The following is a 121,137-nucleotide window of genomic DNA, read 5'->3' on the forward strand; positions in this document are numbered from 1 at the left end:
ACCCACTTACCCCTCCCCATCCGCCAGACTATGGGCCCAAAGAAGGTCTCTCGGTTCGGTCACCAACACCCTCGTGGGTGCCGGCACCCACCAGCCGGCTTGCTCCGAACTCGACCCGTTCTCAGAGTTTAGCGGGCGCCGCCAAAAGCCTACCGTATCTCTTGAGGTCTTTTTGCCTACGAATTCGAGCCATTGTCCGTCCGTTAATTAGGCCAATTTTTGACAAAAGTCCGAGGAAGGAGCCGGGACCGGGTGCAACCGATTTCCGGCCGTCTGACACGGCGTACATTTTCCACCCGCCCGGTGTTTTTTTTGTCCACCTAAAAAAATCAAAAGTCCAGAGTACTTTTCTGAAAAATTTTCTAGTCCAAATTTTTTTTTCAGTATTTTTTTTTTCTCATGTCCTTGGCCTACATGGGTGCGCCATCACGAACCGCACCATGCCGAGGGCCAGAGCTCGTCTCTTACCGGCGGGACCCTGCGCCCCAAATCGGTGTTTTTTACACAAACTTTGGGAACATGCACCGCCCGGCAGCATCAACCGGAAGGGCCCCCGATCACAGGGACCGCTGCTGGGTACGTCTTCTCTTGTGTGCGAAAGTTCTGACCGAATCGGACCAGGCACTCGGCCGGGAGGGGCGAATCGCGGACCCCCATCGCCAAGAGCCAGATGTAATTGGAAATCCTACAACAACCCGAAGGGATCGGGCCCGGCCCACTCGACGCCGGGGTGGGAGTCGTCTACGACGGCCGCAGAGGCCGCAGACGTCGGAGGACAGGTGATTAAAGAAAAATATCCAAGTCCAATAAGAAATTTTTCGAGCCTGGTCAAAAGGCATCTACACCCTATATTATTGTGAGCAGGTTGAGGACTAGGGGCACCCACTTACCCCTCCCCATCCGCCGGACTATGGGCCCAAAGAAGGTCTCTCGGTTCGGTCACCAACACCCTCGTGGGTGCCGGCACCCACCAGCCGGCTTGCTCTGAACTCGACTCGTTCTCGGAGTTTAGCGGGCGCCGCCAAAAGCCTACCGTATCTCTTGAGGTCTTTTTGCCTACGAATTCGAGCCATTGTCCGTCCGTTAATTAGGCCACCTTTTGACAAAAGTCCGAGGAAGGAGCCGGGACCGGGTGCAACCGATTTCCGGCCGTCTGACACGGCGTACATTTTCCACCCGCCCGGTGTTTTTTTTGTCCACCTAAAAAAATCAAAAGTCCAGAGTACTTTTCTGAAAAATTTTCTAAGTCCAAATTTTTTTTTCAGTATTTTTTTTTTCTCATGTCCTTGGCCTACATGGGTGCGCCATCACGAACCGCACCATGCCGAGGGCCAGAGCTCGTCTCTTACCAGCGGGACCCTGCGCCCCAAATCGGTGTTTTTTACACAAACTTTGGGAACATGCACTGCCCGGCGGCATCAACCGGAAGGGCCCCCGATCACAGGGACCGCTGCTGGGTACGTCTTCTCTTGTGTGCGAAAGTTCTGACCGAATCGGACTTGGCACTCGGCCGGGAGGGGCGAATCGCGGACCCCCATCGCCAAGAGCCAGATGTAAATGGAAATCCTACAACGCCCCAAATCGGTGGTTTTTACGCAAACTTTAGGAGCATGCGCCGCCAGGTGGCATCAATCGGGAGTGCCCCCGATCACAGGGACCGCTGCTGGGTACGTCTTCTCTTCTGTGCGAAAGTTCTGACCGAATCGGACTTGGCACTCGGCCGGGAGGGGCGAATCGCGGACCCCCATCGCCAGAGCCAGATGTAGAGGGGCGAATCGCGGACCCCCATCGCCAAGAGCCAGATGTAATTGGAAATCCTACAACAACCCGAAGGGATCGGGCCCGGCCCTCTCGACGCCGGGGTGGGAGTCGTCTAGGACGGCCGCAGAGGCCGCAGACGTCGGAGGACAGGTGATTAAAGAAAAATATCCAAGTCCAATAAGAAATTTTTCGAGCCTGGTCAAAAGGCATCTACACCCTATATTAGTGAGCAGGTTGAGGACTGGGGGCACCCACTTACCCCTCCCCATCCGCCAGGACTATGGGCCCAAAGAAGGTCTCTCGGTTCGGTCACCAACACCCTCGTGGGTGCCGGCACCCACCAGCCGGCTTGCTCCGAACTCGACCCGTTCTCAGAGTTTAGCGGGCGCCGCCAAAAGCCTACCGTATCTCTTGAGGTCTTTTTGCCTACGAATTCGAGCCATTGTCCGTCCGTTAATTAGGCCAATTTTTGACAAAAGTCCGAGGAAGGAGCCGGGACCGGGTGCAACCGATTTCCGGCCGTCTGACACGGCGTACATTTTCCACCCGCCCGGTGTTTTTTTTGTCCACCTAAAAAAATCAAAAGTCCAGAGTACTTTTCTGAAAAATTTTCTAAGTCCAAATTTTTTTTTCAGTATTTTTTTTTTCTCATGTCCTTGGCCTACATGGGTGCGCCATCACGAACCGCACCATGCCGAGGGCCAGAGCTCGTCTCTTACCGGCGGGACCCTGCGCCCCAAATCGGTGTTTTTTACACAAACTTTGGGAACATGCACCGCCCGGCAGCATCAACCGGAAGGGCCCCCGATCACAGGGACCGCTGCTGGGTACGTCTTCTCTTGTGTGCGAAAGTTCTGACCGAATCGGACCAGGCACTCGGCCGGGAGGGGCGAATCGCGGACCCCCATCGCCAAGAGCCAGATGTAATTGGAAATCCTACAACAACCCGAAGGGATCGGGCCCGGCCCACTCGACGCCGGGGTGGGAGTCGTCTACGACGGCCGCAGAGGCCGCAGACGTCGGAGGACAGGTGATTAAAGAAAAATATCCAAGTCCAATAAGAAATTTTTCGAGCCTGGTCAAAAGGCATCTACACCCTATATTATTGTGAGCAGGTTGAGGACTAGGGGCACCCACTTACCCCTCCCCATCCGCCGGACTATGGGCCCAAAGAAGGTCTCTCGGTTCGGTCACCAACACCCTCGTGGGTGCCGGCACCCACCAGCCGGCTTGCTCTGAACTCGACTCGTTCTCGGAGTTTAGCGGGCGCCGCCAAAAGCCTACCGTATCTCTTGAGGTCTTTTTGCCTACGAATTCGAGCCATTGTCCGTCCGTTAATTAGGCCACCTTTTGACAAAAGTCCGAGGAAGGAGCCGGGACCGGGTGCAACCGATTTCCGGCCGTCTGACACGGCGTACATTTTCCACCCGCCCGGTGTTTTTTTTGTCCACCTAAAAAAATCAAAAGTCCAGAGTACTTTTCTGAAAAATTTTCTAAGTCCAAATTTTTTTTTCAGTATTTTTTTTTTCTCATGTCCTTGGCCTACATGGGTGCGCCATCACGAACCGCACCATGCCGAGGGCCAGAGCTCGTCTCTTACCAGCGGGACCCTGCGCCCCAAATCGGTGTTTTTTACACAAACTTTGGGAACATGCACTGCCCGGCGGCATCAACCGGAAGGGCCCCCGATCACAGGGACCGCTGCTGGGTACGTCTTCTCTTGTGTGCGAAAGTTCTGACCGAATCGGACTTGGCACTCGGCCGGGAGGGGCGAATCGCGGACCCCCATCGCCAAGAGCCAGATGTAAATGGAAATCCTACAACGCCCCAAATCGGTGGTTTTTACGCAAACTTTAGGAGCATGCGCCGCCAGGTGGCATCAATCGGGAGTGCCCCCGATCACAGGGACCGCTGCTGGGTACGTCTTCTCTTGTGTGCGAAAGTTCTGACCGAATCGGACTTGGCACTCGGCCGGGAGGGGCGAATCGCGGACCCCCATCGCCAAGAGCCAGATGTAATTGGAAATCCTACAACAACCCGAAGGGATCGGGCCCGGCCCTCTCGACGCCGGGGTGGGAGTCGTCTAGGACGGCCGCAGAGGCCGCAGACGTCGGAGGACAGGTGATTAAAGAAAAATATCCAAGTCCAATAAGAAATTTTTCGAGCCTGGTCAAAAGGCATCTACACCCTATATTAGTGAGCAGGTTGAGGACTGGGGGCACCCACTTACCCCTCCCCATCCGCCAGACTATGGGCCCAAAGAAGGTCTCTCGGTTCGGTCACCAACACCCTCGTGGGTGCCGGCACCCACCAGCCGGCTTGCTCCGAACTCGACCCGTTCTCAGAGTTTAGCGGGCGCCGCCAAAAGCCTACCGTATCTCTTGAGGTCTTTTTGCCTACGAATTCGAGCCATTGTCCGTCCGTTAATTAGGCCAATTTTTGACAAAAGTCCGAGGAAGGAGCCGGGACCGGGTGCAACCGATTTCCGGCCGTCTGACACGGCGTACATTTTCCACCCGCCCGGTGTTTTTTTTGTCCACCTAAAAAAATCAAAAGTCCAGAGTACTTTTCTGAAAAATTTTCTATCCCAAATTTTTTTTCGGTGTTTTTTTTTTCTCATGTCCTTGGCCTACATGGGTGCGCCATTACGAACCGCACAATGCCGAGGGCCAGAGCTCGTCTCTTACCGGCGGGACCCTGCGCCCCAAATCGGTGTTTTTTACACAAACTTTGGGAACATGCACTGCCCGGCGGCATCAACCGGAAGGGCCCCCGATCACAGGGACCGCTGCTGGGTACGTCTTCTCTTGTGTGCGAAAGTTCTGACCGAATCGGACCAGGCACTCGGCCGGGAGGGGCGAATCGCGGACCCCCATCGCCAAGAGCCAGATGTAATTGGAAATCCTACAACAACCCGAAGGGATCGGGCCCGGCCCACTCGACGCCGGGGTGGGAGTCGTCTACGACGGCCGCAGAGGCCGCAGACGTCGGAGGACAGGTGATTAAAGAAAAATATCCAAGTCCAATAAGAAATTTTTCGAGCCTGGTCAAAAGGCATCTACACCCTATATTATTGTGAGCAGGTTGAGGACTAGGGGCACCCACTTACCCCTCCCCATCCGCCGGACTATGGGCCCAAAGAAGGTCTCTCGGTTCGGTCACCAACACCCTCGTGGGTGCCGGCACCCACCAGCCGGCTTGCTCTGAACTCGACTCGTTCTCGGAGTTTAGCGGGCGCCGCCAAAAGCCTACCGTATCTCTTGAGGTCTTTTTGCCTACGAATTCGAGCCATTGTCCGTCCGTTAATTAGGCCACCTTTTGACAAAAGTCCGAGGAAGGAGCCGGGACCGGGTGCAACCGATTTCCGGCCGTCTGACACGGCGTACATTTTCCACCCGCCCGGTGTTTTTTTTGTCCACCTAAAAAAATCAAAAGTCCAGAGTACTTTTCTGAAAAATTTTCTAAGTCCAAATTTTTTTTTCAGTATTTTTTTTTTCTCATGTCCTTGGCCTACATGGGTGCGCCATCACGAACCGCACCATGCCGAGGGCCAGAGCTCGTCTCTTACCGGCGGGACCCTGCGCCCCAAATCGGTGTTTTTTACACAAACTTTGGGAACATGCACTGCCCGGCGGCATCAACCGGAAGGGCCCCCGATCACAGGGACCGCTGCTGGGTACGTCTTCTCTTGTGTGCGAAAGTTCTGACCGAATCGGACTTGGCACTCGGCCGGGAGGGGCGAATCGCGGACCCCCATCGCCAAGAGCCAGATGTAAATGGAAATCCTACAACGCCCCAAATCGGTGGTTTTTACGCAAACTTTAGGAGCATGCGCCCCCAAATCGGTGGTTTTTACGCAAACTTTAGGAGCATGCGCCGCCAGGTGGCATCAATCGGGAGTGCCCCCGATCACAGGGACCGCTGCTGGGTACGTCTTCTCTTGTGTGCGAAAGTTCTGACCGAATCGGACTTGGCACTCGGCCGGGAGGGGCGAATCGCGGACCCCCATCGCCAAGAGCCAGATGTAATTGGAAATCCTACAACAACCCGAAGGGATCGGGCCCGGCCCTCTCGACGCCGGGGTGGGAGTCGTCTAGGACGGCCGCAGAGGCCGCAGACGTCGGAGGACAGGTGATTAAAGAAAAATATCCAAGTCCAATAAGAAATTTTTCGAGCCTGGTCAAAAGGCATCTACACCCTATATTAGTGAGCAGGTTGAGGACTAGGGGCACCCACTTACCCCTCCCCATCCGCCGGACTATGGGCCCAAAGAAGGTCTCTCGGTTCGGTCACCAACACCCTCGTGGGTGCCGGCACCCACCAGCCGGCTTGCTCCGAACTCGACCCGTTCTCAGAGTTTAGCGGGCGCCGCCAAAAGCCTACCGTATCTCTTGAGGTCTTTTTGCCTACGAATTCGAGCCATTGTCCGTCCGTTAATTAGGCCAACTTTTGACAAAAGTCCGAGGAAGGAGCCGGGACCGGGTGCAACCGATTTCCGGCCGTCTGACACGGCGTACATTTTCCACCCGCCCGGTGTTTTTTTTGTCCACCTAAAAAAATCAAAAGTCCAGAGTACTTTTCTGAAAAATTTTCTAGTCCAATTTTTTTTTCAGGTATTTTTTTTTTCTCATGTCCTTGGCCTACATGGGTGCGCCATCACGAACCGCACCATGCCGAGGGCCAGAGCTCGTCTCTTACCGGCGGGACCCTGCGCCCCAAATCGGTGTTTTTTACACAAACTTTGGGAACATGCACTGCCCGGCGGCATCAACCGGAAGGGCCCCCGATCACAGGGACCGCTGCTGGGTACGTCTTCTCTTGTGTGCGAAAGTTCTGACCGAATCGGACTTGGCACTCGGCCGGGAGGGGCGAATCGCGGACCCCCATCGCCAAGAGCCAGATGTAATTGGAAATCCTACAACAACCCGAAGGGATCGGGCCCGGCCCACTCGACGCCGGGGTGGGAGTCGTCTACGACGGCCGCAGAGGCCGCAGACGTCGGAGGACAGGTGATTAAAGAAAAATATCCAAGTCCAATAAGAAATTTTTCGAGCCTGGTCAAAAGGCATCTACACCCTATATTATTGTGAGCAGGTTGAGGACTAGGGGCACCCACTTACCCCTCCCCATCCGCCGGACTATGGGCCCAAAGAAGGTCTCTCGGTTCGGTCACCAACACCCTCGTGGGTGCCGGCACCCACCAGCCGGCTTGCTCTGAACTCGACTCGTTCTCGGAGTTTAGCGGGCGCCGCCAAAAGCCTACCGTATCTCTTGAGGTCTTTTTGCCTACGAATTCGAGCCATTGTCCGTCCGTTAATTAGGCCACCTTTTGACAAAAGTCCGAGGAAGGAGCCGGGACCGGGTGCAACCGATTTCCGGCCGTCTGACACGGCGTACATTTTCCACCCGCCCGGTGTTTTTTTTGTCCACCTAAAAAAATCAAAAGTCCAGAGTACTTTTCTGAAAAATTTTCTAAGTCCAAATTTTTTTTTCAGTATTTTTTTTTTCTCATGTCCTTGGCCTACATGGGTGCGCCATAATCAAAAGTCCAGAGTACTTTTCTGAAAAATTTTCTAAGTCCAAATTTTTTTTTCAGTATTTTTTTTTTCTCATGTCCTTGGCCTACATGGGTGCGCCATCACGAACCGCACCATGCCGAGGGCCAGAGCTCGTCTCTTACCGGCGGGACCCTGCGCCCCAAATCGGTGTTTTTTACACAAACTTTGGGAACATGCACTGCCCGGCGGCATCAACCGGAAGGGCCCCCGATCACAGGGACCGCTGCTGGGTACGTCTTCTCTTGTGTGCGAAAGTTCTGACCGAATCGGACTTGGCACTCGGCCGGGAGGGGCGAATCGCGGACCCCCATCGCCAAGAGCCAGATGTAAATGGAAATCCTACAACGCCCCAAATCGGTGGTTTTTACGCAAACTTTAGGAGCATGCGCCGCCAGGTGGCATCAATCGGGAGTGCCCCCGATCACAGGGACCGCTGCTGGGTACGTCTTCTCTTGTGTGCGAAAGTTCTGACCGAATCGGACTTGGCACTCGGCCGGGAGGGGCGAATCGCGGACCCCCATCGCCAAGAGCCAGATGTAATTGGAAATCCTACAACAACCCGAAGGGATCGGGCCCGGCCCTCTCGACGCCGGGGTGGGAGTCGTCTAGGACGGCCGCAGAGGCCGCAGACGTCGGAGGACAGGTGATTAAAGAAAAATATCCAAGTCCAATAAGAAATTTTTCGAGCCTGGTCAAAAGGCATCTACACCCTATATTAGTGAGCAGGTTGAGGACTGGGGGCACCCACTTACCCCTCCCCATCCGCCAGACTATGGGCCCAAAGAAGGTCTCTCGGTTCGGTCACCAACACCCTCGTGGGTGCCGGCACCCACCAGCCGGCTTGCTCCGAACTCGACCCGTTCTCAGAGTTTAGCGGGCGCCGCTAAAAGCCTACCGTATCTCTTGAGGTCTTTTTGCCTACGAATTCGAGCCATTGTCCGTCCGTTAATTAGGCCAATTTTTGACTAAAGTCCGAGGAAGGAGCCGGGACCGGGTGCAACCGATTTCCGGCAGTCTGACACGGCGTACATTTTCCACCCGCCCGGTGTTTTTTTTGTCCACCTAAAAAAATCAAAAGTCCAGAGTACTTTTCTGAAAAATTTTCTAGTCCAAATTTTTTTTTCAGTATTTTTTTTTTCTCATGTCCTTGGCCTACATGGGTGCGCCATCACGAACCGCACCATGCCGAGGGCCAGAGCTCGTCTCTTACCGGCGGGACCCTGCGCCCCAAATCGGTGTTTTTTACACAAACTTTGGGAACATGCACTGCCCGGCGGCATCAACCGGAAGGGCCCCCGATCACAGGGACCGCTGCTGGGTACGTCTTCTCTTGTGTGCGAAAGTTCTGACCGAATCGGACTTGGCACTCGGCCGGGAGGGGCGAATCGCGGACCCCCATCGCCAAGAGCCAGATGTAAATGGAAATCCTACAACGCCCCAAATCGGTGGTTTTTACGCAAACTTTAGGAGCATGCGCCGCCAGGTGGCATCAATCGGGAGTGCCCCCGATCACAGGGACCGCTGCTGGGTACGTCTTCTCTTGTGTGCGAAAGTTCTGACCGAATCGGACCAGGCACTCGGCCGGGAGGGGCGAATCGCGGACCCCCATCGCCAAGAGCCAGATGTAATTGGAAATCCTACAACAACCCGAAGGGATCGGGCCCGGCCCTCTCGACGCCGGGGTGGGAGTCGTCTAGGACGGCCGCAGAGGCCGCAGACGTCGGAGGACAGGTGATTAAAGAAAAATATCCAAGTCCAATAAGAAATTTTTCGAGCCTGGTCAAAAGGCATCTACACCCTATATTAGTGAGCAGGTTGAGGACTGGGGGCACCCACTTACCCCTCCCCATCCGCCAGACTATGGGCCCAAAGAAGGTCTCTCGGTTCGGTCACCAACACCCTCGTGGGTGCCGGCACCCACCAGCCGGCTTGCTCCTGAACTCGACTCGTTCTCAGGAGTTTAGCGGGCGCCGCCAAAAGCCTACCGTATCTCTTGAGGTCTTTTTGCCTACGAATTCGAGCCATTGTCCGTCCGTTAATTAGGCCACCTTTTGACTAAAGTCCGAGGAAGGAGCCGGGACCGGGTGCAACCGATTTCCGGCCGTCTGACACGGCGTACATTTTCCACCCGCCCGGTGTTTTTTTTGTCCACCTAAAAAAATCAAAAGTCCAGAGTACTTTTCTGAAAAATTTTCTGTCCAAAATTTTTGTTTCGGTGTTTTTTTTTTCTCATGTCCTTGGCCTACATGGGTGCGCCATCACGAACCGCACCATGCCGAGGGCCAGAGCTCGTCTCTTACCGGCGGGACCCTGCGCCCCAAATCGGTGTTTTTTACACAAACTTTGGGAACATGCACTGCCCGGCGGCATCAACCGGAAGGGCCCCCGATCACAGGGACCGCTGCTGGGTACGTCTTCTCTTGTGTGCGAAAGTTCTGACCGAATCGGACTTGGCACTCGGCCGGGAGGGGCGAATCGCGGACCCCCATCGCCAAGAGCCAGATGTAAATGGAAATCCTACAACGCCCCAAATCGGTGGTTTTTACGCAAACTTTAGGAGCATGCGCCGCCAGGTGGCATCAATCGGGAGTGCCCCCGATCACAGGGACCGCTGCTGGGTACGTCTTCTCTTGTGTGCGAAAGTTCTGACCGAATCGGACCAGGCACTCGGCCGGGAGGGGCGAATCGCGGACCCCCATCGCCAAGAGCCAGATGTAATTGGAAATCCTACAACAACCCGAAGGGATCGGGCCCGGCCCTCTCGACGCGGGGGTGGGAGTCGTCTACGACGGCCGCAGAGGCCGCAGACGTCGGAGGACAGGTGATTAAAGAAAAATATCCAAGTCCAATAAGAAATTTTTCGAGCCTGGTCAAAAGGCATCTACACCCTATATTAGTGAGCAGGTTGAGGACTAGGGGCACCCACTTACCCCTCCCCATCCGCCGGACTATGGGCCCAAAGAAGGTCTCTCGGTTCGGTCACCAACACCCTCGTGGGTGCCGGCACCCACCAGCCGGCTTGCTCTGAACTCGACTCGTTCTCGGAGTTTAGCGGGCGCCGCCAAAAGCCTACCGTATCTCTTGAGGTCTTTTTGCCTACGAATTCGAGCCATTGTCCGTCCGTTAATTAGGCCACCTTTTGACAAAAGTCCGAGGAAGGAGCCGGGACCGGGTGCAACCGATTTCCGGCCGTCTGACACGGCGTACATTTTCCACCCGCCCGGTGTTTTTTTTGTCCACCTAAAAAAATCAAAAGTCCAGAGTACTTTTCTGAAAAATTTTCTAAGTCCAAATTTTTTTTTCAGTATTTTTTTTTCTCATGTCCTTGGCCTACATGGGTGCGCCATAATCAAAAGTCCAGAGTACTTTTCTGAAAAATTTTCTGAGTCCAAATTTTTTTTTCAGTATTTTTTTTTTCTCATGTCCTTGGCCTACATGGGTGCGCCATCACGAACCGCACCATGCCGAGGGCCAGAGCTCGTCTCTTACCGGCGGGACCCTGCGCCCCAAATCGGTGTTTTTTACACAAACTTTGGGAACATGCACTGCCCGGCGGCATCAACCGGAAAGGCCCCCGATCACAGGGACCGCTGCTGGGTACGTCTTCTCTTGTGTGCGAAAGTTCTGACCGAATCGGACTTGGCACTCGGCCGGGAGGGGCGAATCGCGGACCCCCATCGCCAAGAGCCAGATGTAAATGGAAATCCTACAACGCCCCAAATCGGTGGTTTTTACGCAAACTTTAGGAGCATGCGCCGCCAGGTGGCATCAATCGGGAGTGCCCCCGATCACAGGGACCGCTGCTGGGTACGTCTTCTCTTGTGTGCGAAAGTTCTGACCGAATCGGACTTGGCACTCGGCCGGGAGGGGCGAATCGCGGACCCCCATCGCCAAGAGCCAGATGTAATTGGAAATCCTACAACAACCCGAAGGGATCGGGCCCGGCCCTCTCGACGCCGGGGTGGGAGTCGTCTAGGACGGCCGCAGAGGCCGCAGACGTCGGAGGACAGGTGATTAAAGAAAAATATCCAAGTCCAATAAGAAATTTTTCGAGCCTGGTCAAAAGGCATCTACACCCTATATTAGTGAGCAGGTTGAGGACTGGGGGCACCCACTTACCCCTCCCCATCCGCCAGACTATGGGCCCAAAGAAGGTCTCTCGGTTCGGTCACCAACACCCTCGTGGGTGCCGGCACCCACCAGCCGGCTTGCTCCGAACTCGACCCGTTCTCAGAGTTTAGCGGGCGCCGCTAAAAGCCTACCGTATCTCTTGAGGTCTTTTTGCCTACGAATTCGAGCCATTGTCCGTCCGTTAATTAGGCCAATTTTTGACTAAAGTCCGAGGAAGGAGCCGGGACCGGGTGCAACCGATTTCCGGCAGTCTGACACGGCGTACATTTTCCACCCGCCCGGTGTTTTTTTTGTCCACCTAAAAAAATCAAAAGTCCAGAGTACTTTTCTGAAAAATTTTCTGTCCAAATTTTTTTTCGGTGTTTTTTTTTTCTCATGTCCTTGGCCTACATGGGTGCGCCATTACGAACCGCACAATGCCGAGGGCCAGAGCTCGTCTCTTACCGGCGGGACCCTGCGCCCCAAATCGGTGTTTTTTACACAAACTTTGGGAACATGCACTGCCCGGCGGCATCAACCGGAAGGGCCCCCGATCACAGGGACCGCTGCTGGGTACGTCTTCTCTTGTGTGCGAAAGTTCTGACCGAATCGGACTTGGCACTCGGCCGGGAGGGGCGAATCGCGGACCCCCATCGCCAAGAGCCAGATGTAAATGGAAATCCTACAACGCCCCAAATCGGTGGTTTTTACGCAAACTTTAGGAGCATGCGCCGCCAGGTGGCATCAATCGGGAGTGCCCCCGATCACAGGGACCGCTGCTGGGTACGTCTTCTCTTGTGTGCGAAAGTTCTGACCGAATCGGACCAGGCACTCGGCCGGGAGGGGCGAATCGCGGACCCCCATCGCCAAGAGCCAGATGTAATTGGAAATCCTACAACAACCCGAAGGGATCGGGCCCGGCCCTCTCGACGCGGGGGTGGGAGTCGTCTACGACGGCCGCAGAGGCCGCAGACGTCGGAGGACAGGTGATTAAAGAAAAATATCCAAGTCCAATAAGAAATTTTTCGAGCCTGGTCAAAAGGCATCTACACCCTATATTAGTGAGCAGGTTGAGGACTAGGGGCACCCACTTACCCCTCCCCATCCGCCGGACTATGGGCCCAAAGAAGGTCTCTCGGTTCGGTCACCAACACCCTCGTGGGTGCCGGCACCCACCAGCCGGCTTGCTCTGAACTCGACTCGTTCTCGGAGTTTAGCGGGCGCCGCCAAAAGCCTACCGTATCTCTTGAGGTCTTTTTGCCTACGAATTCGAGCCATTGTCCGTCCGTTAATTAGGCCACCTTTTGACAAAAGTCCGAGGAAGGAGCCGGGACCGGGTGCAACCGATTTCCGGCCGTCTGACACGGCGTACATTTTCCACCCGCCCGGTGTTTTTTTTGTCCACCTAAAAAAATCAAAAGTCCAGAGTACTTTTCTGAAAAATTTTCTAAGTCCAAATTTTTTTTTCAGTATTTTTTTTTTCTCATGTCCTTGGCCTACATGGGTGCGCCATCACGAACCGCACCATGCCGAGGGCCAGAGCTCGTCTCTTACCGGCGGGACCCTGCGCCCCAAATCGGTGTTTTTTACACAAACTTTGGGAACATGCACTGCCCGGCGGCATCAACCGGAAGAACCCCCGATCACAGGGACCGCTGCTGGGTACGTCTTCTCTTGTGTGCGAAAGTTCTGACCGAATCGGACCAGGCACTCGGCCGGGAGGGGCGAATCGCGGACCCCTATCGCCAAGAGCCAGATGTAAATGGAAATCCTACAACGCCCCAAATCGGTGGTTTTTACGCAAACTTTAGGAGCATGCGCCGCCAGACGGCATCAATCGGGAGGGCCCCCGATCACAGGGATCGCTGCTGGATATGTCGTCTCTCTTGTGTGCGAAAGTTCTGACCGAATCGGACTTGGCACTCGGCCGGGAGGGGCGAATCGCGGACCCCCATCGCCAAGAGCCAGATGTAAATGGAAATCCTACAACGCCCCAAATCGGTGGTTTTTACGCAAACTTTAGGAGCATGCGCCGCCAGGCGGCATCAATCGGGAGGGCCCCGATCACAGGGATCGCTGCTGGATATGTCGTCTCTCTTGAGCGAAAGTTCTGACCGAATCGGACCAGGCACTCAGCCGGGAGGGGCGAATCGCGGACCCCATCGCCAAGAGCCAGATGTAATTGGAAATCCTACAACAACCCGAAGGGATCGGGCCCGGCCCTCTCGACGCCGGGGTGGGAGTCGTCTACGACGGCCGCAGAGGCCGCAGACGTCGGAGGACAGGTGATTAAAGAAAAATATCCAAGTCCAATAAGAAATTTTTCGAGCCTGGTCAAAAGGCATCTACACCCTATATTATTGTGAGCAGGTTGAGGACTAGGGGCACCCACTTACCCCTCCCCATCCGCCGGACTATGGGCCCAAAGAAGGTCTCTCGGTTCGGTCACCAACACCCTCGTGGGTGCCGGCACCCACCAGCCGGCTTGCTCTGAACTCGACTCGTTCTCGGAGTTTAGCGGGCGCCGCCAAAAGCCTACCGTATCTCTTGAGGTCTTTTTGCCTACGAATTCGAGCCATTGTCCGTCCGTTAATTAGGCCAACTTTTGACAAAAGTCCGAGGAAGGAGCCGGGACCGGGTGCAACCGATTTCCGGCCGTCTGACACGGCGTACATTTTCCACCCGCCCGGTGTTTTTTTTGTCCACCTAAAAAAATCAAAAGTCCAGAGTACTTTTCTGAAAAATTTTCTAAGTCCAAATTTTTTTTTCAGTATTTTTTTTTTCTCATGTCCTTGGCCTACATGGGTGCGCCATCACGAACCGCACCATGCCGAGGGCCAGAGTTCGTCTCTTACCGGCGGGACCCTGCGCCCCAAATCGGTGTTTTTTACACAAACTTTGGGAACATGCACTGCCCGGCGGCATCAACCGGAAGGGCCCCCGATCACAGGGACCGCTGCTGGGTACGTCTTCTCTTGTGTGCGAAAGTTCTGACCGAATCGGACCAGGCACTCGGCCGGGAGGGGCGAATCGCGGACCCCCATCGCCAAGAGCCAGATGTAATTGGAAATCCTACAACAACCCGAAGGGATCGGGCCCGGCCCTCTCGACGCGGGGGTGGGAGTCGTCTACGACGGCCGCAGAGGCCGCAGACGTCGGAGGACAGGTGATTAAAGAAAAATATCCAAGTCCAATAAGAAATTTTTCGAGCCTGGTCAAAAGGCATCTACACCCTATATTAGTGAGCAGGTTGAGGACTAGGGGCACCCACTTACCCCTCCCCATCCGCCGGACTATGGGCCCAAAGAAGGTCTCTCGGTTCGGTCACCAACACCCTCGTGGGTGCCGGCACCCACCAGCCGGCTTGCTCTGAACTCGACTCGTTCTCGGAGTTTAGCGGGCGCCGCCAAAAGCCTACCGTATCTCTTGAGGTCTTTTTGCCTACGAATTCGAGCCATTGTCCGTCCGTTAATTAGGCCACCTTTTGACAAAAGTCCGAGGAAGGAGCCGGGACCGGGTGCAACCGATTTCCGGCCGTCTGACACGGCGTACATTTTCCACCCGCCCGGTGTTTTTTTTGTCCACCTAAAAAAATCAAAAGTCCAGAGTACTTTTCTGAAAAATTTTCTAAGTCCAAATTTTTTTTTCAGTATTTTTTTTTTCTCATGTCCTTGGCCTACATGGGTGCGCCATCACGAACCGCACCATGCCGAGGGCCAGAGCTCGTCTCTTACCGGCGGGACCCTGCGCCCCAAATCGGTGTTTTTTACACAAACTTTGGGAACATGCACTGCCCGGCGGCATCAACCGGAAGAACCCCCGATCACAGGGACCGCTGCTGGGTACGTCTTCTCTTGTGTGCGAAAGTTCTGACCGAATCGGACCAGGCACTCGGCCGGGAGGGGCGAATCGCGGACCCCTATCGCCAAGAGCCAGATGTAAATGGAAATCCTACAACGCCCCAAATCGGTGGTTTTTACGCAAACTTTAGGAGCATGCGCCGCCAGACGGCATCAATCGGGAGGGCCCCCGATCACAGGGATCGCTGCTGGATATGTCGTCTCTCTTGTGTGCGAAAGTTCTGACCGAATCGGACTTGGCACTCGGCCGGGAGGGGCGAATCGCGGACCCCCATCGCCAAGAGCCAGATGTAAATGGAAATCCTACAACGCCCCAAATCGGTGGTTTTTACGCAAACTTTAGGAGCATGCGCCGCCAGGCGGCATCAATCGGGAGGGCCCCGATCACAGGGATCGCTGCTGGATATGTCGTCTCTCTTGAGCGAAAGTTCTGACCGAATCGGACCAGGCACTCAGCCGGGAGGGGCGAATCGCGGACCCCATCGCCAAGAGCCAGATGTAATTGGAAATCCTACAACAACCCGAAGGGATCGGGCCCGGCCCTCTCGACGCCGGGGTGGGAGTCGTCTACGACGGCCGCAGAGGCCGCAGACGTCGGAGGACAGGTGATTAAAGAAAAATATCCAAGTCCAATAAGAAATTTTTCGAGCCTGGTCAAAAGGCATCTACACCCTATATTATTGTGAGCAGGTTGAGGACTAGGGGCACCCACTTACCCCTCCCCATCCGCCGGACTATGGGCCCAAAGAAGGTCTCTCGGTTCGGTCACCAACACCCTCGTGGGTGCCGGCACCCACCAGCCGGCTTGCTCTGAACTCGACTCGTTCTCGGAGTTTAGCGGGCGCCGCCAAAAGCCTACCGTATCTCTTGAGGTCTTTTTGCCTACGAATTCGAGCCATTGTCCGTCCGTTAATTAGGCCAACTTTTGACAAAAGTCCGAGGAAGGAGCCGGGACCGGGTGCAACCGATTTCCGGCCGTCTGACACGGCGTACATTTTCCACCCGCCCGGTGTTTTTTTTGTCCACCTAAAAAAATCAAAAGTCCAGAGTACTTTTCTGAAAAATTTTCTAAGTCCAAATTTTTTTTTCAGTATTTTTTTTTTCTCATGTCCTTGGCCTACATGGGTGCGCCATCACGAACCGCACCATGCCGAGGGCCAGAGTTCGTCTCTTACCGGCGGGACCCTGCGCCCCAAATCGGTGTTTTTTACACAAACTTTGGGAACATGCACTGCCCGGCGGCATCAACCGGAAGAACCCCCGATCACAGGGACCGCTGCTGGGTACGTCTTCTCTTGTGTTCGAAAGTTCTGACCGAATCGGACCAGGCACTCGGCCGGGAGGGGCGAATCGCGGACCCCTATCGCCAAGAGCCAGATGTAAATGGAAATCCTACAACGCCCCAAATCGGTGGTTTTTACGCAAACTTTAGGAGCATGCGCCGCCAGGCGGCATCAATCGGGAGGGCCCCCGATCACAGGGATCGCTGCTGGGTACGTCTTCTCTTGTGTGCGAAAGTTCTGACCGAATCGGACCTGGCACTCGGCCGGGAGGGGCGAATCGCGGACCCCCATCGCCAAGAGCCAGATGTAAATGGAAATCCTACAACGCCCCAAATCGGTGGTTTTTACGCAAACTTTAGGAGCATGCGCCGCCAGGCGGCATCAATCGGGAGGGCCCCTGATCACAGGGACCGCTGCTGGATATGTCGTCTCTCTTGTGTGCGAAAGTTCTGACCGAATCGGACTTGGCACTCGGCCGGGAGGGGCGAATCGCGGACCCCCATCGCCAAGAGCCAGATGTAAATGGAAATCCTACAACGCCCCAAATCGGTGGTTTTTACGCAAACTTTAGGAGCATGCGCCGCCAGGCGGCATCAATCGGGAGGGCCCCGATCACAGGGATCGCTGCTGGATATGTCGTCTCTCTTGAGCGAAAGTTCTGACCGAATCGGACCAGGCACTCAGCCGGGAGGGGCGAATCGCGGACCCCATCGCCAAGAGCCAGATGTAATTGGAAATCCTACAACAACCCGAAGGGATCGGGCCCGGCCCTCTCGACGCCGGGGTGGGAGTCGTCTACGACGGCCGCAGAGGCCGCAGACGTCGGAGGACAGGTGATTAAAGAAAAATATCCAAGTCCAATAAGAAATTTTTCGAGCCTGGTCAAAAGGCATCTACTCCCTATATTATTAAGTGAGCAGGTTGAGGACTGGGGGCACCCACTTACCCCTTCCCATCCGCCGGACGTTGGGCCCAAAGAAGGTCTCTCGGTTCAGTCACCAACACCCTCGTGGGTGCCGGCACCCACGAGCCGGCTTGCTCTGAACTCGGGTCGTTCTCGGAGTTTAGCGGGCGCCGCCAAAAGCCTACCGTATCTCTTCAGGACTTTTTGCCTCCGAATTCGAGCCATTGTCTGTCCGTTATTTGGGCCAACTTTTGACCAAAGTCCGAGGAAGGAGCCGTGACCGGGTGCAGCCGATTTCCTGCCGTCTGACAAGTCCAAAAAAAAATTCAGTATAAATTCGGAGGGGCGAATCGCGGACCCCCATCGCCAAGAGCCAGATGTTCGGTCACCAACACCCTCATGGGTCTGGAGACCCACGAGCCGGCTTGCTCTGAACTCGACCCCGTTCTGGGAGTTTAGCGGGCGCCGCGAAAAGCCTACCTTATCTCTTGAGGACCTTTGGGTGTGAGTCGTCTAGGACGGCCGCAGACGTCGGAGACATGTGATTACAGAAAAATATCCAAGTCCAAATCAGAATGTTTTCGAGCCTGGTCAAAAGGTATCTACTCCATATATTATTATCGTGAGCAGGTTGAGAAAAAGGCGCACCCAATCACCCATTCCTATTCGCCGGAAAATGGGCCCAAAAAAGGTATCTCGGCTCGCACCCACGAGCCGGCTTGCTCTGAAATCGACCCGTTCTAGGAGTTTAGCGGGCGCCGCGAAAAGCCTACCGTATCTCTTGAGGACCTTAGGTCTCCTTGCCCGGTAAAAACAAAAAAGTCCGGAGTACTTTTGTGAAAAAAAAAAATCCACTTTTTTTTCTTCTCATGTCCGGGGCCTAAATGGGTGCGCCGCGCCATGGCGATAGCCAGAGCTCGTCTCTTCCCGGCGGGACCCAACGCCCCAAGTAGGTGGTTTTTACGCAAACTTCGGATACACTAGCGGGATGCCGCGCTTCGCGCGCGGCAACCCCGCTTTAAAGCTCGACGTAAAAATTCTGCAAGTGTAGCGTTGTTTACAGGGGAGGGCTAAAGTGGCTGGGCAGGGTCACAATACAAATCACTGTGGCAAACAACCCATCCTAAGTTAAGACGAATCTAAGTGATTGGTGAAATCGTACACTTGTCCGTCTTTTTTCCGTTTCGGCATTGTCGAACCCATCCATATTTTCCAGTTTCCAGCAGATCCCGATAGTGGTTCTTTCCCAGCGTTTATATCCCGTTTTGTTTATTTTGTTCCAGTTCAGTTTATTATTTTCTGTCATGTATAGTTTTCAAACCCCTTTGCTTTCCCCCCCCCTCCCCTCACGAGCCTCGTTCATTTTTTCCCAAACTCCCTGTCCCACCGGGTGCCCCTTCCCTATCCCGTCCCATATCTAACCCACGCCTCCGTGCCTCTCCCGTCCCAATCCCACGATCCCCTGCATTGCAGTGTTCTTTGCTTGCCAATGTTTGCACATAATGTTCCCTACATTTTTTGCCGTTCCTCCGCCCTCTTCCAACAGACGTACCACTACATAATATGCCCCTTCCATCTCCCTGCCTCCCCCCCCCCCACCCCATGCACTGTTCTGCACTGTATGTACGCGCAAAGTTACTGGACGCTCGCGCCGTGACTGTGACATCACACTTTGATGTTTTTATTTATCTCCACGGAAGAAAGGAAGTGTGGGTTTATTAGAGATCGATCATTGGTGGTGGTTTGCAATCTTTTAAAAACACGACAACTGACAGACCATTCAACAACATAGTGTGTGTGGGGGAAAAGAGAATAACGCGTAGCCCTTGTGCAATCAAACTATAAAGACGAGACTGTATATGTGACCAAAAAACAACATTTTGATGGTTTTGTAAAATAATAAGCATCGTAAAGAGTGTTTGTAGGAGGACACGCACAAACAAAAATAATGTAATACCGGAACGCACTGAAAGTATTTCCCTTGTTAATGGAGAATCATGTAAATTAAAGCTTTAAAGAACGTATGGGGCGATATGTGGGTAGTTCTTACGGAATGGGTTTTTGTGGGGGGTGGATAGGCTAGATAGTCTCTGGTAGTAAAAGTTTCCCGACTGTTAATTGATGTTTTGGGGTGGGAGTGAGATGTCTTTGTGTTAAAACACTGAGTCAACGATTACAGCAGAACTAATTTATGATGTTTTTATGAAACTCTATGAAGACAAGGGAGGTACAAAGGGATGGGGCGGTAAAAGGAAGGGGTTTCTGGGGAAAGGGTAGTTGGAACATATAGGTCGGGGAGACATTGAGGGTGGGGGTGTTTATAGTAGCGGTGTTGAACAATAAAAACAACCCAATGGGCTTGTGCCAAGAAACGGTTGAAGTAAATCTTCCACATACTTCCTATATGACGAATATCTAGCAGTAGGTTTGTGTTTAAGAAAAACATTTATTTGAAAAAAGGCGTTTACATCCACAACGAGAACATTACAAGATTCATTCGGTTTTTGTGAACAAAGCTGTTCCGTGGTCTTTTGCTGGATTATGTGCTAAAATTACCAATGAGTCTTTAACTGCAAAAAAGTTTGAAAATTGTTGTATAGTGTCTTGAGTTTTGGTTCCACTTTAGGTTGACCAGGGAGTAGAAGTCAACTTGAGGTCATGGTTTTTCAAAATTTATCTCCAACACCCAAGGAGTCCAAACTACAAACAGTTTTAAAAATCGGCCGTGTAGTTCTTGAGAAATGATGCTGTGATGCTGCAAATATTTCCTAATTTAATGTGCAAATGAGGATCACGTGGTTAATTATTAACAAAAATAAAATAAAAATACGATAATAATAAGCTTACGTCCTACGTTTCCACTTGATATTGTTATACGTGTTTAAAAACACATCATTTTGTAGGATACTTCTTTCCTACTCTTATGAGACATTTCAATTGCACGATTTCTGCACCATAGTGTCTGTATCTGTCTCTGTATTAGTATGTGTACGTCGCAGAGACTAAACTGGCATAAAATGTCAGGAAATAACTTCCCCTCATATTCTTTTTCAATCAGTAAATTTCACCATGCTGGGCCTGTGGTTCTAGTCAAAGAGAGACCGTTTTTTCGCGGGACTTTCTTGGCTAAATGCCGCAGGCTTTGCCTTGTCGTGGTTTTCATCTTGGTTTTTGTTTGCATTCCCTTTTTTAGATTTTTGTTCCTGTCATTCTCTGAGCGCTTTGTAACCTTATGAAAAGGCGCCATGTAAATGGTATTACTATTATTAGTATTTTATTATAGGCCTAGTTTTAATGCCTATATGCTTCAGCCAAACTCTGCCCACACAACCACCATGTTCCGCTTATTGTGCAAGCACTGAAAAATCTGTGCAAGCTTCGAATCAAATATTACATACGACGAGTTTCCCCGCAAACACGCAAAAATATCGCTGCTAAGCTGTGAAATATGCTTTATGTAAGCGCATAATATCCGCGCTTTTAAAGTGTCAATTATTTACCTACGCATGGAAGCAGAGTCATTTTTTTAAATACTTTTACATGTTTGAAGTGTAGGCTTTACCAAACCTAGTTACAGAGCAACATGTCATGGTTTTGATAACCACCAAACTCTGCGCTTACGATCACCATTTTCCGCTTTAAGTGCAAGCGCAGAATATAATGTGCGAGCTTGGAAGCACACATTTCGCTTGACTTAAGCGCATAATTCACCACTTCTGCTAAGCACTGAATATTTGCTTGACATTGAGCCCTTTCGCACAAGAATTTTCATGAACAAGTTCCCATCATGATAGACCCGGGTGACTAGTAATTTACTACTCGACTAGTCGCACCTCAAACCCATTTACGACACTTGTCGAGATAAATTTTAGATCCTCAAGATTTGTGCCGCAGGCGCAATATTAACTAGACATTAAGTGTTTGTGCACAAACATGAAGCTGTTCCGTGTTGTTTTTCTGGGATTATGTGCTTCATTGCCCAAGGAATCAATAACTGGAAAAATATTTTTCAAAACAGTTGTGTAGCCCTTGATATGGTCACACTTCCGGTTGCCCGTAAGTAGAGGTCAATATGGCCTCACAGCTACCAAAGACTAATATGCAATGCCCAATGAGTCTATAACTGAAATAGCTAAACAAAATTGGTTGTGTATATATTGATATATGTTCCCACTTCCGGTTGACCCTGAAGTAAAGTTCAACCTGGGGTCACCGTTTTTCAAAGTTAATATTTATTGCTTAGAGTATAAAACTGAAAAAAGTTTGATCATTGGCTGTGTACTTTTTGATTAACATTGGGTCAAAGTTATTTCAAACAAGGAGTCTATAACTGAAAACAGTTTGAAGATCGGTTGTGTAGGTCCCACTTCCGGTTTAACCGTAAATAGAGGTAAACCTGGGGTCACGCCTTCTAAAGTTTAATTTTAATGCCCAAAAAGTCTACAAATGAAACAAATTTGAAAATCTGTTGTATACATCTTGAGAACCCGGAAGCAGAGGTCAACGTGAGGTCACGGTTTTTCACATGTTCATGTTTTATGCCTAAGGAGTTTATAATTGAAAAGGGTTTGAAAATCTGTTGTATAGTTCTTGAGATATGGTCCCATCCCCGGTTGACCCGGAACACGAAGTCAACTTGAGGTCACGGTTTTTCACAAGTTAATATGTATGCCTAAGGAGTTTATAATTGAAAAGAGTTTGAAAATCTGTTGTATAGTTCTTAAAATATGGTCCCACTTCCGGTTGACCCGGAAATAGGGGTCAACTTGAGGTCACTATTTTTCCAAACAACCTCCATCCCCCAAGGAGTCTGTAACTACAAACAATCTAAAAATCGGCCTTATACTTCTTGAGATAAGGTGCTGCAAAGATTGTCTAAAGATCGGCTTATTAAATATTCATGTCGTTCCGGGCTACATTTAGGTACATGTTTGGGGCTACATTTAGGTCCGAGCTACATCTTGGTACATGTTTGGGGCTACATTTAGGTCCGGGCTACATTATGGTGCCGCAGAAACGGTTGATTTCTCGACTTCAGAATCGGAGGTCCCCAGTTCAGATCCTGGGCAATGATATCAATGTTGTTTTGTTTACATTTGACATTTTCAAAATGATAGGGGATGCGGATATTTATAACTGAGATTTTTCCGAAGGTTTTCCGTGGATCGGATTGGTCTAGCTGTAGATTCTTGACATCAGAATCGGAGGTCCACAGTTCGAATCCTGGGCATTGATACAAATGTTGACATTTTCCAAATGAAAGGGGATGCAGATATTTATAAATGAAATTTTTCCCGGGTTTTCTGTGGATCGGATTGTTCTCGCGGTAGATTTCTCCACTTTAGAATCGGAGGTCCCAGTTCGAATCCTGGGCATTGATGTCAATGTTGTTTTGTTTACATTTGACACTTTTCAAAATGATAGGGTATGCGGATATTTATAAATGAGATTTTTCCTAAATGTTTCCGTTGATCGGATTGGTCACGCGGTAGATTTCTCGACTTCAGAATCGGAGGTCCCCAGTTCGAATCCTGGGCAATGATACAAATGTTGTTTTGTTTACATTTGACATTTTCAAAATAATAGGGGATGAGGATATTTATAAATGAATTTTTTCAAAGTATTTCTGTGAAGCGGATTGGTCAAGCGGTAGATTTCTCGACATCAGAATCGGAAGTCCCCAGTTCGAATCCTGGGCAAAGATGTCAATGTTGTTTTGTTTACATTTGACATTTTCAAAATGATAGGCGATGCGGATATTTATAACTTAGATTTTCCCAAGGTTTTCTGTGGATCGGAGTGGTCTAGCGGTAGATTTCTCGACTTCAGAATCGGAGGTCCCCAGTTCGTATCCTGGGCAATGATATCAATGTTGTTTTGTATACATTTAACATTTTCAAAATGATAGGGTATGCGGATATTTATAAAATGAGAGTTTTCCTAGGTTTCCTGTGGATCGGATTGGTCAAGCGGTAGAAGTGTCGACTTCAGAATGGGAGGTTCCCAGTTCGAATCGTTCGAATTCGACAAAGATATCAATGTAATTTTACTGATAAAGTAAAAAACATGTGGAGCTCTGTTCATATACACTGAGTATGGGGGCACTTGTGGTTCAGTGATTTTTTAGACTCAAGAACGTCTTTAGTTTATTTAAGCTTGCTAAATGAGCAGGATGCTGTGAACCACTAGACCTTCATCACTTCAGGAAACTATTATTGGTCAAGATTTAGAAACATTTACCTCTCCTTAAAGTTTCCAGCATCCGCAATCTCTTGACTCGTTCTGGGGGTGTCTGTGGCAGTCATGACCTGAAACAAACCCGTCTCTTCTCCCATGGCAACAGCAAGACAAGTTATACTGGAGAAGATCATCTCAGAGAAGCGCTCGGAAAACTTCTCTTCTGTCTCCTCTGCAAATATATTTTCGGCCATTTTGTTTCTTGTGTGATTTTATGTTGTTAAATCTCCAGATCTGCAATTTAAACAAAAATGATTTTAAATTTGGGTACATGACCTAAAAACCAAAAACATCATCCACCAAAGAGGCGCTCAAGATGGTTTGAAAAAGACGGGGTGGGAGCAGTATTTTACTTTATAACTTTGCCTGGTAATGTATCATTAAACTAAAATCATGGGTGATGAATAAGTTCACTCACAGAATAGGCTACACCATAGAAAAGTCTTAGGGACTAAAATTGAATTTATCCCCAAACGAAAACTACGACTTAATAGGCCTACATTTCCAATTACTTTTCTTCCCGCCAACCGAAACACGACTGACTGAATGATTAAAATTAATAATACCACAAATCAACTTTTTGCGTTTTTTTCTCCATATTAGTTCAGAGGTTCATTTACATACATATAGTTCGAACACAAGCGCCCAGTCAGTAGACAAAACCAAAAGTTAGCCTATTCGGTCCCTCGATACTGTGAAGATGAAAGCGGCATGAACCCCAAGGCCTCATTGGCAAACTCCCAACTCCCAATGTCTAGTCGACGACGTCAGACAATCCCTCAGAGAAAAGGTTTGCACAAATCAATAAATGTTTATTTCAGGAACCACCCTTACCATACACTAGACTACTTACACTACTTTTTAACTACTGAATCAAAACTTACCTTCTGCGTGTGCCTCACGGAGTCTGTTCAAATCTAGCTGTTAACAATCAACATTTTCTGGAACCAGTCCCTAATACGATAATATTTCTCAGACTGTCCTTGACCGGGCCGGGTACAACCACCAATTGTATAAAATAAATGCAGTACCAGCAATCAGCAAACGTGAACCTTTAGACAGCTGTTATTTTACGGCCCTGGGAAAAGCGCAGCAGCCCCACAGTGCGGCATACCCACCCAACAAGTGCAACAACACCACAAAGCCAGGCCGCGAGGTCACAGTCACACTATCGCCAGTCTTGCTCTATGGATTCAGACACTATGGAATGCGCGGACAAAAATGCATTCAATCAAGCGATTATTTTGACACATCAGTAAAAGTAATTGTGTTAGCTGAGCCGGACATTTATACTGTATAGGTACATGTACATGACGAGTTAAAACAAAATAAGCAAGGGCGATACATTACCGCAAACCTTTCCATTTCGTATTTCCGCCATGCAAAGTTTCAAAGTCTTAAGCTTTAAAAAGTTCCTTTCGCATACACATAAATTAATAGATAAAGATCAGGTTCTCAACTTTCCTCCTACAAAAGTGATCTACAAACCCTACCACGGCAGAAATGCAAACTTTTGGCACTATAGATCCAGCATTTCAAATCTTTCTATTTCAGTTTGAGAATACATTAATACAAAACTTAATTTATTTCACATCCATTGAGCACGCACAACAAAATCAAAAGAAATTACACCCTTCATAAATCATTTGAACATTTCCTCCTGCATGTTGTGAACAAAATCCACATACTACTGTTGAGCAACCAAGAGTTATAACATGTGACATCAACTCACAATAGTTTTTTTTTATTATTCAATAAACACACCATGCCACTTTTTACAAAACTGTTGTATGATAATATTATAAGTGAGCACACTTTTTACAAATAAGTTCATTTGATCAAAATTGTTAGACCTTGTAAGTTTCTCGCATATTCAACCATTTGTTTTTACAACTTTTCGGCGCCGATGTATTTACGCATGAAGGAAAAAATCTGGCGCACTTAAAACAGGTTTAAAGGTAAAAAACTAGCCTGGTTCTTGAGAGTCCCTGGTTTAAAGCCCTAGCCAACCAATGGCTTTGGCTACAGCGTGGCTTTCCCTTATAGAATTTTATTTTTGTAACCAGTCAAAGCTAGTCATATGAATATTTCCTGAACAACCCCACAGTAATATTTCCCCAAGATCAAAGTAAACAAAAACAATATCCGAATAAAGTCTTTGTTTACACTACATCGACCCATCAACTCTCCAAACCCCGCCTACCAATTTAACTATTTAAATACACATAGAGAAATTGCACCAAATAGTGTACGCTGCAAATTATGGTAGAAATAGAAAGATGAAAAAGGTATGAAACTGTGTAGAATATTAACACACTGGACTTCCATCCAGTATAAATATACAATATCGCTGCGAAAGACACCAAATTTAATTTGTATAGCTTATACTTCCCAAACTTTTTTGATAGCATTTGTACACTTCAAGGACAAATAATATTATACAAATAAAAACTTCATTCCAATCTAAAACATTAACCTCTCTCTACTGAGAGTCAATCAGTTATCTCAAAACTAGTTTGTAAATTATTGTGAAATTTAAAGTCAATAATGAAAAGCATAACTTTCCATGGAACCTGTTGCTAGTTTTTCAAACAGTTTGCTAAAATGCATGCATTTGTGTTCAAGTTGTTAACATTTCTTTACTTGATACGTTTTATGTTTATAAAATTTGAGCACCATTTGTATGGGCAACCAATTCAACATTGATTCCTTGATTGGCGTTACAATGAGAATTTAACAACAGCATTTTCCAACATTTTGACATCATAACGGAACAGGCAAATAGAATGGACTATTTGTCATTTATTGTATTTTCGTTGTCAACCAATCTTTGTTTGTTCATTTGCATTGGTTGTTTTGGTGATCCTAAATGGTCCTTAGATCATTCCAACTTGTTGTTATGGCAACCTTATTGGTTTCTTGGGTCCCTTGACTGGTTGCTATGACAATCTCATAGTTTCTATGGTACCATGACTGGTTACTATGGCAACCTTATTGGTTTTGGGGGTACCCTGTCTTGTTACTATTGCAATCTCACTGATTGCTAAGTCCTGTCTAAGAAACTGTTGTCTGTTGCTATGGCGTTTCCTCAGTAACCACCTGAGCTCGAAGCAGGAGATTGTAGCGTTCCAAGACGTCACCTTTCAGATTCATGATAATGTTGGCCTCTATGACCATGTTGGGCTGAAACATTAATAGAATCAAAAAGGAGTCAAACAGTGTAGAGAATTGGTAAAGAACTTTTACACATTTGCTAGTTCCTCCTGTCAGCATCAAGCATCAAAGTAAATACTTATCCAGACTGACTTACGTTATGTCCTTTTGGTGGTGTCCAAGTGATGACTACTGGTCTGGTCATACCAGCTTCTACCATTCCACGCTGGGTGTCCACAGCGAATCCCTTGGGTGTTATCATGTTCAGATTGTCAAAGAAGAATTCACCATTCTATGCAAGGCGAAGACACGACTGGTTTAGTATGAATATCAAACCATTATATCAACTTTTCTGTTTTAAATATCTTAATTCAATCAATCAATTAATCATCCAAAAGTGAATATGAAAGAGGTAAGGGGCGATCAGAATAAAACAATTACTTGATATTTCTATTAAAACACTTAAGATTGTAGAATTGAGGAGACATGCACAAGGTAAATGAGTTCAAAAGAGATGCAGTCAAGAAACAAAACTAATGGTTCTTTTTTCTTTATCTTCATAAAGAACCATTCTAATAGGATTTTCTTTTTACTAGAGCACCTGTGTTGTCATTTTGCCTTCGAGAAAGACTCTGCCTGGGTTCGAAATGTCAGGCCAATAACTGTTTTTTGCATTTATACCCTCGGTCTTTTTGGTTGGTAAGTTGTTTGCAATAGCTAATTCTATTTTCTCAGGACATTTAAAGCGGCACATGACCCGAAAATGATTGATAAGACTCCATACCTTCTTTTGACTGACTGCCATGGTGCGTATACAACCCACTTGAAGCTGCCGAGTAGCTGCAATAGTTTCATCTTCCTTTCCTAAAGCTCGGAAGGAGAGTAGAAGCGGGATGGCAGGAGGCAGTGCTTTCGGATCTTAAAATAATAGAAGAGTGACGAATTTTCGTTTTTACAAATTGCTCACATTGTTAAATTTTGAAAGGGGTAAGTTTTTGTTTTCAGAAAAGTGACTGAGTTTACAAAGTTGCGGAAAATACAGACAACGTGAGCATGCTGATCACCAATAGGAGGGACTTATAAAGTTATCTTTGCTATAATTTTGTGAATATTTTTCTTGTTGAGTTCACACATTTGTAGTGGGCTTTGTTATAAAATAGCCACTTTAAAAAGGTAAGCCATTAGTCAACCAATTTTAAATTCCTCTTGTTAATTTTTTGAAACTTTGAGAAAAAGTAAAGTTCCGACTGGTCAAGCGCTTTGGCGTTTCAATTTAGGAAAGTGTGGGTTTGATTATCGGTCTCTAATCTAGCGCAGTCAGACTCTGTATGTGGACTCAGTGCCTGTTCATCTGTGCTGTTCTTCGGGCTCGCGCAAACAGACTTGCAATAAAGGCTAAGATCAATTCAAACCAAGGTTGATGGGAAATACCAAGACCCATTTTTTTGATACCTTCTTCCTCCTCTGTAGCTGGAACAATGGATAAACTCTCCACGGCTGGCTTCATCTCATCCCCTCCAATGATGAACATGATCTTAGACTTGGCCACCCCTCTAAGATGAATGGCATGTGCCTGGTGTTTGCCATATAACTCAATGTTGGCTACATCAGAGAATAGATCAGAGGGGTGGTCTGGTCGGAAGGTGACTGTGATTTCTTTCTTGCTACCTGTGGATCACAAAGAGAATAGAAATAGTTTGGAACACCTTTCTCAGTTTATTTTGCTATGTTTGATTAATTTTATTCAATTCAATTCAAGAATACATTAATTTTTATGTTTTTTGCATCTATTTTTATACTGAACAGTTCCTTAATAAATGCAAAAATAAAGTAAAACAATACCGTGGCAGGAATTGTGGACATAAATTGGATTAATATTCCCGTTCAATGTGTAGTGTAAACCATACCTGGCTGAAGCGTCCCCTCACAGGGAACACAGTCAAACACGCTGCTCCCGTTCAAATTAGCCTTCCCAACAACTCTAGTATCCGCTGATGGGTCTCGTTTGACAAATAGTGGAAGGCCTTGTTGGTTGACGTGCTTCTGGAAAGAGAGACTAGCTAGCTTGATGCTGTAGTCTACAGACAGGGGGGACACATTCTCCAGCTATATACAATCAAATAACATTCAGTTGACTTCATCAAAAATCAAATTCAGCCATCCAACCAGGCCACAGTTTTCAAACAAATGGTACAACAAAAACAAGCTAAGCACAACACAACAAATATTATGCTAACAAAATTGCCAGCCAAAATAACATGTTATATGTATCATATATGACTGATATCCTGCTTATTTCTGCTGAGCAGGAAACTGTTCATTAATATTTTCTGCTTAAGCAGCTCTATTAAAAGTCATTTGAGTTAGTTTCCAAAATCATCCAAGAATTATTCACAATGATTAAGATACAATTGCTACTTGACATGTGTGTGCAGTGACGGTAATGGAACTCCATTCCTCGTACAAAAATCATCCAAGAATTATTCACAATGATTAAGATACAATTGCCACTTGACATGCGTGTGCAGTGACAATAATGGAACTCCATTCCTCGTACAAAAATCTATATCAGGGCCCAATGACATAAAGCTGTTAAGCAGAAAATTCTGCTGAGCAAATTTCTTTGCAAAAGGCCTGAAAACATTACCTTAAATGATTCAGCATTTTCTTCTCCAGCCATGACGAAGCCAAGGTCTAGTTTAGGTTCTTTAAGTGAAATGTTAATGATAGGATTAATGCCTTGTCCCTTTAGGCAAACACTCAATATGGCTGAACCACTGTCAATGTCTAGAACCTCTTGATACTGCCAAGAAATAATCAGAACAACAATAATATTAGTTCCTATACAGGGCTTTACCTAGGAGAGTCTCAATGCGCTTATAGGTCACAGGTAGCATAGATTATTAATATTTTGAAGACAGATTGTTTTATTATTAGCACATTATAGAGGGTTTATATTATGTTGATGCAGCACAAACTGCAATCAACTATGAAAGAATGCCGGGGCTAAACATATCACCACATGATGACTCTTTCCATGAAGTCAACCACAGTTTGTGATTTGAGCTAAGTTTATGAAGGGTTTATCTTCACTCTTATTATTTCAGTTCAGGTGAAAATTAGCAGAGTGAGCCGTTTGAAACATTGAGAGATCAACCTTTTCCAATATTGGAATCTTCCACCATGTATATAAAGTTATTAAACATTGGAACCTACCACTTTGGCATTGAGGGGTGCAAAAGCAACCAGGAGGGTGTGTGTTCCATCCACAGGAAGACTCCTTAAGGAATTGAGGAGTTGGAACGGTCCATTCGTGTCTAGAACGGTCGATTTAAGCTGTTGACTTCAAGTCAAGGTTTAATGAGGATTACAAACATCGGAAAGCCGGAGGAATTATTTAGGAACATAGATTAATTATTTATTTCCCCTTCAGTTGCTGAAATGTATTATTTCATCATGAAAAGAGAAGTATAAAATAAATATTAATTTGAACCGATAGTTCTCATACAGCGCATTTTAAAATAACCGTATCAATGCACTTGACATTCAATTTAGTGCCCTAGTCATTGGGCTAATAACATTCCTGTAATATCTTTATCAGCTTCCTGTATACAGCCCTGAGCTGCCTTGGCACTCTAACAGCTTTTTCAAACATAATATCAACCTCTACCCTCGCAGGTATCCATTTATACCCCATGGTGAGGAGAAGCAATTATAGTAAAGCATCCTGCTCAAAGACACAAGTGTCTTGACTGGAATTCGAACCCACACTCCAATGACTTAACCATCAAAACTTGAGTACGATGGGCTACGCCTTGAAGAATCAGCAAAGTTTGCAATAAATAAAAGGATACATCGAGGGCATGGTCCGAGACGTTCTGAATGGAGACGGATTTGATGATTCTTTGACCGACTGATATATCTGCAAAGTCTGTGGTTGTCCGTCCATGGTCTGAGATGACCACTAATGGAGGCTTGACCGCTGGGCAGTGGACTTCTAGATACAGCGTGTTGTGAATACTGTGGAGAATATGAAAAAAAGTCAATCAAAACAGTGTAGACAGTTTTACAATATCAATGGGTTGGCTCAGTGAATTCTTTCTGCCTTTCATTTCGTGGATCCAGGTTATCCCACTGGAGCCTTGTATGGGGGATTAGGTTTTCATCAGTCCCTAACAGATTGCGTGGGTTTCCCCCATCTGGGGTTTTCCCTCCCACATATAAAACTGAACAAGTTATTGGCGCTAATTGTGCCATTTCCTCATTACTGATCTTGACAATGCTTGCTTCTAACAACCAATGGATGCTTTTGTAATTGAAACAAGACGAATATTAAAACATGACTTACTCATAAGGGAGTTTCCCAGGGTCACCAGGTTGACCTGACGCTACATAGCATGGGATAGAGTAGCTGCTAAACCGTCCAGCAAACTGCCGCAGAAGAGACGTCTTACCCGAGGAATACTCATCAGACCTGGGTGAAAAGTTAAAAGATTTTAGTCAAATAATAGTGTCTCGGACCTAGGCCAAATTGTATGACTTTGCATACCACCGAATTCTTGGCTTTCCATCACCACTCTCCAATGACAGTGCAAGGGCTGAATTTCTGCTCTAGCTGTATAAGCGAAGAATGTCTAGTATTGTGAAGTACGCCAGCACACAAGCAATTCCCTGCCTCCTAAGTGCTAATGCATTGCTTACAGTGAGCAGAGCCATATCATTAGGCCCTAGTCTCTCCTGTTCTAAAGAGTTGTGGTTTGATTTTATAAAGTGAATCCTAAACACAAGCTTGCTCTACTACAAAGGTGATTCCTTTCTCCAGAAGACGATCAGAGCATACTGATCAAAACGTCGAGTTGAAACCAACGGTTCTTTTCAAAACCACCCCAACTCATTAGAGATAGTCACTGTCATTACATGGTGTTACCACAAACCTTTCTATATCGTATTTCCACCATGCAAAGTTTCAAATCCTACTGATTCCTTTGTTGCTTAACATTTCACCGAGCAATTAGAGTTGATGAACTTTAATCTAAACTTACCCAACCTCGATGTTCTCAACTTTAGGTGGCACAACTTGCTGAAGGGTAGGGCTTCCTTTCGACTTTCCAGTTGGTGATTTCACATTCCTCTTCACAGACTTCTTCCCTTTCTAAAATTATTCCACAGAGAGAGAGTAAATATGATTGTGGAGGAACCAAGGCAAAGTTTCCCTAAATTGTTATTCTTTGTATGAAGGCAGTTTGATGTTACAAGTTTGTAGCATTTTTAGTTCACTAATGAGAATGCAGGCCTTGAATTAACCAATGGCACCCACAGCAATTAATGTGAGCCCTATGAATTTTGCTGAGGTGCCCTTTGCAACGATCAAATAGAAATTTGCATTTTCCTCATAAAACGCCCTTATTGGAGGAAAGTTCCTGTGCTCCTTCAAGAGTGAATCTCAAGGCCTTAAATGACTTCAAGTTTGATAACGGACAGTAAAAGTTGGCTCGACCGGAACTAATCTTGCCCACCTTTGCATCTTCTTCTTCAGCCAGTCCCTCCAGGGTGCTCTTCTTGGCAGCCAGTTGCGCTTGTTCAAACTCATATTTAGCTTTTGCCTCCATGGTTTTCGTTATCAGTCTTACTGCCTCCTCCTTGATGTCTGAGACACTTAACTCTGGACAGAACTTGACGGAAACTTTCGCTTTCTGTTGATTGAGGGAAAAAATTAATGTTTTAATTTAATGAAACTCAATAGACCCATAGCATATGACGTCACAGTCTCAAAAAGCGCCCTCACTGAGGCTAAAAAGCACCCTCACTGAAGCCAACAAAATGCCCTCATTGAGGCCAACAAAATGCCCTCATTGAGGCCAACAAAATGCCCTCACTGGGGTCAACAAAATGCCCTCACTGAGGTCAAAGGAGGCAAATCATTGGATGGTAGCTGTTCTTTGTGCGTAAAATATGCGCATAACCTCAGCATCCCTGAAGCATTTCGTATTATGCAAAGGGTCTATTTAGAAATGTCTCTTCAAAACTGTTCAGATGAAAACATTGCATGTAGCTGTTAAAAATAATGTCAGAAAAAAGACTGAACTTTTGCTTGAGTAGACACCGTATTGGAAGGTTTTAACAAATTTTGATTGCAGGTTTGAATTCTCACCTTTCCTGGCTTGACAACACCTACTGCAGGTGACACAGCTAGCGGTACACCCTCAGGTACAACAAACTCAAATGCCGTGGGTCCAACGGGAGCAATCTCCCCTTTACCAATGCGAGGTACGGGATGGGTAAACTCATTAGCATTGGTATGGGAGTTAATAACACTCAGGGAAGTAATGGAAGAGTCTTCCATAGCTGTAGCTGCAAAGTGAATAGTAGAGTGGGAGAGCTCTAGAGGAGGGTGGACGGCTACTGCCTTGCAGGACATCTTGAAGTCCCTACAAGATTAGGATGGGGGAGAAAATAGGATAGATTTGTAAATGCACTTTTTAGAGCACTTACACGACGTGGAACGCACTTCTGGACAATGTTGTGCGTCTACCATTTGCATCATTTCGGGAGTAAATTCCTTTGTGTATGTTTGTGCACGACTTCGACTCCCAAAATGTGGGACAGGATAGACGTGTGTGTATGTTATATCTCTTATAAACTGAAATTTGTTTGTCACAATCATACACACATTTTTAAGATCACAATTGATGGAAAATACATTCAGTACGCGAGAATTGTGAAATATGAAGTTATTTGTCAGTTTGTGTAATGGCCCAAATGAGATCAAAGCAGTTAAGTGACCTCTAGGGAAAAGAATTTGGTTAAAGGTCATCAATAGGTGTATGGCTATAGGTCAGAGGTTATAACTACCTGTTTATTCCTGACTTGCAGGTAAGCTCAAAGCTGTAATTCTTGGCTTTCTTAGCGCTGAAGATGATGTCTAGGTCTACAGTCTCCAGAGGTAGGAGTGTCCCAAAGCCATCGTTAGGTTGAACGTCAACATACTATTCAGATCAAATAATGTAAGAGGATGATTATTGTTCATTGTCTAGAATTATAACCGCAGTCAACAGTCACAGCCGTTATGATTTGACCAAAGCGATTGCTGTATTGCAAAAAGTTTAGACAACAAAATGTAAACGGATGGTCATGATTCACTGTCAAGGTTTACAACCACAGCAAACATTCATAGCCAATCAGATTTAACCACAGAGATTGCTAGATGCATTAGTTTGCCTTTTGATAAAAACAAATCTCAAACACTTCAAGACAAAAGAAACTCATCCAAATATTTTTGAAGAATGAATTAGCCTTTCAACTAATGGCGCAAATTTCAAATAGTTATTATTTCATATAAGGGTATATAATGGGTACTAAAAACTCTAATAGAAAAAAAATAGAAAAAACAGACACTAAGCTAAAATACTCACATCAGGTAGATTGACGAATCCAAACTTCTGAGACAGAATAGACTTATTGGTTAACTTGACCGATGCGATGACCGATTCATGGATCGTAGCAAACCCAAAGTCAATGAAGTTAGTGCTGAATTCCATGTCTGAATTGGTCACCACGGCATGGACGGTGTAAAGCACTGGAGCAGTCTGGAAAGAAATCACCAAAAATAAATAAAAATAAATATCATCTGTACCCCGTGTGCCATTCAGAGGGGCAAATCCTGTTAGCGCAGTTTTATGAACTTTAAGAATCCTATAGGCACAATTTTATGAATTTGGTAAGCATGAGATATAATGCTTAGCACGAGTAGATACCACATACTGCACTGCAACTAGTTGCCTCATTATATTTTTCTTTTTTATATATGAGAATATTTTTCTATAAGTTTAGGGCTTATAAAAGTAGAATATACAAATAAATAACTGATCAATAACTTTAATAATCAGCATGGTCCTACCACAACGACACCAGGTGGGGTTCGAGTATTAATGTTTTCTTGACTTACCTGTTCAGCAACTCTGATGGTCATCGGAGCTTCCAAAACCCCTGTCTCTTTATCAAAGCATGGACCAGCTTCATCTAATAGACTGTGCCTTGGATAAGAACAACAGACGAACAGGTTAGTTGGGAATAGGAACAAGACATACAGGAACATAAAAAGTAACAGGAAAATGTCCAATCCACTCTAACCTTCATTTTAATAAAATGCAAGGTAAAAAATGTTAGGTAAAATTTTGTGAAATGGCGGCCAAAACACCTAGAGTTGCAACTGACTAAGATAAGATGCTATCTTTACCTTGGTAGAAACTTAAGCTGAGCAGAGAACTGAGACTGCGCTTGTATATAAGCCGTCTTAGGAAGTAATTCCATGTAGCTACGTAGCTCTTTACACACCTCAAACTTGATACGTAAGGCTGTGGTGGCTCGGTTATTAACAACGATAGCGTCTTGGTACAATCGATCAAACATACAGATCTTTAGATCTACGTTTTGACGTTCGACCCACACAGGAACATCAATGGCTACTGCAGTTGATTTTGCATGGATCTACAAAGAAACAAGATAAACTAGGTGTTACGATCTGAAAGCTGTATTATACAATACGAATACAGGATTGTGGTTCAAAGTTCACGAGCACAAAAGCACAATATAAACTCCAAAGTAGAGAGTGCGTGACAGTTTGCAGCAGCTAATTCTATTTTCTCAACAAATTGAAAACTTACTGTATTTGAGAGTGGATCTGTAAATCTTATCTCAAAGTCCACATCGACTGCACCAGGAATCATCGGATTAAAGATAATCTCAAGCTTAATGGATGAGAAAGGTCCAATATCTCCTCCAGTCACCTGACCAATCCGCATCCCATCCCAAGAACTCAGGTCTTCAAGATCAACTGGGGCAAGAGTAAAGGCTTCAGTTCCAATCGCTGTAGGAAAGATGGATTGATCATAAAAGATATTTAGTAATAAAATAATCACAGCAGGCCTTCAAGTTTGCTCTTGAAGCTGCGCAGCAATGTCACTCTGGTAAGGGGTACTTCTAGGAGGAAAATTCAAGTTTGTATTTCAGGGGTGTGAAAGTTTGTATTTCAGGGGTGTGAAAGTTTGTATTTCAGGGGTGTGAAAGTTTGTATTTCAGGGGTGTAAAAGTTTGTATTTCAGGGGTGTGAAAGTTTGTATTTCAGGGGTGTGAAAGTTTGTATTTCAGGGGTGTGAAAGTTTGTATTTCAGGGGTGTGAAAGTTTGTATTTCAGGGGTGTGAAAGTTTGTATTTCAGGGGTGTGAAAGTTTGTATTTCAGGGGTGTGAAAGTTTGTATTTCAGGGGTGTGAAGGTTTGTATTTCAGGGGTGTGAAAGTTTGTATTTCAGGGGTGTGAAAGTTTGTATTTCAGGGGTGTGAAAGTTTGTATTTCAGGGGTGTGAAAGTTTGTATTTCAGGGGTGTGAAAGTTTGTATTTCAGGGGTGTGGAAGTTTGTATTTCAGGGGTGTGGAAGTTTGTATTTCAGGGGTGTGGAAGTTTGTATTTCAGGGGTGTGAAAGTTTGTATTTCAGGGGTGTGAAAGTTTGTATTTCAGGGGTGTGAAAGTTTGTATTTCAGGGGTGTGAAAGTTTGTATTTCAGGGGTGTGAAAGTTTGTATTTCAGGGGTGTGAAAGTTTGTATTTCAGGGGTGTGAAAGTTTGTATTTCAGGGGTGTGAAAGTTTGTATTTCAGGGGTGTGAAAGTTTGTATTTCAGGGGTGTGATAGTTTGTATTTCAGGGGTGTGAAGTTTGTATTTCAGGGGTGTGAAAGTTTGTATTTCAGGGGTGTGGAAGTTTGTATTTCAGGGGTGTGGAAAGTTTGTATTTCAGGGGTGTGAAAGTTTGTATTTCAGGGGTGTGAAAGTTTGTATTTCAGGGGTGTGAAAGTTTGTATTTCAGGGGTGTGAAAGTTTGTATTTCAGGGGTGTGAAAGTTTGTATTTCAGGGGTGTGAAAGTTTGTATTTCAGGGGTGTGAAAGTTTGTATTTCAGGGGTGTGAAAGTTTGTATTTCAGGGGTGTGAAAGTTTGTATTTCAGGGGTGTGAAACATTGTATTTCAGGGGTGTGAAAGTTTGTATTTCAGGGGTGTGAAAGTTTGTATTTCAGGGGTGTGAAAGTTTGTATTTCAGGGGTGTGAAAGTTTGTATTTCAGGGGTGTGAAAGTTTGTATTTCAGGGGTGTGAAAGTTTGTATTTCAGGGGTGTGAAAGTTTGTATTTCAGGGGTGTGAAAGTTTGTATTTCAGGGATGTGAAAGTTTGCAAGCACAAAGCCAGAGTACCAAGCCTGCTAACACGCACTTTCTTTGGTTTTCAAAAAGTCCTACTCTGCAATTTGGGGAGTTCCATATGGTTTTACATTCACTTTCTTTTTAAATTGAACTTACTTAAAACAAATTTAAAAAATTAACAAATTTAACTAAATATTTTGAGTTTGATTTTTTTTGGGGCGAGAATAAAAGAAAAAAGTATTTCAGGTTAAAAACTGAGATATCACCTCCCTGGTATTTAAACTTAGCAAAGGACATCACAGCAAAAGCACAAAGCACCACGGTAATTGCTGTGGGTGCTTTGGATTATTTAATATAAGACAATGGGTTACAGTGATTAATGATAAATAAATGAATAAATAAATAATTGTAAGGACACCTACCATCTGTGTCATCAACAGTGATGGTCACAACCCCTGACTTCTTACTCCTTGCTGACAATGGTTCCTTGATTCCTTCACCAGTAGTCAGTTCTATTTCTAAGATAAAGTACAGAGTGACGAGAGTTGAGATAGGTGTGAACATTGTTCCAACATTTTGGAAATGATTTTTATTAAATTAAGTAGTGTAAGATTTATGAATGGAATGTATCTTGTTGTAAGTTGATTATGTATGAATCTGTCTGTCCACAGGCTGATTACTACAAGCCGTAGCTTATCAAAGCAGCCTCCATAGTGTTCCTTTTCTTTGACTGGCTGATTTCTACAAGCCGTAGCTTATCAAAGCGGCCTCCATAGTGTTCCTTTTCTTTAACTGGCTGATTACTACAAGCCGTAGCTTATCAAAGCAGCCTCCATAGTGTTCCTTTTCTTTGACTGGCTGATTACTACAAGCCGTAGCTTATCAAAGCAGCCTCCATAGTGTTCCTTTTCTTTAACTGGCTGATTACTACAAGCCGTAGCTTATCAAAGCAGCCTCCATAGTGTTCCTTTTCTTTGACTGGCTGATTACTACAAGCCGTAGCTTATCAAAGCAGCCTCCATAGTGTTCCTTTTCTTTAACTGGCTGATTACTACAAGCCGTAGCTTATCAAAGCAGCCTCCATACTGTTCCTTTTCTTTAACTGGCTGATTACTACAAGCCGTAGCTTATCAAAGCAGCCTCCATAGTGTTCCTTTTCTTTAACTGGCTGATTACTACAAGCCGTAGCTTATCAAAGCAGCCTCCATAGTGTTCCTTTTCTTTAACTGGCTGATTACTACAAGCCGTAGCTTATCAAAGCAGCCTCCATAGTGTTCCTTTTCTTTGACTGGCTGATTACTACAAGCCGTAGCTTATCAAAGCAGCCTCCATAGTGTTCCTTTTCTTTAACTGGCTGATTACTACAAGCTGTAGCTTATCAAAGCAGCCTCCATAGTGTTCCTTTTCTTTAACTGGCTGATTACTACAAGCCGTAGCTTATCAAAGCAGCCTCCATAGTGTTCCTTTTCTTTAACTGGCTGATTACTACAAGCCGTAGCTTATCAAAGCAGCCTCCATACTGTTCCTTTTCTTTAACTGGCTGATTACTACAAGCCGTAGCTTATCAAAGCAGCCTCCATAGTGTTCCTTTTCTTTAACTGGCTGATTACTACAAGCCGTAGCTTATCAAAGCAGCCTCCATTGTGTTCCTTTTCTTTGACTGTATAAACCTTAAACTACTCTGTTCGCTATTACATTGTATGCATTCTGTAATGCTGTGTTTTTGACAGTATGGAATAAATGTGAATTGATTTGAATTGAACAATTCAATTCAACTCATTTCAATTCCATATACCTGGTATATTAAGCCCCTCAGTCTTAGGTTCTACTTTTCCTGCTGGTTCTTTTGTCTCCTCAACGGTAACATCGACTTCCTTCACTGTATCCGGGCGAAGGCTCATATCAGCAGATGTCTGATCAAAAGAATACAAAAACTATTATTAACTAATTTGTACATGAATTGTTGTTTTTCCTATTGCCACCATAGTTACATCAACTTCCAAATGTTAACATTCTGATCATAGTAAACTTTTCTTTTTGAGTTGAATTTGCAAAGACCTAGAACAACAACAACTTACCAATCGTCCCAGGGAGGTACCGGCGGATGTTAGAGTGTTTTGTTTCATTCCTACAATCAATTGATAAATAACAACATAAATACAGCATTGACAATTACAAGATACTACAGCAACTCAGTAGACCCCTTTCATTGGCTGCCATGGCTGAGGTCATACAATGGAAACGTGTGTGCGTGTACACGCCACGCAACAACTTTCAGCCAATAATAGGTCTTCCTTTGACCTCAGTAAACGCAGTGTGGGTTTTTTGACGTCTTATGCAAGGGGTCTATTTATGCCTTCTTGAGGATGTGAGGAGAAAAAACTGCAGAAATATTGTTTAAAAATGCCTTGGCAAAATATCCGATTCTAACATGCTTGATTAACTTGAAGAGAGAGAATGAGGAGTTAGATGTGGATTTATTTACCTGTAATCTTGATGAATTCAAATTGCGTCCCTTTAGCGCCCTCATTGGTGAGTGTAATGGTCTTCTTTAGCGTCTCTCCAATGACTTGAGTTCCAAAATCAACATGACTAGTGTCTACAGACAACTAGAAACAGAAAGACAAAATCAGATTCTGTTACACCTTCAAGGACAGGGGATGTCATGAAGGTTGTAGTATACTTTCAGACCATAGTAGTACCATCTTTGTCATGTTACCCGTCTTTAATAACAATAAGGAATAGTGATTCTACGGTACCTGACTATTTTACCTTTCAGCCTCATTTTGGTTGTCTTATAAGAATGGTGAATGAAGGCTGCTCTATGATATTACAAATCAATTAGAAGAGTCAATTCATATCAATCATCTTTTAAACCTGCTATGGGAAAATTCTTCACTTTCTTTTATTTTTGTTTATTTTGATTTTTTTTTTTTTTAATGTTTTAATTTGTCACTGTCATTATTTGTGAACGGGTTACCCTGATAAATATAAGAAATAAGAACATAAATAAACTGGAAACTTTAGATTAACTTACATCACATTTCTTTGTTGAGCACGTCACTTGAACATTGAAGGGGCCGGTCTGAGTCAAGAACTTAACTTCACCGTCAAGATCCTCATTGATCTAAAGAAACATTTAAATAATGTTCATTTCATTTTAAGATTATAAACAACAAGATGGAGAGATATATCACTTATAAATAAAAGTAACTTACCATCACAAATTATTTCCTTAATTTATTTAGTTATTACATTTTATGATTTTAAAAGAAAGGAGAAAAGGAAAAGCTTTCTAGAACTACTCAGTATAAAAATCTACAAACAAAGGCATTAAAAAATTGATAGTTAAATTTAAGTGAGAATAAGTCAATTTAAAAGCCAACTGATTGGTTGTTTTAATCCTTAATAAATGTAGATGTATACAATAACACGTTTTACACAATGACATTACTTCAAAATGAAATGTTTCTCAAAATGCTTTCTACTATCAAACGCTGTTGTAGGCTTCTAACTCAATCTTGGTTTTATTGCCATTCGTTTCAAGAGTGATTACCAAGCGTATACATTCCATTTAAAATGCTTACCATTGGCTTAAATGTTACCATCATCTCACAGCTCATTCCTGCGGACATCTGACCGGGAGGATCAAATCTAATCAAAATCAAAGTCAAAATTAAAATCAATTGATCTTATACAATTTTTATATAGATTATGACCCATCCATGACCCAAATTTCAGACTTTACATACAATCTTAATCTACATCAGTCTTAGCATCTTTTGTGAATTGAGATACACAGATTATTTGATAAATTATCAATAAATAAACCACAAGGGAAAACTGACTGGGTAAGTTTTTAAATAGTTTTGGAACAAACAAAAATTGAACAAATGACCTCCAGATTAACGAACTGGTGCTCTATTAACTGAGACATCCAGCCAAACCTAAAACCTTTTATAAATTGCAAAACCGTTCTTCTGTCTTTAAGAATTCTGGCACTCATCCACAATGCCACTTGCATACAGGGTCCACAGGACTCATGTATGTTTAAAATGGCACAAGATATGACTGTTTTCCCAACACCTTGGTCAAAATCTTGAGTAATGATTTGATTACATCAACTGTCAAAAGAGAACTCCTTCATCTTTGATACTTACTGTAAATCAATAAAATCCTTGAGGTGTTCAGAGAGATCAACAAGCTTGATGAAGTTAACGCTGTACGAGACGTTGGTCAGGATCACTTTCTTCTTGTAAGACTTTCCAACGTCAAAGTCCTGTCAAGACAAAGACTCTTATTGTTATAAGAGAAGTGACAACCGCCTGGGCCCATATTCATACAGCTGCTTAGGCAAAAAAAATAGCTTAGCACAACCAAATTATGCTTACCAGAATAAGGTACCCAACCAAACTACCAAGTCATTTGTACAATTTGTGACTGGTATGCTTATTTCTGCTTAGTAGACAATTGTTAAGCAGTATTTTCTGCTTAAGCAGCTCCATGAAACTAGACCCTGGCGGAGGTTAACATAGTGGGGCTTGCTCTGAACTCATTTGATGTTATTCTAATTTACTAATCTAATAATAAGAAATAATAATAAACTAGACCCTGGCGGAGGTTAACATAGTGGGGCTTGCTCTGAACTCATTTGATGTTATTCTAATTTACTAATCTAATAATAAGAAATAATAATAGCATTTTGTAGAGCGCCTTTTCCATCGGTTGCAAAGTGCTTAGTTACTGTTTCTCCTTTGTTGTACAGTGCTCTAAAATCTTTGTAAAAAGGCACTTTATAAATAGTAGCACTATTATTATAATCATGTTGGGCTGTTCAATGTTCAAATCCTGGTCTGGGTGGCCAGAGAAAGAAAGGGAAGGGGGTTTGGTTTGACTTGCCTTGAAATGAATGACATCTGGCTTGCTGTAGAACGGACAGCCTTTGAACTCTTTGCCAGCAGCGACCTGCTTCCTAACGATACCTGCTCGATGTTTATCTAAAGCCACTGTCATCATGTCTCTCTCCATCTTACTAGGGTACTTGAGATTGTAGGTGCCTTCATCTTCCTTTGGTACCTAGTGTTAAGGACAGAGTAATAGGACTAGGTTAATAGAAAGGTCAATAAAAGGTCACGGGATTTGAAGCTACGATCAGTGGCATAATTGTGAAAAGGCTGTACTATAAATTCTTTTTTGGAATCACAGATAGCTGAAAACCTTTTACGGTTATTACAGCCTTGGTTTTACTCACTTAAATTACTGAACTAACTAATCGTAAATTTAAAGTTACATTTGTTTTTTTTAGACCTAAACTCATCATGCAGCAAATCAAAATCTAGCGCCGCAAGAATGGATTACCAGCCAAAACTCCATTTACACTGTGCAGTTTCTGACCGATTCCCTGCTAATTTATGCTAAGCGACTTTATGCCATTAAAGAGTGATCTCACCTTGTATGCCTTGTGCTGTTGGTTCCACAACCCTTCAAACTCTGGCTTAGCTAATTCATCTTTCCTATCCTCACTGTCACTCCCTCCTCGTTCATCTCGACTCGTTGCTCCGTACGGACTGAAACCATCATCATCATCTGAGGAGATGTCAGCTCCGATAATCTTGGTAGAGTTAAGTTTCTAAGTAGGAGGGAAATCAATAGGAGTCAAAGTTTATTGTATTTTAGTTTTGTGTTTACACGTTTACAACGACTTCATAAATATCTTTATTGTCTTCTCTACAAAAGGTTGGTGTGATGTTTCCATTATGATGCTCTTTGCCTCAAGGAATTTACTTAATTTCTTCTAGACCTTCAAAAGTTTTACAAAAGTTTTGTGTCTTCCAAATGCTGTATTGATATAATAATTATCATTAAAAATATAACAACTCTTACAAATCTTCAGAACTTTCGAAGTTGGAGAAACTTTTTAGACATCTTGTTCGAATCAAAATATTGATGATCCTTTTATCTGTAGAATATTTGGATTCTTTGTGAGTTTTGCCAAACTTACTGGTACGGCTGCCTCTTCTATATCAGCGCTATACTCCATGGAAGATGAACCGCTATACTCCCGAATGATTCTTGCTTTGCGCTTTGGTCTTGTCACTCGTTTGGCTCGATCACGTTTAGCATCAGGCCAGAGTTGGGGGTACATAGCTTGTCGTTTCTTCATTTGACGCTCTTCACGTAGAAGGTGTGACAGGAGCTCGGCTTGTCGCTCTTTCTGGCTTGCCTCATGTTGTCTGTAGCAAAAAGAAAGGTTTACTTCAACATATCATAATCATTCTTGTGAATAAGTCTTATTCTTTTTTTAATCAAATCAAATCAAACAGAGACTGAAATATAAAAAGTATGGTAATCTTTTCAATTATTTGAAACCAGTCGTTGTGAAAATGGAAACATAGTCAATATAGTGGGAGCACTATAACAAGTCTAATACTTATAATGTGATTTGAGGCACTGTATATTGAGGCAGCAGTGTATTTTGTTTGTGGCAACACCATGTGTATCTACTTGCTAGGTAGATTCTAATCTTTTGAGAACTTGTCTTGCTTTATATTCTACTACCAAGGAGTAAGTCTCATACTTACTGTTTTGTTTGTGAACATGGGTCAGAATAAAGATAGTTGGAGTCCATCCACTACTTACTGTTTCTCCTGCTCAAACTGCTGCAATCTCTGCTGCCTCAACATCACCTCCTCAGCATTCTCTCCTGCTTCAGCTAAAGCAGCTCTGTCTTGATCCAGAGCTTCTTGTTCCTGACGGGCAAGATAGCGACTCCTGGCCTGAAGTGCTCTAAGATTCTCCTGGTGGTCAAATAAGGAAGGAAGAGAAACGTTTACGCCATTGTTTCTTTTTAGAACTGCTAAAACTTGTTATTACACAGTCTTCATAGAAGTAGTTTGTGATGCCCCACAACAAAACTAGACAGTTCTTGCAAATAGTGAAATGGTGTTAAAAGCGAAGACAACTACACATCACCCTAAAAAGTACAAATTACTCGTCCTAACTTAAGACTAGCCTTATGTATTAAATATATCTCCTAGGACGAGTCTAAAGTTAGGACTCGTCCTAAGTTCTATCCCTGGATAGTTTTACCCTGTTTGAATGATGGACATAACTAATGATTAGACATCCATACCCTGTTTGATGAGACATCGGTTCTAAGATTCAGCAACGTCTTCATTCTCTGGTCCATGTGATTCTTATGACGTTCTTCTTCCTCTGCTTCCTTCTGACGAACCCTGAAAGGTCAAAGGTTAAATGTCAGGTCTAAACATCTACGTTTACTGAGAATTAAGATCATGCACTGACGTCAAATTTGTAAATAGTTTGGGGTTGAACAAAGAAAAATTTGACTGGAGCAGGACTTGAGCCTGCGGCCTCCAGATTATTTGGCGACTATTTCTTGAAGTCTGTCACTCATCTTATTGTACTTACTTGGCAACCGTTTCTTTAAGATACTTAGCAGCAGCCTCTCTGGAGCGACGAGCGGCGCTCATCGCTTGACGATGTTTACGATCTCTCTCACGCAATGCTGCCATGTGGTCTCTGTTACAAAAACAGAAAGCAACATTATTGTTAAGTAGGATTTGAAACTTTGAATGGTGGAAGTATAATTAAAGAGAGGTTTGTGGTGAAACCATGTGATCTTTTTTGAGTAGTGTTGATTCTGAAAAGAACTGGTAGTTAACGATTCAACGTTTTGATCAGTATGCTCTGATCATCTTCTCTCATAACCAACACAAAAGAGATATTCACATGGTGCTACCGCAAACATCTCTCAACATTTTTGTTACATTGGAAATTGTTCACCTTTTGAGTTGATGATAAATGTACATCCAAACTAGCCCTGTTCCTCCTTTCCTACCTTTCTCTATTCCTACGTCGTCTGTCAGCCTGAACAACTTTGATGGTTTCCTTCCGAGCTCGTTGCATGACATTCTCCGTTCTCTCTTGCTCCAGGCGTTCTTCCTGTACCTCAAGATCTTCCTCAGCTAAGATGAACTTCCCTTGCTCCAGCTCAGCTTTAGAGAGTTGCAGCCTGAAACAAAATAGACAGAAACATATATTTTTTCCAACCCTAAAGAAGAAAAGGGATCAGACAAAATGAGAAGCTGACAGATGACAGCATTGGTACAAGGAAGCCAACCAATTGGTTCAAGTCAAGCAAAAACATTTGTTAAGCTAGGAAAGTTTGCTTCACAAAAATGGGATCATCATGTTGAGCTAACTCAGGCATTTTGACAACGGCTCTCCACTGGTATCTCACTGGAAATGGGATACCAACCATAATACAATGTTAATTACATTGCTTGTTGACTGTTCCCTGTCAATCTGTTATGTGATATTTTCTGCTTAGCAGTTTTAGACAATCCCACCACTTACTCTGCTTCACTGAGACGTTCTTCAATCTGTTTCTCCAAGTCACCCTCTGCTTGTAGCTCCTTTTCCAGCTTAGTTAGTTTACTTCTGAGGCGATGAACGTTAGCCATGTTACCTTGCTCTTCATTTAGGGCAAGTTGCTCCCGGACATGTTCCTTCTCTAGCTCAAGAGCCTCAAGCTTGGTGCGACATTTCTTCAGCTCTTCCCTTTCATTATAAATATAAATATTATACATAAATAATAAATGAACAAACAACATGAGCATTCACTAAAAGGAGCGATGTTAACCACTTCATGCTGGTAACCCGTAGAAAAAAAACACCCAGAAAAAGGGATATTACAAGCTTGATTTCCAGCACCTTCTGTTCCCCTTTAGATGAAATGAATGGTAGGTGAATGCTGTGCTGTTATACAAAATAATGTCTGGGAGGACATTCATGTCAGCCGTCCAACTGACTGCAGAAAATAGAGGTCGCTCTGAATATGCTTAGGTGTTAAAAAACATCTGCTGGAGGACAGTCCAGAAAAACTTGGCAGATATTAATGACATCAACGAGTAGCTAAGTAACTGATATGAACTGGTATGTAGAGTTATTACCACATCTTCAAATGTAGACACTTTGACTACTAACCTTGTTGTCTGCATAATGTGTTCACTCTCCAGTACCTGACCTGCTAAGTTATCCAGATGGCGCCGGAGAGCCAGCATTCGCAGCTTTTCATGACGGCTAAACTTTTGTTTAGCGGACGATGGCCTGTCGCTACCATGCTCACTTAAACTTTCTTCTGGCCTGTGAGGAAATACAGACATGAGTCAAATGAAAAAAAATGAAAAGCTAAAAAAATATAAGTGAATTGCCTGAACAGAGTATTTTCAGGATCAGACATTTTAATTGATCTAAGCTTGGCATTGTTGAATTAAAAAAGATTTTTTTTTTAATCCAACGTAGCCCGAGTTCTCACCCTGTCAGTGACGTGTCATCGCTCTGTGACCACATCTCAGGATCGCTTTCATATTCCAAAGGTCCCTCGCTTGATTCCATCCACTGACGCGTCTCGTGACTACCGCCCTCTGCTGCTTCGAATCCTCCGGGAGATTGTAGGTCGCCGTCTGGGCTTGGGCTGTCGTCCAGAAGGTAACTATCACCATCCTGATTGGGATATGCCAGTTCCTGCGACATTTTGTTGGTTCTTCGTCCTGTAGTTTCAGATTTTATAATTTCTGCAATGGATACAAAATATCCCTGTTTCAGATTTTAGAACAATTCATTGGTTTGGACTTTGGGCACTGAAAACAACAAAGTCAAAGTATCACTACTGCAGTTGCACTGATGATGTATACAAATAATGGAAAAGTTTCCGTATGGCGCCACCACTTTTTCATTCGCAATAAAATAATATAGTATCTAATTTTCCTGATTGATATATCCCTTTTTGTAAAAATGAGTGAAAAAGTGGTGGCGCCATACGGAAAGTTATCCCGAATAATCACTGTTAAAATAAATTTAAGAATAGATTTTATTTAATATTACAATATTAAATAATTAATATGGATAACTTTCCGTATGGCGCCACCACTTTTTCACTCATATTTACAGAAAGGGATATCTCATTGAGGTAAATTAAATACTATATTATTTCATATCGAATGAAAAAGTGGTGGCGCCATACGGAAACTTTTCCATTAATATTATTAATAATAAAAATAGGCCTGTTGTTTACTAAAAAACACAAGAGAATCGTATCATTCATCGATCAAGGCGAAGGTGCACTTGCATTTACTATTAATTTAGCAAGTTGCACTGCATCTTTTTATGATGAAAAATTATTCAATATTTATTATAAATTTATTGTCCACAAAAAAATAATCTGTCACTGTCACTCATTATGACTCAGTCATTGGTGCCGGCCCTGTTCGCCGAATTTACACACGAATTTCCATGAACTCCCACATGCAAAGTAATTTATCAAACAGTTAATATTCTACAATAGCTACTTTGCGCACCTTTTTTATTCTCAAAGTTGCATTCTAGAAGAAAGAAGTTCCTTCATTTTTCCTCATTCACCTATGCAAGTCGCCATCTTCGTCTTAGCAACAAGTTGTGATTCGATCCAAACAGTCAACAGAGGGCGATCTGCTGTTATTAAATAGCGCCCTCATGTGTCAAGAAGATCTGAACAGGTGACCATCGAAACAACACGTGTGCGGTGCATATTTTTTTTCATCTTCAAGTAAATACATCGTCGTCAAACAAGAGTAAAAATGCCATCGAAAAACAAATCAAGGTAGGTTTAAGTGTGTCTATTTACCCTCATGCACCATTGACCATATTGTAATTCCCGAAATGTCGTTATTAGTGCTGATAATCATGAATAGAAAAAAAATAGTTTGGGGATGTCAAGTTCTTAACCAGGTACAGCTACCTAAAAGACGTGTATTTCCGACAGTTGTAAAGATTTTTGATTGTTTTTTAATAATATATATTTTAAAATATTGTTTACAAACAAGCTGACTGTGCAAGCTTAATTATGGTACAAGTCAACTGGCGTGGATTGGCGTTAAAATTGTACACAAAATAAAATAAAGTTTACTAAAAATAAAAAATAAAATTAAGAACAGCGGACATAAAACGGATTATTTTGTAGCTTTTCTATTATGGGGGTGGGGTACCGGAATTATGATTGACTGCCTTTTTGCTATATTTGACACCAGCATAACCAGGAAGAAGATTGCTGATATGACAGCCGAGGAGCTGATGGCAGCTTCTGATTCCGACAGCGATGATGTCTCGGACCTTGAGATTGCAGAAGATGATGAAGATGCTGAGGAAAGCTTTGGAGATGATGAGGAAGGAAGTGAAGATGAAGAAGAAGAAGACGTGGTAGAAGAAGGAGAAGAAGAGCTTGAAGGAGAAGAGGAAGAAGAAGAGGAGGATGAAGGAAGTGGTGATGATGAAGAGGGAACAGCAGAAGAAGGGTTTACAGTCCCAGGGTAGGTTGCTTTATCTTGAAGAAGAGTAGACTAGGACTAGGAGGAGGATCAGTCAGTTTAACTCTCAGTGGCAACAGTAAGGAAGATGTCTCCGAGTGGAGATGGTTGAGACTTTTATAGAGAGACAATTAAAGATGCTGAATTTACTGAGTGAGTTTTAGATAAAAAACATTCACGATTTCCTCTTGCAGAAAAATGAGTCAACACAAGCAGAGTATCGAGAAGTTGAAGGAAACTGACCCAGAGTTTTACAAGTTCTTGGAGGAGAATGACCAAGAGCTTCTCCAGTTTGAAGACTCGGATTACACGAGCGATGAGGAAGGACCTGTACATGAACTTCCTGAGGAACTCGAGGTCAGTACTCAGATCCCAGTCAGTGATGACGCTCAACACTACCAAAAATGTTCAGAGTGCTATTAAAAATAACAAGTGCTAATCAATTTCAGCTTTCAGGGTGCCTAAACAAATATCAATCAATCGTCAGCCATTTGTTTTGTGGAGCTTCATTGTTTAATAGTTGACTTATCCCAGGCTCTTTGCAAAGTGAAACAAATTTTAAACAAACAGTTCACAGAATTTCATGTTTAAAATGACAAGTGCAAGTTGCTTTGCAAAATTTCAAAATTACTGGATGAAATCAATCCACAAACTCATCCTGTGTGTGTGAATTACAGTGCAGGTCCCAGAGATCTTGAGTTTTGAAAGAAATTAGAACTGAAGTCTCAAGTTGTTGAAAGATTTGTGGAGTCTCATCCAAAGACCAAAACTTGCTTTTCTTAGGAACTTTTGTTAAAGTTTTACAGTCACTCCCCAGTTGATACCAGTAAGAACTCGTTCTCTGATGCCTACAGAAAAATGCTGAAATCCCTCTCCTGTTTCCAGAGCAGATTTCATAAAAGTCTTATTCTGGGTTTTATCCTTACCTCATTTTGCGTGATTCTATTTTGTTTTCAGGATTTTGTAGATAGTGACGATGAAGATTACACCACAGAAGGAGACGGCAGCAAAGCTCCAAGAAAATCCGACAAGGATGTCTCTCTAGCCATGGTGGAAAAATGGCGGAAACAGCTTCAGGTCAGTCACCAAATTGTTTGTTCGTCCTCAGTTTCTGAAGAATTTTTCAATTTTTTTATGAGCCAAACGGAAAGAAGACAAGGACTGAAGTTTCCGTTTTACTCCAGGGAAAAAAACAAGGTGTCAGGTGGGGACTGAAAACCCAATCTATGTACAGCCAGGTGGGATTCAAACCGAGGTCCTAGAGGTGGAAGGCGAGGAAAGATACCACTACACCAACCTGACAACCCAAATCACGTTCACGTTCTGGGAGGGCACATCGCTTTTAGGACAGGTTTTAAAACTTTTGCCTTTCCTTGACGGCCCCTGCCAACAAAGAATTATGTCCGAAGATTTAAAATAAATAAAATAAAACAGTCTATTAAACTTTACCAGCAATGCAAAGAAACAGATATTTTTCCCTTACATAATCACAATAAACCAAGGGAGTTTTTTCATCTTACAGGTGTTCTCACTGAACAGTTTGCATGAGGTTGTGAAGGCATTCCGTGCTGCTGTTCAACAGATATCATCAGATGCTGAAGTCAGTCAGTACAGAGTAGAAGGCAGCGCAGGTGAGACACGATTTAAAGTCTAGATTGAAATGTTTAACGCAAATTAACATATAACATTAACATAAAAAGTATTTGACCACCCAAATCAAATTCAACCAAATTATGAGTCTTTACTAGCAATGCAAAGATAAGAGGAAAAAGAAGCAGATTTTGAATATTTGTGCCCTAAAAATAAAGGACCCCCGAAGAAGGTCAGGTTTGGATCGATGCTAAGGCCATCTACCCTACTCATTATATAAATAAAAAATAATGTAATAGTATTATTATGTTAATAATTGTTATATTATTATTATTATTGTTTAGCTTGCTTGGTTTGAAATACAAAAGTTTATTTGTTTTGACTTTTTATTCAGTATTCAATGCAATGGTGAGTCTATGCTTGAAGCATGTCCATCCCACTCTGCAGAAAGTCTTGGAAATGGAGGACAAACCTGTGAAAAAGTAAGCTAAGTCTTGAGATGTTTCTAATGTACTATGGTAACGTATGAATAGACGTCATTCAATGAATAGATCATCCCTAGCAGTGCCTTGTGCCACAGATGTCTTAAGTCATACAGTTTAAGCTTTAAATTACTACTTTCAAATTGCAAAGAAGACTTCTAGAAAGAATAACTGCACTCAACGTATAGACAAGTTCAAAGCTGACTTCCTGAACTTTGTTTTGGTCATGACTATCACAAAGGTCATTTTTGAAGCTGACTTTGTGAGTTGCAACCAATGCTGTATGTACGTGTCGATGGGGCTGGCTGCCAAAGTCACCGTTACATACCTGCATCTTTCGCAATACCTCTTCTCAGCTACAAATTGGACCCCTCAACCCCTCAAATTATTATTAATTTTGTTTAATTTATGAATTGAATTATTGACATTCTTATAATTACGCCCTCTCGCATCTTAGGAGAAATCTTCCCACAACATCCAAGAAGTGGCATCAGGTACAAGCCACCGTGAAGATCTACATTACGGACATTGTGAAGGTAAGAGGGACAGTGTGAACATTTGCACTTGTAATAACAATTTGTGATATATATTAACATTTTGCTAACAATTTGTTTGTTTTTTATCTATGGAATGATTGTATGAATTACAAGAAGGAATTTGTTTATAAGAAAACCAGAAGAGTATTCAGATGAGAGACTTATTCTAAAATGCTTTTTTTATAAACAGAAACGACTTAACACCATCGATAACTTCTCTCTTCTTTTCATCAGCTCCTGAAGCAGTTATCTGAAACAACGATTGTATGCGTCGTTCTGCGCCATATTCATCGTATGATCCCGTACTTCTGTTGCTTCCCTCGGCTTACCAAAGACCTTGTTAAGGTATGTCTACTTTGGTATAACCAAAAATTAATATTCTTTATCCCTGATGAAAATTTTCATCTATTAGTATGTCTACGTTAGTGATCATAAGGGGGGGGGGGGGTGGGGCTAGGATTGCAGGGGTCGTGGGTTGTTGTAGGGGTCATGAATTGGAGAAGGGGAGGGGTAAAGAAAGGGGTTGGAAAGAAGTGGTTGGGATGGGAGGGGTAAGGGTTTGACAGGTAAGGGTCATCGGATTATGGAGGGGAAGTGGATTTTATGTACTGCGGTTAAAGGAGAAGAAAGAACGGTAGAGTAACATGATTTGAACTTGTGTCCCATCACAATGTCTGTATGCTTAGTGGTCTAGTTGTTAACATCTATTTTATAATGTAGCGGTTATGGGTTCATATCCCATAAGTCTAATCCCTGGATGGTGTTTCTAGGAGACTCCTAAGCACACAGTATACAGTTATTGCAAAAAACACACAAGGAAAATAGTGTCACATGATTTCAATTTTGGTTCTAGAAACTGGTAACCCTGTGGAGTACCGGTGAAGAGGCAGTGAGAGTCTTGTCTTTTCTATCTCTGTTTTCCGTTCATCGATGTATGCAGAAAAACAGCTGGCTGGAGTACATTCTTAAGGTAAGAAGAATTCAAATTCTGGTGGTTACATTATCGGGATGTGGGTTGTTTCTGGTCGTGACACTTGTGTTCTTGAGTCTTGTGTCCTTATGCTTGACTATAATAGCGGGGAGGTAGTGCTTTCTGCTCTATACCAGCCAGGCTAATGATGGATAATTCCCAAGACTACATCCGTATGGACTGTGAAGGGGGTAACCCTGTTTCAGGCCCATGAGTAGGTGGCACTGGCCCCTGGAAAAATAGTTGATTTGTAGCCCACACCTTGAAGTGGCCGTCAGGCCTCGTGTGTCTGGTGACTTGCATTAAAACAAATACATTTATATTTCCCTAGGTAAAAGTTGAGATGCCATAGAAACTAATTAATGGAAAACCTTTAAAAGGCATGCCTAATACCCTTCCTGCTTTAATTTGATTTCCAGATTTTCCCGCTTAGAAATATCAGCAAAATCAACATTCAATATCGTAACCAAAATTATAAGAGCCAAAGCCATCACTAATGTAGGCCAGTCTTTGCACTCAATTAAAATTTTATTTGGGGTTGAACAAAGAAACATTGACTAGAGTGGGATTTGATCCTGCGACATCTGAATTAAGATGCTTTTACTTCAACATCTGATTTGGGGCTTGGGAAGAGGACAATTTGGGCCCAGGCGTAAGCCAAGGAGGAGGGTGTGGTATAAACAAAGTATCAAAGACTGCAATAGAGGTAAGGGTGTAGGGAAAGGAAGGTTCAGTGTGAAAAACACAAAACTAGGTGCCTGGACGATATTCTGTCCAATTAAGTTTTTGTTAATGATTTGTTTGGGGTAGCTTAAATAAGGGAACATCAAAGCTATTTCTGGATGTAGCCAGATTGGAGGGCAGAAAGGAATGTTTGTTATAAAGGCCTTTTGTCTTGGTTGGCCTCCTGTAATTTACTGCCCCAGGACTGTTTTGATATTATTTTTTATGTAAAGACTTTAAATTAAATGGTCTTGAAAAGTATACAGTTGAAGTTTATACAGACTTTTTCTTAGTTTTCTTTCATTGTAATAAAGAAAGTAGAGACTGGGTTTTTTTCTGGTGATGAGAACATTCTGTGTTTTATTAGCTGCACTTAATCAGTCAGAATTAAAGCATTTTACTGTCCTTTCATAGAAAGTGTTCACAAAAAGCAGTTTGATATCAGTTTGTCCAATATCCTTACAAATCAAATAGTACAAGAATCTTTCGTGGTAGAGATTAGGCCTATTAGTCTACAAAATGTATGACTTACTATTAAAAATGACGTATCGAGAAAGCTGTATTACAAATCACCCCTTGGCATGGATTTCTCTACTGTATATTGAGACAGTGTTTTACAACCGCAAACTCAAGCAAAGTGACTTGTAAGCTAGAAGCTTCTAGAAAGCATCTTTGTAACCTCCGTGAAGTATCAGGCCTGCACCCTTTAAAGCCACGACCATTCACCTACTGAACATGAACACACCTGTAGTTTCCACTATTAAAAACACCATCCACTACATTGTATGGAACTCCATTGAATGAATTCTTCTTTGTAATGGGGAATGACAGGTAGTGCGACATATTCTGATTCCTAGTCACAAAGAAAAGAATTTCGCTTTTGTATTTCTTCAGTGACCTTTAGTTATGTCAAAAAACTTCAGTGACGTGTGACGTGTCCCAATTTGGGTAGTTGCTAGGGTAATGCTGCAAAGGGCGGGGTTTATGTTGTTTTGGGGTTAACTATTTCGGGTCATGTTAAATTGTACTGTGAGGTATGACACAATACACAGTTGCAGAAAAACGGTTGTTTTTTAGGTATGATTTTCCTGAAAAACATCTTTTCATGTGTCCTTGAGCGTGAAAACAAAAGTAACTTTGAAGAGATTTATAATGTCAAGAATGGTGGTATTTTTGTTTCTGCTCTGGAGAATCGTTTTGTTTGTTTTGAGGGGTAAGGAAATTACAGCACCATGACTGCAACGCTGTAAGGACTTGACAACTACGACTCTAATATGTTGTAGTGTTACCCTAGGGGAACAAGACTAACTATTGATGGAAGTATCAATTTTGTATAGCGCTGGATCATGGCTGAGGCTTGGCTTGCACCTTCAATTTGGTGGCATTGACAAATCAAGTTTGGGATGAAAATTCCACTTGTGGTTGCCAGTCTTTGTTTTTTGCTCCATGTAAGAGGGATAACTAATATTAACCTTTGGCCATTCAGATTTCGAACAGCATACTTTGCCACAAGATTGCAAATGGACCAACTTTAAAACAAATTAACCCCAACATAAAATACAGAAGCAATTCAACCGTAGGTAGCAATTCAACCGTCTGTTAGAATACTTGAAAAAAAACACATAACATACAGAAGCAATTCAAACGTCTGTTAGACCAAAACAGACCACAAACAATTCCAAAAGCAGAATAAGTATTTAAGAGGATTTACTCCTCTCTCCTCTCTTACAAACTGAAATGGGTCATCAGCTAAGAGCTAAGCACATCTTTAGCGATTTGCATCCAGACGAGTTTATCCAACATATGTCCAACAATTCCATTCTCAAAATTGATGGAAAGAAGACACCTCGTGGAGACTGTGTGTTTGGTTGCCAGTCAGGAGTCATCAGTTTTTTATATTATTTTATAAAAACATAGGATCTAGGAAACTAATATTCTGAATTCAAAAATCTTCCCTGCATTAATAGAATAAATAGCAAGACACTTCTCTAAGAACAAAACCTACACAGCAAAGTGGATTCACATGGTGAAACTTCAAACCAAATGTATAGCTTAGAAACAGAACGTGGAAGACTATTTATACTCGGGGTTGAGCAAGCTTTGAACAACTTGACGCTTAATCTGAAATCTCTGCAGCCAACACTGGCTTATTTTGCAACTAATATATGCCGAAGTCGTAAATATTTGAGGTGCGAGTAGTATAGTAGTAAATTTCACGAGTCGGCAATGCTTACAATTACAGGTCAGGTCCTTTGTCAGTTGGTGGCTGGTAGGGTAGATGGTTGGGTACATACCTGGCTGGCACTGCATGTAAAACATGCTGTTGTATTATCAAGGCTCATTGACATTCATAACTACTTGAACTATGGACATTGAACCTGTTTAAATATTCAATTGAGCATGCGCAGTGAGACAGGGCTGTAGGTGGTATGTTTGTGAATATTTATGCAAATGAGCATGCGCAGCTGTACAGGGTCGTAGGTTGTATGAACAATAGTATGTGTGCTATGGCATATGCACAGTTGCAGCAAAAGGCATATTTTTCAGCCCTAATTTTCCAGAAAAACATACTTGGGTGTGTCTTTGAGCGTAAAAACAAAAGTAACTTTGAAGAGATTCAATATTTGAGGAAATGTGGTATTTTAGTTTCTGCTCTTTGGATCCTTTGGTGTGTTTCAGGGGCTAAATAAATTACACCACCGTGACTGCAAGGTTGTGCAGAATTAATAGGTCTGGCTAAAAATTGCTTACGTGTTACCCTAGGGCCTAGTGACTGACGTTGAATCATTTAACTTTGCAAACTGCTTTGTACTGCAAAATGGTGCTTTCAGTGCTTCTCATCATGAGAATTATCAACAGCAGAATCACATTCAGGCTCGTCATTATAGCCAGTGTGTTCAGATTCCCCACTCGTCTGCAAATAAGGTGGGATGGCATCATTCCTATCCTCTGGCCATGGAGAGCCATTGAGAGCAACATTGCTGTAACACTGGAGTAACCTCTAGTATGAGAGCAACCTTGCTGTAACACTGGAGTAACCTCTAGTGCTCAAACCGAGGAAATGGATTTTTTTTATAAATACAAAAGTAGACCAAAGCCCTTTTCACACTGTATCTCTTGTCCCCATAGAGTACAACCCTAGGGAGGCCTGGTTTTTTTTAACCCATGGTTCCCCCAGTTATGGTTCCCCCAGCACACTTTCACATTGTCCCCCAGACAGGTGTAATCTGTTGGTCCCTATTCCCTTGAGGTTTGGGTCGCATGTTTCAGTACCCCTGGGTTTTATCCCTTACCCAAACTCTGGGATGTGATTTCTCTGTTTTTAACTGGAAGTCTGGTTTTTTTTTTGAAGAAAATGAACACAAAACCAAATGGAGACCCCAGCTTGCAGAGTAGTGCTTTTAAAACCAAAGATAAATGAATGTAAGCAGGCTGCACACTCTCAAGCTTTCCCACCTACAAGATTTCATGCTTTGCGCTCACAGTTTAGGGTTTTTTCAACAGCCTATCACATCCCTGCTTAGTCCAGAGCAGGGGGGGGGGGAATAGATAGGTGGCTATTTGGACTTTAAAATTGTCAAACGGCAAAATGAAAAGAACAAACAATTTTTTTGTAACCTTCTTTTTAATAATTGTACATCACATTCCCATCCGAAAGACATTTTGGTTTTACCTCACAACATTTTGTTCTTCTCTTTTCTTCTTTTGTTTTAGCAAATGTACTTGGCATATGTACGCAACTCAAAGTTCACGTCACCATCTACACTGCCTCTGATTAACTTTATGCAGCGTTCTTTGACTGAGATGTTTGCATTTAACACGCAGTTGGCGTACCAGCATGGGTTTGTGTACATCAGACAGCTTGCAATACATCTCCGCAACGCAATCACAGTGAAAAAGAAGGTAGCGTGTACATATAACTTTAATACACATCTTATTGTACACTAATAGCAATGGAAAAATGAGTATTGAGGGGACTTAAGCTCTCTATTTAAAGTGTACTGACCAGTTCATTAATAGACCTGTTGTGGTCAATACTCAACCTCAATTTTAGGACCCAGTCGAAGGTTTGAGGCCTCAACTTTAAGTCTACTAACCAGTCAATTAATTTAGTTGTTAATGTTTGTTCTCAGGATACTTACCAGTCTGTTTACAACTGGCAGTACATCCATTGTTTGAATCTATGGTGCCGTGTATTGGGAACGCTTCACGCCGACGAGACCCTTCGTCCACTCATCTATCCTCTGGTTCAGACAGCCATCGGAGTTATCAAGCTGATTATAACTGTTGTTGTTGTTGTTGTTGTTTGTTCTCAGGATACTTACCAGTCTGTTTATAACTGGCAGTACATCCATTGTTTGAATCTATGGTGCCGTGTATTGGGAACGCTTCACGCCGACGAGACCCTTCGGCCACTCATCTATCCTCTGGTTCAGACAGCCATCGGAGTTATCAAGTACGGTTTGTTTCTTTGCTTAATAATAACAATAATACTAGGTTCATATGAGGCGCTTTATCACATCCCTAAGGGGCATATCAAAGCACACAGTATTTTTTCCTGCAAGGTACGTAGAGCTACAATTTGAAGTATAAGACCTTTTCCTTTAAAGCACCGTGTTATGGTTTACAAGGTGCTGTGGCGCAATATGCTGCCAGTCTGACTAGATGATCTTCCCAACAAGGGAACTCAGTAACGCTCCCACAACAGGATATAAACGCCGAGCTGGCACCAGCCAATCTCTCTCATACAATTGGTTTGTGATTATGTATTGCACAAAACAGATTATTGTGATTCAAAACTACAAGACAAATTTGTGTTCTAGACGTTGTAAAAACAGTGGTTAGTAGGATTTGAAACTTTACATGGTGGAAGTATAACTCAGAGAGGTTTGCACTAACACCATGTGAATAGCTCTTTTGAGTAGTGTTGGTTTTGAAAATAACCGGTGGTTAACGACTCAACGTTTCGATGAGAATCTGAATTTTCATTGTTGCTATTGACTGCAGGAAACCTGACCAATAGGAGGAAAATTCATAAAAATTCAAATTTGATGTATTTTGCAGCGATTTCTCTGAGATTTTTCATTTATTGGGATGTTTTGTTTCCTTCTGTGACTATAGGTTGATTCCAGCTTCACGCTACTACCCTTTACGCTTCCAAGTCATCCGCTCGCTCAATCTCCTCTCAGAAGCTACAGGAACGTTTATTCCACTCTTGCCGTTCCTTCTCGAGGTGAGATTTAAAAACAATCTGATGAGCGTTCATTCGGATTGCGTTTACACCATGTGTGTATCTACTTGCTTGGTAGATTCTGTTCTTGTTGAGAACTTGTCTTGCTTTATATTCTACTACCGCCGAGTAGATTTTGGGGGGTTCAGGAGACTTTTCTTCAGAAAACAGGGGATCTTGCAACCGAGTAGATTTTGGGGGGTTCAGGAGACTTTTCTTCAGAAAACAGGGGATCTTGCAACCGAGTAGATTTCTTTATCATGCTCACTTAGCTTTTAAAAATGTCTTGGCTTTCGTAAAAGTTGTCATGAATCTCTCTGCTGCAAACTTTTATGAGCAATTATTTTAGTTGCAAAAGTAAATATTTCTAATACAAACACAATCTTAGAATGACACTGAGACATTTAGCAAAGAAAACACTAATCAGATGGCTAGAAGTTTTACAAATCGATAAAATAAATATTTTCAGATTTTTGAGACGACTGACTTCAACAAGAAGCACACAAGCGTGTCGTTCCGACCTATGAACTTTGCTGTGATGCTGAAGGTGTCCAAGTCGCAGCTCAACGAACGTGGGTTCAAGGTAAGAACCAATCAACATCAAACGTTGATGTCTCTCTTTTTACAAGTAATTCTGAAACTATTGATTTCCTTTTGATCCATAGTTCCTCAAATAAGTGTTGATAGAATTGTCCATACAGTTTTAAAAAGTCTGACATTGTCGCTCTGTCAGTGGAGAGGTACGTGGTTGAGTAGGCCAGGGCACTGAACTCAAGTTCTGATGGCAAATTCACTGGAGTGTGGGTTCGAATCCAGGTCGTGAAACTGCTGTCCTAGAGCAAAACACTTCAATGTAGTTGCTTCACAGTGCAATAAAACCTCACTTCTATGATGGCTGCACTGTTTTAAGAAAACGAATGTTGTGTTGCTATGCAACAGTTCATTACAAAACAAACAAAACTCATAGGATAACATTTCCATAGTAACTAATCTTGATGAGCTGGTGTTTCGATGATGTAATTTCAAATCTTGTTATTTATTGTCTCTCTTCATAGGATGGGTTGATTGATCAGCTCTATGATGTAATGTTGGAGCAGCTTAACATCCATAGCTATTCTATTGGATTCCCTGAACTGGCATTTCCAGCGATATTGCAGGTACACAAAGAACATCTTCATCCTTTTTTGACGTTAATCCAAGTGTAGACATTCTGTTTTTTCTCCAAATTAATTTGACGAAAACTGAGACTGGAAAAAACAAACTGTTCCATTTTGGTGCGATGTGAATCAGTATTCTTTATAGATATCTAGTCAGGGTTTATGACAAAGATGGTGGCTTTCTGGTTATGATGTACAGTATAGGCTTGTTGATGCTGAGCTGATAAGAGCACTGGACTTAAGCTCTGGTATTTCTGACCAGCAGAGTGTGGGATTAAGTCCCGGTCATGACACTAAAGCAAGACACTTAACCAGTATTACTGTGTCCTTTGAATGGGACTTAGGCCCCTGTGAATCAGTTTTCTTGTAGGGTTGACACTTCAATCTATTGTAATTTTATTTTGTTTGTTTTCCTCAGTTGAAGTCTTTTCTAAAGAAGTGCAAGGTTGCCAATTACTGCAAGGTGATGAAAGGTCTCCTTGAGAAAGTACAAGAGACGTGCAAAGAGGTGACCAAGCAGAGAGACTCTGTGACCTTCGGTATCACCAATGATGCAGCAGTGGTAAGTCAGGACTTCTTTAATGTCTTTGAATCAAGAAAAGGTACATTACTAGACATGATGTAGACTCTCCGAGCCAAGATAAGGTATTGATGATGATAGCAAGACGTACATTCTTTTCTTTACAGAAAGCTTGGGAGAACAAGTTGAAGACACAAGGCACAACTCTGAGCAAACATTACGAAACTTACAAGAAGCTGAGAGAGAGAGAGTTAAGACATGAGGAGGCTGGCAAGGAAAGGGTAAGACTCCCCAGAATAGTAGCTTTTTGTTTCCTAGTTTTTAGTTGCTGGGAATTGGAAATGCCTGGCGACAGATTCTTCGTTTTAGATTTGGTTTATACTTAACCAAGTTTGATTGTGCAAAGGACACTTACATTGAAAATGAGAGATGCCAAGGCTGAGTCCAATTTCATAGAGCTGCTTAAGCAGAGAATGATGCTAAGCAAATACAAGCAAGATATCAGTCAATTATTGTACATGCGAGATGGTATTTTAACTGGTAACCTTATTCAGCAATGTTCAATTTGCCAAACTGTACTGGATGAAAACAATCAGTTTGATAGAAACAACATCATCATAAAATATTGATCAAGAAAAGTTATTGGTGGAAATGTGACACAACTATCACTTACATTTTAGTTTCTTATTGGAAATAAAGAGGCTTTGAGTACCAAGAATATCAAATGTGCAACACTTGGTAGAAGATACTACTCCAGGCTAATCAAGACTGTTTTCTTTCTTACAACTAGATGCAAGACGACCTCCCAACACTGAAAAAGAAGCATCTTGAGAGAAAGGAAGAAGACAAGAGAGAGTTTGGTGAACTCTTTGATGAAGACAGTGACTCCGAGGATGACATTCTTGTCCGAGCCGAAAGGAAGAAAGAAAGGTACACGGCGAGCAAGAAGGGGAGAAGGAGGCAGAGAAAGGGCAACGATGACGAGGAAGACATCGATAGCCTAGATGATGATGACGATGACGAAGATGATTATGATGAAGATGATGGAGATGACCTGGAGGATGAAGAGGAGGAGGAGGTCAAGCCAGCCAAGGTCAATCCAATGTCAAAGGTTAAAGGTAAAATCAAGGTCATGGAGGAGGGAGAAGACAAAGAGGACATTGTTCAGGATTTTAATTTCTGGTCCGATGGCGAAGACGAGACGACAGAACCTAAGAGGAAAAAGAAGAAGTTAGAAAAGAAGAAGACGAACACTGGGCAACAGAAACGGAAATTTGACGGGATGAAAAGAGTCAAGCCAATGATGAAAGGGAACAAGAACAAAATGGGCAAGGGAGGCAAATCAAGGCATTAAAAATAGCCGACAGGAGGTTGTGTTCTTTTCAAAACCAATTAGAGAATTAAAAATAGCTGACAGGAGGTTGTGTTCTTTTCAAAACCAATTAGAGAATTAAAAATAGCTGACAGGAGGTTGTGTTCTTTTCAAAACCATTTAGAGAATTAAAGGGGTGTAATTATTCACCTTTTGCCCGATATCACTACTCTAGAATGTAATCCGATATAACAAGTAATCTCTCTTAACCATCAAAAGATTTGTTTTCTTTGTTTTTAATTTCTTAATTCAAGTTGAACCTTTAGAGTAGTTTGTAATATACAGCCCCAGTGTAAAACCCTTTCTAAACGTGTATCAAAAAGTTACCAAAAGCAATCTGCAAGTAATATTTCATTTGTTCCATACCGTAAGGCACATTTGGTCTGTATAAATAAACAGGAACAAAACTTCAGTTTATAAAAGATGTTGCATATCAATCTTAAATACATTGAGAGAAAGTAAATGATTTGTAATGACTTATACGAGAGTAAGTCAATGTGTTTAAACAAACACTTCAATAAAAACACTCCGCATCGACTGAACGATATGATCAAGAGGGTTAATCCATAGAACCCCTCCGAGTCCATTGACCCACTGTTAAAATAACTGGCCTCAGGTCCAGTGTAAAGTTACGATATTATTTGTATAATAATTTTTGCATAATACATTGTTGATTGGACAAGGTCAAATCTCTATTGAATGAAAATCAGTTTTGTTGCATGAAATAATGTGAGAAAGAAGATTTATCCTAAATAATTATCACCTTGTTTCATTGACGGAATAATAAGTAGATCGTGATGAGTAAAATAAATCCAACTTTTGTCCTTCATAAATATTACTCTAGTGAACATCTACTGCTTTGACTCGTTTTGTGTATAAATTTAAACCTTAACCTCGACTAATAGCAAAGTGTTTGTGTCATAAATAAAACAGAGTAATACCTGAAAATCTTTAACAAATTTGCAAATTGCACTTAATATCAAAAACAACATCAACATCAAAACTTAACACAAATCCTTGGAATTACAAAATCATTACAAAAAAATAATCTTGAACAATAAAAATAGATCTAAATGTAGCCCCAAAACAAGGTGCCTCATTTCAAGGCATAAATGGGCGTGTCCCTGTACTCCCCCCCTCCCCCATCCTCGAACCCAAACTGTCAACGGTTAGCACCAAATAATTTGTAGCACCATGCTCTGCACGCTCCATTTTACATCAATTTACATAGGTATAAACAGTCGGTCTTAAATATTTAGTCATTAATACAAGCTTTATACAATATCATACATTCATCTTAAAATTTACAATGTTTATATCCAAAACAACTTGTGTCCAAAATGACATTTCAGAGCAACATTCCCTAACGATTCTCTAGAAAGTTGAAAACACGTTTTTTATGGGTTTTATTTGTGGCAACAACAAAAACAGTTACATTTTTGATGAATTTGAAAGTTAATTTTGTTGTCTTCCTTTTATTAAATTATATAAATAAAGTTCTTAAAAAATATACAAATATTGTCAATGTGGAATTATCAGGTAATATACCTTAAATGCTATGGTCAGGTACCCTACACACAACACTGACAACTACAGTTCAAATTCTTGTATCATGCAAGGTGGCAGAGCATTTTCCTTCTAGCCTTGGTTTGGTTAAGCTGTATCCAAATTGGCGGCTAAGCCACGGTTTGAATGTCATTGTCATGTATAGGACGTATTAAGCAACAGCCATAGCAACAGCCATAGATGTAGCTGCAGCCAATATGAATTGTCCTTACAGTGGGTTGAATAGAAGCATTAAGATAAAGGTCAAAAGCTTGACTAATATCACTGTGATCTGATCAGTTTTCGAAGTTCAAAAAATTACATTATAAGAAGTCAATTTCACAGAGCTGGAGGCAACAGATTCATAACTTTTCAAATTTTACTGCCGGGGCAATACAAAATGAGCAGATAATCAGTTTCAATCAATAAGAATGACACTGGTAACATGTACCTGTTACTGCTTAGCAGGATTGCTTTGTGCTAAGCAGGACCACATATCATACATCTTCACATTGACAATAATATTGGTTAACAAGTTAACTTCTAATCAAAATTCAATGATGGTACTAGCCACAAGCAATATACTCTACATTGCACTTCGGCTGGTAATCTGCTATCGCTAAGCATGATTGCTTAGACATAGCACTTTTAAAATTAACCCTAAAGTTCACGTCGCTCGAGGAAATTTACGGCCGACCAGTTCCAGCCAATCTCATACAAGAAGCCATTCACAAGTTGCCCACAGCTGATTTCACGAAGTTAGGAGTATCTCGTCCTAACGTCTATGGAAACAGACCTTAACTCCTAAGTCCTAAGATTAATCCTAGGAAGAGGTTGGTGAAATCAGCGGCAGGTGTGGTACAGGCCTTGGGAGTCATCAATGTGTTTCCTCATAAGGAGGTTTGAGCTGGCAGTATTGACCGTCCAGTGTAAACCCAAGACGTCTTGCTACCCTTAATCGAATCTTAAGAGCCGGGCCGAGCTTTAGGCACATGTTATGTAGAAGATGATCTTCAGTCAGTACAGGGAGTATCTCACCATCGATCGCTTGATCTCGGAACATCTAAGATTCAAACAAAGATAAATCAGACGAAACATATAGTCAACATATTCTTCAAGGGCCTAAACCTTGTGTACCTGTAGGTCCACTTTGGTACCCAATAACATTGTTAGATATTGATAGATATTTCTCCTTCATACTTCAAAATTAGTCGACTATTTTACTTACAATTTTCGGGGAGAATGTTACACACACTCTAAGACTTATTAACAATATCATCAACACCAACCTGGACATATTCCTCACACCCCTTGAGTGATTGAATGAACTGTGCCACATCATCCACTGTCCATAGACTCATGTCACTAGGCAGGAACACTGTATCATTTGTAGGGGTTCTTATGGAGGGGCTGATCTCCCCTGCAGTCTGACTGGAGTTTGGAGCACTGTTATTTCTACCGTTAGGAAAGGCTGCATTACAAAAATGTAGTAAAGAGGTTAGGTTTTTTTCTGTCAAAACGCTTATTTAATAATATAGCCAACTCTATTTCAATAACTAGGCCTAACATAAAGAAATTAACATCAAAATGTCAGTCACTGGAACTGTTAAATATTTCTATAATTCATCAATACAAAGTTCTAAATATTTATCTTAGCAACATTTCACTTCATACAATAATATCATTATGGAGTTTACTTTTATCAACTCATAAAACACAAGGGACTTGATTTTGTTTGGGACAACCAAATCATGAAAAATACAGAGTTTATTTACAAAATGTATTACAATTCAACAACAAACAAATACAACAATGAATCAATCAACATACACACAGCTATCACAGAAGCGCTAAATACACAAAAAGTTAGACAATTGTATTGTACCGCCAGCAATAGTACAAATCTATTAAAAGAGACAAAGCAAGTATAAATACAGCATTAATGTGTTGTGGCATTACAGGGTATTTTCACTTGGGGCTGGAGACAAGCAGGGCAAAGACATATGGGGATATGGTAGCTGTGTAAGCATCAGCCTGAAAAAACGGCTAAACAGTCACACAAACAAATATTACCAGGTTCATGTTAAGCTGGTACAAGGCAAAAGATATACAACTGATAACAACAAGTATAAGATGTAGCAGTACGCTTTGGAAGCAATTATAACTTGTAAGACAGTTTGAAACATTACCTGGTGTTTTGTGTACAGCATCAGGTCTCGTCAGCTCAATCATCTTAACAGCAGAGGGCGTCTTAGATGTTGGCGTGAGTAACGATTGAGTCCGACGAGTGCTGACGTCCCCGCCCTGACCGGGCAACTGCTGGGGTCCATACATCAGGGTATTGCCGTTAATACGAGTGCCAGGCTGATGGGAATGAAATCTGTAAGAGTAAAGTTTTAAGAAATGAAAGAGAAGACTTAAAATGGATTGATGAAACAGTCAAATTGATTGGAATGCCAGGCTGATGAGAAATGAGTAGCAGGAATGAACAGTTTTAAGACATTTCCAGTCGGGAAACTAAAAAAATTGTTACTTTTCTCTAGAGGTTTTGGACGGCACAACATTTAACTGGCCATTAAACACTGTGATGTTAACATTAGTACTTATTAGGAATTGATCAAAGCTAAATAGTTGGTTTTTCATTTAATATTATGACAATGAATGACCAAATTAAAGTACAATGCATAGTATTAAGGAACTTTATACAAAAACACCATCAAAGTCCTTTTACACAGAAGTACAAATTATAAATTTTGAAAGGTTGATCAATGAAATCTGAAAAGAAAGAAAAAACAATCAGAAAAAATAAATGCAGTTTACATTAAAAGTTATAAAGGTCAAGAAACATCAAAGTAAAACAACTTTAAGGAAGTTGATAAAATACACACAAATATTGCAACTAGAATTACAGAGTAGGAAATTACAGGGGTGAATCGTCTCCCCTAAACCCAAAAGGTTTTGAGTGAGACGTGGATGGCAGATTCAAGAAGTTACCTTGGTCTTAAGCTTGATGCTCCTTTTTGGAATGGTGGGTTGTTTACTTGAGATGAAAGTAGAATAATATGAGGACTTCTATTAACCTGGAGAAGAAAAGTATGAAAAGAAAACAGTTATCAACCATTTCATAAAAACATCTTAAGAGGAATACACGGTGAGGAGGCACAAGTTGCTGCCAGACTAATTACCAGGAACCAACACCCTGGCGGCCTTTCGTTACTTTATCCTTACCAATGTAAAGTGCATTGAGATGTACCGTAATGTGCTATACAAGAACTAGATATGATTAAAACTCAACAGGTGTAAGAGAAGAGATATTTGGTAACTAGAATTGAAAGTCTAGAACAATCAATCTTGGAAAGAAACTCACATCTCTGTCTTTATCGCCGTTGCCTTGCATATCAAAATGTTGAGGTGAATTCTGCTTCCTGGATTTATGTCCCAACGCTGCTTCGTCGCGTTTCTCATAAGATGTGAAAGACTGAGGATCATTAAGGACGAAAGATACGGGTGAACTTTGACCACTGGTGCTGTTGGAAGGTGACTCTGGGCTGTTGGTTCCTAGGTTTAGAGATTTCCGTGCATACTCTGCAGATCAAAGAAAAAACTCAATTCATTTTTGTTTCCTTTTTTGTTATGAGAGAAGGTTAATATTTGTTTATAATAAATTATGACAAAAATAATAATAATAAAGTTTGCTTATAAAGCGCCTCACATCCATGAATGGATCTCGAGGCACTGTATAAATCAAAACAGCACCAAACAAAAGGATAAAACAATCAAAGAGCATTAAAAGATAACAAGAAATATTCCAGCAAACAACTGGACCAGCCAACAATTAAAACTAAATCACAATAAAAACGCAAAGAATTTTTAATTGGCAAATCCAAAGTTCTCAAGAAAAAGTTTGAAAATGAGGATTTTTGTTACAATCTAAAATGTACCAATGTTTTGAGGTTCTGGAGAGTTAGCAGCCTGGAAGATACACCTCTGCTGTTCATCATAAATGTCGCCCTCTGTTGGTGATACACTGCGAGAGCGTTTTCCATTCTTGTACTCAGAGGGTAGATTTCTCTTCCTTGGTCCTTCCCTGGTTGCCAAGAGGTGGGAACCATTTGTTTGGTGTAAATGGTTGATGATTTGATTCAGTTGGCTTGGCTCGGTGTCCATTCTATGAAAGAGACAAGAGAAAAACCACACACACATCATTAGTAAAACTATCATTTGCTTGAATACGTTGGGGTGGGCTTAACAGGCGATGGGTTCGGCTTAAAGGCGTTGAGGTGGGCTGTAAGGCATTGGGTGTGTTGGAGGGCAACCTAGAACTCTTCAAATAAAACTAGGCATCAATGTTGAGTTTTACAATAGCAGCATGTTTGGTGATGAAGGCTAGATGGAGGCAAGATCTACCCCGATGGAGACAAGATCTACCCCAATGGAGGCAAGATCTACCCCAATGGAAACAATTGATACTTTTTTTTCTTTGGGGAGGGGAGGGGGTTAGAACCTACCCTAGTTTTCGAGGAGTCTTAATCTTTTCTGCTGAATTGTTATTGAAGTTCTGTAGGCACCCGTTGGAACCATTCCTCTTGTCGGATAATCTTGGCCGTGTCTGCAACAACAAGAACAAAATGAACGATAGAAGCACTACAAGAACTAGGATTTCAAAAGTTAAACATCCTCTTCCACAAGAAGAGTCCCCGCTCCTTAAACTCATCTTATTCCTTTCTCCCTCTCAATAAAATAAAGCAAATTAACCACAAAGGAAACTGCCTGGGTACATTTGTAAATAGTTGTTGGTTTGAACCATGAACCGAGTCCTGATTGTAGAGCACTGGCATGTTAATCTGACAGTAGTAGGTTCACACTTTCATTTTTTTTTTTTTTTTTTTTTTTTTTTGTGGGGGGGGGGTTTAAGTTCTTTGAATGATAAACTGGAGCATCTTATCTCCTATCTGTGCATGAGCTGAGAATGGTAAGATGTACCTGTAGGAGTCCCCTAGACATGAGGATCTTAAGACTCTTGCCTCGATGGCGAATACTCCTCTTCCAATCCTTGGCTGTTTCTCTTCCACTGATGTACTGAAACTCATTAGGGGTGTGCCATCTGTTCTGTAAGTGTTAAAAAAAAACAAAGATGGATTTGAACAAATTAAACTACCTTTTCATCAGTCGACAATGTAATAGACGACTCTATAATAGAACATTGCAAGAAATATGTATTTCAGACGTTTATTGCCACTCAATAATTTGAAACAGTGGTCGAGGGTCTAGCCACAAGTTTGGTTCTCGCATAATTTGGAAAGGGTAGTCCAAGGCCTAAGCCAGAGGTTTAATGATCATACTCATATAATTTGCAAAGGCCTGGTTCGAGGCCCAAGCCAGTGGTTCGAGACTCACACAATTTGCAAAGGGACGATGCCCGAGCTAGTGAATTGTCACTCACATAACGAGCGTTTCCTATAATTAAGTCATACTACATCAAGCTTCCGCTATTTATTTTTGAGAGAGACATCAGTTTTTCGGACTGAGTTCCTGTTTCTTTATGATTTAAACCCCACAATTCCTGGAGGATATAAAACCAAATTAAGAACTAAAGCCTTCTTCAACTTACATCAAAGAATATACTCTGCCCTTTGCTTCCTTGGCACAGTTTGTTGACATAGAGCAATGCCCTATTAGCGCCACAATCAACGTCTAGTATCTGGTTCCCTTCAATGTCACGATAGGGTTTGTAATCCTCACTGTGTATCAGGTCACCAGACTAAGAGGGATAAACAAAGATACAGAGATTCCAGTTACCATGGTAACATGTCAAAAAAATTGAAAGTATGCCAATATTGATCCAAATTAACTTTAGAGGCAGGAAGGTTTATATCACATTATGTCCAGTTAGTAAAGTTGAAGTCCAGACGAAGGCTGCAACCTTTTTTGAGGTCAAAACAGGACAAAAAAATAGTCTAAACAGAAGTCACTTTTGTATGAGCCATTTTACATGTTTGAGAGTTTTTCCTGGATCCCCTCTTGTTTCCCCTTGCCTCTTTTGCACTTCATCCAACTCCAAGAAAACAAAGTCAGTCACTTTAAAATGTGTATTTATTTTCTTTAATTATCCTTTCAATAAGAAGAATAGCTTTGTGTATGTTATCTTTGATGTAATTTTATATTTTGTGAGGGCCCACAATAATGATCATTCTGTGCTGGACGGGTGCACTCTCAATAAATATTGTTATACAAAAAAAAATTATATACAAAATAAATCCCTTAATGAAAAATCTTCTGAACTCACAATGATCCCAAATTCCATATGAGAACTAAGAGGTGAGTAGCGCTCATCTTCACCCCCATTTGCATATTCATGATTTAAATAATCATCTTCATCTTCATCTTCTATATCATCCTTCTCCAGTTGTTCCGATAACCTTTCTTGAAGACATGTGGACATGCTTTCCTTCTCTATCTCTGTTTCTCCAATGGGCAGGACCTCCATTTTGATGTTGACTCCTTCGCTGATGGGCGGGGCTGGGCTCGTGCAACCTCCTGTGGGTTGGACACTCTTCTCTTCAGTTCCTACTGTTGCCATGGTAGCTGGCTGATTAGTAACAATCCTATGGAAGAGAACAAGTATGAAACTATTAAGAGAATGAACAAAAACAACTTCACAGTTATGCGGCATCTCGTTCAAGATACAGACTCGTTAACTTTGAGTATTGTGATAACGTTATGAGCATGGCCAGGCCTATACCCCTTAACAATAGTCATGAGAATTTACTTTGGAGAAAAAGTTGATGCAAATTGTAAAGTTAAGGGCAAGAATACAGAGAGAACGCAGTGATGGGAGGTCAACTGTTTACAAAACACTACACATTTACAACAAACTTGTCGTACTATAAAACAAGCTTTACCTGGAAATTTAAACTCGTAGACAGTTACATTATCCCTCTTCTAATTTTGTTTTTATAGGCACCCTTTGGAAAAGAGTAACCGGTACTCGCCTCTCCCCCAACCAATCCATCTTTAGGTGTGCCGTCCGTCCTCATGAAGGAAACAGACGGAACAAAATGTCTCTTAAAACCAAGTAATTGCTGGCGTTAATAAGAATAAGACGAATCATGTGTTAATTAATCTCACCCAAAACAAATTAGTCTCGTACCGGATGATTAAACGGTGTCCTTGAAGGATTTATTTGCTCATCTGTCTTAACTCTTCACAAGTATCAAATTATGACACTTCCTCCGTCAGATCAAGCCCATTTTTTCACAAACATTACTTCACAACAAAAATTACCATAGACAACACAATAAATTCTTCTGACAAGCAACCCCCGAAGACCATTGTTCAAGAAAACACGGAACAGAAAGCTTCCTCTGACTTGTATTGTTTATTTCAGCCTTACTTGAGGATTTGATTCAGCTAAACAATAGGAAAGCAAACAATTCACGAAAGTAAAATAAACTGTCGTCTTAACACAAATGATTCTCTCATTTGGGAAAACTAGCATATACGTATAAAACCTCAGATAAAATAATCTTGAACTGTCGGGGGATAATAACAAAAAGCCCCCATCCACAAAGGCCCCTCCCAAAGACCTGCCTGTCATCTCGCACCTGCTGGATACGCTGGTGTAGTCACAACATAATGTATGCACTTTTATCATGGGCCCATGCTTAATTGACAAAATACACCCCTCCCCCCAAACTTCCACTCTCGGTGCTGATGAAGTTTGTTTGACACCCCTTCGGAGCTTTTGGCTGACATTGGCTGAACTAAATTAATTTTATTTTGTAAACGCTGAGTGAAAAACACCGCCCAAAAGAAGAAAAAAATATAACACGAGTTGATGTCACGAAGGAAACGCATTTTAAAAACCTGACGCGCCACACTTTCCTTGATAGAATACCACGAAAAGTCTACTAAGCCTGTCTAGATTGCCGAGGAGCGATGTGCTGACTACCGGCAGTTGACACTTCGCTAATATAAGGTGGAAATCACGCCAAGACCTGTTGGCGCATACGTTCATATCAACGTCTTCCTGTTTATGACATTAGCGCTAAAAAAGTACAGGAGGTTGAATGAAATTATGGCCCGGACATTAAATTTGGGGAAATAAATAGCCAAGTCTGAATCCTTACGACCTCTCTTCTTGGGTGTAAAAACAAAAACACTTCACTTTCATCATCAACACATTCACACTTTGTGAGGATCAAATCATCAAATGACATTCCGAGAAAAACAACATGTAACTAACAACGGTTGAATGAAATTGTGACCCGGACAATACATTTTGGGATATAAATAACCGAGTCCGACTTCACAGTCCTAAGGACCCCTCTACTTATGAGTGAAATCAGTTCACTTGCATCATCAACACATTCACACTTTGTGAGGATCAAATCATCAGATGACATTCTGAGAACAACAACAAAATATAATTAACCACTAAAGGTTACCACCCAAAATAACGGGTGCTTTGTTTTAGCCGAACAAAACATTGTTCAAGTTCATCCAACTTTTACTTTGTAACTTTTTGTAAAAAGCTTCATGACTGATAACGAGAGTAAGGCTATTTTATTGATTTATTTAATTCATTCACGTGTTATTATATCATAAATCATATAATAAAATGGTATCTCATCTCCGTGAAATAATACATACTTAAAGGTACCTATGCGTGCGTTATAGTTTTTGTTTTGTTTTTCGTTTTTTTGTTTGCTGTTTTTCGGGGGGTGTTTGATGGGTAAGACTGAAAATAAATATGTATGAATAGATGAGCACATGTAACCGTAACGGGGATAACTTGGTTGGTTAACATGGTGGAAAATTTCCCTATAAATAGTCTTACCTGAATTTCTTTTTAAACAAATTACTTTCAAAATCAATTTGAGAGTCCGACAAAAAATGTTAGAAACCAGTGATGGATTTTTATTTTTATTTTCTTGAACTCTGATGACTGATTGAGCTTCAACTTTCACAGGTGCTTGCGTTTTTTACATTTTAATGGAATAATGCTCACGCAAAATGTGGAAACGGGTCTTTGGTAATTGTTGGCTGGTGTATGTACATGTATTTTTCAATTCTCCACTTTCGACACAAAAAACATACACACTCATAAGGAGGAAATTCTCTGAGACTGCTTGATGTCACAGGTCGTGTTCAAGTTCGCAACTGTGTTTGTTAAATCGAAGCTCGAAGTAATTATACGATGTCCGAAATGGCGCGACTACGGCTAAGGCTGTTGCTATATGACGTCATCATCATAGGCTTCAACGTTTGTTCCTAGTGTGACGATCAAAGGTCTGTAAACGAAATTCGATCGTGTGGGTGTTTTTACCCCCCCCCCCAATCTCCTCAAACACTAATTAATGGTGTGCCTATGGGCCAGTATCCATCTTACGAAAAACGTCATTCTGTCGTCCGGAAACTGGGCCTAAATGCCAAGCCCAAATTTAGCTTTGGTATCTCTCTATTTATTGACGCAACAAAAGTTATTAATTTACAAAATGATTCATAGGACGAAAACAGAAAATGGGAATGAATGGGAAATAGTAATGGCACACAACAGGACAATACATGGAACTTGTTAATTAGAATTTCGTTGTTGGCTCCTGTACTTGGTGTAGCCTACCAAGATAGCCGCCCATTGAAGTCAATGGTGGCCATCTTACCGCTTTCTCTGCAGTGACGTCATTAATAGTAAAATAATGCTCCAATAAAAGGAACATATAGAACCAAAGCCTAAAAACAAGTGAACATTGCACGAATATAACTTTTTGCTGAGTTAGTTTTAAAATTTGACTTGACTTTGTGACGTCATATTTTGCGTCCATCTTCGTATCAAGATGGACGCTCGTAGGGGTTGCCGTGTTTTAACGTGTCTTCAGTCATTACTGTGACATGCCTACTCATGTTTCGCTCATAGACCACAAATATGACTCATAAAGAAAGCCCATCAACAGCAAGACCTACCAAAATATCGAATATTCTGTTTACATAATATTTACGCTAAGGGTATTTTATTGTTATAGGACAACCCAACTTCAGAACAACGAGGTTACAACGTAGGGGGCCTAGCCAAAACGCAGCAAGTAGTGTCAGACACTCGACATATATAGTAAAGAAAGAGATTGGAGGACTGGACAAGTTTACTATGGGTAGTTGGGGGAGATCTTCATTTCCTCCTGGCGGAAACAGAGCGCATCGTGAGAGAGCACTTGACGTCACACATGAGTCTCACGTGACCTATGAACACACGATGCGGAAGCCGATCATTAGAACCGTCTTCCTTACGCTCTTATCAGTCCGTCACCAGGCGGGTCGGCTGGGCCAGTGGCTGGCGCGTGTGGCGTGGCGTACCCCGTCCGGGACCTGGCAAACATTTCCCGTAGCTTTGGCGATGGGACAGATCCCGGAAGACAAAGCAGTGACTTTCTACACGAATTTTCTGATTTCCGTGTTGCGTGGCCCTTGCTGAAGGCACATGGCCCTTACCAACTTGTATTCCGTTCGGGTTTTCGATCGCGTGCACGTACTCAAAGAAGGGGGACTAGCTATAGCAGACGCTGATGACTGGAACAAATTTGGCGATTTGTAGAGAACTCATTAAAGTACAGTCTGAAAAAACATGGGCAGACCCTGTCAACTTCCAGTCATTTTGGGGAAGTCACGTTCGTTTAAAAAAAAAATTGCCTCATGCAAGTAACGAAATTTTCATAGAGGGCATGGCGCGTATTAAAGGCAAGGGGGTTGTACCTTTGTCTGCATCTCAAAAACATATCATAATACATCTTGTATAGGAACGAGTTTATGAGTTTTCTGTTGAAGAACATACTTTCTCTTTTCGTGGCAAAAGGTGTCCATCTTTAGATTCTGAAAAGAAACTCGGTGTTTCTCAACTCCTCATTGGCGATTTGTATCTGTGGGTAAGTGGGTGGTAACCTTTTTCAGGCATGCCAACTCTCTACATTTTTTTCGAATCATCAAAAGACCAGAGTATGGTCTACTCGATATTCTGACGCCTGACCGCATTTTGACAGCTGATGGTTGAAAAGTAACAACATTTTGTTTGTGCTCCATCCAGAATAATTAACAAGAAAACATAAGTCCCGTAATGAAGTGCAATGACCGATCAGTAACACATTGATGTATCCCCCTGGGAAGGTCTAAGAATAATGATTCACAACCCTCGACCCCACACTGGCCTTGAACCCCCCATGACATCTTCAATGTCAAGAGAGATTAGTTCGATACTTTGTTTTCGTTTTTACCAACTTTCAGTCGTAGATCTGAGGCACCGTTTTCATCCTTCCCTTCTTAAAGAATGAGGACCTGAATGTCTAATGACATCTTTAAAACCAATGGCACCCCCGGTCTATAGCTGTGGGTTGGCTCCCTCCAGCCCGGTCTATAGCACGCTGTAGGTTGGCTTCAAGTCCTTTCTCTGTGCTTCAAGCAATTACCGCAAATTCCTTAGATAAGATCTACGGTGTCCCACTATCAGCCCGAGTCCACTCCCCCACCATATCTTTCCAAAATACCTGTAACATCCCCAATCAACTACCACACTCCACAGATGGGATATTCCTTGTCTCACCCCAGCCGAAGCATCTACATCCACTTCCCCATATCATGATATCTTCTCAAACTACCTGTTACATCCACATACCTATACCGTGTTATAAAGTAACTCTAAAGGTCTTTCCAAGAAATATAGAAGAAGTGGATGCACGAGATAAGAAAGTAGTCTTCACGTTGGGCCGTAACGGTTGTCACTAAGTACTTCTTTGATTGTTATATTATTTGGAAACAGATATATTTTGTTTAACCTATCTGGAAAAAATATACCAAAATGGACGCTCAATATTTAAATAATTGTGTATAGTCCTTTTTCAGATATTAGGCTACTTTATGTTACCGCATTAATTCTTACTTCATTGTCTTTCCACCAACGCAAACCTTTTTAAAGGTTTGCGTTGGTGGAAAGTCTATGATTTGGGATTGAACAAAGACAACATTTACTAGAGCAGGATTTGAACCAACCACCTCCGGATTAACGTACAAGCGTTCTATCAACTGGGCTATCTAGAGCAGGATTTGAACCAACCACCTCCGGATTAACGTGCAAGCGTTCTATCAACTGGGCTATCTAGAGCAGGATTTGAACCAACCACCTCCGGATTAACGTGCAAGCGTTCTATCAACTGGGCTATCTAGAGCAGGATTTGAACCAACCACCTCAGGATTAACGTGCAAGCGTTCTATTAACTGGGCTATCTAGAGCAGGATTTGAACCAACCACCTCCGGATTAACGTGCAAGCGTTTTATCAACTGAGCTATCTAGAGCAGGATTTGAACCAACCACCTCCGGATTAACGTGCAAGCGTTCTATCAACTGGGCTATCTAGAGCAGGATTTGAACCAACCACCTCCGGATTAACGTGCAAGCGTTCTATCAACTGGGCTATCTAGAGCAGGATTTGAACCAACCACCTCCGGATTAACGTGCAAGCGTTCTATCAACTGGGCTATCTAGAGCAGGATTTGAACCAACCACCTCAGGATTAACGTGCAAGCGTTCTATCAACTGGGCTATCTAGAGCAGGATTTGAACCAACCACCTCCGGATTAACGTGCAAGCGTTTTATCAACTGAGCTATCTAGAGCAGGATTTGAACCAACCACCTCCGGATTAACGTGCAAGCGTTCTATCAACTGAGCTATCTTGCCCTACTATATGGTGTCAATCAATTTGTTTTAGGTGCCAAGTCTTATTAAATTTTAGGTTCAACATACAATGAAAATTCTCTCATTTCAGCAGTCAGTGTTTTAAAACTCTCCTCACACATCTACCCTAGTTCATAAAATTGAAGACAGAAAGTCGCACTGATGCAACTAATTAGGGTAGGATTATTTCAGTATTTAAACCCTGCAAGGGTGAACAAGCTTTACATCCGCCAAGACTGGTTTAGGTGACTTGCCCCATTTATGTTTTTCCCCCAATCCTAGTGCCATAACCCTAACTCAACAATGAGGGAGGAAGGAAGTTAGTTTTCTGGAGAATAAGTTTCAGAAGGGCAATAAGAGATCAGTCGACTAGATACAAGTTTAAGCCTGCTCAGGGCAACGCAACACACGGCTATTTCATGTACAATGTCCTTGCAACATTTTAAAAGGAAACAATGCAAAAGAAGGGACTTTGTCATTTTGTTGAGCTTTTTTTTCCAAGGAATTTTTAAAACGGATTGCAGTTGATATTAATTATTTATGGGTGAATGTTGAGGACCAGTTAGCCCAACCACCGCTCCTCGAAGGTGGGGGGGGGGGGGGGGGGGGGTGAGGCAGGCCTATCCCATGTACCATTGTTACTTGACGATACCTCACAATGAAACTGCAAGTTACTGTCAAACATGGAATAAACTTTCCCCATGGCATTACGGGTTGAGGAGTATCACTACAGTTCAGTTTGTTTTTATACGGTGCGATTCCTATTTCGTTCGGAGAAACATCACTGTATATTGAGTACAAATAAACGAAAGTGGTTAAATTTCGCACCAAGGGATTTCAGTTTTCGTTTCAATTCATAAATAATTAGGGCAAATTAGTTTGACGGCCAACGAGTGCAGATCTTTTCGTTTCCTGATCGTTATGATATAATGTAATCATGCTTAGATGCCTTTTCGTACACACTGGTTTACTCGTAGCTAGCCCTATACTCGTTCATTGATGTTTTTGTTCATTGATGTTTTTGTTCATTGATGTACCAATTTGACTTCATAGAAATGTAAGTTTATTATGAGATCGTGGATAGCATTGCACAAAAACGGAATTAGCTTAATTCTGATTAATCATATTGCACCATCTCCCATCCAATGGCAGGGAAAACACTCAACATGAGCGGCCCGTTTTTGTGCCTGTTTTTCTTTTCTCATAGTCGCTTCCTTGTTTGGGCAGGAAAGCATTAATAACGGGCTGTAGTTAGATGCGATTTGTGTCCATAGTCGCCTTGTTTGGATTCAATTCATAGTCGGACCCCTTTTGGTATAAACTGGATCCGTATCCATTAGTGCAAAGGGTGACATGGAACCTGACAAAGATGGTGACTTTCTACTAAGACTCTCTTGTGGCCGAAATGGCTTTTGAAACACAACTAATCGGCGTCACCATGTGTTTCAGTAAAGGATAGCAACACCCTTTAGCAACAGCCGTAGCTGTAGCCGAAGCCGCCCATGCGGATACGGCTTCAGGTTTGAAACACAACTGATCGCGTCAGTGTTTCAGTAAAGGATAGCAACACCCTTTAGCAACAGCCGTAGCTGTAGCCGAAGCCGCCCATGCGGATACGGCTTCAGGTTTGAAACACAACTGATCGCGTCAGTGTTTCAGTAAAGGATAGCAACACCCTTAGCAACAGCCGTAGCTGTAACCGAAGCCGCCCATGCGGATACGGCTTCAGGTTTGAAACACAACTAATCGCGTCACCATGCGTTTCAGTAAAGGATAGCAACACCCTTAGCAACAGCCGTAGCTGTAGCTGAAGCCGCCCATGCGGATACGGCTTCAGGTTTGGCTCATCAAGGTCCTACTCACAATGCAATATTCTGGCAACCGTTGCCATGGTAAATTCAGTAAATAAACAAACATTTGCAAATCGATCTACAAAAAGATCTAGGGGTAAGGTGAGGTTCCAAACTATTTTTAAATTGTCCGAATACTACCGAAGTTTTCAAAAGCAATGCAGTTGCTCACTTGGTCGCCTCCAAAAAACCTTCAAAACTTGTTTTAAAAAGGCCTTGAGGCATTTATACAAAGATGTAATTTCATAATTATTGATAATGTATAGAAGACGAACTATTTTGATTAATTATTTAATTCACAGCTTTAAATAATTATCAGAAGTAAAAAAAAATTAAGCTGACGTCGAACCGGATAAGACTGATCGTCAAGGCTTCGGTAATCGATTGGATCTTGACGTGCTCATGTAACGATCTGTACAAATTAAAACACTTCCTTTCTCAAATCATTTCTGAATAACTAAAAATGCTTAAAGGTGAGCGTTTATTACGAACAGTTCTGAGTCCTTCATCATGTCTTAATCCCTTCTCACAGAGGTTTAATTGCGTAACAACAATGCAGGCTGATGATGTGACCATAGAGCAAGGATGTGACCAGACTATTTGGACTGTTGCTTTTTTTTATGTATAAATAACACCATCAGAGCGAGTGACGGAAACTCACTAAGTAAACAAATTATGTTTGAAAACAAACCAAGTAATGATAGATATATGTTTCGAGAAAGTATTGTTACCTTAACATTCTGATATTTTGAGTCATGTGGGGCCATATATAATATATAAAAACTAAATAATTACATATTTTTACATAAATTCAAAGTATAATTGTGTGATGTATAAAGAGTTTGCCGTTTCCCTCTTGTTTATTCTAAGATCGCCGTTTCTGATAACTTTAAGTTTAAACCTTCTACACCACGTGGTCAAACTGATACAACCGTCAACAAACAACTCCAATTATTGACTTCTGGTGATCGCCTCAAACACAACTAAACATGGATGTAGAAATGATCTAAATGGTATCAGCTTACAGAAAGTGTAAAGTAGATGAGCAGTTTGGCGAAGTCTCTGCTTCGCATAATTCAACCATCCCGTGGGGCCCTGAAGTGACATATTGCTCGTAAAAACCATGATTTCTAAATGTTTAATTTTTAAAGCTTTCTTTCTAAAAATGTATTTTTGAGTTTGCAGAAACATACGTCCGTCTGAAATAATTGTCTAAAACTGGACGCACAAACAGAAGCCTCCAGGTAGGCAACAACCAAAAACCACTAAGAAAACACCGTCAAAATACAATCGTTTAAAAACACCGCCATTTATGTTTTGTCTACAAAAAAAACATTGAGACAAAAGGAAAATATCACAGGTCCTAGAATAACTCAACGCATCAGCGAATGGCCCCAGTGCGACGTGACGCATAAAGTTCAAAAACAAAGCTCACAATTACACAGAATAAGTTCCTGTAATATAATTACATATTCATGGTTAGTCACATGACAATGCATTACGAATGCCATGTGGTCACACAGCTTCCACAAACCTCTCTCTGTGTCTGCCTACACACTTCTGACAATGATCAAACATGATCAAACAATTCTACCTCCATGATCAAACTAACAAAAGAATAACCATGCACAATACAAAGCCGGATATCATGCTAAAACAATAGCATCGACTTACCGAAACTCTAGCGTGATTCCCTCGCCAAGCTGAACAGGGTTAAGTTGTTTCAAAACGTTGACGACGTTACGATACAGTACAAATCACACTGTTAAACCTCCTACTACAAACAGAACAGCCCCTTTATCCGGGTAAAGTAGACTAGAGAGAGAAGAGACAATTCAGATTTGTTGCGTTTGACTCAGAGTAAAATAATAATGTCGAGGCGGTTATTGTAAGTCCTTGTCGCCCGCGACTGCGAGCCGCGACTACCCCGGGATTTGCTGCATAGTCACGCACGCCCCGAGCTAGCTAGAGTGCCGCACGCACAACAACCCAAGCTAACCAAAAACTACACACTATACACTACGAGGTCACGGTAAAAACAGACACAGGAAGTTGCTATAAACTAAGCGATGAGCCTCGCGCCGTCCCTCCGTATATCAGCTGCCAGCAGACGGAACTGGCCCGGCAGGAATGAACAAGAAAAAAACAGTGCGGAAATCCATCCCGGAAAGGATGCCTGGCAGGCTAGGTTAGGCTGTGGCTACATAGACCTGTTTGACTGAGCACTATTTCTGAGTGTACAGTCGTATGGTGACACGACGGCCATTTAATGCGACGTCGTGTCCACGGAAAGTGCGATTTTACTGCCCATTCTAACCATCCTAAACCACCTGTTGAAACAGGCTTACGTCACTGGAATGGACACAACGTACGCTAAAGAAAGGACCAACCCACTACCTTATGATTAGAATTAAAATCACTTGTAAAATACAATAAACAGTCAATAAACAAAACTACAAACGCCAAACAAACAAAGTGTCATGTTTTCCCCCAATATGAACAATCCAAGGCCAAACATTAACACCATGGAGCATACCAAGATGGTCAACAACAACAACAACAAATCCAACAAACCCCACCCCCACCGAACCCAACTCCAGCCCCTCCCACATCGATCACACCTCATCGGCGACCATTGTGCTTGAATTCATATCGTCAATTTGGTATTCAGGGTGTCAGACTCTGACTATGTACCATCCATGGTGATTTTAAATTTTCACAATACAAGTACATGTATACGGATAGTTGCGGTGCCAAACTGTAAACCAAACAGCAATGAAATTCAACCTGAGCAGACTCTGGTGGTTGGTTCCGAACAATGTTTTGGTTTCACTTCTCAAAGTAACTGATTTCACAATATTCCAATATGGCGACGTAGCTGACAGAGAAAACATCCACTTTCATCAGGAAATTCACTTAGCAACTTGACAACAACCTGTCTTACTCAAAGAGGGGATAGAACGGAACTTTCAAGTAAAAATCAACTTTTATCTGAGGTAAATACTCATTTCTGTGGTGTAAAGAGCTATAAATCCAAAGATGACGACCATACAAATTTGCTACATTGCAAAAATGCAAGACTTTGACTCGTTGAACCGTATCAAAAGATTCCAAATCAAACCATATCTGGTAAACTTGATATAACTGATAATGATTCGTTTGGTTTGGAATCTTATATAAACGTGGCGATTACAAATTAAAATTCTTCATCTTCGTTGTCAGTTGCAAACTTCCAGACACCACGCCACCAATCAAATTTACGTTCTTAATGTGACTGTTAGAACGCTTCCACCACATTGATCTCAATGCTCCCACCACAATGACGTCATGGACATACGCCCCCATGCATCACATCCACGTTATCCTAACCCCAGATAGACATTCAGCCGTTTCACGATGACGTCACAGTCAATGCATCTTGTACCTTTGGTAAACCCAAACCATGTTAAACACAAAGTAGTCGAATGGTTTATCATTATTAGTCAACTCATTGACAAACTTTACTAAATTTTCTGGGTTCATTTGGAAACAGCCTAAAGTGTTTATTTCACCGCCCATCGTGGCAAACAGCACAAACTGACAATCCATGGAGAATCAAAATGAAATCGAATAATTCGACAACATTTATTAGTTCTAAACTCAGAATTGTTTCAATGAATTCATTTGGGGGATTTTGATGTATGTTTTGACGCGTGGTAATATGTATTACTTGTTACAATGTACGAGGTCTCAGAACAAGACGTAAACATTTGTGTCAATGGAATTTTGTTATCAAATATGAAATTACATACTGCAGTGAATCAGTCGTAAACATGAGGAATCCACAAACTGAGCATTTGCATCACATTATTTTGAACATGCCTGAAGCAAATACGTCATCGCATCATACTAACTGCACATGACTGTTACTGGCAAGATCGCCCAAATTGCGCCCAGGTGAAAACAAAGTCAAATTTTTCACAAACTCCAAATATAGTTTTCCATGTCAAATCAGACCAATCAGAATGACGGGCGGATTGTATACCTATCCACACTTAATTGAAGTTGAGCAGGACATAACGATACAACCGTAACGTGGAGCTATAACTCCATAATAAAACGGATGCTGGTGGTTCCATTGGACGTGCTATAATACGCCCACCGCCAATGAAAGTACTGCATCCATCAACATCAACCAACGGGTCCCGAATTCATGGCTCTGCTCACCGCGGAATTTTGCGCTTAAGGCCCATATACTCTAGCGCTTCAGGAGACCATATACAAGCTCCATAAATGGGGTTCTGTGGTAGTAGAAACATTACTTCCGTAAACATTGTTTTCTCTTTCCCATTGTTTATGCTAAACACAAAAATTAATCACGATGGCGAATGGAGGAGTCGAACCTACTGAAACCAATATGGCATGCTTTGCAGAGACGTCACTAATTCATTTGATCTGGAACGGCAATACGATGGTAAAGCAGAATGTTATACGCAGTTGTGATACTCTGTACAAAAATGTATGTATCTGGTCATAATTGTCGTGCACCATTATTTCGTGTCGTAGTATACGCCCGAGCGAACAGTGAACCCGAGTTAGCCCCCACCCCCTCCCCGTTAGTCCACGTCGCTCTGCGGCCACCATAGAGCCATATAGAGCGGCAACGGAGCCGCTACCTATCCTACTGCCCGCGGCCGTTCATCAACGCGAAGTGACGGCTTGAGTTCATGGGTGTCTGAACGCCGCAGAGCCTGGGGTGATTTAACCTCCGATCGTCATAGCATCACGGACGAACGCTGCGTGTTACCGTCGTCTCCGGGCCTCGGATTCACTCAGTCGCTCGTTAAGTATTTTTCCTCAGTTTAAGAACCGAAATTTCCCACACCAGTTGAGACAGACCTATAGATCAGCGAGAATGTTATTTTTCCCCGACAATAAGCCAACAAATAATGTTGTGGGTGCATGGGGCGGGGTGGAGAACTTTACGAAGTACAGCCATTGACTTTAATATGTCTTATAGCTTTACTTACAGACTTTACTGGAAGCTATATTTTGTTGTGTCAACTATTACCTTTAAACATGAAACAACCGCTATATGGGATAGCTGTGAGTGTAATCAGATGACTGTTTCATGACTGGGTATCAACTGGAGACGACGTGTGACGTACAAGGACTATTCATGATCTAAATAGACATTGCTAATGAAAATAGAGTACGAGGAAGTCAGCTTTGGTCACAAGCGTCAAAAGAGGTCTTGCTTTTTGCACCACTCAGCGTCTCAAATGACAGTCGTCTGCTAAAGACTCTCAGAAAAGACAAGCGTGCCTGACTAGAATCTAGCCAGCTCTTAACTACCTCTTGGGTTTAAGTTAATTAATAGTCTATTAGTTTTAACTCCAACGTAGGACTTGGAATTTAGAATGCCGAGGATATAAATAGATTTACTGTATTCTGGTACAGCGAGATAAAAACTAAAATCAGTTTTAGTTTATTACAACAAGTGAAGCAATTATAAACTGCCGCCATTATGACGTAGTCCTCTTTGCAATAAAAATGCAAGATGCCGAATCGAGACTCGATGTGTCCACACTAACGAGAACGGGAGAAGCAAAATGGCCGCACGAAGACTTCAACATGGACCACCACTGGCTATGGCCTAACGACCCACTTCAAAAGTGACGTCATCATCACGATAACTTTTGATGCGCCATTTTGTGAGTCAATGTCCCCGCGTGTTCCTATTGACTCCCAAAATGGCGCGTGGTGCGTGCAATCATGAGAGACTCCGTAGTAAGTTGCATGTGGTTTCAGTCGGGGTTTTGAATTACTACACACGGAGTATAACCTAAGCTGATGTTATGGTTTCCCAAAGGGTAAATACTGCACTAAATGAGGCCAATAGTGGAGGACAAGACACGTACTCTTTTCAATTCCTTCCTATCCCCTCCCATCCCCTCCCCCAATAGCATCCTTTTTATGGACAAGCTGTCCTGTTTGTGCAATTTTGGTCAGACCGTTAAAGGTGCAACTACCGATTAGAAAATTAAATAATCGAAAGCTGAAAGTTCAACTTTTGTAAACTTGATCGACTAAAGCAGTTCAACTTGTGCTTCAAATTATAATAATGTGTCAGGTGTCAGATAATAACTGTGTCGCAGCACTCGCCCCCCCCCCCAAATAAAAAAAAATAAATAAATAAATAAGTAAATAAATAATTAAGTAAATACCTTTTGAATACTGCAGCTATTCCGTTATCTCATTATCATGAGAGGTTGCTTGCTCTCACCAATTGGTGTTGTGCAACGCTACGTCGGAACATTTGAGTAATACAGCCCATTTTACAAGTTATATCCATCATTGGTCATGACGTTTAGTTCCGATCTTTGTGGCTCCTTTTTATCTGTCCCGTGATGTAGGTCACTTTGGACAGGTCATGTCAAATATTATGAGTAATTTAATTTGCATGATCTTGGTTGTTTATAATTTATAATTGATAATTTATGGCAACTTCCCCACCTCTTTTCTTTACAATAAACCAAATGAGAGACTCTTAATACACTTGGGTGACATCAGATGATTTCCAATTTAGATTGGTATATATTTAAGTCGACTGTATACAAACACCAGGAGCCACTTTTCAAGCTACGAGAAACTATCTTTGACCAAAATGCCTGCTCAGTTTTGTTTCATACAGTGGACTGTCATCCCACTAAGTGACACTCCCGGATGTGCCACTAATTGTCGAAAGTGCCACTAACTAGATATCCAATCAAACCAGCGTTCCCCTTTGCAAGTCCACCAACTCAAGACGAAGGCCCATCTTCTTACAAAATGGCAGCCGGCACCACAAATGTTTTAGCAAAATTGTCTACACAAGCAGCTCTATGAAATAGTGCTAAGGTGACTAGGCTAGGACATTGGGCCGACCCATATGCACGACTGCTTCTTTGGTATCGAATGTCCTAATCATAGAATGACGCAGAATGTTCTAATCACAGAATGACACAGAGTGTCATAATCACAGAATGACACAATGCCCTAATCACAGAATGACGCAGAATGCCCTAATCACAGAATGACACAGAATCTCCGAATCACAGAGTGACACAAAGTATTCTAATCAAAGAATGGCACATAGTGTCATAATCACAGAATGACGTAAATACAGAATGGCACAGAATGACACAGAATATCCTTATAGAATGTCCCAATCACAGAGTGGCGCAGAATGTCCTTCAAGCACAAACTAATTGTCCCAGAATGTCCTATCAAAAGATCATTCTGTAAGACAATGTTCTACACTGGCGGGAATGTTTTTTGTGCAAGATGGAATTCAAATAATAGGCTCATACGTGAAATTGTACATAAGTCAATGTACATGTTCTAATTAATGAGAATTTTAAAACAACCCCACATTTGAAATCGAGTCGACTAGAAAATGATATGAGGTATTTTTTTCATCTTTTTTGCACACAAGGAACATGAGAACGCTGACGTATGTAATACGTCATCATGCCCATAGTAAAACAAAATGATATAGCCCCTCCAAATATCTTACAAATAGAACTGATTCTAAAGAGAGCAGCCTACGTAATACCCCACCGCTATCTAGTCGAAACAATCGACAGGGGTGATTCGCCGCTCCCCATTTCACCCCTCACCCAACAAAGTGCAGACAGATTCGAGGAAGGCCTACATCATTGAACCGTCTCGCAAAGCTCATGTTATCAGGTCCTGCCAGTGCCGGACCCCGTGCATCCGCCGCCCCTCTGCAACCCCGGCCCCGTCTCGACGCTAAGTTAGCCCCAACTTTCCGGCCTCATTTAATACATCAAGTTAACATTAAATAATCAAACCTCAACGTATTGGGGAAGGTTGATGTTATAGGAACGTGATTGGCTGGGATTTGTTAAAACGAACATTCATGACTCTGAAGAAAACCCAAGATCACAAAGCACAAAGTACAATATTTCTGAACCCCTTAATTTTTCACAAATCACTCTTTATTGGCTTATTTTTTTGTCTTGTTCTAATGCTTTGCAACGTGAAGTTAAACAACCGGATTTTGTTTATCTATTAATACATCATTTATTTTATCTTTGATTTTTAGCCGGAAATAACATGAGTCGAATACACTTCGGGTATGATCTTTACCAATCTGAGATATGATATAAGGTGGAATGGGTGTAAATTATCAGGTGTTGGGATATTCGCTGAAATGGGTGTAGATTCAGTTGATGGGCATGGGATCTAGGTACAACGGGTATGAAATATTGTGTCGAGATGGTGACTGAAATGGGTGTAGATTCGGAAGTTGTATGTTTGGTGAAATACATATTATGGGCGTCAAGCTGATTGTGGGTGTTGCTACCAATTTAAATTGGGTGAGTGATTGTCGGTAAGCAACAGGTGAAATAGGTGTAAACTCACTTTTGTAATACAAAAATCAATTAAATTTAATTCCTATCCGCGGTTTATAGCACAGCAAAGTTATCAAAAGTATCGATAGAATACAGTCATCCATGGCTTGGAGCTGAAACAAGCAGCAGTCATAAGGAGTTATGAATTGGACCAAAGAGCAAGGAAGGTAATTGGACTGGTGACATGAGAGGAGAAGTGACATAGAAGTTTACTTGAAAGCAATTGTAGATTCTTGCATGTCCTCACAAATCGCCTTCAAACAAAAGTATGTTGTGAATAATACATTTGCTGTAATTGTAGTAAATTCCTGTGGAGATAATGCAAGCTGAAATGAACCATGCATGAATGAACCAATGGTTGGTTGTTACAGGGGTTGGTGGAATGTGCAGCCGGTTGCAGGCCTATACCCGTTGTAAAGAAAGAAATTAGTGTCCAATGGAATGCACCAATGTACAGCGATCCTATACAAAAAGTAAACCCATGGGCTACCGGCGACTAGCCACGGAAATACACCCAGGGGTTCTGGCTAATTTCCCCGGTCGGTCAATGACGACAGGCCAGGGTGGCCGAGGGTGGCCGAGGGTGGTGGCAACGGCTGGCCATGCATGGTGACAATAACGTAGTAAAATGGCTGTACACGGTTAATTTTGTGTGGTTGTGTTTGACAACAAAATAAAGACTAATTAATACAGGATTGGTTCTAAGTTATTGGCAAAGCCAAGTTATTAGACCAGAAGATGAACTAACTATCAATGTCCATATGAAGTCCACAGAAGAGACATACCTTTTTATCAACTACAAGGTTGGCTTTCAAACAACAGTAGATAGCAGCACAGTTGGGCCGCGTTCTCAAGTGTACCGACCCGTACGGAATACACAGTATTCAGCACAGACTTTCGTAGAATCGTACGACCCGTTCTCTTTGCTCGTAAAATGTCTTGTCGAGGCCTGTACTAGCTCCAAGGTCATGAATATGCGGCGATTGAATTTTCAGAGGTCGCTGAAGCTGCTGCTACCGAGAACAGTCGCTTGTTTCACAACTTCGTCCCGTTGAGTCAACACAGCAATGGCAAATCGTCACGTCGCCATCCAGGCTCCGAGTGCACACGCGGCGTGTTGGTGTGGTAGCATTAGTGTGGAAACAGTGGTAGCATGACCCTATGGCCTATTGCTGCTCGTATCGCCACACGATCGATAAGCTTAGAGCCCGGAGTGTACGATAAGACAGCGAAGTCAACAATTCCGCCATACAGTCCAGATCCAATGAATGCCGCAGCCACAGCTGTACTGCCTGCATAGGTATTTAAAAAAGCACACGGATCAGCATTTAAAGTCGCGGTCCATTTGAATGAATACAATCACCGCAAGAATGCGGCAGGCGATGGACCGTTTCGGCGTAACGCGATCGCCGTCTCGCTTGGCTAAGCGCAGTTCGTTCTGCAGGTTTTTCCGCTAGCGTCTTTATAGGTACGTTCGATAACGCAGCGTGAAAAATACGCATTTTTTTTAGCGCGTACGATAAATGGCTTGAAATCGCCATGCAGTAATTTTCACCATGGGGTTAATAATAGAAATATCTTGAGTGGCCAAAACTTTAAGTTAGTCCCATCATCCCAACCTCCCGTGGCTTTTTAAGTGCCACAAGAAATGCACAAAGGGGGTGGGGTCCTATCAATAAACAAACTCTGCCCCCCTCTCTACCCCTCTTTACCCCCCCCCCCCCCCCCCCACCGGCGAAGAAAATCCTTTTAGAATACCTGAGATTTCCATAAATCCTTGAATGCACCTAAGTGCTCAATGAATCACATGGTGGCGCCATTTCTGCCCACCCTTGTTGGACTCTCCCTCTGTTATGTAGTTTCCAACGTCGTCCAGGGCAATGTGAACAATATGACAATATGACCCTAGGTTCCATTTGACACATTCATTGGAATTTAAATATTTCTATAAATTCTAGAAAGTTCTACAACAAGCAAGCCCATCCAACAAACCGCGCCCCTCTAGCGCCACATCCCAATAAGATCAAAATGCACACAACAATGGTTTGAAACGAAACCCCCGCCCCATCTCATACACCTCCCCCCCCCCCTAATAAAATACAAGATAATTAAAGTGAGGGCGCTGTTTACTTTAACATTATTGATTCAATTCCTTATGGTCCATTGCACCTGAATGAGTTGGGTGGGGCAGGGGATGGTGCATCCAGACAATGGGCACCACATGAATATCTTACGTAACTGCACCCTTAGAAGATGCATATCGTTTGTAAGAATCCATCACATGGTATTATGGAGAGAATAATATTTGTAGGGAGTGTCTACCAACTAGGCTACCGCTGCAGGTAGCTATAGCTTGTTGGTTTACGCAAAGTGCTTAGAGATGCAGAATCTCAACTCAGCCAATCTTGGAGGGCAACTCTGTTACTAAAACGAATCACTTCAAATTATTTGATCAACTTTGCTATAGACGCTGTCGATACTTGGCGAATAATAGTTCATTATTTAACACTGTTGCTTTCCGTAATTTAATACAACCTCTCGTTTGCCTTTTTGAGGCATAGTGGACAGTAACCGTTTGATTTGGGTGTATGCAAACTATTTTACCCAAACTTAATAGTGTCGTAGTATTGTGTCCGCCATATCTTAAGGCTTACATCAAGAGTGATGATACAAATCTCAGTTATTTTTTGTATTTATTCCAAGGCCGAACGCCACATTAGTGTATTTATAATCAATGAAAACACTTTGATTTTCTCAGAACCACAACCAACAGAACAGATGTTACTCTCCAATATTAGCCTATAATATTGTGCGCCGTTTTAATACCAACCAGTTCCACAAATTCAACAATGACCTTCAAATGGGTATGTCTTTTTTTAAATGGCGCTTCTTTCGTAAGCATTTATCTTTGGATAAAAGAGGACTGATTATAAAACCATAAACCGCTAGTGTCAAATTAAGTATATGCCTATACTGGGATGATCGTAAACAAAATTATCGATTACTTATGATAAAAAGTTCCCGATAAAGTTGTCCGTCATCTCTTTAAGACTAAAAACTAATAAAGCATGTGCGTGTTGATCTTATTAAAGAGTTGGATATCAACTGGCTCCACCATGGATTGTATTGAGTTAGTTTTTCTTGGATGATTTAGGTCCAATCGGACTTTTGGCTTTTACAATTGTCTTCAAAAATCAAGGTTATCTCAGAATTAAACGTTTTTAATCATAAGACCGTTTGTGAGTCACTCAACTGACTCGGAATCCATGCACAGGGGTATTTAATGGGGGGGGGGAACCAAAGGTGTGGTGTTAACAAACCCAGCCCAACTACAAATCACATCTCACTCTAAACTTCCCTCCTCTCCCTACCATAAACTACATTGACTTTGTCAGGTATGCTATTGTCGCTTGCTGTCAATTAGAAACCAGCTCGAGCACACACTCTACAGTAACCATATTATTATTATTCTAAACAAAAGTCAGGTTGCCATTGCTAGGTGGCTTCCGATTACGAGTTCAAAGTACAGATTGTTTATTTATTTGTTGAAGTAGCAAAAAGAAATGATAACAAAACAAAATACACGGTTTGGTTCTATAAAAAAAAGAACACAAATTATAAAAGGTTTCCAAAGTCGTTGTTATAGTTATTTCGCTTACGTGCGTCGGGTGAGGTAGGGGTGAGTGCTTATCGTTGAGGATATGGCACTAATGTATTTCTAAAAGGAACGGGTGTGGCTAGAGCCGGTGCCGGTGCCTTATCCCCCAACGTTTCGATTTATACGTTTACGTAATCCAAGATGAAGACAGCATAGAATGCCAGACGAAACGTCAAGAGATTACATTATTTGATATATCACTATATTCCATCGAGATCACAGCGGTTTGTGAATACATTCTGAGCAAGGGCAAATCACAAACCTCGAAAAAAAACCTAATAAACCGGCCGGTTATGCAGTTTTCTACGTAAAGAATACATTATTTGAAATTAAAATTCGAAAGCGTCCAAACCAAAGTTTTCCAGAACTCAGTGTCTTTCTTTGAAACATTCTGAAAGTATAACATTGTTATAAATTCTGAGAAAATACCAACAAATAGTTTATGCTTTTAAGTTTAAGAAATGTGTTTATTTTGATGATTATGGAAAATAAAAATAAGAAATTGAGTCTAGGCTATGGATCAAAGGGATATCAATCGTTTCTGACAAAAATGTTTCCCAGGGAAAATGTTCAAAAGATTTTTAACAAATTTCATTTTCATCATAATCCAGTATCTTCCATTTCCCGACCTTCAACGTTTTTTCAACTCTTGACCAGTCACTTTAAAAATTTAAGGTCTGGGTGAGTAGATAATGCTCCATGTCTACATTTTATGATGGGTCTGGTTATTTTTAGTGTTTAACTACTAAGCGTTTGATATTATTTAAGGACAGTTCTATAATCAACTATGTCAATAAATTAAGAAGATAAGCAAGAACATGCTCCCAAAAGCCAACGCAAGGACTACCCTTCGTGAAAAACTTCATTGATAATCGAAATGTTAAAATGGTTGTGTTTTAAAGTGAAAGATATATGAAGTAGATGGTAGGCTAAATGCAAGGAAAACAACCTCTGATTTTAGGTTGATTCGGGCAGATATTTTGGTCCAACCAGTTTCCGTGAGTGTTTGGAGAGTTTAAGTAAAGCAAACACTGTTTGTGATTTTTTTTTTTAAAGGACCAATGAAATCAACCAATGAAGTTATTGAATCTGAATTACCAACCAATGACAAGCAAGACTCTATATAGACGAACAGCCCGTGTGATAATACAATGAAGGGGGGGGGGGGGGGGGGGGTATACAGGGAGTATGATGGCTTCATATTTTTCTAAGACTAACAAACATGAATCGATAAGTTGTCAATTTCTCCAAAATGAAGATACCAATGATGACTACGAATGACAACACCATTGAAATCAAGTTGACATCGTTATGAAATCAGCGGTGTATCTTTAACAAGTTTCCCCCATCGTGTGAACACATAATCTGGATTAAAGAGGACTCTGTTAATTATTTATATCAAATGATAATTTCAATAACTTATCTATATCTCATTTTTGTTACTGTAGTCGACATAACGGTGAATGGTACCGATCGGTTCATAGTCCAATCAGAGCTTTGTAGCAGTCATCTTGTTGCATTTTTACAAAGAGTTCTACTGATTCTGGCAACGACAGAGGAGCAGAAAGGATCAAATTTCTCTTTAATTGAACATTCTTAAAAATCGAGTCAGCAATGGGTGAGAAGTTAAAGATCACGGAGCCATTGGCAGAAAATAAGGCGGTAAGAGTGGCTTCGTTTATTGAAACATTCAAGTCTTGCGCGTTCTGGTTTTGTTTGTATTTTTGTACCTTTTTGTTAAATTAATAGCTGCGACCCACATATTGTCGAGAATGATCATTGCAACGTTTGTAAAAAAAAAAGGGGGGGGAAACATTTCAGTCTTTGAGAATGTGTGAGTGACACCAGTTTCTGCTTCTACATATCATTTATGTTTCTTTCTCATTTATTAAATCATTAATTTCACGTATGGAAATATAAAAGTATATTGATAAAAACATACAATAAAGCAGTTTTAAAAAGTAGCACCTCAGAAGGATTTCCGAAAAAGTCAACTTAATTACTATCAGGTTGATATCCTGATGCTTCATGAGGAAACAGACCAATATTAAATGACATTATTGTAACATTAACATTGTTTGATTTTGTTTTAAACAAAGTATTCAGCGATACGTTTAAAATCAAGTCGCCAAGTAAGGATCAAATAACCTTGTTTTATCCCCAGCAAATTTTTGCTAAACGGAAAATGTATACCAGCCAAAATATTGTGTGATGTGCATTGATGATACCTGGTTCCCCGTAATTCAGAGTTGTATGCAAAAGCAGTGGCGTTTTCTGTTTGAAAACGCTCATTTTATGTCAGCAACAGTTTAACTTGGCGATTGTTAAACTGGCATCATTCCCTCAGTATGGCTAACGTCACTTCCTTTATTGACATGTTTACAACAAGTAAACGAGATGAGTAAAATATGGACAGGTATAATTTTATCCAAATATGATCCATATTTATCTCAACTGCGATACAATTTGCAATCATTATTGCACGGTATCAAAAAACCATACCATAAGCCTCACAGCAAAAGGTGTAGCTTCAACTTCAAATGTGGACATTTGTTTGAGATGAAAGTATAAGTTTTGTGGTGTTGTTTTACGGAGTATAGAATCACCAGGATACATTGTTGGTACCTCGAAGCCGTTGTGCTAAATCTCAATGTTTATCTCGATCCCACAACAAGCTGGAGCTAATATAGGTCCATAATCCATACAAAACAAAGATATACTTCTATTGCCCCTTGAACTGGGAGAAGGTAAGAGGGTACCGTGGTCGTGGAATTGGAGTAGTAGTCTTGCGTAGAGCCGCAGTCTCGCGAGATAGTTACGAGAAAGCCTTATCTATCACCGCGATAGATAGTTAACGACTTGTCCACAAGTCTATAGCGTTATACTTCGGCTGGGAAGGGGGCCTTGAGAAAATTACGACCGGAATGATAATAGTGACACGCATTGGACTTTGCCCATTCAGAAAGTTGGTCCAGGGACGGGCAGTTCAATCCCCCCCCCCATCATGGCTAAGCGCATGCGCAAAGAGCGGTCATCCCTTACTCCCCCTTCCCTCCCTTCAGCAGAGACAATACTGGTAGTGTGTTATGTAACATCTTTAGCCTACCTCGTGTGATGTGTACAAAAAGACCAGCGCTAGCTAGAACTGACCGTTACTGACCGTTACTGAACATTCGTCGTGTGGTGGCTGGACACGTCTAGGCCAGAACTGAAATATTCAAGTCTCAAGTCTTAAATCGGTTTAGTTTTCCTTTTTTCACAATGGGTCAAGTTAAATATACTTCAACTGGACATTCTAATTTACAGAAGAAGCCAACATTATGGTTAATCCTGTCCACGTTTTCCGTAACCTTCGGGTCTTCGCTGCAGTACGGATATGGCACTGGGGTTATGGCTGCACCATTTACTGTAAGTTCACCCTTTTTGTTCTTGAGTAAATTGTTTCATCCATTTTTGAACCTCTTTTGAATGATTTTCACGCCTATAATAGGTACACCTAAACGTGTATTATTTCAGTTTTATGAGGTGGAAAGATATTAAATGGATATATACGGTTGTGATAACACGTTGTTTACCCTCTATAAACAAGTCTACTCTATGGTTTGGGAGCGCATTGTACCCCCGTAATAAACACTCCCTCATCTGCATTTCCATGCTCGACGTATACTCCAATACACCATGATTACACCATGGTGGAAAGAAACACAACCCTTCTCCGTGCTTAAGTATACCCTTTCTTACACCATGCTTACACCATGTTTACACCATCCTTATAATACCAACATGAATAAAATCGTATGTGTTTAAGATTTAAACTGGGTGTGTATCATGTGGCGTAAGGCGTAACCAGACATTGTCAAGCGGGGGCAGAGACATTATTTGGGACTTATTAATGTATCAAGTCATTCATATTTTTTATTAATACTTGTATGGATCTACTTAGGGGAACTGACTTGGGTCGGGGCATGGGTTCTCCCTCCCTCCATTGTGTAACAAACTTTTTTTGTGAATGAACACAAACAACAGTTTGAAAGGACGCGATGGTTTAGTTTGTTAGGTCGCCATTAATTATTGATGTGGGTTTTTTTTATACCGGGAGCGAAAAATCAATGTTTGGTCATGATGTTCAAACCCCCAAAAGGCACAAAGCTGAGTAATTCTATCGACTGACTGATTCCATCAATGAATGTACGAAAGACTACGGGGAAAATACAACATTAATGACGAGACTACTCTGTAAGTTCATCAACACGAGTGTTTAAAAAACACATCAAAACTCTATTTCCAGAATTAGTTCATCAACCTCAGTGCATGGTATTGCTCCATGCTCGGTGCAATGTTTTGTTTCTAATTAGACAGTGATTACAGTTCGTATCATGCGCCATAAAACAATGGAGGTATCACACCATTAGTACATCATCAATTATACTGAACCTCAGCTACATTTAACTACCATTCTCTTTACGCGGGGAATTGAGCGTAAAGTTCTTGAAGTCATGCAGGAAACTATTTTGAATTTTTTTTTATACTGAAATGAGTGTCAAAACAATGCATTTTGGCATAATACCACAAGTATCATCCTACCGTGAAGATAAAACCATTCACCGAAATCCGGGAACTGAGAACTACTTTTGCCCGATTTTTATTTCAGGGCCTTCCTAATTGTATCCATAGAAAGCAATGAGTTATTACGTTTTATAAACCAAGGAGGCCATTAACAACAAAAAAGCAACAACTAACAAGGAGGTATCAAAAGTAACATGAAGCATACCGTTGAGGTAGAATTCCTACCTCAATGAATAACCCAAGCATGGTAGCTCAATCCTCCATAATGGTTTATTATGGAGCTGTAGTAGGTAGGCCCTATCTGCAATGTTTACAATAATTGTTTATCTGATATAGATTATTTAACGGTTCACCGTTAAGCTTGCATGTGAATACAATCCACCCGTAGGTTTAGTATACACCTCGTCAGTTTTGCATATAGAGGTATTTGCAAAGTTACGTAACAGTGTTATAGAACGAATAATACACGTATATTATTAGCACGAACTCACAGCTTAAGTCTCGACACTGCTTTTGTGTTGATGGGCAGAGCGATTAAAGTCAACACTGTTGTGTTGTTGAATGGGGGCGTTTTTCAATGACATTCTGTTTTTTTGTTTTTTCACGTGGTCGTGCCCATGGGGGAGGGTACAAGAAGAACAAAATGGCGCCTTCAAAACCGAGCTGTGTGCAAACACTTAGTTATTTTTTTGTTCAAATAAAAAAAACTAATCCGTCGCGACTATTTTCACTCATTAGGACTAAATAATAGTATATATTGTCCAAAAGGTTAGGCCTCAACATCCCATAAATGAATGGAAATGTGAAACTTTGGAGCCCTACCACAAATGTTTTGTACTCCATCAACTCAGCTTCCATCTGACATTTCAATAAGCATTACACGAATACATTTCATAAGTTGCTTACCCCATTCTTGATTTCTTGTTGGCAGTACATCAACAACTTCTTCAATCAGTCAAACTATGATAGACGAGGAGAATATTTGAACGATACATCTTTACTATGGCTGTCTTCCTTCACCATCTCGCTCTACTGCGTAGGGGGAGCTTTCGGAGCTTTGTTCGGCGGCCAGCTCAGCAACATCCTTGGAAGGTAAAGGGTTCACCTAGCCCAGGTTGGACTCCTCCGTTGCAGTGGCACTGACTGACGTCCTACCAGGGCTAGGGTTCACCGGTTGTCTGCTGACTCTGGTCAACTTGGAAATCGTTCAGGGATAACTTTCCGTATGGCGCCACCACTTTTTCATTCGATATGAAATAATAATATAGGAACTTATTTACCTGATTGATATATCCCTTTTTGTAAAAATGAGTGAAAAAGTGGTGGCGCCATACGGAAAGTTATCCTAGTTCATCTTTACTTGCAGTTGGTTGCTCTTCCTTGGCAGTGAACAACCCAATAATTCATGTGGTTGCAGTTGTAACAAACAATGGTTCCATGGTTGGTCAAACACAAACATTTTACTTCAAATCCACGCGGGCAGATCCCGTACACAACAAAATATTTGACAGTCCACCCTTTGTCTAAAACCTATCGCGTTCACAGGGGTGTGCTCTCGCCGTCCAATTTTCCACCCCGCCTTGCTCGGCGCAGGTTAGTGGCGTTGACTGACATGTCCGGGTGGGGGCGAGGTTGGTTAAAAACATTCGCCCAGCCATGCAGTGTGTAGTATACAAATATTGACTGCTTCGAGTGCTATGGTTAAAACTATGACTCCCTCGGTGATCCCCGGGAGCGTTCTATTTTAGAATAGAACGCTACGGGGATCACCGAGGGAGTCATAGTTTTTAACCATTGCACGAGTAAAAGCAGTCAATATTTGTTTTATAACACCCCAAACATTTCTAAATACTGTACTATTATTATTAAGTTACAGACCTGAATGCTACAGCTACAGACCTGAATGCTACAATCCACGGACGACGCGAATACAGATTGCAAACACTTTTACTGTGCTGCATGTAGTGTCGTGCAATCCGAAATGGTTACAGACTATTAATTTATCATCCTCGTACACGCAACGGACGTCTGGGTACTGCACGCCGTGTGCTAGTCTTTGGACTAGCGCATGGCAAACCGACGCACTATCACACGGCCGTCGTCTAGCAAAACTAAGACCAATGAGCAGGCAGAATACTTGCAAGGGGTGTTATAAAAGATTTTAGTGGTTTTGAACTTCGCAGAATAGTGTTTGACACGTGGTCGTTCTCACAAAACCTGAACCTTTTTTAATTTGTCTCTCTCTCTCTCTAGTCGACCGCGGTCGGAATCATGTTGAGGCTCACGTTTATTGATACTTATTTTGTTGCAGGAAGGGCGCCCTCCTCCTTAACAACATCTTCTCTGTGAGTGCTTCTCTAATGTTTGGCTTCAGTGGACCCAACTACGCCAATAACTTTGAGATGGTGATGCTAGCTCGTCTTGTCTACGGTTTCATGGTTGGTGAGTATAATGAAGTGAGGGCAAGGCCATTTTCATTTTGCAAATGGCACTTCCATTGGAAAATCTTCAAGTCTACTGGAAACTTTTGGAGTGGAGGGTCTCCAAGGCCAAGACCAGGGCAACGAAGACCACTCTTCGTGTAATTCCAGGCCCGCATCTATTAATCAATATTGCTCAAGGAGTTGATGATCCATCTAATCGATCAATACGTCAAGATAGTTTTTATTGCTTAATCTATCAATTAATTATAGAAACTAACATTTAATTGATTGATTGATATTGACAGGTGTATCAATCACCATCGTGCCATTGTACCTGGCTGAAATCTCTCCAATTAATCTACGTGGTGCTATTGGTACATGCCATCAACTTATGATCACAGTTGGAATCCTCATAGCACAGGTAAGAAATAATGTATACACTCAATTAGAAGATCTGTTTTTGTTTTAGAGAAAATAGTTGGAGAGGGGACACATAGTTGAGAGAATATTATGTGAGTTTACTTTATTCTGCACCCATTTTTTTTGTAGAAGTGATACAAATAGACGGTATCTCATATAGTGTCATACGTTTTGGGGGATTTCAATTGAAGGGCCACTTTATTATTGTTGAATGACATTTTAACAATAAATTCTAATATTTACAACACAACAAAAAGATACCCAAAAACATTTGAGACAATAAAGTGTTAACTCCTTTTTTGTGTCCGGATTTTTGTATATTTAGTACATAAATAACCGAGTTTATTGAGAATTTGTCTGCAAAAATTAGCCATAGAATGTGTTGATATACGTCATTTATATCACTTGTTGTTAGGTGTTGGGTCTGTTCATCTTCAATCAACCAGACCAGTGGTCACTTCTTCTTGCTCTGACTGGTGTATTCTCAGGAGTAGAGATTCTAACTTTACCATTCTGTCCTGAGAGTCCAAGATGGTTACTCCTCAATAAGAACCAACCGGAGAAATGCCGTGCAGGTAAGTTACAATCACCAAGTGGCTCCGTGTATCCATGTGACAAATCTGACCTGAACTTGACCGTATGTCAGAGGTTAGCGAGTAACATTCTAAACTTAGACAGTTTAAATGAGGGGAATGAATGAAATATTGTGATATTTTGATGCAACTTTCTTCAAATTACAAGAGAATTGAAATGTAAAGTATTGATTGATTAGTTAATCTGCCAGTGAGCAGGGGTTGGATATTGGAAGCGCTTTGAGATGCCATTGGGGTGTGAGAAGCGCTAATAAAAATCAGTTATTATTATTACTAAAATGAAACAACCAAAAAAGACCTATGGTATTGTTTCAAAACAAATAGTTAACAGCCTGAAGTTTCAACCCTGGCAGTCTTTCTTGAAGGCTAAAAGTTTACTAAGAAATTGTTTCTAAACCTGTAAGCGGCGAACGGCGACCGGGAGAATATAGTTCCACAACAGTGGGTGTAACAAGAGAGGGAACATGAGTTGGAGCCCCACCCCCCCCCCAACCCCCAAACATTACACGAGAAAAAGTCAAGTATTAATTCGGCTAATGAACTAAGTGATTGACAAATGTTTAATTGTTGTCTCTTCTTTGAAGCTTTGGTCAAGCTTAGAGGTGATGATGATGTCGATGACGAAGTAGCCGAGATGAAGGAAGAAGCTCAGAAAGAGTCCTCAACACAGAAGGTGAGACACCCAAATTCGTAGGAATTGATGTTCAGAGAAGTTCGTAATTTAAATCTTACATCTGGATCAGGAAACTATAATGGATGAACTTGTTTTAACGAATTAACCTATATTGGAACCTCAATCCCTCTCCCTTCTTGTTAGGTTGGCATGTGGTCCGTTCTTACATTGAAAGATAAAACCTGGAAGATGCCTCTGATTATTAGCGTAATGCTTCACGCTGCACAACAACTCTCTGGAATCAATGCCGTAAGTTTATCTCTTTGATCTTAAAGCTGGTTTTGGGTGTGCAATGATAACCAGTTTCTTCTCTTATTTTATTGACAGTTTTTACTAATTGATTAATACACCTGTTACTTTATTTCTCAAACAGGTGATGTTCTACGTCACCATAATCTTCGAGCAAACAGGAATGTCAGCAGAGGAGGTATCCTATGCTACAATCGGAGTGGGAGGAATCAACGTTCTCATGACAATTGTTTCCGTGAGCATACGATTTTAGGCGGGAAAACTAGCTAAACTAGCTAGACTTAAGTGGGGGGGGGGGGGGGGGGGGGGGCAGAGGTATGGTCACTCTTCTAATGACTGGGTTGGGCTATATCAGGAGTCAGGATACTATGCAAATGGATTTAAGAACCTTTTAACCTATTGCATCAAAGTGCATTACACTATTCCTGAAATAGTCTTCACTCCTATGGAGTATGCAGCACCGACAGCCAAATGAAAGTGCAGATTGCTCATCGCTCACATGATTCATAATAACTACCAAGTAGTAATTTACTCCTGTGTGATGACAAGCAGTTCTAGTTAAGTGTCTTGCTCAAGGACACAAGTGTGTCAACCGGGATTCGAACCCACACTCTGATGGGTTCACTATCAGAAGTTGAGTCTGATGCATTCTACCACGACACACAAAAACTAGTGTGCAAGGACCCTGGGAATTATGAATCAAATGAAAACTCTGAAATAAACTTTAAAAAACAGTCACAATGGGATTAACAAATTGGGCAGAAACATCCTGTAAAACAAAGAACAACAAAGCACAGGTCATTCTACCAGAATCTGTAGTTACTTCGACGTTTGTTTATTTTTTTTTATTTTCACAACATATATCTTTCTTGCTGTTATATCAAGGTGTTTATTGTTGAGCGTGCAGGGCGTCGCATCTTGCTGCTCTATCCATTCGGATTGATGGTTCTCTTTACTGGTTTACTGACAGTATCCCTCAATCTTCAGGTTAGTTTTCTAAAAGTAGCAAATCACCTTTTGATCTTAAGCCCTTTTCACACTGAATCTTTTACCCCCATGAAACATAGCCCTGGGGAAGCCTAGAACTGTTTTTATCCCCCAGTTAACCCAGCGTACTTTAACAATGTGTCCCTATTTCAAGAGGTTCTAGTTTCACGTTTCAAGAATACCCAGGGATTTTACCGCTTACCCCTACTCTAGAGCAGGGATGACTTATTCCCCGGGGTACCAGGTATGAAAAGGCTGGCCGTTATTCCCCCCGAGGGCAACCCCTGGGAATGGAGTAGTGTGAACAGGACTTTAGATACGATCCCTGAACTTGAAGGGTTATCCACTTGGGACTAATCATACCTTGAATCATGATTGAAATCATGTCTGTCAACTGAACAAACTAAATGTTTGGGCACAACCAGTCTGTCCAGCTTCACTGGAATGTAAAGAAGTGTCTCTGAAAACATCCTAAAATCTAGAAATATCATAGGCTTACCCTTTTCCAACAGCTGAAAAAATACAATATCCTTAAGGTTTGACTATAGAATCAGAACTATACAGAGTACTACTTATCAAAATTATGACAAACAAACATAATTACCTACAGAAACAAGATTTGGTTTTGGTCAACAAACATCAACCTTAAAATGTTACCCTTTATGGTATTTTTTTAAGGTTAAACAATCATTTCAGTGTCTCTGTAGACCTCATACCTTGATTAAAATCCAGCTGCTAAGGTTCATAAAAACACTTGTTACTATCTACTTTAGAAACTCTCCAAAGAATTGCATTGTTAAGCAGCGACAAAATAATACTTTCCGCCACAAAACTTAGCACTAAACAAACTGAAGTTCACTAGCAATCAAGAATACAGATTCTCAATATACAAAAAGGAAACCAGTCTATTCAAATGGTTGTCTTTGAAGAGAGCTTACTGGAATAAAGTCAGGGCCCAATTTCATAGAGCTGCTTAAGCAAAAAAAAAAAACTAAGCACAACCAAATCATGCTAACCAGAATAAAGGTTACCAGCCAAAATACCATGTTACATGTACAATTTGAGAATGGTATCCTGCTCATTATTGCTAAGCAGAGCATTGTTTATGCTAATATGCTAAAGCAACTCTATGAAATACGGCCCTGTTTACACGACCCAATGTTCACCTTGTTCACATCAATACAAGCACACATACAAGGTAGTATGTCACCGCTGGCCGGCCATGCAGTCCTCTTCCGGTTAAGTCATGTCTGATTTGAGAGCGCTGTACTGAACACCCTGATCCATCTTACTATTCACAGGACTACTGTCAGAATCAGAACTCTGTAAAGATAAAGATGATAGATTGATCATCTAAATATTACTTCCCTTTTCCATTAATTGACATTATTATTAGTCTAAAGGAATGGACAGGAAAGAAGGGTTAGCTAGAGCTTTGTATTGAGAAAGTTGTGACATGGAAGGACCAGTTTCCTTTGGTCTTGTGTTTGCTGGCTGTGATTTTAAATCCAAATGTAGCACAGCCTAATGTGCAGTCTAGTCTGGCACCCTGTGCGCACATGCATTTTTGGGGCTGAAAATTGCCTTTAATCATAAGTTGTCGTGCAACTCTCTCATTACGCATGCTCTGTATCCAGACACTGTAACTCTAATGTAATTCTCTCATTACGCATGCTCTGTATCCAGACACTGTAACTCTAATGTAACTCTCTCATTACGCATGCTCTGTATCCAGACACTGTAACTCTAATGTAACTCTCTCATTACGCATGCTCTGTATCCAGACACTGTAACTCTAATGTAACTCTCTCATTACGCATGCTCTGTATCCAGACACTGTAACTCTAATGTAACTCTCTCATTACGCATGCTCTGTATCCAGACACTGTAACTCTAATGAAACCTTAGTACAGGTCATGACCCTTATTTATTATTAATATATTCTTATTTGTATTGACAGGACTCGTTTGATTGGATGAGATGGCTGAGCTTGGCCTTTATCTTCTTGTACATTATTTCATTTGCTATTGGACCTGGTAAGTGATGAGTCAGCAGTTTCTTTTTCCTCTTGTACATTATTTCATTTGCTATTGGACCTGGTAAGTGATTAGTCCGCACTTTCTTTTACCCCTTGTACATTATTTCATTTGCTATTGGACCTGGTAAGTGATGAGTCATCAATTTCTTTTTCCTCTTGTACATTATTTCATTTGCTATTGGACCTGGTAAGTGATGAGTCAGCCGTTTCTTTTCCTTCATAACTAGCTCTGGTCAGACTGGAACTCCAACCTTCACTCTGTTGGGCAGAAACACCAAAGCTCGAGTCCGGTGCGCTTAACAGCTCGACTATGACACAACACAGCATGTAGGGATAAATAGACTTGACAACTTATGAGCATACAGACTGCTAATACTGAGTAGCAATCGATGATATTTGAGTAGCGACTGGTAAGAATTCATGTTGCATTAGATTCCATACAAGAGAAGTTATTCCTATGTCTAATTGATTAATCCACTTTGTATTTTGCCAGGACCTATCCCTTTTGTGATTGTCCCCGAGTTGTGGGCCCAGGGTCCCCGCCCATCTGCCATGTCTATTTCTGTCCAAGTCAACTGGTGGTGCAACTTTGTTGTTGGTCTGACCTTCCAGTTTATCCAGGTAAGTCAAATTAGTTGATCCCTGTTGTGTGATCCACAATGTGTGGTTAGTTGATCCACAGTGTGTGGATACCATCCATCAATACAGCATGGTGGAAAGTTACTGTTTAGTTCTGTATTTTAATAAAGAACTGGCATCTATATTAATGCAAACCAATACATTGATACCTCACAATGCAATGTCTAAAATCTTACATCCTTAAAATAGTTTGTCACTTTAATGTTATGTATTTATCATTTATTTCTTGTTCTTGTTATCTTATTTTCTAGTCTGGCATCGGAGCTTATACATTCCTGGTCTACATGGCTTTCCTGATCTTAAGTACCATCTTCATATTTTTCTTTGTTCCTGAGACAAAGAACAGGACATTTGAAGACATCTCTTCTAGTTTTGGAAAGAAACACGAGGTCAACCAAAATGAGTATGAACTGCAGGGTTCCAACAAGAGAGATCAGTTGTGAACTGACCCAAATAATGTATCAGAATAGATTAAACAGTAAAATACAAGAACCACATTTGTGTGTGTGTGTCACTCAAACTGGAGACTTTAAACAAAGGAACAAAGTATACGATTGCTATCACATAGGAAAACAATAGGGTCCATTTTTGTCTGTGGGTCCACAGTCACTCAGTCTTGTCTGACGATAAAACTCATCTTTTTATCATTCAATGAGTCAGTTTTGTTTTAATTCAAATTTGTTTTTTAAGTAATATTAAGTGCCTCGAAAACAAGATTTGCAGTGGAGATATTTATACATTTCTCTGTTGTTTGTCATGGTGTTTTTGTAAGACAAATTAAACAATTTGGAATGTTGCAGTAATTTGTAGATATGTTTAATCAGGTTAAATCTAGTCTCTAGAAATAGTCTCTTTATATTGATGCATAAATTCTGTGTTGGAATCAACTGAAGTTGTGTCCGAAGTGACTTCGGCTTCGGCTGCAATGTTAACGAAAGCCTAGCTACAGCTATTGGCTACAGCTATTGGCTACAGCTATTGCCTAAGTCAACAATGTTGAAGAAGCCTTGTCATCATCCAGCCACAGCCACTGGACTGGCTCCCAGTAACCCATTGCCAACTCTAAAGAAGATGGGTTGCAAGAGACAAATGACCAACAGGGTACCAGGCAATAGATGACAGGCCAAAAAGAAGTTGATTCAGAAGTGTAGTTAGAATAAATAAAAGTGGAATAAATGTATTTTTGAATTGAAAAGAATTCTTCTGAAAAAAGTTGTTTTTGGAATTGCTAAAATTGATAGACTTAAAAAAATGTCAGCACACACATTTGATGTATTTTAAGGGATTGTAGTAAACAATGGTATGATAAGAAAAGATTTGTCAAAAACATTTATGATGGATGTCTACACAAGATTGAATACAACACCGAGGTGCTACAACTGGTTATATTATCGATTAAACTCAGTACATTTTTAGCTCATTGTGTTTTTGCTGTGTATGTGAGAGTGGTTCTTAAAATTAGACTAAAAGCTAGAGCGGTGTACACTTGACTTAAGTTCTTTACAAGTTTGAATGTCTAAGGATATCAACTTTGTGACAACAACCTTACAGACCATTTCGTGTTGGGTTTTCTACTTTCGAATTACTGTTCAATGCAAAATGTGCTCTTTTATTACTAAGCATAGTAATAGTAACATCTGTATAAATTTCTATGTGATTTTTTGAATACGGCTTTTCTTTCTCATTACAATTCATATCTGTAAATATTATAATCTGTTCGTGTTTTGTTTTCTCCCTTTGTTCCAATGTTAGATTTGTAAATATTTTAAATAATACCACAATTATAAAGCTTTTAAGTGTATATGGCTATCGTTATGGCTATGGCTACGGCTATGGCTATGGCTACGACTATGGCAAATGGCTGTTGTCTGAAGCAATAATGAAGAAGGGCTTTTGATTGTCTAGCCAAAATGCTTTGTAAAGCCTTTACTGTGGGCACAAGTGGCATTGGCTAAGGCTACTGCCTTGGCTGTAGAAACAGTGAGAATTGGGCCTTTTCAGTATCTAGCCATAGTCATTTAATTAAAGCCATTATTTTGAGTTCAGCCTCTGATTCAAACCCTTGATACCAAAATGAGGCTTGAAGTGCAAAATCTGGCTACTTTTTCATGTACTGATAGTTTTGTAATTTTGTCCTTCCAAGTGAAAAATAAGAGTACTTGAATTAGAGTGATTTTTTAAAAAGTACTATAAATCAAGTCTAATAAATGAAATTGAAATAGTTACAAATGAAATAATTTAGGTAATTGAACATTGTTATCATATTTTAAGAATGGCTGACATTGCAAGTAAAAGTGAACTTTAAAATTTCAAACATTTAAAATTTCAAACATTTAAAATGCCTTTTCCCCATCTTTTTGAGTCGGAAGTGTTTATGTTTATCTTGATATTTGTGATCAGTAGTGGTATACAAAATTGTCATGCTGATAAGAAATATTGTTTCCTTCTTCCAACCATGATACAAACAATGTAATCACTCCTACTCATGCATTTACTACAAGATGTCATATTGCAGGCTGGTATGGTTAATCTACCCTTCAGAACCACAGTGGAGGATATTGAATGGTCCAACAGTAGGAGGGTTAATAGTCAACAAGCAGCCTGTATTAACTAGACATACAAACAAACAGCACAGCAGATTGTATTCAGAAATTCTATTTAGAAAGCAAGAGATTAAAGGCAGTGGACACTGTTGGTAATTGTCAAAGACCAGTCTTCTCACTTGGTGTATTTCAAATGCATAACAAAAAAACCTGTGAAAATTTGAGCTCAACTGGTCTTCGACGTTGCGAGATAATTATGAAAGAAAGAATACCTTGTCGCCTGAAGTTATGTGCTTTCAGATGCTTGATTTCATACCTCAAATTCAAAATTTGAGCTCTCAAAATCAAATTCACGGAAAATTACTTATTACTTGAAAACTACATCACTTCAGAGGGAGTCATTCCTCACAATGTTTTATACTATCAACCTCTCCCCATTACTCGTTACCAAGTGAGTTTTTATGCTAATAATTATTTTGAGTAATTACCAATAGTGTCCACTGCCTTTAACAACAAAACAGCAAGAGTAAATAAAAATTGGCTACAGAGCATGCAATACATACAGTGATATGGTTTATTATAAACATAGAACAGCCACATGCATATATTGGTTAACAGTAAACAGTAGTAGATAAATAATCACAGTGCTTTGTTAATAATAGTATTAATCCACCGCATTAATATCACAAAAGCAAATAAGTGTTATTTGACAAAGAAGCCAAAGAAAGACAAATGTGATGCGATCAAGCAAAATGAATCCTTTGTCAACCTAGGTCATACAATTTTGATATCGCCTTTATTGCACAAGATTCAAACCACTCGTTCAGCTGGATTGCATCACAAATAATTAAGTGCAGCATTAGATTTTTTAAATATACAAATATTGACACAGTTACCTTATAAAAAACAATCACTTAAGTTTTGTAAAATATATACATTTTTTATATTTAGGTCTTGAATAACTTTGTTCTGTTAATATAGTCCACACAACTTTCCCCCAAAAAGCAAACCTCCCCAAACATTTTTTTTTGCATAACAAAAAAACCTGTGAAAATTTGAGCTCAACTGGTCTTCGAAGTTGCGAGATAATTATGAAAGAAAGAATACCTTGTCGCCTGAAGTTATGTGCTTTCAGATGCTTGATTTCATACCTCAAATTCAAAATTTGAGCTCTCAAAATCAAATTCACGGAAAATTACTTATTACTTGAAAACTACATCACTTCAGAGGGAGTCATTCCTCACAATGTTTTATACTATCAACCTCTCCCCATTACTCGTTACCAAGTGAGTTTTTATGCTAATAATTATTTTGAGTAATTACCAATAGTGTCCACTGCCTTTAACAACAAAACAGCAAGAGTAAATAAAAATTGGCTACAGAGCATGCAATACATACAGTGATATGGTTTATTATAAACATAGAACAGCCACATGCATATATTGGTTAACAGTAAACAGTAGTAGATAAATAATCACAGTGCTTTGTTAATAATAGTATTAATCCACCGCATTAATATCACAAAAGCAAATAAGTGTTATTTGACAAAGAAGCCAAAGAAAGACAAATGTGATGCGATCAAGCAAAATGAATCCTTTGTCAACCTAGGTCATACAATTTTGATATCGCCTTTATTGCACAAGATTCAAACCACTCGTTCAGCTGGATTGCATCACAAATAATTAAGTGCAGCATTAGATTTTTTAAATATACAAATATTGACACAGTTACCTTATAAAAAACAATCACTTAAGTTTTGTAAAATATATACATTTTTTATATTTAGGTCTTGAATAACTTTGTTCTGTTAATATAGTCCACACAACTTTCCCCCAAAAAGCAAACCTCCCCAAACATTTTCTCAGAAGTAGACACACACATGGTGTTATCACAAACCAGATATATCAATATCTAACCATGCAATACCCCAAATCCCATTAAAGGAACACAATGCCTTGGATCGGACGAGTTGGTCTATAAAAAGCGTTTGTAACCGTTTGTTATAAAATGCATATGGATAGAAAGATCTTTTAAAAGTAGAGTACAATGATCCACACAAATTTGCCTCTAAATTGCGTGGTTTTCCTTTTACTCTAACACGGTCGGCCAAACTTGACTCCCATAAATGGCCGACCGTGTTAGTCGACGATGTAAAAGGAAAACTGTGCAATTTCGAGGCATGTTTGTGTGGATCATTCTCTACTTTTAAAACATCTTTCTAACCATTTGCATTTTATAAAAAACGGTTACAAAAGCTTTTTATAGACCAACTCGTCCGATCCAAGGCAACGTGTTCCTTTAACTTGTTGCTAAACTCTGTACATAATGTACAATCTGGTACAGACTATGTACATTCTGCACTCATACTGATTTTGAAAAAAAAGGGCACTTCGGAGCTTCTTATTGTCCCTTTTTTGTTTGGTCTTTTTTTTATATATACATATTTTTTTTTAAATCTCTCCTCAATCAAATGAAAACAGCCCCATCAGTTTTATAGACACTTTTCAAGTGGGTTCCTATTAGCTTCTTTTGTTATAGTTCTGAATGTGTGCTACCTAGGCTTGCCCATGTACATAAAGTCAAAAGTTTACTATATGTCTCGTGTGCTAGTGCTATCAACCCCTAACTGCCACCCCCCCCCAATCTTTTATTATTCATCAGTCAAGATTTCAACAAAACAGAAAATATGAGATACTATAAAACGGACTGTTCAAAAACATTCTTTATAAAAATTAGAAGGTAATAAGTACACAGTAAGAGAACATAAAGCAGGAATGTCAGGCCTTTAAGGTAGGGTACAAGCATTGAGAAATGAATGTATAAAAACAAGTCCATGTGACAGACTTAAGAATTGCAGAAATTAAGTTTGTTAGTCAGTCTCACACTTAAATAGTTGTCTTATGGAACAAATTTATGTAATCCGATTCATAAGATTTTTAACAAAATGGTACAAAAAACGATATTTGTATTTGCCTTGTTATATGGTGATTTAAGTTTTTATAATTGAATTAAATGAAAGAGTACTTTCTAATCTGATGCTGTAACTTGTTTAGATTTAACAGAGTAAGAATGCAAAGTGATTAATAGACCAACAAAACAAACATTGTACTTTACCTTAATGGCTCAACAATCAGAACAGAAATAAAACACTAAATTAAAGTGCAAGACATCATGCAGTTTGCTCACAGAAATAAATCAGCAAATTAAAGTGCAAGCCAACATGCAGAGTTCATACAGCAGAAGCGGATAAAAGAAAACTCAACTTAACAACATATGATACAAAACAAGAAGAAAATAGTAGTCGCCAAGGTCTTAAAAGGCCATTTAAAACCAGCAGAGTTGAGGCCATGCGTCAAAGACCGAGCCTTTTCGCTTTGCAACAACAACTCTTTTAAACACTTTAAATGGCTGTTTAAGACCTTGTCGCTGACTCTTGAGTTAATGTCCAATCACAAATGCACCATTAAGTACAAAGCACAATAATAAAGGAAAAGCTGCATTTATTTTAGAAGGATGTGTTGAAAAGCTGAGCTGCTTCGAAACTAAATGTCTTGAAATATTAGGAAAGGAAAACAAATTAGTTGTTATTTTCAGAGATTGACAATCCTTTGTTACTCACTCCTCCTTCTTTGCCATTCTCCAGACTGTTCTTGGATTTGAAGAGGGCGCTTATCTCTTCAAAACTCTTGTTCTTTGTCTCCGGAACAAAGAAGAATGTGAAGATGAAGAAGATGACCAGGAGGACAATAAAAATGATGAAGACGTAGTCAGTCAGTGAGTTCTGTTTCAAGAAAGAAAAGAAAAAGAATAACATCTTGAAACCAAGCTTTACCGAGCTAAGAAGTCAATTTAGTGGCAACAGCCTCATCAACGCAGTTTAACCAAACAAGCATAAAAGCTCAAACATGTTTCTGGAACCCAGTGCACTTATTAAAAAAAGAAGGGGTCCGCCCTGGTTTGATTGGCTGCATATTGCACCACAGCACATTTCTCATACTTCAAATGTAGTACAACATACCTTGCAAACAAATACTGAATGTTGAAGTGACTTGGGCGTAACTGAGTTGACTGATTTGAGAGCTATATAAGCAGCAACTATTACTTTTATTATTATTATTAAAGCAGGTATCGAACCCTTGTATTGGCCCCCATGGATGATGTCATACAATGGAAGCGTGTACCACCTGTCTTGCCTAACTCTCAGCCAATGATATGTCATCATTGACCTCAGTGAGGGCGCTGTTTGGAATTGTGACCTATTAGGTAACAATTAACAGTGGTTACCACCTCTTCTCTCAGCTGGGTCAGAGGTCACTGAGATTATTAACGGTTCTACAGTACCTGAAGTATTGGAAACAGAAGACCAACAGCAAAGTTTGCTGTCCAGTTGACGCAGAATGCAATACTGATGGCAGCTGGTCTGGGACCTTGAGAAAACAGCTCTGCTACTATCAGCCATGGAATGGAACCTGAAGGAAGAAATGTCGGAAAACATTGCTTAATATGCATGTTTTACTTTGTAAGAGGAAAGTTGTAAATTTCAATAGCACTCCGCAATGATGCTTAAAAAAAAGCCAAGAACGGATCTCAAGTTTGTCAATGTCACTAACATACACACGTGTTATGTCCTAGTTCTATGTTTACTATGTTTACTATGTTTACTTGTACATGTACTGACAACAATACTAGTGCAGTTTGGTGTCAATGATGCAGTGATCAATAACTGGTGAAGTGTAGTGCAGTTTGGTGTGTCAATGATGCAGTGATCAATAACTGGTGAAGTGGTTGTCCAACAGCCAGACATTTTGAGAAAAAAGTGACCTCATTAGTATGGACCATGCTATTACTACGATATCAAAATAATAATACAAATAATTTAATGATAATAACTTATTCATTAATATTGCGCCCATTCCACACAAGCGCATGATCAGGTTTTGACAGACAATATTCCTAATCCTAACCCCAACCCTAACCCCTATTAGGGAATTAATATTCACAATTTTTTATTAGTATGTGATAATTTTTTATGTACTTTACACACGCTCACAATTGTGCCAACAGTCAATGGATAATCAACCAGTATATACTGGTTCCAACCAGTATATACTGGTTCATTGTATATACAGATTATATACTGGTTCATTGTATATACAGATAATTGTTATGCAAATTTATTATCACAAAGAAAATGGCTAAGTACAATATGCTTTGTACAAAGCCTTTCAGGTTCATCTTCGTAACCATTCAAATCTTTTCTACTAAAGAAATTCACAAACAAAAAACAAACTTGCCTGGTCCAATTGCAAAGCCCACGGTAAAGAACATAACACAGACGATACTTATGTAAGAAGCTGGGTCCCAGTTCTCCTGTATAAAGAAACAAAGAAATATTACAAATCAGAAATAAATTGACAAGATAAATTTGAAGTGTTAAAAGCATGATTTTGTTGTGCTTAGCAATTTTGTTGTGCTTAAGCAGCCGACATTGGGCCCTAAGAAGTCCAAGTTTAATAACAAATTCTTGTGGTATGATGACACCATGAATCAGGGATACTGGAACGATTTTAACGTACCCCAACGACAAGGAATATGGTCAGTAAAGATGCCCAGACAGCCATGAATCCAAGCCCAAAGAGATGAAGAGCACGACGCCCACTGCGATCCATCAACGGCACCTATTAAAAGAACAAATCAACAAATTTCTGTTACTTAGACGTCAATAGAAATTCACCCAATCTGTTGAGTTAAAAAGTGGTTCCACAGTAAAGGACCAGAAGTTATTTTGTGCCACAGCAGTCTGCTAGTTGCATTTCTTTCTATGGCATTTTTAGCAAATAGTGCCCACTATTGTCAGATTACTTACACTAACGATAGTCATCAGGACCATAACACCTCCAGTGCTTAGAGTTGCGTACATAGCGTTTTCCTGGGTAATGCCGGCGGCAACAAAAATCAGCGAGGAATAATACAGAACCTGTGAAAGAGAGTATTGTATAAAGACAAAGGAAAGATACATCATTTTTTATTTTTTATTACACATCAAACAGCACAATTGCACATAACGAGATGAATAGGAAGAAAGCCAACACAATGAGGTAGGGACTGAAACCCAATCCACATGCAAGACTTCAGTCTAAGGTGGGATATAGATAAAGGAAGAAACCCCCCAAGGTGGAAAACCCTTACAATGTGATAGGGACTGAAACCCAATCCACATAAAAGACTTCAGTCTAAGGTGGGATTCCAACCTGGGCGCCACAGATATAGATGATGGAAGAAACCCCCTAAGGTGGAAAACCCTTACAATGTGATAGGGACTGAAACCCAACCCACATGCAAGACTTCAGTCTAAGGTGGGATTCCAACCTGGGCGCCACAGATATAGATGATGGAAGAAACCCCCTAAGGTGGAAAACCCTTACAATGTGATAGGGACTGAAACCCAACCCACATGCAAGACTTCAGTCTAAGGTGGGATATAGATAATGGAAGAAACCCCCTAAGGTGGAAAACCCTTACAATGTGATAGGGACTGAAACCCAATCCACATAAAAGACTTCAGTCTAAGGTGGGATTCCAACCTGGGCGCCACAGATATAGATGATGGAAGAAACCCCCTAAGGTGGAAAACCCTTACAATGTGATAGGGACTGAAACCCAACCCACATGCAAGACTTCAGTCTAAGGTGGGATTCCAACCTGGGCGCCACAGATATAGATGATGGAAGAAACCCCCCCAAGGTGGAAAACCCTTACAATGTGATAGGGACTGAAACCCAACCCACATGCAAGACTTCAGTCTAAGGTTGGATTCCAACCTGGGCGCCACAGATATAGATGATGGAAGAAACCCCCTAAGGTGGAAAACCCTTACAATGTGATAGGGACTGAAACCCAATCCACGTGAAAGACTTCAGTCTAAGTTGGGATTCCAACCTGGGCGCCACAGATATGAAAGGCAGGTAAGGAGACCACTGAGCCAACCTGGGCCCAATAGTTTTCAGTGTCAGTAATCAATTAATTATTATTATTACTATTATTATTTATTCGGCATGTAAACACGTTTAAACATATACAGTACAAAACAAAAGCCAGGGACATATGCCTGGAATTAAAAAAGTTTACTTAAAAACTGTAACCCGAGGGCCTTCAATTATAATATCCCTGGCCATATATTAAAATTACAAATGACTTCAATATGAACAGTTTATCTTCACACTCACGAACACCAGACAAATTTTCTGACCTTAAAACTCACAAACTTCAGCTGGCAGCACAAAGAAAATTTGTTACCTGAAAGAGTTTAAAACACTAAAAAACATCTTTAAAATCTTTTGACGGAGCTCTTACAATGAAGTTTAACAAAACTCTTACCGCATTTATTCCTGACAGTTGCTGTGACAACTGCATGACAATACTGATCAACAGAGGGCGCCGTAATGAGCTGCGTTTGAAAAGTTGCCAGACGCTGACACGTTCCTCTTTCTGTTCTTCTGCATGCTCTCTCCTCATCTCAGCAATCTCATCTTGGATATCGGAATGACGTCGCAACCAAACAAGAGCTGGAAATAAAATAATAATAATTGAAACTGAGTACAGGTCATTATTTAATCACTGGGGCCAAACTCTTTAGAACAAAAACATTACTGAGCACAAAAACAATTGTGATTACCATAACTAGGTTATCAGCCAAATTTATGTGTCACATACACCATTTGCGGCTGGTATTCCGTTCATCAGGTCAATTAACAACATATATTGCATTGCCCAGATGATAATTACTATTAAAGTAAAAACATTCAAAGAAACTCGCTGTAGTCCAGCATGCTTAGACCAAACTTCAAAAATTTGGGTCTAGAATTCCTCAAGGTGTTTAAAATAACCAGGGAGAACCTTGTGTTTTTTTCCTACCTTTTTCAGCTTCCTTTTGCTTGTTCTTGTTGATTAACAAATATCTTGGGCTCTCTGGACAGAACGGCATGGTTACCAGCTGAATTATAGCTGGTATTATTGCAGCACCCAAACACAAAGGCCAAAGGTCATCAGTGCCTGCCATACATCAAAGAATAAAATACTATTGACAAAAGGATACATTTTTGGAATTGCTCGTTTACTTGTGATTTACATTTTAAAATAAGTGTGTGGGTTTGCTTGAATTGGTTAATCACTGACCAATGACCAAAATGGATGTCAGCGAAAACAACCCTGATTGCGTTGCGGCAAAACAATGGGGGTTGTTTTCGAAGGAACCAATTTGGTTATTAGCCAGTATTTAACCAACTCAAGCAAAAACCACACAGTTATTTTGCCATTTGATAACAATAACAACCATTTGCAATACATGGCTACAGGCCTATATATGGCTGGTTTCTTTATTACAAAAGTACACCCAAATACACCTCAGTACTGTTGCAATTAGACTTGATATCTAGACGCATGTAAGCTTTTAGTCAAATGTAGAGCCAGGTACATGACTCAACTTTGGAATTATGTGCTTACAATCACAACTCCTTATAGGGTTAGCGCCAAACTTTTATACAAGTTTTTACTTGTGTATTAAGCAAAGAATGCTTTGTACACACTCACCCAAGCAAAAGTAGCTGAGCTTTTAAAAAAAGCTGATTTTTCATTTACAAGAAGTAGAGCCATGGGCCCAATTTCATTAAGTCTGTAAGCAAAAAAGCTTAATAAGCACATAATAAGCACAGACAATTACTGATTAATAACAGCAGCAGGTTACCAGCCACAATAACGTTAATTTTACATTGTTTGTGACTGGTCCCCCACTCAATTTTTGCATAACAAAGAAATGTGTCAAGCAGTGTTTTCTGCTTAGCAGCTTTATGAAATTGGGATTGGACCCTGGTTTGTAGTTTACCTAAGAGAACAGGAAGACCAAGAACCTGTGATAGTAAAATACCAACAGTCACACCCAGTTGGTTCATCACGCTGATTGCACCACGTAGATTGAACGGAGACGATTCAGATAGGTACATTGGCACAATACCAGTGTTGATGCCTGTGGGAAAACAAACATTGAAAAAATTTGTTTAAGAAAACTAATGTTGGAAAAGACTACAAATTTCAAGCCAATGTAGATAAGACACCAAAAAAACAAACATTCGATTATGATTTAATTTGCATTTGGTAATCCAACAGGGGGTTTTGTTTCGTATAGTCTTATGTAATTTGTATTTGTATTTTTAATGTCTATTTTGTAACTGCTCATTTCTTACTCCGTGAAATAAAAAATGAAACATTCACTCATCAAGGACACAAACATAGCAGTCTATTTAGCATGTTAAGTGTCCTTTTGGGTACAGATATTGATAACGTTACAGGAATATTGTACGTGGGATGAGTTGAACCGCAGTAGACATATTGAGTCCTTTATGGTTGACTCAAGCGTAGCTCAGTGAGAAGCAAGGACAAACAGTGTCATGGTTCAATTACTCTGAATGCAATGACAATGTCATACCTCAAGGGACCACTAAGCAAATATCAAAATGCCTCTTTATGTATAATAGTAATAATAATAATAATAATAGTTATAATAATAATAATAACCGTATTAATAGAGCGCCTTTTGCAAAGGATACAAAGCTTTAGGGAGAAGGCGACCAAAAGCCTAAAAGAGAACGTTCTTCTTATCGTGTCCACACACTAGCTGTTGTGTTTCAGCCAGGACTGAACACAACTTCTTGCAATATCATTATACTCTGCAAGGTCTTCAATTCTGCAGTTCTGAGAGATCAAGTGTGGTTTTCAAAATCCTTTCTGTGCCTTGAACACCCAGCAGGGTGGATACGTAAGTCTTATTATTATTATTATTATTATTACAATAACAGCACAGCCACCCATTGGGTTTTGAGGCATTGTACTTTGTCAAAACGCCTCTTTACAATGTATTGTATGAACTGCTGTATTATTATTGTATTGAGTTACGGCATTTTCTAACCTTCACCTTTATAAACATCTGCATACAGTTTGATTCTGTTGTCGACTGCAGTAGGAAATTGATTATAAATGCTTTACAAGTGGTTTTGCATAACATCATAATTAGATTTATAGAAATTTGCCTCAGGTATAAAGAATATTAATTTTGGTTTTACCCATTACCCAGCAAACTGAGTAAACAGCGCTAACTCACATGGATGATCATGTATATGGGTATAACCACCATTAATATAAGAATCAAAGTCCAACAGTTTGGGCGTTGAGGTGTGTTGTGGGATTAGAGTGAGATAGGACCCTGTGAGTGATTGGGGTGTTTTGTTTTGGATGTTTTGTGTTGGATGTTTTATTTGTGATGTTTTGTTTGTAATGTTTTGTTTGTGATGTTTTGTTTGTGATGTTTTGTTTGTGATGTTTTGTTTGTGATGTTTTGTTTGTGGTGTTTTGTTTGTGGTGTTTTGTTTGTGATGTTTTGTTTGTGATGTTGTGTTTGTGATGTTTTGTTTGGGATGTTTTGTTTTAGATGTTTTGTTTGTGATGTTTTGTTTGAGATGTTTTGTTTGTGATGTTTTGTTTGTGATGTTTTGTTTGTGATGTTTTGTTTGTGATGTTTTGTTTTGGATGTTTTGTTTGTGATGTTTTGTTTGTGATGTTTTGTTTGTGGTGTTTTGTTTGTGATGTTTTGTTTGTGATGTTTTGTTTGTGATGTTTTGTTTGTGATGTTTTGTTTTGGATGTTTTGTTTGTGATGTTTTGTTTGGGATGTTTTGTTTGTGATGTTTTGTTTGTGATGTTTTGTTTGTGATGTTTTGTTTGGGATGTTTTGTTTGGGATGTTTTGTTTGGGATGTTTTGTTTGGGATGTTTTGTTTGTGATGTTTTGTTTGTGATGTTTTGTTTGTGATGTTTTGTTTGTGATGTTTTATTTGTGATGTTTTGTTTGTGATGTTTTGTTTGGGATGTTTTGTTTGTGATGTTTTGTTTGTGATGTTTTGTTTGTGATGTTCTGTTTTGGATGTTTACTGACCACAATTGATTCCCACGATGATTCTTCCAATAATGAGCATCTCATAAGACGAAGCTAACTGACTGAAACCCATCAGTAGAGCGGCTAGTACAGCTAAGACATTATTCATCAATAAACTGCCTTTCCTAAAATAGAAAGAACCAAAACAACGATTTTATTTCACAAACCAACAATTCCAATAAACCAGGGAACTGACAATAAAAGGAAGGTCTATAAACTCTTCACATGAGTATTTAAATTAGTCACATGATTTTGGGACACATTAAAAAAAAAAAAAAAATTGTTGCACAAGTAAAAATTCTTGGCTTATCGCCAGTTTGTGATCATGTGATAATCTTGATCAGATAAAGCTTGTATTTAACAAGCTGTGCACGATGGATTTAGATGAAGGTACCCTTTATTTACTGGTGCTACCAGCTAGCATTGCCCCACGCTACACTGTCACGCACAGCTATGATGGACATTTTAATACACTCAAGCCTGCAATAGTTGATAAACCAATTAGCATTGCACCAGCCTGCAAATTCATCATTGAAGTCTTTTACACATCAACCAGGAAAGAGAAAAGTCTCGAGATTAATGTAATATTTATAAATAACTATTTCCAAATAACCAGGTGTGATATTTAGTTCATCAAAAAAAAACAGTAAGAACATTTTGTTGAGGGACCTACCTTCCAAATCTATCTGCCATAGAACCAGCAGTTAAGGATCCGATCATCCCACCAACTGCAAAAATGGCCACAGTTGTCGCAAAAAGAAACTCATTTCTATCATCCGGCATAAAAGAACCGGTCCGTCTGTATTCCGTTTCATTGAAGAAGCTTTGAATGATCTGAATAACAAAAAGTGATAAATCTCAATTAAGTGATAAATCTTAACTCAGAAAGTTCATGAGTAAAATAACAATAACATTCACTTGAAAAAAATATATTTTTCTTCATCTCTGAAATCAACTAAAGCATGGAATAAGTTAACCGTAAAAAATGACTCAGCAAAATAACATAAAGTTGAACATTTTAGTTTCTAAGCAGCTTAAAGAAACTGTGCCCAGTTGGAGGTGCAGTAAAGGTTTAAATCAGCCTATAATCTCTGTTGACATGCCATTTTGAGATAAGGTGGACACAGCACTGTGGTCCACTATTAGGCCAAATAAAAACAAATACCAGTTGATCGTCCGGATTTTGTCAAAAAAGAGGAGGATGAGGACCTTATTATTTATTATTTACTATTTTTTTTTCAAGATGGCCGCTTATTAAACAGGCCACCAATTCTTCAATTTGAATCAACCGCAAACTTATTTTATACATATTTGTTGCATGAGGACCTGTGTGAACTATTAACAGGGTCGGATTACTCTAAAAAGATTTGCTGGTAAGCATTCACTAATATTGTTTTATGAAACAGACGGTTACAAGTGTTCGAGAGCATCACAAAGATGGATTTAAAATAAAAAAAGGATGCGGGCGGGGACGATCAACTGGTATTTTTTTTTATTTGGCCTAGGCTTGGGTAAATCTGTCTGTATACACCCAAACCAAACAGTGCACTCATTTAGTGTCCACCATCGGCCTAAGGTCTTGTAGGACTATAAACTTGGCTCTTCAAGGGCCTCCCTTTGGTGTAAAGTAGCACCTTAAGGAGGAATGTAAATTAGTACAGGAACCTTTCAAAGGGCTACACAGCAAAAGCACCTAGGGTTCCATGGCAACTGCTGTGGGCGATGTGTGTTATTTCCAGGCCAGTTCTTAGCCTTTGGTTCCCATGGTCCCCCCAAAATGTCTTGGTCAGATTTCCAGAGCATTCTTGGTTAAAACTGAAATTCCAGGCCTCTGGGAGTGGTAGAACTTCTACGCAGCTTCGAGTGTCATCATTTCAAAACTTCAATAACATGGGTCTCATCACTCATTCACTTCTAATACTGTTGGTTTTTACTGTACTATAGCTGAGAGAGTTAAGCAGGGGTTTTAAAATCCTAACAGTGTGTACAAAAAAAGCAGAGTCACCCAAGCTTCACTATCCATTGAATGGGTTTGAGGCATTGAATGGGTTTTGAGGCATCGCATGGTGAGGTCTAAGCATTGACTGGTTTTAGTCTATTTGCGTAGCATGGAGGAAGAATCAAGTTTCCTATACCATATATGTATTCATAGAGCTCTTTGATGTAATCAACTCAGTAGGGTAAATAGCAAAGACATTTTAGAATTCAAAGAGCAAATATACACAGCAAAGTAGATAAATACACAGCATTAAAATGCGACCTGAATATTCATACAAAAAGTACAGTTAGTTACATAATACTCAAGTAAATATTGATTGGAGAATTGCTGGTCACACAGCATTGTTATTCAACCCATAGAGCTAGCATCACCTCCATGGATCAATCCTAACTCTATGCTTCATGATTCAACATGGCATGGCAATTCACTATGAACATTCACACACCACATGTTTGCACTCATTACATCATCCTTGCTCTATGGTTACATAAGTACAGGAGTACACCCAACCACATGGTTAGTGCATATGGTTAGTGGCAAGAGACAATCTTATACTAAAGGCCTACAATGACAAAGCATTATTATAGCAAAGGACCATAGAGTAAATATAACCACTGTCCCTCACAAAACAAACATCTTCAACCCAACTGTTCATCTTGGATAGTAGTATGGATATATCATTGGCCGTTTGTGGTCCTAAACTTAAACACTTAACACTCAGAATGAAAGGTGTGCTATGCAGTTGAATGATTTGTGTACACACCAGTGCAGAAATGACCAATGCATTAGGTGGAGCATTGTTCCTCGTTTATAAAGGAACTGAGAAACACTTGGGATTATATATTGAATTTTTTTTTCCTGGTTCATAACATTATTCTATTATTTGCACCCAGAGACAAATTGTTCCTTTATGTCATTTGTTGTGTTATTTGCAATGCTACTGTCTGTTTGCTATGAGTGCTGTGGTCTTAATGGAATGACGCTATATAAAGCCCAGTGTACATGTGTATGTTGACAATGAACATAACAAGATTAAAACCATCAACTATGTACACATCTATCAACAGGGTCTACTTAAAAATGCACACCAAATTTGTGTGAAATATTTGTATGTGTTGACTCTCTACTGATCTATTTGATAAATCAGTTAATTACAATGTCAACAAGTGTCAAAGGTCAAGAGATAGGTTTCATAAGAAAGGAGTGGTGAGATTTTGAAAAGGCATTGCGCACTAAAACTATACTCAACTTGACCCAGAAGTTGAGTGCTACAGTATGCATAAAAATGCAAAATTTGACCTTTCATTCTTGATTTGACAAACGCAAGAAATATAATTTCTTTTTAAAATGCAAATTTTGACCTTTCATTCTTGATTTGGCAAACATGAGAAATATTTCATTTATAAGTATCTGTAGCTGCTTGGGGATAAGGTTTACGAGATAGCCAGTGGGTTAGCAAACTAAGTAAGTGCCTTTTTGAAGCAGGAAATGTGCAGTTAGCGTTAATTTTCTGGGGTTTTGTTTCCTAGGGATTGTTGGGAGTGTGAAAAAACTAATCTTGGCAAATTAAGCCGAAGTCCTTCTTCAAATCAAACCTTTTTTAGAGTTGTTTTCAGGAAACTAGTTTACAATTTTTTGTTTCCCATATTGTAATCAATTCTAAATTTGGGGTGTTTTAAAATTAATGTAAGCAAATGATATTCTTGGTTAATATTTGTTAAACAATGCTTCGTCATAACAAGCAGTTAAATTGTAAAAACTGTCACCAGAAATAAACAATTTCTATTTCATACTCACTGGTTTGGGGTTGTTGATGACGCCAGTATTGTAACCAAACTGTAGAGATGAACCAAGTACAGCGGAACATGTTGCAAAAACAAGAGGTGCTGTCAAGGATTCCTGAAAGAAAATTATATGGTGTGAAGATGTTACAAATGATTCGATTTACAAACAGAATATAAACTGATTCCAACATTTTTTGTACTGGGATCAATAAATTTGGATCTCAGACAACTTGTCAAATTTGTTGTTCTATATGTAAATTTGTATACACAGTGTTTTTTTGTTTTAATGTGGTTCCTTTTTGTTTGCAATTGTTGGCCTGTAGTGCAGGGATTGGTCCGAACGTCCCTACCAGTCACCGGCCATAGAGAACTGACAAGGACAAGGTCCACGTGTTTGTGTGCATGAAAACTCAAGTCGTCGGAGCCCCTCATCAAGTCAATCAAAAAGAGACAAAAAGCAACTAGCTGATGTCAAACAAAATAAAGAAAAGAAAACTTAAAAAAACAGTACCTGTTTAACGGTATGCGAGTCGTGTGCTCCATTTTCAAGCCCGTTCTTCTCATTCACTGAAGGTTTTGATTCCATGACGTTCTCCTCTTTATTGCCGTCCATCCTTGAGCGTGTTTTATCTTCATCTACGCTACTACTACTACTGGCGGCAGTTGTAGACCATTGATCTCTAGACGTTGACCCGTACATTTATCACTAGTATTAGTAATAAGCACGGCGGGCAGAACATAACGGAAGATGATGCGTGACTCCGCTGAAAAACCATCACGTGTGTTTGGTTTGATAACATAGCGCTAGGTTCAAAGGTCAGCATAGATTTGGCACAAGAAGTCAGTGATCGATGGTGTGCGCCCTCATATGGTACGATTAAACCAATCGTTTACTACAGCAAATCAGGGGGTAGACTGGGGCTCCTGTCTTTATGTTCAGGCTAACCAGGGGATGACTTTGTAAGGGGGTGCCTTTGTATGGGGGTGACTTTGTAAGGGGTGACTTTGTAAGGGGGTGACTTTGTAAGTGGGGTGACTTTGTAAGGGGTGACTTTGTAAGGGGTGCCTTTGATGTTTGTAAGGGGGCGACTTTGTCAGGGGTGCCTTTGATGTTTGTAAGGGGGTGACTTTGTCAGGGGGGGGGTAACTTTGTAAGGGGGTGACTATGTCAGGGGGTGACTTTGTCAAGAGGTGACTTTGTCAGGGGGTGACTTGGTAAGGGGTGACTTTCTAAGGGGGTGACTTTGTCAGGGGATGACTTTGTAGGGGGTGACTTTGTAAGGCGTGACTTTGTGAGGGGGTGACTTTGTAAGGGGGTGACTTTGTCAGGGGGTGACTTTGTCAGGGGTTGACTTTGTCAGGGGGTGACTTTGTCAGGGGGTGACTTGGTAAGGGGTGACTTTGAAAGGGGCGACTTTCTAAGGGGGTGACTTTGTCAGGGGATGACTTTGTAGGGGGTGACTTTGTAAGGCGTGACTTTGTCAGGGGATGACTTCGTAGGGGGTGACTGTGTAAGGGGGTGACTTTGTCAAGAGGTGACTTTGTCAGAGGGTGACTTGGTAAGGGGTGACTTTCTAAGGGGGTGACTTTGTCAGGGGATGACTTTGTAGGGGGTGACTTTGTAAGGCGTGACTTTGTGAGGGGGTGACTTTGTAAGGGGGTGACTTTGTCAGGGGGTGACTTTGTCAGGGGGTGACTTTGTCATGGGGTGACTTTGTCAGAGGGTGACTTTGTCAGGGGGTGACTTTGTCAGGGGTGACTTGGTAAGGGGTGACTTTGAAAGGGGTGACTTTCTAAGGGGGTGACTTTGTCAGGGGATGACTTTGTAGGGGGTGACTTTGTAAGGCGTGACTTTGTCGGGGGATGACTTCGTAGGGGGTGACTGTGTAAGGGGTGACTTTGTCAGGGGGGGGGTAACTTTGTAAGGGGGTGACTATTTCAGGGGGTGACTTTGTCAAGAGGTGACTTTGTCAGGGGGTGACTTGGTAAGGGGTGACTTTCTAAGGGGGTGACTTTGTCAGGGGATGACTTTGTAGGGGGTGACTTTGTAAGGCGTGACTTTGTGAGGGG

At 41.2% G+C, this 121,137-nt stretch overlaps 6 protein-coding genes across 8 annotated transcripts; 3 read left to right on the forward strand and 3 right to left on the reverse strand.

Annotated features, from left to right (window-relative positions):
• Positions 1-25,093: 25,093 nt before the first annotated feature.
• On the reverse strand, positions 25,094-47,525 carry LOC117302329 (cilia- and flagella-associated protein 74-like). Its single transcript, XM_033786225.1, has 35 exons — positions 47,438-47,525; positions 46,396-46,654; positions 46,065-46,223; positions 45,435-45,638; positions 44,917-45,090; positions 44,487-44,597; positions 44,188-44,290; positions 43,695-43,852; positions 43,057-43,288; positions 42,505-42,684; positions 41,955-42,131; positions 41,216-41,334; positions 40,643-40,709; positions 40,093-40,182; positions 39,541-39,664; positions 39,134-39,183; positions 38,851-38,968; positions 37,478-37,573; positions 35,530-35,732; positions 35,103-35,353; positions 34,812-34,899; positions 34,279-34,452; positions 33,719-33,852; positions 33,018-33,294; positions 32,383-32,559; positions 31,909-32,018; positions 31,215-31,340; positions 30,721-30,886; positions 30,083-30,202; positions 29,514-29,669; positions 28,774-28,972; positions 28,319-28,534; positions 27,651-27,784; positions 27,024-27,158; positions 25,094-26,896 (listed from the first exon to the last, which is right to left on the reverse strand). Exons 2-35 carry the CDS (start codon positions 46,611-46,613, stop codon positions 26,789-26,791), a joined length of 5,154 nt encoding a protein of 1,717 aa, XP_033642116.1. The 5' UTR covers positions 46,614-46,654; positions 47,438-47,525; the 3' UTR covers positions 25,094-26,788.
• An 87-nt stretch (positions 47,526-47,612) lies between these two features.
• Positions 47,613-61,164, forward strand: LOC117302335 (nucleolar complex protein 2 homolog). Its single transcript, XM_033786237.1, has 17 exons — positions 47,613-47,718; positions 48,146-48,424; positions 48,616-48,778; positions 49,379-49,498; positions 49,944-50,052; positions 50,406-50,493; positions 50,951-51,029; positions 51,264-51,374; positions 51,883-51,999; positions 56,437-56,625; positions 57,039-57,178; positions 57,844-57,955; positions 58,422-58,535; positions 59,008-59,109; positions 59,528-59,671; positions 59,797-59,910; positions 60,420-61,164. The coding sequence occupies exons 1-17, from the start codon at positions 47,696-47,698 to the stop codon at positions 60,981-60,983; spliced, it is 2,568 nt and encodes an 855-aa protein (XP_033642128.1). The 5' UTR covers positions 47,613-47,695; the 3' UTR covers positions 60,984-61,164.
• Positions 61,165-61,280: 116 nt separating this feature from the next.
• On the reverse strand, positions 61,281-94,711 carry LOC117302331. 3 transcript variants are annotated; one of them, XM_033786231.1, is made up of 11 exons: positions 94,644-94,711; positions 68,833-69,151; positions 68,158-68,307; positions 67,530-67,655; positions 67,055-67,155; positions 66,488-66,714; positions 65,914-66,131; positions 65,541-65,626; positions 64,736-64,926; positions 63,836-64,017; positions 61,281-63,609 (listed from the first exon to the last, which is right to left on the reverse strand). In XM_033786231.1, the coding sequence occupies exons 1-11, from the start codon at positions 94,646-94,648 to the stop codon at positions 63,424-63,426; spliced, it is 1,791 nt and encodes a 596-aa protein (XP_033642122.1). In that variant the 5' UTR covers positions 94,649-94,711; the 3' UTR covers positions 61,281-63,423. The 3 variants fall into 3 exon arrangements, with proteins under 3 accessions (XP_033642122.1, XP_033642124.1, XP_033642123.1); XM_033786233.1 differs by lacking the exon at positions 94,644-94,711 and adding an exon at positions 86,299-86,778; XM_033786232.1 differs by lacking the exon at positions 94,644-94,711 and adding an exon at positions 78,789-79,222.
• A 455-nt stretch (positions 94,712-95,166) lies between these two features.
• Positions 95,167-99,439, forward strand: LOC117302637 (solute carrier family 2, facilitated glucose transporter member 5-like). The gene is made up of 9 exons (XM_033786619.1): positions 95,167-95,177; positions 96,049-96,179; positions 96,466-96,581; positions 96,996-97,155; positions 97,758-97,846; positions 97,991-98,095; positions 98,220-98,330; positions 98,981-99,082; positions 99,296-99,439. Exons 1-9 carry the CDS (start codon positions 95,167-95,169, stop codon positions 99,437-99,439), a joined length of 969 nt encoding a protein of 322 aa, XP_033642510.1.
• Positions 99,440-100,101: 662 nt separating this feature from the next.
• LOC117302332 (solute carrier family 2, facilitated glucose transporter member 3-like) lies at positions 100,102-119,828 on the reverse strand. The gene is made up of 13 exons (XM_033786234.1): positions 119,579-119,828; positions 119,081-119,182; positions 115,958-116,118; positions 115,285-115,409; positions 113,184-113,324; positions 112,217-112,354; positions 111,680-111,867; positions 110,169-110,279; positions 109,879-109,980; positions 109,597-109,672; positions 108,644-108,771; positions 107,922-108,083; positions 100,102-100,405 (listed from the first exon to the last, which is right to left on the reverse strand). Exons 1-13 carry the CDS (start codon positions 119,765-119,767, stop codon positions 100,322-100,324), a joined length of 1,707 nt encoding a protein of 568 aa, XP_033642125.1. The 5' UTR covers positions 119,768-119,828; the 3' UTR covers positions 100,102-100,321.
• On the forward strand, positions 100,415-103,954 carry LOC117302334 (solute carrier family 2, facilitated glucose transporter member 3-like). Its single transcript, XM_033786236.1, has 3 exons — positions 100,415-101,118; positions 101,614-101,741; positions 102,011-103,954. The coding sequence occupies exons 1-3, from the start codon at positions 101,058-101,060 to the stop codon at positions 102,200-102,202; spliced, it is 381 nt and encodes a 126-aa protein (XP_033642127.1). The 5' UTR covers positions 100,415-101,057; the 3' UTR covers positions 102,203-103,954.
• Positions 119,829-121,137: the final 1,309 nt, after the last annotated feature.

Source organism: Asterias rubens, chromosome 18 (assembly GCF_902459465.1).
Source record: "Asterias rubens chromosome 18, eAstRub1.3, whole genome shotgun sequence".
Taxonomy (NCBI): Eukaryota; Metazoa; Echinodermata; class Asteroidea; order Forcipulatida; family Asteriidae; genus Asterias; species Asterias rubens.

Coding starts and splice junctions, on each gene's coding strand:
- LOC117302329 (XM_033786225.1), bottom strand. CDS start 46,613: ATGTCGCAGGAACTGGCATATCCCAATCAGGATGGTGATAGTTACCTT. Junction 39,184..39,540: donor TGAATTCATCAAGATTACAG/GTAAATAAATCC, acceptor AATTGATTGTAG/GAATGAAACAAAACACTCTA. Junction 35,733..37,477: donor CACTGTTGATGACACAGATG/GTAGGTGTCCTT, acceptor TCTTTCCTACAG/CGATTGGAACTGAAGCCTTT.
- LOC117302335 (XM_033786237.1), top strand. CDS start 47,696: ATGCCATCGAAAAACAAATCAAG. Junction 48,779..49,378: donor AACTTCCTGAGGAACTCGAG/GTCAGTACTCAG, acceptor TTTTGTTTTCAG/GATTTTGTAGATAGTGACGA. Junction 52,000..56,436: donor GGCTGGAGTACATTCTTAAG/GTAAGAAGAATT, acceptor CTTTTGTTTTAG/CAAATGTACTTGGCATATGT.
- LOC117302331 (XM_033786231.1), bottom strand. Junction 68,308..68,832: donor ATATGGAATTTGGGATCATT/GTGAGTTCAGAA, acceptor TATCCCTCTTAG/TCTGGTGACCTGATACACAG. Junction 65,627..65,913: donor ACGGCGATAAAGACAGAGAT/GTGAGTTTCTTT, acceptor TTTCTTCTCCAG/GTTAATAGAAGTCCTCATAT.
- LOC117302637 (XM_033786619.1), top strand. Junction 97,156..97,757: donor ACCGGAGAAATGCCGTGCAG/GTAAGTTACAAT, acceptor TCTTCTTTGAAG/CTTTGGTCAAGCTTAGAGGT. Junction 98,096..98,219: donor AACTCTCTGGAATCAATGCC/GTAAGTTTATCT, acceptor TTTCTCAAACAG/GTGATGTTCTACGTCACCAT.
- LOC117302334 (XM_033786236.1), top strand. CDS start 101,058: ATGAGATGGCTGAGCTTGGCCTTTATCTTCTTGTACATTATTTCATTT. Junction 101,119..101,613: donor TTCATTTGCTATTGGACCTG/GTAAGTGATGAG, acceptor GTATTTTGCCAG/GACCTATCCCTTTTGTGATT. Junction 101,742..102,010: donor TGACCTTCCAGTTTATCCAG/GTAAGTCAAATT, acceptor CTTATTTTCTAG/TCTGGCATCGGAGCTTATAC.
- LOC117302332 (XM_033786234.1), bottom strand. CDS start 119,767: ATGTACGGGTCAACGTCTAGAGATCAATGGTCTACAACTGCCGCCAGT. Junction 109,673..109,878: donor CCATATTCCTTGTCGTTGGG/GTACGTTAAAAT, acceptor TTCTTTATACAG/GAGAACTGGGACCCAGCTTC. Junction 108,772..109,596: donor GGGCTTTGCAATTGGACCAG/GCAAGTTTGTTT, acceptor TTCTTCCTTCAG/GTTCCATTCCATGGCTGATA.